At 36.5% G+C, this 123,884-nt stretch overlaps 3 protein-coding genes and 1 pseudogene across 18 annotated transcripts in view; 3 read left to right on the top strand and 1 right to left on the bottom strand.

Annotated features, from left to right (window-relative positions):
* Positions 1 to 10,910: 10,910 nt before the first annotated feature.
* Positions 10,911 to 73,942, top strand: ZFP82 (ZFP82 zinc finger protein). Of its 12 annotated transcripts, none has more exons than XM_074315791.1 (8): positions 47,736 to 53,197; positions 53,401 to 53,592; positions 54,972 to 55,024; positions 58,003 to 58,114; positions 58,427 to 58,512; positions 59,859 to 59,985; positions 61,071 to 61,163; positions 66,352 to 68,190. In XM_074315791.1, the coding sequence occupies exons 5-8, from the start codon at positions 58,504 to 58,506 to the stop codon at positions 66,450 to 66,452; spliced, it is 330 nt and encodes a 109-aa protein (XP_074171892.1). In that variant the 5' UTR covers positions 47,736 to 53,197; positions 53,401 to 53,592; positions 54,972 to 55,024; positions 58,003 to 58,114; positions 58,427 to 58,503; the 3' UTR covers positions 66,453 to 68,190. The 12 variants fall into 12 exon arrangements, with proteins under 12 accessions (XP_074171890.1, XP_074171888.1, XP_019605440.2 ...); XM_074315783.1 differs by having other exon boundaries at positions 49,982 to 53,069; positions 68,097 to 73,942; XM_074315782.1 differs by having other exon boundaries at positions 49,982 to 53,148; positions 68,097 to 73,942.
* Positions 73,943 to 82,228: 8,286 nt separating this feature from the next.
* Positions 82,229 to 82,445, top strand: LOC109457212 (small nuclear ribonucleoprotein G; annotated as a pseudogene).
* Positions 82,446 to 86,718: 4,273 nt separating this feature from the next.
* Positions 86,719 to 112,295, top strand: LOC141567635 (uncharacterized). 5 transcript variants are annotated; one of them, XM_074315775.1, is made up of 6 exons: positions 86,730 to 86,762; positions 91,636 to 91,708; positions 93,339 to 93,492; positions 94,714 to 94,840; positions 95,269 to 95,364; positions 100,155 to 112,295. In XM_074315775.1, exons 3-6 carry the CDS (start codon positions 93,463 to 93,465, stop codon positions 101,519 to 101,521), a joined length of 1,620 nt encoding a protein of 539 aa, XP_074171876.1. In that variant the 5' UTR covers positions 86,730 to 86,762; positions 91,636 to 91,708; positions 93,339 to 93,462; the 3' UTR covers positions 101,522 to 112,295. The 5 variants fall into 5 exon arrangements, with proteins under 5 accessions (XP_074171877.1, XP_074171878.1, XP_074171876.1 ...); XM_074315773.1 differs by having other exon boundaries at positions 95,266 to 95,364; XM_074315774.1 differs by having other exon boundaries at positions 86,737 to 86,762; positions 93,414 to 93,492; positions 95,266 to 95,364.
* Positions 112,296 to 122,780: 10,485 nt separating this feature from the next.
* The window catches only part of LOC109457211 (apelin receptor early endogenous ligand), a 3,035-nt gene continuing 1,931 nt past the window's right edge, over positions 122,781 to 123,884 (bottom strand). Inside the window, exon 1 of the mRNA XM_074315846.1 lies at positions 122,781 to 123,884. This exon is cut by the window's right edge and continues 1,931 nt beyond it. Coding sequence (XP_074171947.1) covers positions 123,865 to 123,884 — 20 coding nt within the window. The 3' untranslated portion in view covers positions 122,781 to 123,864.

Below are 123,884 nucleotides of genomic sequence, written 5' to 3'. Positions count from 1 at the left end.
CAATGCAGTGTTGTACCTATGCGAATAGACAAACAGAACAGATTAGAATCCAGAAGTGTAATTGCATATGATTTTTGACAAAGGCGCAAAAGCAAATCAATATGTGTTTTTAACAAATGGTGTTGAAATAATTGGACATCCATATGCAAAAAAATAAACCTTGTCATAAGCTTTATACAAAAAAATAGCTCAAAATGGATCATAGTTCTAAATATGAAATGTAAAACTATAAAACTTTTATAAGAAAACATACGAGAAAGCTTCCTGACTTCAGTTTGGCAATTTTTTTTTTTTTTTTAAAGATTTTATTGGGGAAAGGGAACAGGACTTTATTGGGGAACAGTGTGTACTTCCAGGCCTTTTTCCCAAGTCAAGTTGTTGTCCTTTCAATCTTAGTTGTGGAGGGCACAGCTCAGCTCCAGGTCCAGTTGCCGTTTTCTAGTTGCAGGGGGCACAGCCCACCATCCCTTGCGGGACTCGAGGAGTTGAACTGGCAACCTTGTGGTTGAAAGGACGCACTCCAACCAACTGAGCCATCCGGAAGCTCAGCGGCAGCTCAGCTCAAGGTGCCGTGTTCAATTTTAGTTGCAAGGGGTGCTGGCCACCATCCCTTGCAGGACTCCAGGAATTGAACTGGCAGCCTTGTGGTTGAGAGCCCGTGCTCCAACCAACTGAGCCATCCAGGAGGCAGCTCAGCTCAAGGTGCCGTGTTCAATCATAGTTGCAGGGAGCGGAGCCCACCATCTCTTGCAGGACTCCAGGAATTGAACCGGCAACCTTGTGGTTGAGAGCCCACTGGCCCATGTGGGAATCGAACTGGCAGCCCTCAGAGTTAGGAGCATGGAGCTCTAACCGCCTGAGCCACCGGGCCGGCCCCTAGCAAATAATTCTTAATCATTTCCCAAACTCTGATAAATTAAAATGGGTAAATTTTACTGTATGTAAATTATACCACAATAAAATTGGATTTTTTACAAAGTACACTAAGAATATAGCTGAAAAAAATTTTTTTAAAGAGCAGCTGGTCTGTCAACCTCAGAAAGGTGACTATCACAATATCACTGTGGCAGGATATAGGAGATAAATTATCTAGAGAAACTTAGTCACAAAGGCAACGGACTTGGGGATAACAGGCAAAGCAGATGGCAGATGAAAACAGGGACTGAGTTACCTCCTAGGTTCTTCAGCTGATGGACTCAGATAGTACCATCAACTTTTTAGTTCATATTAAATTTGAAAGGACTGCCAAGGATCACAAATAACTGGAGAAAACCTTGAATATGAAAACAAGATATGTAAGGCATGGACCAGAAGAAACTCTCCAAACGAACAAAAAGTATAGCCAACAGAAAATACTGCAGCAGTAAAGCAGTGAAACTAATATGGTCTTATAAAGGAATATATTTTTAGAAACAGTCAATTTAAAAGAAGGTTTGGAAGAAAAAGTTGAATAAACCTCACAAAATATACAAAAATACAGTTAGAAAAGTGGAGGGGAAAAGATTAGAAGAGGCTAAATCCACAGTGCTTCACCAATTGTCTAAACATAGTCCTCTTTAGTTCTGTATATGTATGAAATTTTCCATAATAATAAATAAATAAATAAATAAATAAATAAATAAATAAATAAATAAATAAAAAGACATCCAGAGAGATGATAAAAATTAAGTATAGGAAATTTCAAAAAACTAAAAAGTTCATAAAATTACGTTGTGAGTCTCCATATTAAAAGATATACTTGAGTGTCCTTTACAGCAAATTTTTAAAAGAGTCACAGTAATGCATATCATTGTTAAATTTCATATTTCTGGGGACAAATAGATAATTCTAATTACGGAGAGAAAGAACATGTATACAATGGAACAAGTATCCAAAGGTCACATATTTACCATCATAAACTCTACATTTATGTTAAGCTATGGTACAGTGCATTCAAATTCTGAGGAAAAAACTTTTTAACCTATAAGTAAAATCTATCCAAATTATGAATGTGAAGACAAAATAGAGACATTTTTAAACATGCAAGGACTCAAATACTTTATTCAGGATATTACTGGAGGATGTGTTCCACAAAAATGTAGTAGTAGCTCATGAGAAAGGAAGAGATGACATTAAGGAAATGAGGCACCTCAAACAGGATAGAAGTTCAGGAAAATTCCCAAGAGGGTGGTGATATAATGTCGCAGGATGACAGCCAGCTAACAAGTTTAGATATAAAGTTTAGATCACAGCAGGAAGAAAACTAGAGGAGAAATGTCTCTAGAAAAAAAAAAAGCCTGAAAATACTAGTTTTCTTGTTGCATCTGAATACATAACTCTTCACAAGATCACTGAGAGTATGTAGTGAAGAATTAACTTTACTAAGGGCAGCCGGATGGCTCAGTTGGTTAGAGCGCGAGCTCTTAAGAGCAAGGTTGCCGGTTCAATTCCCGCATGGGATGGTGGGCTGCGGCCCCTGCAACTAAGATTCAAAATGGCGACTGGACTTGAAGCTGAGCTGTGCCCTCCACAACTAGATTGAAGGACAATGACTTGACTTGGAGCTGATGGGCCCTGGAGAAACACACTGTTCCCCAGTATTCCACAATTAAAAAAACAAAAACAACTTTACATAAAGAGAGGTCTGGCCTTTGTCTGGGAACCTAGGAGGTAGCATCTAAAACCTTGGAATTTCCCAAGTGACAGGGAGTCTGTTTATGATGGACCCTCAGACCATACCTACTACTTTGTTAGTGAGGTGATTTACGGTGGGACCCTCAATAGTTTATGGTAAGATGACTCAGGGTGTGGACTGGCCACACCAGAAAGACCAACCATGTGATTAAACAGTTGGGGCTTTGAGCCATATAACAGCCTGACTGCTAGTGAGTGGAGGGAGGCTAGAGATTGAGTGCAATCACATGAGCAGTGATTCAGTCACGCCTTTGTAATAAAGCTTTGATAAAAACTTGGGACATAGAAGCTTGGGTGACCTTCCTTGGTTGGCAATACTCTAGGCACATATTGTCCCACAATGACACTGGGAAGGTCATGGAAACATGGAAGTTTGTGCATTTGGAACCCTCCATGTCCTAGATTCTTCTCTCTGTGTCTTTTTCTTTGGCTGGTTCTGATTTCTTTCCTTTTGTTGTAATAAAACTATGATAACAAGTAGCATTTTCCTGAGTTCTATGAGCTGTTATAGCAAATTACTGAAACTGAGGTCATCTATGAGACCTTCAAATTTTTGGCAAGCTGATCTTAAGGTGCCCATGGGGACCCTGAACTTGCAGCTGGTGTCAGTCTTAAGCAGACTCGGAAGTCTGGAGGATTATGCCCTTATCCTCAAATTTAGCTCCTGCTTCAGGGCCTTTGTACTTGCTATTCCTTCTCCCTAAAATGCTCTCCTTCAAAATATCCATGTCTTGGTCCCTTCTTCCTTTTCAAATCTTAGCCAGATTTCACCTTCACAATGAAATCATTCCTGACAACTCTCTTTAAGATTGCATCTCTCTGTCATTCCCTATTGTTTTCTGTTTTATTATATTCCAAGCCATTTATTACCATTTGAACTCATACACACTTACATATTTGATTATTGTCTCTTTCCATCCTCTATTGTCTGGCAATACTACATGGAAATCTCCTTGAAGATAAGGATTTTATTACTGAACCAAAGTTCATATGCCCAACACTGCAAAAGGCCAAAATACAAAATGTCAGAGTTTGGAGTAAGGAAAGGTTTACTGATTGAGAAGGCGCAAACCAAGAAAATAGGAGACCTGAGAGTGCCTCACAACCATCTCACTTGCAGAACTAGGTTAAGGGTTTTTAAGGGTTAGGGGGAACAGGTATGCGGAAGCGCTGGTGGGGCAAGTTTTAATTGGAGGACCTTGAAATTTGATCATTTATAGTAAAGAGGTGTCAATACCAGATCTTCCTGAACAAGGGACCCTTGGCTTCTGAAGGGGTTCTGGCATTCAAGTTCTGGTTATGTCCTGGTCCTTTGGTTCCATGGTGGGGAGGGGTAGCAAGACTTTGGTTCCAAGTGCAGCTGGAGGTCAAAGTTTTCTCCTCTGCATGTTTCAGCTGTATGACTTGCAGTTTTGGTCTATTGTCCCTGAAAAGTAACGCAGTATCTCATTAAACAGGATAGGACCGTTTTGAGCTGGTTCCGGGTTACAGTATCTGTCCATTTTATTTATTGATGTATCTTAGTGTCTATCATATAATTAGCACTCAATATAACTTGCTGAATAAATGGACCTTACAGAATAGGTAAAAGGCAGTTTCATTCATTTTCTTGTAGTACTGTAAATTGGTTTAACATTTGTTGACATAAGAACATCCAAACATGTAGAGAATTTTTATAAAAATTTATTCGAGCCAAACAGGATACATCTGGAAACAAGATCTCAACAGACCAAGAAAAATGCTTCCTAGAATAGCAGTTTACAGCTTCTCTTACGCATTTGGAATTAAAGAGGGACTGAAAGGAAGATTATATGAAGGTGGGAGAAAGCAAGGGATTGAATTACAGGATCGTTAACTGCTCTCTTGAGAGTTGTTTCAGCTTGAGGGGTCTGAAAGGAGGCATTTCAAAGGTGTGTTAAGCTAGATGCACAGAAACAATGGATAGGGCTTGCTTACGGTACAGATAAACCTTTTATTAAAGAAGTTGTAGGCCTGGGATGTGACTACTCACCATGACTTACCTAGTTAGGAATTTATGATCAGATCACCTTTGTGAGGTTATTTTCTGTAGAACCCCTTTTTCGTCCACAGATTTTGAACAGCAGTTCACCTTTTATCTATCAAAATTGCATATATATTTAACACCTCTGACAGAACACTTCCAGTTTGGGGATTTACCATAGATATACTAATGTATATACAAATCTATACGTAAAAGTGTGTAGTAGAGTTAGCTCAGCATGCTTGGGATGCCCAACCCCTGCATGTTCCAAAGAAAGGATTGGCTCTTGACCAGCTCCTGGGAGACAGCCTCTGAGCCCTTGAAATATCCTGCCTGATCTGCCTGAGAAGAGTGTCTTAGAATTTCTGAGACCTAGAGTCACACCAGATTGTTTATATTAACAATGTGATTTATGGTGAATACTTGCTTTTGTATGCCAGGGGTGCTGAACCATGCTGTTTATCACTTTGATCTCTTGGGGGGCTGAGGTCATTCACATGAACCCTCATGGCTATGTGACTGACCCCCATTAAAAACCCTGGGAACCAAAGCCTGAGTAAGCTATCCTAGTTGGCAACACTTTGCATGTGCTGTCTGTGCAACTCCACTGCGAGAGGACAACTAGAAGCTTGTGCGTGTTCTCTCCTAAACTCTACTGTATGCTTGTTTTTCCTTTGATGGTTTTAATCTGTCTCCTTTCACTGTTGTTGCAACCTGCACAACACAAGCTGTGGGAAGGCGAGGGAGGCAGCGAGGGTTAAACTATCATAAAGAGACAGAGACTCAAATACAGTTAAATCACAGAGGACTGAGGGACTCGCAGCCTCAAGGGACTGGAGCCCCGAATCGGGTCGTCGTGGGTATTTATTGATTTCTTACAATAAGCATTACATGATTAGAGGCAGGGTCCGGGAAACTCTCACACCACACCATAAAAATTTTTCCAATTCCCAGATATCTGTCCCAAAGCAACCAATGCTCATTGTCCCCAGGCGACTAAGGTGGGTGTGTACAACCCCCTGGGGGAGCAAGTCTCACAAGGTAAAACCATCCCATGAGCTAAGCAGGAAGAGCGATATCTTATCACTCTAAGAAGTCCTTTGCACAGCAGGGTGCAGGACAACAACTGGGGCATGCATTAGCAGCTTCCCATAATGGTGAGGAGGAGGGGTATGGCTACCTCCTGACTTTTATTATGTTAACTCATGGGGGTCCCAATGGGGTCCCGTCTGGCTTAAGTCGTTCCTCCCTTGAGGACACTTTACTTGTCTTTGACTGCAGACCCAGTTTACAAGAACCAAATAGGGAGACTTAGGATAAATGAACGCAACCTCAAAGAGGGACAGTCCCGCAGTCTTCTTTCCCTAAGGAAAGATTGGAGGGGACAAACGGCTAGGCTGCTGTGTGACCACACACTGTAATAAATCATAACCATGAGTGTAAGAGCTTTTCTGGGTCTTATGAGTCCTTCAACTGAATCATCAAATCTTAGGGTAGACTTGGGAACCCTCAAACAAAAACAACTATTTATTACAAATAAATTAGTGTTAGTATTATATAAGCCTGGAAATAATCTAGCGATGCTGGGAAAACTGGATATCCACATGCAAAAGAGTAAAGTTGGACTCTTATACCATATAAAATAATCAACTGAAAATGGATCAAGAACCTAAACAAAGAGCTAAAATTATAACTCTTAGAAGAAAATATAAGGGAAAATGCTTATGACATTGAATTTGGCAATGATTTCTTGGACATGACACCAAAAGCATAGACAACAAAAGAAAAAATAGATAAACTGGAATTCATCAAAATTAAAAACTGTGCATCAAAGGACACTATCAAGAGTGAAAAGGCAACCCACAGAATGGGAAAATACTTGCAAATCATATATCCGATCAGGTATTACTATCCAAAATAAAGAAATCCTACAACAAAACAAACAACATTTTAAAAAGTTACAAAGGACTTGAATACACACTTCTCCGAAGAAGATGTATAGATGGCCAATAAGCACACCAAAAGATGCTCAACATCATTAAGGAGATGCAAGTCAAAACTGTAATAGCCATTAGGATGGCTATTATTATTTTTTAAAACCAGAATATAAGAAGTGTTGATGAGGATGAAGAAATTGGGCATTGCTGATGGGAATGTAAAATGGTGCAGTCACTGTGGAAACCAGTATGGAGAGTCCTCAAATAATTAAACATTTAATTACCATAAGATTCAGTAATTTCATTTCTAGGTATACACAGAAGAACTGAAAGCAGGATGTCAAAGAGATATTTGTACATCCTAGTTCATAGCAGCATTATTCACATTGGCCAAAAGATGGAAACAATTTAGATGTCCTTCAACAGATAAATTAGATAAACAAAATGTGGTTTAAACATACAACGAAATATTATTCAGCCTTTATAAGGAATGAAATTCTGATACAGGCTAAGGACCTAAACAAAGAGTTAAAATTATAACTCTTAGGAGAAAACATAAGGGAAAATGCTCATGACATTGAATTGGATGAACATTGATTTAATGGATGAACCATTAAAACATTATATGCTAAGCTAAATAAGCTGGACACAAAAGATTGTATAGTTCTACTTATGAGAAATACCTATAAGCGTCAAATTCATAGACATAAAGTAACAATGATTATCACGGAGGGGGAATGACCAATTATTGTTTAATGGGTACAGAGTTTAGTTTGGATGATGAAAAAGTTCTGGAGCTGGATAATAGGGATGATTTCACAGAAATGTGAATGGACTAATGGCACGGAACCATACATTAAAAATGGTTAAAATGGTAAATTTTATCTTAATCGTATGCGTACAACTTACCACACACACAAAAAAAGATAGACGTAGAATGGAAACAACTTTTTTGGTCATGAGTCAGTAAATGTTGAAGCCATGGTAGTGGGATATGGTTACTCAAAAAAAAAAAAAAAGGTAAGAGAAGATGGTAAATGACAGAATCCTAATTTTAAAAGACAAGTGGAAAAACAATTCACTGATGTTTTTGTTGCTGTTGTTCATAATTTGTTTTAATGATCAGATAATTAGAATTAGAAAAATGAAAGAGTGGTTTCAAGGAAGCCAAGGAAATTGTCAAGAATGTAGTTGTGACATCTTTCTGAAAAGAAATGTGATGAACACAAAAAATCAACTCTTTCATGTCATGTAAAGATGATAATGAATAAAAACTTATATAGAAAGACTGTATCCAAAAAAAGTGAAAATTACTCCCTTCTTTGTCCCTATTGTGTCCAATGTTGGCCGCAGAAATCACTTTTATTAGTTCCTTATGCAAATTTCAGTTCTTTATGCAAGTACAAATATTTATTCTTATACAAAAGTAGCATACATATAACATAAGGTTCTGCATCTTTTTTGTTTTTACTTCATTTATTTTGTGGGATTTTCATATCAGGCCAAAAATAATGCTTTCATTTTTCCCCCCCTCTAATTACATAGTGTTACACTATGTTCAATAGTTTATCTATGTCTATTTTTGTATTGTGAAGAATGCTACATGAATAACCTTGGATATGCCTCATCCTACCTAGGTCTGTAGGATAAAACCCCAGAGGGGGGATTGCTTTGTAAAAGGGTAAATGCAATTAGAATTTTGAAAGAACTGCCAAAATTGCCTTCCAAGAAGGTTATACTAATCTTCAGTCCCTCTAGCAATATAAGTTTTCAAATTTGGGCAATTTTTGCCATTTTAGTCCATAAGACACAGTATCTCTGTATAGTTTTAATGGCATTTATCTTATTATGGATGAGGGTGAGCATATGTGGACTCTGAATTACTTGTTAATCTAATTCTCCATTTTTATTGCATTGTTAGTCTTTTTTAAATCAACTTTTTGGTGTTCCTTATATATTAGGGAGATTATCCATTTGTTTGTAACATAAAATGCAAATATTTCCAGTTTGTCACTTTAACTTTTGTTTTTTTCATGTAGTAGGGATGATCAATCTTTTATGTTTTGATTTTTGGATTTTGACGTTAGAAAAGGCCTCGTATTCTATGGCTATAATGTAATTCACTCAAATGTTGTTTTGTAATTTTTGTTTTAGTTTTCAATTTTGACCGATTTGGAGTTGACTCTGGGTTCAGTACACAGCATAATCCATTCTCTTTTTTCAGAAAGGCTACCAAATTGTCCCTATTACCTTTCTTGAAAAGTCCATCTTTCCCAATTGATTTGAAGTGTCCCATTCACCATATTCTGAAATACTTCATTTGGTTCTATTTTTGGATTCTCTTCTCTGTTCAACTGGTCTGTCCAGGCAGACGACAGTCCCATATTATTTCAATTTTTGAAGTTTTAGAGTATGTTTTGTTATCTGGGTAAGACTAGCCCCAATTGTCCCACACTGCTCACCCCTCCCACCGCCGACCCCCCCCCCCCCCCACAGATATACTGTGTATTGTGGTTGGTAGTCACGTAGCCAAAACATGCTGCTGGGGAAGCAACCACGAGTTATACTTCCCCACCAATAAAAACAAGAATAGTTGGAGCGGTAACTGCAAAAGAAATGTAATCATATTTAGGAAAAGTCTCCCAAACCAAGCCTCCGCACCAGTTAGTTGTCCTCTGAGTGACCTGTCCTATTACCATACTAAACATACCTACCAGTGCCACGACAGATCCGGAGCGGCGCATATAAGACCAAAAAAGTGTGGCAACCTAATTCTGGGAATTCCCCGCCGCATTCCAGGAAATCTCATGAATATTCCCCCCCCTTACTCAAAATTAACCCAGCCCCTAAGCCCGAGATCCATAAAAACGATGTGTCCACAGACCTCGGGAAGCCACATCCATTCTCTTTACGAGTGTTCTCCCTTGGTGCATCAAGCTTTCATTGTAATAAACCTTTCTCTCTGCAAACTGTTTCACTCACTCTCTTGATTTCTGTACTGAGAGGTGCAAGGACCCCTGTACCGGTAACATTATCCTTTGTTTTTTTTTCACTTGAATTTCAGAATAATCCCTGTCTATTTAGAAAAATATATTATTTTTAATGTGATAATGTTAAATTCATAAACTAATTTAAAATGACATGTTTATGGTAAAGGGATTTCTATTCAAGAATATAGTATAATGTTTTCATTTGCTAAGTATTTTTGTGTGTGTGTGTCTTTCAGTAGTGTTTTAAACTTTTTTATATAGGTTTTATTTTTTGCTAAGATTATTTTTAAGCATTTAGTCCTATTCCAAGGTTTCGTTTGTATATATTGTTTATTTACACGAATTTTATAACCACTACCTTACTTTCGCCTTTTATTTAAAATTACGTTAAAAGTAACTGCAATGAAATATTTGGAGAAAGCATCTTTGCAGTTAGAAGCAATTTTTCATACCTAACAAAATCCAACTGGCCTGTAGGTAACCAGAGGTTAGTAAATCAGTTGAACAGAATAGGCTCCGTGAATTGAACGGAATCAAGTTACATTCCTTGCTCTCTCTAAACCATGGTTTTTTTCTTCAGAAAACGGGAATAACTGCCTAATTCTCTTCTCTGCTATTTGTAATGGTCGACACTACCCTTCAAACTTTAAAGTTATGTCTTAGTCCAGAACTTTACAAATCAGTTCTCTCAGACCTTAGATCGACACCCCTCCTCAGTACTCGGAAAAAACCCGTAAGACAGAAAGGCTACGTCTCTAGAATCTGGGATCTAAGCAAGAGCAAGCACCCCATTTAAAAAAAAATTCCTTTGAAACGGACCTACTTTCTTAAGAACACACCGCTGTTTTTATTTCTATTCTGTAATAGATGCTTCTGGTTTTACATACAAGTCAAGCTTTAAATCATTGATCAGCTCAATTACTTAACCTTTCTCCCATCAGATTTTCAAAAAATATATATATATGATGCTCCAGGAGGAGATATCTTTGTTGTTTTACCGATGAAGATCGGAGATTACTCTCCAAAATATCATCCCAGTCTCACGCTTACACACACACTCCCACACAAAATCCTGAATCCAGTTTCTCCTCTCTACGACCCACTACACGCTAAGTCACACACACGCTTAGACTCAATGATTTTTTCCCTACAAAACTTGTCTCACCGCCCACTTATTCTCCTCAGGTCCGGACATTCACACAAAAGTCAGCAGCCCAATAATACCAGCTCCCTTCGCAATTTTGGAAACTCCCCTTTGGCTTCCCCCACCCGGTTTCACGTTTAGCGATTCCTCCCCACCATCCTCCCTAATCCCTTTTCAGGTTCCTGGTCTCCTCCTTCGGCCTCCCTGACCAGCTTTGGGACTCAGAAGCTCAGGTTCCAGAACTCCTCTGCACTGAGGAACCCCAAGCGAAAGCCATGCAGGAAAGAAAAACGGCCAAAACGGAGACTCAGGAAACCTGTGCACTCTTCGGGCTCAGTTACACTCCCAGAAATCTCCGGGTGCTGCTAAGAGTAGGGTGTGAAGAATCAAGGCGAATTTCAAACGGTGCGCTCACCGCTTTCCCAGCTCTGAACTACATTTCCCAGAAGGCTCGGCGGTGCGTATTATCTTCCCTTGCAAACTAGCCCGCCTATCGCTGAGCCTGTCCAACTCCTGGGGTAGTACAACGGTCCCAGAACGAAACCCATTTCAAACGCGTCGGAGTGCCCTTCTTTGGGAGCTATGGTCCGAGGCTTAGCCGGGCTCTGTGAGGCCTCCGGTGCGTGGTTCGATGAGAGGGCAGAAACTTTCCGGCGGGGCCACAGCTAAGCCCTGACAGAAATCCTGAGGGTCCTGTGCCATCTTGCCCGCCTCAGATAACTTATCTGACTACATTTCCTAGAGGACTCCTCGACATGAACGTGATTCTCGCGTGAATTCAGCCTCAAAGTCACGCGCTGGCGGGACCCTCAGGTCTACACCAGCAGTTGCTATAGTGTTATCTCCGTAGGGTTCTGCAGCTTTGGAAGGTCCGAAGGCCTGAGGTGAGGAACGGGAGGAGAGGGCGGAGCCAGAGCCGGAGCCTCAGCTTTGTACCGCGGAGGAGGTGAGCTTCAAATTACGTGATTATGTCTGTGTGGTGGTGTGTGGTGACTGACCGTGTGGTTGTGACTTGCTGTTCCATGATTACCGTGTGTAGCAGTCTGGGAGACTGGACTGGTCGCTACCGAGTGATGTGTGTGTGTGTGTGTGTGAGTGTGAGTGATTGGGACCACGTGCGGCTTTGTGTGTGCGGTTATGGGGAGCTTCTGACTTGGTGGATGTGATAGCGTTTGTTCCCGTAGAGATGTGTGATTGTGACCGTGTGCTGCAGAGTAGAGGTGGGGTACCTGTGAATATTGTGACTGTGACCACTTACAGGTGTGTGATGCCTGTGACCGTGTGCGGCCCTGTGTATGCGGCCCTGTTGGCTTTGGTCGAAGGTTTTCTTGAGCTTTATGTTCCCATGGTGTTTATGTGATTTGTGTGATTGGATTAATGTATGAGGTTTTTTTCACTTATATATACCTCTCTAAACATTATGCTGAAGTTTTCTTTTGTTTTTAAACTTTATATGAATTCTGCCATCATATCTTATTTTTGCTCATTTGTACAACTTTTTGAGAATTTTCCATATTAGATCTAGTAGTGGTTCATGTTTCTTTGTTATATTGTATTCCTCCTTTGATCCACTATTATTCATCCTTTCTAATAATGATAGACATTTGAGTTATTTCTAGTTGTTTTTTTACTTTATAAAAACGCCACAAGCATTATTTTACATAGGGTGCATGTGCATGAGTTTTTCTATCTACCATTGGAATTGCTGAGTGATATATGAAAAGGCTATGTCTCTAGAATCTGAGATCTAAGCAAGAGCAAGCACCCCATTTAAAAAAAGTTCCTTTGTAACTGATGTTCTTTCTTAAGAACACAACGCTGTTTTTATTTCTATTCCAAATATACAAATGTGTATATACACATCTGTATCTATTTATCTATCTACCAATTATTTGTATATATTAAAAAACCACCAGTTTATACTCACACTTTCAATTCTAATCCAATACCACAGGATTCTGTCAACAACTGTGAAATGTCTGAGATTTTACCCTACTTGTAAGTTAACAAGTTAGTTTGCCCCAGTTTCATAGATGCTGGCAAAAGACATGAGAGTTCTGGGTCAGAGATGAAAGACAGTTTATTGATCATAGCAATAACCAAAATATAAACATTATCTTACATTGGCTCACTTGCACCCATAGGGTGATGCAAAATGCAAAGGTATTTGTGTGCTCCCATGAATTTAGAGAACCTGAATCTTTTATAATGGGTAGTAAGCATGTCTGCCCTTTGCTCTAAAGACAGAATATCTCAGTCTTTCAAGGCTCTTCACTATATAAACATCTTGGAGAAATAGTACAGAATAATAGCACTTAGTACCTCTGATGGCGAGGTGTGCAGAAACACGCAAAACCCAAAGAGAATTGTCTCTCATCAGGTTTGGCTGTTTCCATATTTGTAACTTCTTTCTCTGACAATGAGAAAACTGTTTCTTAATGTCAGTAATTTTTTACACATATCCTAGAATACATGTAAAGTAGTTTCAGAATTGCTAACCATACTCATATAAAAACTAAATTTACTACAGTAAAGTATTTGTGTGCAACTTTTTCTTTAACCTTACAGTGTATAGTCAAAAACTGTTCCAGTTTCTCAGTTTAGTTCTTTTCTTTGCCCGACTCTTTAGTGTAGTTTTGTTACTCGTTTTTCATACATTTAGCTTTATGTGCTACACTTTGGGTTCCCCCACATCCTGGTTGTTTAGTTATATGACACAATATTTTGAGTATGAAAACATTGTGGTTCCTGCCTTCTCCCTGTACATAATCAACCTCATTAGTTCCTGCTTTATCCTTCTGGTATTTCTTTTGCACAAGTGAACAGATACATGTGCTTTTTTGAATAACCTCATTGTTTGCATTCAATATAGCATACTCTAGGTACTTTTTTGAACATTGCTTCTTTCACTTTATGATATATCCTGGGCATTACTCCACCACAGTTTGAAGAGATTGACTCATAGTTCTTGTTTTTACAGCTACATAATATTCCAGTATATGGATTTATCATAGTCCATTCAACCATTCTTCTATTATGGACATTTAGGTCATTTACAATATTTTGCTACTGGAAACAGTGCTTCAATAAATGACTTTGTATATATGTATTTTTGTATTGCTGGAGGCAGATCTTCAGGGTAAATTCCTAGAAGTGGGATTGCTGGGTCAAAAGGTAAGTACATATGCAGTTTTGTTAGGTATTGCTAAATTCCCTTCTGGGACTGTTGTATCAGTTTTCATTCTCACTTGCAATGTTTAAGAGTGCCTGTTTCCCGACTCCACAGCCTCGCCAACAGAATGTGTCATCATGCTTTCTAGTTTTTACCAATTGAATACATAAAAGACAGTATCTCAGTGTTCTCTTATTTCTTTAAATATGAGTGTGCTTGAGCATTTTAAAATCTTTTTTTGTGATTGCCTACTTATGCTTTTCCCCATTTTTCTAGCAGGTTTTTAGCCCTTTGTCTTTTATAATTGGTGATTTTCTTTGCATCTTGAAAAGAAATCTTTGCTTATTTCCAAGGTTTTAAAGATATTCTTCTATGTTTTCTTTTAGAAGCTTTACAGAGGGGTGGCCATTTAGCTCAGTTGGTTAGAGCGTGTTGCTAATAGCACCAAGGTTGCCAGTTCAATCCCCGCATGGGCCACTGTGAGCTTCGCCCTCCTTAAAAAATAAATAAATAAATAAATAAAAATAAAATCTTAAAAAAAATACAGTGAGTCAATGTTAAAAAAAAGAAGCTTTATAGATTCAGCATTCACGTTTAAGTCTGTGATATATCTTGAATTAATTTTTATGTATGGTGAGAGATAGGGATAAAGGTTAATTTTTTTTCATTCAAGTACCCAGTTGTTCCAGCGATTTATTGAAAACACCATCCTTGCGCATCTGAATTAAAAGGAGCTTTTATCATAAATCAGGTGATATTATATATGTGCCTCTCTTTCTGGACTGTATTGTTTTATTATTTGTTTTTGCATACCACTTTGTTGAAATCTGTAGTATTAATCTTCCAACTTTTTTTCTATTTTATCAAGACTGTCTTGCCTATTGTGCATCCTTTCAATTTCCTATAAATGTTAGAATCAATGTGTTAATTCTTTTTTTTTTTTTATTAAGGAAAGACACTTTTTTTTTTTTTTTTTTTTTTTTTAAGATTTTATTGGGGAAGGGGACAGGACATTATTGGGGAACAGTGTGTACTTCCAGGACTTTTTTCCAAGTCAAGTTGTCGTCCTTTCAATTTTAGTTGTGGAGGGTGCTGTTCAGCTTCAAGTTGTTGTTCTTTCAGTCTTAGTTGTGCAGGGTGCAGCTCAGCTCCAGGTCCAGTTGCCATTGCTAGTTGCAGGGGGCGCAGTCCACTATCCCTTGCAGGAGTCCAACCGGCAACCTTGTGGTTGAGAGGCCAGGCTCCAACCAACTGAGCCATCCGGGAGCTCAGCAGCAGGTCAGCTCAAGGTGCCAGGTTCAATCTTAGTTGCAGGGGGCGGATCCCTTGTGGGACTCGAGCTGAACTGGCAACCTTGTGGTTGAGAGCCCACTGGCCCATGTGGGAATCGAACTGGCAGCCTTTGGAGTTAGGAGCAGGGAGCTCTAACAGCCTGAGCCACCGGGCCAGTCCTCAACGTGTTGATTCTTGCCAAAAAAAGAAAAGTCCTTGCTGGGATTTTGTTTGTGAATCTATACGTTAATTTGGCGAGAATGACATTTTGTCAATATTGAATCATTCAACTAATGAATATGATAAATGTCTACATTTGTTACAGCCTTTAATTTCTCTCAGCAATTTGTAGTTTTCAGTGCACATCTGTTAGATTTATACCTGGGTATTTGATGTTATTGTTGAAACTAAATGGTATTTAAATTTTTTAATTTTCTAATTGTTTATTGCTAGAAGTATGGTTTCTTTTTGTATATTGACCTTTTATCTATAAAATGCCTACTGTAGATGCTATTTATCAAGTTCAGGAAGTTTTCTTTCTAATTTGTTAAGACTTTTTTATATTAATGAGGGATGAATTTAGACAAATGTATTTTCCGTGTCTATCGAGAGGATCATGTGGTTTTTCTTTTAACATTAATATGATAAATTGTGTTGATTTTCAAATGTCAAATCAACCTTTCCTTCCTGAAGTGAACCCTACTTGGCCATAATATATTAAACTTTTTAAAAAATTTTACGGGATTAGATTTGCTAATATTTTGTGTAGAATTTCTGCACATATGTTCATGAGAAATACTGGTCCATAATTTTCTTCTGATATCTTTGTTAAGTTTTGGTATCAGGCTTATATTAGCCTCATAAAATGAGTTGGGAAGAATTCCCTGTGTTTCTCTATTCATTACATGTAAGAATAAAGTTGTTCCTTAAATTTAGAAGAATAAATTTGGTGAAGCTTCTTGGCCTAAATTATCTTGTTAGGACGATTTTAAATTATGGACTTAACTCTTTAGATGTTCTGCTGTTTTTGTTTTGTCATTTTTGGCATGTTTTAAAGGAATTTGTCTTTTTCATCTAAGGTTTCACACTTAAGAACAAAGTTATTAGTATTCTTTTATTATCTTTTTAATGTCTATGGCATCTGTAATAATGTTATCTTTTTCATTCCCAATATTGTTCATTTGTGTAACCCTCTCTTTTTCATCAGTGCTTTTGGTAATGTTTTTTCTTCCTTTAGGTACTTTTAAGATTTTTTTCCTTTGTTTTTCAGCAACGTGACTATGTTGTTGTGGTTTTGCTTTTTCGTTTGTTTGTTATATTTTCCATTTTATTATTGCTGAGCTTCTTAAAATTTGTATTGAGGCTTTTGATTAGTTAATCCTTCAATGTTACTTCTCTAATCTCTTTTCTCTTTCTGAGACTCTTTTCATGTATGGTAACTCTTTTGACTGTGTCCCATGTATCTTTTATACTCCTGTTTTTTCTATGTTCTTTTTAATTATAGCAATTTTAAATAATTTATTTATCCAGTATCTGAATTATCTGTGGTTCTGCTCCTATTTTCTGTTTTTATCTCCTTGCATGTCTAGTAATTTTTAATTATATGATAGATATTGTATCTAAAACAACTATGGGGCCAAGGCCAGCTACTACCTACTTCTAGCCTTCTCATTATAATAGACAAATTAAACTGCTTTTCTGTTACTAACATACAGGAGATTTTCAAGATAATACTGGAAATAATTTAAAATTTACTGTAAGTGAAGTAATAATCCTTTTATGAGAAGATAGGTAAGAGTGCAGAATATTCAAAAAATGTAAGTTACTTGCTCAGTTTCAAAGGACTTTCTTCTCTGTAGTCTTATCTTTTTGCAAAATGCTCCATACCTCATGTGTGGTCGTTTTGCATGCACAGTACACAGTGGTCTTGGCCACAGAGATTTTTGGCTTTTTTGAAAGGGAGGAGCAGATCCCCCAGACGCAAGAATATAGCCTGTGAGGATACCCTGTATGTGAAAGAGGAAGAGGGTTGGTAATGTGACAAATATACTAAGAGCTATTGAAGTAAGGTTGTTTCCTGCTCATTCTACTTGGAAGGTACAGCACTCAAGGATGTCCCTTTTACCAGGGAAAGGCCGGGAGGAAAGACTGGAGGGAGACCTAAAGTGGGGAGTGTGGGAGGAGGAACTTGGTTTTCAAGTCTTTCTGGATTACTGTTGATTCTTTAGTATCTAGCACAATGCCTGGTACATAACAGGCTATATGGCTGATAAAAATAATACTAAGGGCTTAATAAATAGTAATAATAATAATATTAAAGAAGTGTTTTCAGGTTTTAAAGAAGAGGCATGTATAGATTACTTTGGTTTTCATTTCCTGGAATATGTGTACACCTCAGGAAACGCAGCAGTGCGTGTCTAGGGTTAGAAGTAGCCATTAAATAATTGATAACATGGTGCTACTTCCTGGGTCGTTAGTTTTACATGAAATTATTGATAAATTGTTTAATAATCAAGGAGCTTTGTGCATAAAGAGGAATGCTCACTGCCGTATATACTTTTACAATGCTCAGTTTATTATGTTCCTATATCTAGTAAGCAAAAATGATTTTCTTGAAAATTTAAGCATTAATCGCAAATTCAGTTCCTCTCCTTAAACAACTTAGACTTCTATTAGTATTTTAGTATAACTTGTTCTTTGGGACATTTCAAACATCTTAAGCACATGGAATATACATGATTATTCAAATTATTACTTCACGTACAGTCAAAAGCTATTTTAAAGCATCAGTGATGTGGGGTTAGTCCATTTCTACATTATTTCTATACTCTTAATTCCTTCCTTTTATGCTAATTTTAATATCTTTCTAAAGTTTCAATAGTATTACTTTGTTTCCTTTTCTGGATTTCAGTTATCTTAAGGCAAGAATAGAGGATCTGGTTTATCAGTCATTTGTTTCTTGCTCAGGACTTGGGACCTGATTGTATTATACAACCCAAGACCATTGGAAACTGGTTTGATCAATGTATATCCAAACTGAAATGATTATGATCAACTTTTAGGAAGTAATCATTCAAAACTCGTATGCTGGTAAAATGGTATATGTACAAAGATCTTTATTACAACATTCTTATAGGGAAAGACTGGAAATAACCCAGATGATCATGGGCAGCAAATTGTTTAAATAAAGTATATCCATTTAGTGAAATACAGTGTAGCTAAGAGAATTATGTAACTCTGTATGTGCTAGTTGGGATCCTGTCCAACTAGTAAGTAAAAATAGCAATATGTGTAACTGTTCAATATGCTACAATTTGTATAAAACAAAATTCTGTCTTTGTCTGTATGTGTGCATATATGCAAAGTATATTTTTCTAGCCCTATCAGGGTATACAAATTTACCTGCTGTAGTCAAAGCCTAAGGTTTCTGAAGTTGGGGATAATGAGATATTTGCCCATTCTTTTCACAAATAACCCCTCAAGTGTTTATGTGGCGTGAACAGAGGAAATGTTCATTTTGGGAACTATAAGGCAAGTGGGATTTCATGTAGCTTCTTTTGCCTCCCCCAGCTCTACCTTTTTCCAAAAGAGGAGTCCAGAGGAGGACTGGTCCTTTTCTGCAAATATCAAAGCCATGGCTCGGGTGAGATTCTGTTTTATTTTGCTCAAATAGAGTAATTTTTACCCTTAGTACATGTAAATATTTGCTTCCTTCATCATGTTGCTTTTTGGTGTTTTTTCAAAACACCTTTCAGACAGTTAGTTATAAGCAATGTCAAAGTTCTTGTACCCTTGCTCTAAAGAAGAAGTTCTCCAGTAAGCCAAATCAGACATTTCTCTCTTGGTGGAGATAGTTATGGAAAAACAAAGTGGTTAGATAATCATTGTTGGAAAAAAACAAAAGACTGCTTAAAGATCTTTAAACTCTTAACTTACAGATAACTGTTAGAGGACCAAATGGTTGGGTAACAAGTTTCTCTGAAGAGGTCTTAATCCGATGAAAATTTATCAGAAAATTCCTCACAAATTTCATCAAGAATCCTTGTTCCCACAGAGAGATTGTGAATTACATAATGTAAAAGTGGTCTGACTGAGACGAGGTTGGGAAAAAACAATTTTTACGCTGGTTGACATGGGTCCCCCTTCAGGAACCTGACCCCTCTTTCCTCCTAAAAAAAACCTGCACCCCCACCCCAGATCCCTCTTCTTCTTTTAAACAATATTTACAAACTCATTTTGTAAGTTCTTCAGCATCTTCTATCTTAGACTTCTGCCAGAAATTTTGATAGAAACGTGTTCCCCATTTGTTACTGAATCTAATTTGCTTGGACAGTGATTTGATAGGATGCAAATGAGTAATTAAGGACACCTCATAGAGAAAAGCCCTGATCATTTCCACAAACCCAGGTTTTCCAATGAGAAAATACGTGGAATGGTTTTGTTTGATTTTAGTCTTAATACATAGAATGATTTCCTGAAGCCTTTCAGGTTTGGGGGTATGATTGATGGTCAGTACAAAGCTCTGACACCCTACCCTACCAGATCATCCAAAATAAATAGACTTCAGTAATGTCATTGTATAAATCTGGATCATCCTGCATCAATTTCCTGTGGTTCGGAAACAAAGGGAATTTACCGTTGAACAATGAGTCGTTATAAGTAAGATTTGGCTGGTGTTGGGGAGATCTTTAAAGATCACCTATAGTTTCAGTGTCTGAAAGCCAAAGAAAAGTTATTATTTATAACTTTTTTTTTGTTACCAGTGTCCAGGTAGTATTCCATATAATAGAATATTATTCAGTGAAAAAATATGCTTATGAAACAAATTTGTTGTAACAAAGAATAACTCATATAGTAGTCTTGAATTATATGCAAATTTAACTTTCTAATTTATTTTAAAGTCCTTTTACACACATTTACAAGTGAAGTAGTACTATTCCAGTCTTACCCCATCACCAGTCCAACTCTGAAAAGGTGGCTGCCCTCAATTCTTAAATATGGTTTGCTATCTTTTGCTGAATCAATTTTACGTATTATCTCTCTTTTTTTTTTTTTTATACGTATTATCTCTTGACTTACTGCATAGTGGAAGGGACATTGTACTCTTGTATTGCATCCTTTATTCTCTCTGATTCTGTTATTAATTATATCACAATTTTTGGTTAAATCAAAAGTATAGAGAATATTAGGACAGCAGTTATCACTCACTGCTGAGCTGGCTTAGCTTTATTCTTATACAACTTTTTATTTTTCCTGGGGTTAATTGTTGTTTTCCCCACATTTGCTTAGTGTCCATATATTTATATCCAAAATCTACAGAATCACTGTCACATGCCAATCAATATGTTTTCCATCTGGTCAAACACATCATTCCTTTTGAACATGGAGTTTCCTATCCCCTTTCCCTTTTTAGCCCTGCCCCCGACTGGTCTGGTTATTCTCTAGGCCTGCTGCAGTTTTCCTGAGACTTCCCTGTTTTTGTTTCCTGGGATTTTCCTTCACTGTTCACCTGTGTTAACTTACCTATTTCATGAATCTCATGTCTTCCTCTTATGGTTTACTTCCCTATTTTGGTGGAGCACATCCTCTGGTAGTTTCCTAAGAAATTGTGCTTTTGTCCTTTTATGTCTAGGAATGTCTTTTTTCAGTCCTCATAACAGAATGATAGTTTGGTTGTAGAATTCTAGGACAGAATTTCCTTTTTCTATTAGAATATTGAAGAATTGTTCTTATTTCTTGTTTTTAGTAGTTGTTAAGAATCCTATTGCCTCTCTGATTCTTGATGTCTATTATAGGACCTATTCTTTTCTGGATGATTGTAATGTCTTTATCTCTTAGTCTGAATTTTTTTTTTTTTTCAGTATTTGGGAAAAATAGTGTGAAAGAAGCCCAAACGTGTTGCCGACATATTGTATGACAAGTATTGTGCTATTTCATTTAATTAGGAAACTCCTCTTAGCTAGACTTTGTATCTCCCCAGACTTATTTAGATAATGGAAGTGTACCCCTATACACAGGCAGTTTTGTCTGGAGGAAACAGAAAGACATGGGAGCACAATGATTCCATTATGCTTATTTGTTTACAGTCCTCTCCTTGCCTCCCAGACATTCAGCCCCACTCTGTATGCTTACTATTTTTCACTTCCTCCACCTTTATTTTTTGCTTCTTTCCTTCACAAAACACTTTTTATTAATCAAATTATATACATGGTTGTTGTTCCAGGAGTCAGTGATGTTCAGTGATGTATCCATAGACTTCTCTCAGGAGGAGTGGGAATGCCTGAATGATGATCAGAGAGATTTATACAGAGATGTGATGTTGGAGAATTACAACAACCTGGTTTCAATGGGTAAGGACGTCTGTCCATATTAATTCAGATTTTGCCCTCAGAAGGTCTACTTCTTCCAGGGTGAAATACTCACCTACCTTCAAGTAACCAGTTAGAGTTCTACATCCTGTTCCCAGAGAAATGTTTTTAATATTATAGAGTAAGAAAGAAGAACCTACATTGCATTATGGGGAAAGTTTCAAATCCTTATTATATTTCATAAATCTGTTATACCTTTCCTTGATTTTTTCTTAGTGAAGGGACTGGATTTGAATTCTGGGACATTCTAAACATGTCTCGTTACTTCTTTTGTAAGCAGGACATTCTATTTCTAAACCAGATGTGATCTCCTTCTTGGAGCAGGGGAAGGAGCCCTGGTTGGTTGACAGAGAAGTAACAGGAAGCCAGTGTCCAGGTAAGTAAGGCATGGCAGTAACGACCCCATAGGTCAGTGGAGAGTCTACACCTTTGAGATGCTATCTGGGAAGCTCCCCTTAAAAGCTTTAGGCCTGTTGTGCAAAAGTAAACCTTTTTAGCATGAGCTTTCAAACGACTTCACCTTTTCCCCTTACATAACACACTCTACTTGCTTTTTTCCTCTTACACTTCTCTCCTAACTCTAACCAGCTGGTACCCTCTTCCGCCATCCCGAATGATATTCCTTTCTATTCATAGTTTCTTATTAGCTTCTCGTCCTCTTTTGTATTAATCTTTAAAAAGCATAACTGTCTCCTGAAATGTATTCTTTTCTACATTGCCAAAGACTTATTTTCTTTAGAGGTTTTTTCAGATATAATAGTTCATACACTTATTGATTCATTCATACTTTTAATGAACCTTTATTGATATAATAATGTGTGTGAGGTCCTCTACTAGGTGCTGCAGAAATTAAAAAAGGAATAAGCAATTATAGACTTTACAGCTTAGTAGGGGTACTCGAACATGTATACGCATAAGTTCTACAAAGTAGCATCACTATAAGAGAGGTTAAAATAGGAAGCTCAGCAAAAAGTGAGGGCTAAAGATGTTGAAGAGGAGTTGATCCACATAGAAGCCATAGGAGGAGAGTTGAGCATGCATGTCCTTGACTTTAGATAAAATGTTGGAAATAAAGGGTCTGTACCTCCATTGAGAATTTAGAGCTGGCCAAGATAAAGAGATTTGGTGTGAAGGAGGAAAATCAAGACAGCACATCATTCAGTGTATGTTTGTTGAGTACCTATTAAACACCCAGCACTATTCTCAACACAGGTTACAGTAGTGAATAGAACATAAACAAAAATCTCTATTCTCAGAGCTTACCCTCCAGTACAGAAAGAGATACACAAATAAATGAATATATAATATGTGAGGGAATATGTGCTAAAAAGAAAGAGGGTGCTATTTTATGTGACGTGTTGAGAACTTTTTCCATTAAGATAACATTTGTTCAGAGGCCTGAAGAAGTACAGCGGTAAATTATTATATGTGGTTACTGGGAGGAAGAGCATTCCAGAGAGAGGAAGCCAAACATTGAAAGGCTCTGGGGCAGGTGCACATTGTCTGTGCTGAAGGAGCAGCCAGGAGGCCAGTGTTTCATCTATCTAGGTTGTTATTGTTCAAGCATCTTCAATTCTAACACCTCATGTCATTTTACCTTTGCATAACCGAAATATGTAATTGTGAAAAATATGGATATTTTGTCCCTTATATAACTTTAATGCCATTATTGTCCCTAATAAATTTTACAATGATTTTTTGATACACTGGGTTTAGTGTCATATTGAGTGAGAGTGGACATTTTCACCTTAATGGTGCAGTTTTCTGTAACATGTTCACTACTGTATTTTATACTTTTTATCTATTACTATCATTTTTTTTTAGTCAGTTTTTATGGATGCTATATAAAATAAAAACATCTATTTCCAGAAGGTGCTTTCACTTTTTAATTTTAATTTGGATTGATATCCTTAATATGAATGTTTTAATGTATTTGTAGTTAGCTCCTTTGTGTTTATTATGATTTGTGATTTTTTAAAATAACTGGCCTCTACAAGTTTTATAGATATTTTATTTTTTAAATTTTTCTGTGATTTGTTTTATAGCATTTAAATTCATTTTAATTTCTTTTGCAGTAAGATATCAATTGAGAGTCCAAATAACTTATCCCCCACACACATACACACACCTTATTATGGTACCATTTATTTAACACCTGCTTATTTTGTCATTGTTTTATCCACCTATTCAGTAATGTGTTCTGATTGGTTAGTTTGTATTTCAGGGCCTCTTTTTTTATTTCTTTGATTCATCTATCCACTTAATGCCTACAGAGATATGCCTAATAGAGAATTAATATATTTTAATTCTTTTTATTGCAAATTTTCACAAATACAGAAAAGTCACAAACTATAGGTGCACGTTCAAACAATTATGAATTGAACTCATGGAATCATCACCCAGGTCAAGAACTGCAGCACTACCAACAAAGATCTCTGTATCCACAATATCTTTATGTCCCTTCATAGTTTTGCCGCTTGAGTGTCACCCATAACAATACAGTTTTACTTGGGTTTGAATTTTATATACATGGAATCATACTATATATAGTTTTTTGTACCTTGCTTTTCTATTGAGCATTTTGCTTTAAGATTCAGACCTGTTGTTTGCAGTCATAGTTGATGCATTCCATTATGTGAATGGAATGAATATACTACAATTACTCATTTATCAGTTTGAGTGATAATTATACTACAATTTATCAGTTCTATTGTTTATAGATAGTTGGGTTGTTTCCAGTTTTTTACAGTTAACTATCTACTATGAACATTTTCTGCGTTTTAGGACTAGGAGAGATTTATCAGTTTTATTGTTTATAGAGAGTTGGGTTGTTTCCAGTTTTTTACAGTTAACTACTATGAACATTTTCTGCGTTTTAGGACTAGGAGAGAAAACAATGGATTATAAGACATAACATCTTTAGCTGCCTATTTTTCAATTTACTTTTTTCCCCAGTTCCTCTTTTTTGCCCTTCTTCAGTACTGATACCAAGTGTGAAGCTATAGGAGGACAGGTGGCCATAATCTTCAACAAACCTACGAGACTCTTGATTTCAGGCACATTCCCATGGAGCCTGTTTTTATCTGTCTTGGCATAGCTTTGTTATGATCACATTTTTTTTCTTGACTAAAGAACTCTTCTGCCAGTGCCAGTTCTGCAAGGCATTTTTGAGGGCTTGAGGTAGAAGCTTTTTAATTTTATTTGATTTTCTTTTCTTATTTCATTTCTTGACAAGTAAATGGTAAGCTGGTCTTATGGTAATATTGAAGGATAAGCTGTTTTGGGCTGGTGGTTTTCTATGCAGATTTATTGTTAGGTTACTGTTAAGAAAAGAAAACCAAACGGTGAGGGAAGAAGAGCTGTGCCATTCTCATCATTTTATGGAGTGCCTCTTGAGAGCAGAGTGCTCTGCTAGATTCTCATGGGGCTACAAGGTTGGCTATCATATGGCTTTGTCCAGGGAGGGAGGTCTTTTACTTATTCCTTATTTTTCAGTTACAGTTGATATTCAATATTATTTTGTTAGTTTCAGGTGTACAGCACAGAGATTAGATACTTACATCATTTATGAAGTGTTCCCCCCGTAAGTCCACTACTCACCTTGCACCATACATAGTGATTATAGTAATATTTACTATATTCCCTATGCTGTACTTCACGTCCCCATGACTATTTTGTAACACCAATTTGTACTTCTTAATCCCTTCACATTTTTCTCCCAGTCTCCCAACTCCTGTCCCATCTGGAAACCATCAGTTTATTCTCTGTATCTCTGAGTTTTTTTCTGTTTCATTTATTTATTGGCTTTGTGTTTAGATTTCACATGTAAGTGAAATCTTATGTTATTTGCCTTTCTCTATCTGACTTATTTCTTAGCATAATGCCCTCCAAGTCCATCCATGTTGCAAATAATAAGATTTCATTCTTTTTTATGGCTTAGTGTAATGTACCATTGTATATATGTACCGCATCTTCTTTATCCAGTTGTCTAATGATGGGCACTTTGGTTGCTTCCATATCTTGGTTATTGTGGATAATGCAGCAGTGGATATAGGGGTGCATATATCTTTTGGAATTAGTGTTTTGGATTTCTTTGGATAAATACCCAGAGGTGGAATTGCTAGGTCATAAGGTAGTTCTATTTTTAAATTTTTGAGGAACCTCCATACTATTTTCCATAGTGACCGCACCAATTTGCAATCTCACCAACAATACATGAGGGTTCCCTTTTCTCCATATCCTTGCCAACTCTTGTTCGTTGATTTATTGATGATAGCCATTGTGATAGGTCTGAGGTCATATCTCATTGTGGTTTTAATTTGCATTTCTCTGATGATTAGTGACACTGAGCACCTTTTTTATATGTTTATTGTCCATCTGTATGTCCTTTATGGAGAAATGTCTGTTCAGGTCTTCTGCCCATTTTTTAATTTGATTGTTTGTTGTTTTGGTGTTAAGTTATATGAGTTCTTTGTAAATTTTAGATATTAACCCCTTATCATATGTTACATTGATGAATATCTTCTCCCAGTCGCTATATTGTCTTTTCATTTTGTTGATGGTTTCCTTTGCTGTGCAAAGTCTTTTTGGTTTGATGTAGTCCCATTTGTTTATTTTTTCTTTTGTTTCCCTTGCCCTACGAAACAGTATTACTAAGAGCAATGTCAGAGTTTACTGTCTATGTTTTCTTCTAGGAGTTTTATGGTTTTGAGTCTTACATCTAAGTCTTTAATCCATTTTGAGTTTATTGTATATGGTGTAAGAAGGTGGTTCACTTTCATTTTTTTGCATGTATCTGTTTGGTTTTCCCAACATCATTTATTGAATAGACTGTCTTTAATGCACTGTATCGTCTTGCCTCCTTTGTCATAGATAAAATAACCATATAGGCATGGATTTCTTTCTGGGTTCTCTGTTCTGTTCCATTGATCCATTTGTCTGTTTTGATACCAGTACCATGCCATTAAATTACGATAGCCTTTAGTATAGTTTGATATCAGGTAGTGTGATGACTCCAGTTTTCATCTTCCTCAAGACTTCTGTGTATATTGGGGTCTTTTGTGGTTACACATAAATTTTAGGATTATTTGTTCTAGTTCTGTGAAAAATGCCATTGGTATTTTGATAGAGATTTCATTGAGTCTATGGATTGCTTTGGGTAGTATGGACATTTTAACGATGTTATTTCTTCCTGTTCATGAGCACAATATATGCTTCCATTTATTTTTATCTTCTTCAATTTTTCTTTAATGTCTTATAATTTTCTGAGTACAGACCTTTTACTTCCTTGGTTAAATTTATTCCTAGGTATTTTTCTTTCTATGCAATCATAAATGGGATTTTTTTTCTTCTTTAAAGTTTATCGGGGTGACAATTGTTAGTGAAGTTACATAGATTTCAAGTGTACAATTCTGTAATACATTATCTATGTTTTACACTGTGTGTTCATCACCCAGAGTCAGTTCTTTCCATCACCATATATTAGACCCCGTTTACCCTCTTATAGAGCCCCACTCCCCCCATTCCCCTTCTTAGCCTCTAGTAACCCCTAAACTATTGTCTACGTCTATGAGTTTTTGTTTTTCAGTTGTTTGTCTTGTTCTTTTGGGGATTGTTTTCTTAATTCCGTTTTCTGATAGTTTGTTTCTGATGTATAAAAATGCAAGCAATTTCTGAATATTAATTTTGTGTCCGACTTTACTGAATTCAGTTATCAGTTCTAATTTTTTTTGGTAGAATCTTTAAGGTTCTCTCTATATATAGTATCATGTCATCTGTAAATAATGAGTTTTACTTCCTTTCCAATTTATATGGCCTTTATTTTTTTTCTCATTGCTGTAGCTAGGACTTCCAATACTATTTTGAATAAAAGTGGTGAAAGTGGATATCCTTGTGTTCTTCCTGATTAAAGAAAACACTTCTGGCTTTTCACTGTTGAGTATGATATTAGCTATGGATTTGTCATAAGGCCTTTATTATGTTGAGATATAGTCCCTCCATTCCCTCCAAACTTTGCAGAGAGTTTTTATCATAAATGGATGCTGGATTTTGTCAAATGTTTTTTCTGCATCTGTTGATAAGACCATATGATTTTTATCCTTCATTTTGTTTATGTGGTATATAATGTTAATGAACTTGTGTATGTTGAACAAACCTTGCATCCCTGGAATAAATACTACTTCGTTGTGTTGTATGATGTTTTTAATGTATTGCTGAATTTTGTTTGCTAATATTTTGTTGACAATTTTTGCATCTACGTTCATCAGGGATATCGGCCTAGAATTTTCTCTTTTAGTGATATTTTGGTCTTTTTGAAATCAGGGTAATGCTGTCCTCGTGAAATGAGCTTGAGAGCCTTCCCTTCTCTTGAATTTTTTGGAATAGTTTCAGAAGAATAAGTGTTAATTCTTTGAATGTTTGTTGTAATTTACCTGTGAAACCATCCAGTCCACGACTTTGTTTGTTGGGGGTTTTTGATTACTGATTTGCTTTTGTTAGTAGTTATTGTTCTGTTCAGATTTTCTGTTTCTTCTTGACTCAGTCTTGGAGGAGTGTATGTTACTAGATATTTATCCATTTCTTCCCTGCGTCTCCAATTTGTTGGTATATAATTGTTTGTAGTATTGTCTTATAATCTTTTTTGTTTCTGTGGTGTCATTTGTCACTTCTCTTTCATTTCTGATTTTATTTATTTGGGTCCTCTTTTTTTTCTTGATGAATCTGGTTAAAGGTTTATCAATTTGTTTATCTTTTCAAAGAGCCAGTTCTTTGTTTCATTATTTTATATATATATATATATATATATATATATATATATATATTTTTTTTTTTTTTTTTAGACTATTTTGTTTATTTCTGCTCTGATCTTTATTATTTCCTTTCTTCTACTCATTTTGGGCTTTGTTCTTTTTTCTAATTCCTTTTGGGGGTAGGGTTAGATTGTTTATTTGAGATTTTTTTATTTTATTTTATTTCTTAAGGTAGCCTGTATATCTGTCAATTTCCTTCTTAGAACTACTTTCTGTGTCCCATAGATTTTGGGTTGTTGTGTTTTTATTTTCATTTGACTTAGGCTGTCTTCTGATTTCTTCCTTGATCTCGTTGTTAACCCATTCACTGTTTACTAGCATGTTATTTAGCCTCCATGTGTTTTTGTGTTTTTCAGTTTTCTTGTTACTGATTTCTAGTTTCATACTATTATTATTGGAGAAAATGCTTGATATGATTTAAGTCGTCTTAAATTTATTGAGACTTGTTTTGTGGCCTAACATGTCTATCCTGGAAAATGTTCTGTGTGTGCTGGAAAAGACTGCTGCTTTGGTGTGAAATGCTCTAAAACATCAGTTAAATCCATCTAGTCTCGTGTCATTTAAGACTGCTATTTCCTTCTTGATTTTCTGTCTGGAAGATCTATCCATTTATGTCAGTAGGATGTTTAAGTCTCCTACAATGCCTGTATTACTGTTGATCTCTCCCTTTATGTTTGTCAATGTTTCCTTTATAAATTTAAGTGCTCCTACGTTGGGTGTGTAAATGTTTAGAAGAGTTATATGCTACTCTGCATTGATCTCTATATCATTATGTAGTGTTCGTCTTTTGTTGTAGCCTTTGTTTTAAAGTCTGTTTTGTCTGATAAAAGTATTGCTATCCCATCTTTTTTCATTTCCATTTGCATAAAGTATCTTTTTCTATCCCTTTACTCTCAGTCTGTGTGTGTATTTCGATCTGAACCAAATCTCTTATAGGCAACATATGTAAGTCTTTTTTTCCGTATCCATTCAGCTACCCTGTGTCTTTTGATTGGACCATTTAATCCCTTTACATGTAAAGTAATTATGGATAGCTGTGTAGTTATTGCCATTTTATTATTCATATTTTTAATCTCTTTTTCTTCTTCTTGAAGAAGTCCCTTTACCATACTTGTTTGGTGGTGGTGAACTCCTTTAGCGCTTTCTTGTCTGGGAAGCTCTTTATCTGTTCTTTGATTCTAAATGATTGCTTTGTTAGGTAGGATAATCTTGGCTGTAGTTCCTTGCTTTTCATCACTGAATATTTTGTGCCAATCCCTTCTGACCTGCAAAGTCTCTGTTGAGGAATCAGCTGATAGTTATGGGAGTTCCCTTGTTGGTAGCAAACTGCTTTTCTCTTGCTGCTTTTAGGATTCTCTCTTTGTCTTTAACCTTTGGCATTTTAATTATGATGTGTCTTTCTAGGCCATTTTGGGTTCATCTAGTTTGGGACTCTGTGCTTCCCGATCTTTTATGTCTATTTCCTTCACCAAGTTGGGGAAGTTTTCCATCATTATTTCTTCAAATAGATTTTCAATCTCTGCTTTCTCTCGTCTCCTCTTGTACCCCTAGGATGCGAATGCTGGTATGCTTAATGTTGCCCCTCAACTAATCTCATCTTTTTGAATTTTTTTTTCTTTTTGCTGTTATGATTGGGTGTGTTCTGCTATCTTATCCTGCAAATTGCTGATTTAGTCCTTTGCTTCATCTTATCTATTGTTGGCTCCCTTTAATGTATTCTTCATTTTAGGTATCATGTTCTTAATTTCTGACTGGTTCTTTTTTATGTTTTCTATCTCTATTTTTATTTCCTATCTCTGTTGAAATTCTCACTGAGATCATTTAGCATCCTTATTTTTTTTTGGATTCTTTTTTCTTTTCTCTGTTCTGATTGGGTGTTTAATGCCTACACTAGCTTACAATTCCACCAGTAGTATATGAGAGCTCCTATTGTTTCACATGCTTCCTTACCTATGGAATTATCAAACTTTGGTTTTCACTTATTGGTGAGTGTATAATAATACTTCAGTGTGGTTTTCATTTGCATTTCCCTTTTTATTGATAAGTTTGAAAGCATTTTCATATCATTATTGATCTTTTAAAATTTATTTAGTGAATTATTTGTTGACAGCTTTTTTTCTATATTTCTGTCACCTTTGTATTTTTCTTAATGATATGTAAGAGTTATTTATATATTTTTCTTATGAGTATATTCCATGTTGTACTAATTGCAAATGTCTTCTCAATTTTCTTTTAGCTCTCTTTATGGTTACTTTTTGTGAATAGAAGTTCTTAATTTTGGTCAAATTTATTGGGTTTTTGTGTGTGTGTCTGTGCTTCACACTGTTGGGTCTTATGTAAGAAATTCTTCCTTCACCTGTTTTTGACTCTTACATAAACAGAAGCATACTCTCTGTACATTTTGTTCTGTTTAAGAAATCTTTGCTTACCATAACACCGTGAAGGTATTTTCTATGTTTTATTCTTGATGTATGATTATTGCTCCTTCATCATCTTTTCCTCTAATGGGCTAAATTTTTACTGTAATATATTTAGGTTTGGTTACCTTTATTGCCCCCATATTTTGTTTCTGGTATATTTTTCAATCTGAGGGTGCGTCATTTTTGGTGATAGGAAATCCTTGGCAATCATCACTTCTAACATTACCTTGCTAGCATTTCCTCTTTTCTCTCTTAATATCCTATTAAACAGACATTAGACCATTTGAATCATCTCCAACATCTTTCACTTTTCATCTTTTTTTTCATTTATCCTGCCTTTACATAGATTTGTATGGTTTAATTTGTGTTGATTCACTAATGCATACTTTAGCTGTGACCATTTGGCTCTTCAACCTATCCATTAATTTTGTTATTTAAAAAAAAAATAGCATAGTTATTTATAAGGTATAATTTTACACCCGATATGACTTGTATATAACATGTAAATTCCTAGATTTGCATATGTGAGATATTTGCTAGGAATTATGCCTACGAATATAATTGCTGGGTCTTGGCATACATGCTTATTCAGCTTTACGAGGTAATGCCAGAATATTTTCCAAGTGTTTGTATCACCATCTTTCCCTGTAATTGATATTGTAAGATTTTTTTCATTTTTTAAAGCAATCTGATGAGTATAAAACCTTATTTCACTGTTTTAAATTAAAGTTTCCTGGTTACTATTGATGATTACCTTTCCATATATTATTTCACCACTAGTCTCTTCTGTGTAATGCCACTTTGATCATTTTTGTATTAGGCTACTTGTCTTTTTCCTAAGATTTGGAGGAATTTCTTATATATTTCCTGGATACTAATTTTTGGTCAGTAACATGTTTTATAGACATCTTTTCTAGTTGTAGGTTTTTAATTCACTTTCTTTGTATCTTTTTTTGATGAACAGCAATTCTCTGTGTTAGTGTGGTTAAATTATATATTTAACAGTTAAATTATATATAGTTTATTAAAAATTCTACTTTTTTTCCTGTATACTTCACATCTTTGGGGTCTTAAGAAGACTTTCCCTAGCCCAATTTTCTCTTATGTTTTATTTTTTGATTAGAGTGTGAAATAGAGTTCAGTTGTAATTGTTTTCCATATAGAAAACAAAATTATTTTTGCCCTACTAAATAAAAAGTCCATTTGTTTTCTACTGATCCACAATAATCCATCTGTCACAGTAAAATTCCCGGTATACATAAGTCTCTCTTGTTCCACTGGCCTTTTTATCTATCCCTGTCCTAATTATTCTTTTATAAAACGTTCTGTTCTCTTGTGGGACTGATCCCTCCATCTTTCTCTTCAGAAGTATTTGGTTATACTTGTTTTGATCTTCCATATGAACTTTAAAATTACATTAAGTAAAGTTTCATTTAAAATCTTGAGTTTTTTCAGCATACATTCATGATAAAAACTCTCAACAAAGTGGGATTAGAGGGAACATACCTCAGCACAATAAAGGCCATATATGATAAGCCCACAGCTAACATTATACTCAACAGTGAAAGCTGAAACCTTCTCCTTTAAAATTAGGAATAAGACAGGGATGCCCACTGTCTTCAGTCTTATTCAACATGGTACTGGAAGTCTTAGCCGGAGCAGTTAGGAAAGAAAAAGAAATAAAAGTCATCCATGTGGGAAAGGAAGAAGTAAAAACCTCTATTTGCAGATGGCATGACATTACATATAAAAAATCCTAAAGACTCCACCAAAAAAACTGTTAGAAGTAATAAATGAGTTCAGTAAAGTTGCGGGATACAAAATCAATATACAAAAATCAGATGTGTTTCTATGCACTCATAATAAATACTCAGAAAAAAAATTGTTTTTAAAATCCCGTTTACATTATATTCTATTTTATAAAAAAAAAAAAAAAAAAAAAACCTAGGAGTAAATATAACCAAGGAGGTCAAAGAACTGTACACCAAAAACTATAAGACATCAATGAATGAAATTGAAGAAGACACAAAGAAATTGAAAGATTTTCTATGCTCATGAAGTGGAAGAATTAGTGTTATTAGAATGCCCATATTACTTTAAGCAATCTACAAATTCAGTGCCATCAAAATTCCAATGGCAACTTTCATAGAAATAGAAACAATCCTGAAATTTGTATGTAACCACAAAAGACCCTGAACTTGCCAAAGCAAATTCTGGGAAAAACAAAGCTAGAGACATCATACTTCCTGATTTTAAACTATAGTGGACCTTTGTACTACATAAATCTTTAAGTGATTCAGTGCAGTTCAAACCTGCTGTTGTTCAAGGGTTAACTGTGTTTCTGAACCATGGTTGGGAATCCCTGTAGGTACAGGGCCAACTTAAATTATACACAGATTTTCAACTGATAGGGTGGGTGGCGCCCCTAATACCTGTGTTATTCAAGGGTCAACTAAAACTCACACTGATCAATGGAGCAGAATAAGGAGCCCAAAAATAAACCCGTACATATATAGGCAATAAATTTATGAAAAAGGATCCAAGAATATACAATGGGAAAAGGTCAGTGTCTTTAATAAATGGTGTTGGGAAAACTGAGCTAACATGCAAAAGAATGAAACTGGACCACTAACTTATACACAAAAAATCAAGTCAGTATTGATTAAATACTCGAATGTAAGACCTGTGAAACCTATAAAACTCCTAGAAGGAAACTCCTAGACCTATAAAACTCCTAGAAGGAAACATAGGCAGTAAGCTGCTTGACATCAGCCTTGGATTTTTTGGGTTTGACACCAAAATCAAAGGCAGCAAAAGTAAAAATAAATAAGTGGGACTACTTCAAACTATAAAGCTTCTACACATCAATTGAAACCAACAAAATGAAAAGGCAAACTATGGAATGGGAGAAAACATTTCAAATCACATATCTGATAAGGGTTTAATAGCTAAAAATATATCTGCAGAACCCATGTAATGCAATACCAAAAGCCCAAACAATCCAATTAAAAAATAAAAGATATAAAACAACATGGAAATTTTAGAACTGAAAAATCCAGTGGTCAAAATCTTAAAAACTCACTGGATAGACTCATTGGGAGGATGGATATAATGGAGCAAAATTAGTGAACTTGAAGGTAGATCAAAGTATATTAGCCAATATGAATAACAATAAAAGATTGAAAACAAAAAGAATACAACCTTGGGACATTGGGATAACAACAAAGGTTTAACATTTTTGTCATTAAAGCCCCAGAAGGAGAAGAGAAAGTTTAGTACTGAAAGAAAAAGTTTGAAAAAATAATGATTTACCAAATTTAGTGAAAGATATACCAATTCAAGAAGCTCAGCCACCCCAAACAGGATAAACCCAAAGAAATCCATGCCCAGACAAATCATAATCAAATCGCTGAAAATGGATGACAAAAAAATATATTAAAGAAACTATAGAAAAATAATGCATTACTTATATAGAAACTGATTTGAATGATTTCTCTTCATAAACCATGTAGGTCAGAAGAAAGTGGAACAATGTTGTGCTGAAGAACTTTCAACCCAGAATTCTGTATCTAGCAAAAACCCTTCAGGAATGAAGTGAAAAAAAGGAAAACAATATTGCAAATATACATGGCAATTGAGACTGGCCTGAGGGTTCATGTGAGACTAGGCAGTGGGGGGGCAGTGGCTAATGAAAGAGAGGCTATATACCATGTTTCCCCGAAAATAAGACCAGGTCTTATGTTAAGGTTTGCTCCAAAAGACGCATTAGGGCTTATGTTCAGGGGATGTCATCCTGAAAAATCATGCAAGGGCTTATTTTCTGGTTAGGTCTTATTTTTGGGAAACACGGTATATACCCTGTCTCAAAGGGATAAGCACTTGTGAAGTCCAGGAGATAACTGTCCTGTGAGATTTCAGGCCCAGTGCTGCCAGATCCAGTCTTTTAAGAAAAGCCAGAAATCCAGATTTCTGTATTAAATCTTCTGATATCTCAAGTCTGGTGACTATTCAAAACTTTAGAGAATTGTTGGGGGGCAACACTAACCACAAATGTGTGAGTAGATTACGAGCTGATTCATCTAGGTTTTTAGTTCTATGGAGTTTTCTCTTTTTCTTTGAACCTCAGAAACTCTACTAAGATATAGCTAGTTAAAACTTTCTTCGTAAATTCTGCTCAGCACAGAAAGGAACCATCTTATTATTCAGAGTTTTCATCAACGCTGGAAATTTGTTTTTAATCTTTTTTTTTTTAATTTTATTGGGGAACAGTGTGTACTTCCAGGCCTTTTTTCCAAATCAAGTTGTCCTTTCAATCTTAGTTGTGGAAGGTACAGCTCAGCTTCTAGTTGTCCTTTCAGTCTTAGTTGTGGAGGACGCAGCTCAGCTCCAGGTCCAGTTGCCGTTTTTTTCTAGTTGCAGGGGGCACAGCCCACCATCACTTGTGGGACTCGAGGAGTTGAACCAGCAACCTTGTGGTTGAGAGGACGCATTCCAACCAACTGAGCCATCTGGGAGCTCAGCGGCAGCTCAGCTTAAGGTGCCATGTTCAATCTTAGTTGCAGGGGGCGAAGCCCACCATCCCTTGCGGGACTTGAGGAGTTGAACCGGCAACCTTGTGGTCAAGAGCCCACTGGCCCATGTGGGAATTGAACCTGCAGCCTTCGGAGTTAGGAGCATGGAGCTCTAACCTCCGGGCCGACGCTGGAAATCTTGTTTTATTGTTGGTTCTGTATCATCACAATATTTTCTTTCTGGGAAGCATATTTTACATTTATTTGGTGTCCTATATAATTTTCCTTCCCTATGACTCTGTCACCATTTTTGAGGGTCACTATTTCTATCCTTTCCTCTGAGAGTTTTTTTTCCCCCAGGAATTCTAGTTTTAGTGATGATTGATTTTTCACTGTGGGATTTGAACATATAGCTTACATTACACCATTTGTCCTCATATTCCAAACATAATTATATCACAATTTTGTAAAAACTTAAGTCATTATTAATTCAGTTCACTTAATGACTAGGTAAGTGGTTTGCATTGCTGAGTTCTGTAGTCATAGTTTGCTTCTTGCGTGATCTTTTTCTTTTCCATGCTGTTGATTCTTGTCTTCATTGAGAGGCCCTTAGTTTTCTGTTTAACTGTCACTAACTCTTCAGACACATCAGGCATCTGTGGTTTGTTTTTTAACTGAGACATCCCTCTAACCCTTTGTTCTTTTGTCCCAGTTGAGACTGTTACATAGCTGTCATTTTAGAATTTCCCTTCATTATCATTTTGTGAATTATCTTAGCATCATCTATTGATTCCTTTTACTTCCCTCCTCTGAATTCCTTTTGATTCTCTTCTGTATTTGGATGCCTTAGATACACACTTGTATACCTTGGCTGTTGTATCTCTTGCTTTCCTCTTTCTTAATTTATTCCCTCATTTTTCTAAAGCATATCTTCCAAAAGCAGCCAAGGAAAGTATGCAAGAGAAGTAAATAGTATAATTTATGAATCCTTACATGTCTGAACATGTTTTTATTTCACCCTCATGTTTGATTGATAATTTGACCGGAGGTGTAATTTTAGGTTGAAAAAATTAGCTTCAAAATTTTGAGCATTGCTCCACTGATTTCTAAAATCTAGCATCTAGTGTTTTTGAGAAGTCCAAAACCTATTCAGGTTCTTAATTCTTTTGTGTGACCTGTCTAATGTCTTTGGAAGCTTTTAGAAGTTATTCTTTATTTGATGTTCTAATATTTCATGTTGAAGTGTCATGATGTTGGTTTATTCTTTCATTTGGCTGGGCATGGACTGAGACACTCTGGAAAACATAAAATCTCTGAAATTTTCTTGATCATTTGTTCCCTATCTTTTTCTCTCTTCTCTATGTTCCAAACTTTGTTTACTTTTTATATCCAGTGCCTGGCACCATATCTGACATATAGCGAGGGATCATTAAATTTTTGAGTAATTGAACACTCATAATTAAGATCTTAAACTTCTTGTCCAAGCCCTAGGATTTTTTTTCTATTTACCATCTATCTTTTTATGTTGTACTTTCTGTAAGATTTTATTAAATTCTAATCCTTGTATTAATTTTTATAAAAAATATTTTCTTCTTTGAATATTTTTTTTTTGGACATCATTTTCTTGTGAGATTATTATATGTTGTTTTTAGAAGAATTCTTTTGAAGATTTGAAAAAGTTTCTCCATGTTTTTCCCCTGAGTTCTTTTCTCCCCTTTGTTTATTTTAATCTCATATTTAAGATTTTCCTGAAATAGCTAGTAACGCAAGGCTATCTGCACATATAAAACTGTTGCCATTAAAAAGCTGATTAGAGCTTGTTTGAGTCTAAGGATGTGTAGATTTATTGGTGGTAGTCACTGTAGAATTATCTGCCTAGAACAGCTTATTGGCTGACATCACCTATTAGATCTTTTCTCTTGGGCTGGTTTTCTCCATGATGAAGTCCTCAGCTTTCTTTCTGGGAATTAATAAAATAAGTTTGGCTGCCAGATTCTGGGAGTTTACTGGGTATGGCAGACTGAGGAATCAGCCTGTTGTATGGAACAGGTTGGAGAATTTGAGGTCTGTCTGTTTTGTAGAAATTTTCAATTAATCTCCCTGTTTACACCCCCTCACGCATCCTACTGTCAAGGTACCTAATGATTGCAGTTTTGGAAAATATCTGGGATTCTACCAAAGGACCATATACTCTATATACTCTGTAGCTTTTTTGTTGCTGCTCTTTCCTCTTCCATTCTCTTTGTCCTAATGGAATTTCTTTTTTCATTTACTTTTATTAGTATCGCTTAGTGGGGTCTTCATGAAGGAACAGTAATGAATGAATGTATTCAGTGTGCCATGTTTGAAGAGAATATGTCATTTTTTTCTAGAAGAATTTTTATAGATTTTTTTTAATTAAGGAGTATACATGCTAACTGAGTCAGTCAATAAATATTTGTTGATCTTCCATTATGTATGAGATAACTGCTCAGAGTTGATTGCACATTGATGACGACAATGAACCTTTCCTTGCCTTCACAGAACTTAAGACCTATTGAGGGGAAAAGATATTAAATGAACCTGAAAAATATGAAATTACAAATTGTGAAAATCCTGCTAAGGAAGAGAACAGTGTTAAAACGGGAATTACAAGGAGAGTAAATTTGGTAATGGTATCAGGGCAGACCTCAAAAAAGTATGACCTTTAAGTGAAGATTTAGAAAATGAGCAGTAGTTGTCAAGAGTGAAAGAAATCACCTTCTAGACATAAGGAAAAGGACCTGGAAAGGCCTTAAAAGGGCCTAAGGGCTGGGAGAATTAGAAGAAATGCAAAAATAGAGCCACTGTGGGTGGAGCTTAGAAACCAAAAGGGAGCATAGTGTGAGATTTGGTTGAAAAGGCAGGCAGGAACCAGATCATTCAGAGCTTTGCAGATCATGTTCAGGAGCTTGGGTTTTATTGTAAGAGCAATATCATGGGAAACCACTGGAGAATTTTAAGCAGAGCATTAGCAGGCAGTGCCATTCTAGTGATATGGATTCAAGATTGCAAACCTCAAGTGGGAAAACTAGGTTGGAGGCTATTCCAGGAGAGAGAGAGAGAGAGAGAGAGAGAGAGAGAGAGAGAGAGAGAGAGCCTATTAGGTAGTAAAGATACAGGGAAGAGTGTAAGATATATTTAGGAGCTAGATTAGGCAATGTATGCTGAATCATTACATGAGAGGAAGAGAAAGAAAACGGTACTGGAATGATTTTCACTTCTTTGGCTTGAGGGTTCCCTCTGGGTCCATGGTGTGCTCCTCAAAACACTTCACATGCCTAACATCCCCATGTTTGTATAGAAAGTCTTTAATAGTACTGTCTCTCAAGTACTAAGCAGTTATTTTGTACCAAATACTTTTCATATATCATTCTCAATCTTCATAATGATCATAAGAGTTAGTTAGCATTCCTGTTGTATAGACAGAATTGAGGGCTCAGAAAGATAAAGTAATTTGTCCAAGAAAACAAAGCTTGTAATTAACTGGGTATGAGTTCAAAACTCACAAAGTTGACTCTTGTACCTCTGATCTTTCAATAGCAATACACTGCCTCCCATTCATTCTCTTTCAACCTACAAATGGTCTTCCTATCAGCTGGTCAGCACTACTGTAGTGCTTGTGCACCTGTTAAGTTCTTTTTTCCTAAGGTCAACGTCACAGAATTCCAAGGCAAATCGTATTTTCATCAAACCCCAAACATATATCTAGCCACAGAAGAATCCTACCTATGTACCATTCATGCTAGAGTCATTCAACATTTGACTTTTCTTAAGGTATTCTCCCATCTGGATTGCCACCCTCTGTTTCTTTATCATTTGTTAAAGAGACCCTTGGCCTCCAGTTACTGAATCTAGACAAGTGCTGTCAAATAGAACTTTATGCAATGATGGAAATGTCCTATATTTGTCTTATATTTCCCGTATGGTAGCCACTAGCCACATTTGGCTGTTGAACACTAGAAATATGAATAGTGCCAACTGAATTTGAATTTTTATTTAATTTCAATTATGTTAAATTTAAATAGATACATATGCTACTGGCTACTATAGTGGACAATACAGATATAACCAGAGGCTGACAAACTTTCTTAAAGGGTCAGATTGTAAATATTTTAGGCTTGTAGTTAATGTGATCTCTGTTGCAGCTACTCACTTCTACCATTGTAGCTCAAAAGCAGACATAGATACAAACTCGTACATAAATGAGTAAGGTGGCTGTGTTCCAATAAAACTTAAAAAAATTGTTGTAGTGCTGCAGGACATCGTTTGCCAACCCCTTTGAATTTTCCCTTTGACATATTCATTTAATGCTGATAACTCTGTTAAATAGGTATGATCATTTATCTTACTTTACAGTTCATGCTGTGGCATGTTTTTATATGTGGCGTGTGTATGTGAGACAGAGAGAGAGAGAAAATTAATCCTATAACAAAGGAGATAAGACTAAGGCATCTGTATATTTAGCAAGCTCCCCTAAGTAATTCTGATCTATAACAGTGTTTGGAAACCAATGGCTTACTTACTGCCCTCATCTTACTATGTGGTGTTTCTTCACTCTTCTAGTCCATTTTTAAAAAAATCCTTTTTAAAAAGTTTCATTCTTCCATTTTAATTGAAGTTTTATTTCTCCCAAACAAGGAAAATGTGAGTGATTGCTTTCATATTTTCTTTCAGTCCTCGGATCAAGATGTGAGACCAAGAAATTATTTCTGAAGAAGGAAATTTGCGAAATAGAGTCAGCCCAGTGGGAGATAATGGGAAGACTTACAAGACATGACCTTCAGTGCTCTAGTTTCAGAGGTGATTGGAAATGTAATGGCCAGTTTGAGAAACAACATGACTCTCAGGAGGGACATTTCAGTCAACCAACATATACCCATGAAGGCATGCCCACTTTTGGTCAGCATCCATCCTTTACATTACAACAAATCATTCATAATAAAGAGACATACTGTGCAACTAAGGAATATAGGAAAACCTTCAGACATGACTCACAGCTTACTACACATCAGATAATTCATACCATTGAGAAACCCCATGAATGTAAGGAATGTGGAAAGACCTTTAGACATCCTTCAAGACTCAGTCATCATCAGAAAATTCATACTGGCAAGAAACCCTTTGAATGTAAGGAATGTGGAAAAACCTTTATTTGTGGCTCCGACCTCACTCGACATCAGAGAATTCACACTGGTGAGAAACCCTATGAATGTAAAGAATGTGGGAAAGCCTTTAGTAGTGGCTCAAACTTCACTCGACATCAGAGAATTCACACTGGTGAGAAGCCCTATGAATGTAAAGAATGTGGGAAAGCCTTTAGTAGTGGCTCAAACTTTACTCAACATCAGAGAATTCATACGGGGGAGAAACCCTATGAATGTAAGGAATGTGGCAATGCCTTTAGTCAGAGTTCACAACTTATTAAACATCAGAGAATCCATACAGGTGAGAAACCCTATGAATGTAAGGAATGTGAAAAGGCTTTCCGTTCTGGTTCAGACCTTACTCGACACCAGAGAATTCATACTGGTGAGAAGCCCTATGAATGTAAGATATGTGGGAAAGCCTATTCTCAGAGTTCACAACTTATTAGCCATCATAGAATTCATACTGGTGAGAAACCTTATGATTATAGGGAATGTGGGAAGACCTTTAATTATGGCTCACAGCTTATTCAACATCAAAATTTGTACTGGTGATAATCCATAGAATATATGAAATGTGTGGGAAGACTTTTTACAGTTTAAACCTATTCAACGTCAGAGAATTTATCTTAATCCTCTAACTAAAATAATGTAGAAACATTTTATTTGTTGTCTGCAGCTTATTCATCATGAGAAAAATGCAGGAAAAACACCCGATGAGTAGAATACATTTTGGAAGCCCTTTAGTAAAATTTGTATTTCTCTTGACATCAGAGAATTCAACCTAGCAAATATTGAAAATGATAGAACTGATACCTTTCTAACCTTAAACATCAGAGTATTCATGCTGAAATGTAATTCTTTTGTTCAGTCTAAAGAAATTAGTAAACTGTTGGTATAAAAAGAATAGAAATGAACCTGGTTGAGACAGTAACTGAAAAGGATGCCCAGTGCCCCGTTCCAGCTAACTGATGCTGTGAGGAAAGTCAGGCCCTGTTTGCCAGCTCTTCTGACTTCCAGATAACCCAGAAATCTACATTTTTCTTTTTTAAGTGTGTGATGGCTCTTGATTTTTAAATGGCAGCTCAAATTTAAATTTTTTAAAAAAAGACCAAAGAGGATATATCAACTCTGCAAGTATCAAGTGGCCCATGCGTTACTTTTGTTCTGGACACTAGAGCAGTGAGTGTGCAAAAGGCTTTCAAGAGGAGTTTTTAATAATGGAGTGCAAAGCCCTTGGCCCCAAGGAAATTTAAGGAGAGGGGAGTACAACACAAGGTAATTTATCCAGAATTTCTTAGATGTGAACAGTTTTAGATTAAAAATGTTTCCAGAGATAAAGTAGCTAAACTACAAGTATAAAGCTTTTTTAAGAATGGACTTGATTCAGCTCTAGTATTTTTCACATGAAGTTTCTTATTTATTCTAAGCATTATGCCAGTGAAATAGAATATACAGTCATGTACCACTTAACAGGGATATGTTGTGAGAAATGCATAGTTAGGCAATTTCGTTGTTGTGCGAACATCATAGAATGTACTCACACAGACCTAATTGGTATTGCCTACCACACATCTAGGTTGTACTCGTATGGTATACCACTGTTGTATATGCAGTTCGTTGTTGACTAAAACATTATGCGACGCATGACTGTTATATATGTTATATAACCCATTCTTGATATATATTATATATATACATATATATGTGTGTGTATGTGTGTGTATATATGTGTATATACACATATAATATATATAGATGTATATATACACAGAGGGTGCCAAAAAATGCATACACATTTTAAGAAAGGAAAAAACTGTATTAATATATACTGATAACAAATGATGAATACAAGTCACATTTGACTTCTGCAATTACAACAGGTACTCAAAGTGGTTACCATCAGCATCCAGACACTTCTGATTACGGCGAACTACTGCTTGAGCAACGTTGACCAAAGTGTTAACATCTCTTAAAATGTGTATACATTTTTTTGGCACCCCCTGTTATATACACACAACTGAAAATGAAAAAATAAGGAGTTAAACTCTGAAGAGAAAAAAATAGCCAGGCCATTGCAATTTTGCATTAGCGGCAAATGTGTTACTGGAATTAAGTATTGTGTTCTAGACCAAGGATTAGCAAACTGTCCATAAAGGACCAGATAGCATATATTTTAGCCTTTGTGGGCCATACTATTTCTGTTGCAACTGCTCAACTGCCATGATCGTATAGAAGCCTACTAAAAGTCCTGGATTAAGAAATCCTGAACATTTTTAAAAAAATGTTCCACAGTTTAGGTTTAGGTTAGTGTTTTCAGACAGACCTTTTCTGTGCCTCAATTTTCATGGTCATCAAGCAGCTTCCTACATTGATTGGATGGATACCATTCTGTAGAAGGAAAAAGCATATATCCAAAGTTACTGCAGGTCTGTCCTATCATTCCCTGTGCCCTTTTTTCTTAGATAACCATGTTAGGGGTTTTTGTTTGTTTATTTTTAACATTATTTTTTACAGACATTTCATAATCAATTTGAGAAAAAAAGTGAGCAAAATATCTGTAAGTGGGAGGATTAGCAAAGATAGGCTATTTCGTTCTGTTTTGCATTACTCTCAAAATGAAAATTGCTAAATGAAGTTTTATATCCTTTCTTAGTATAAGTCATTAAGTTTGTCATCTAAAATTACAGAAATAATGCATTTGCATCCAAACCAATGAAACAGTGTCAGTAAGTTTTTAAAAATCAGTATCTCTGTCCCCTCCTTTATTTACTTTTCCCCTCTGTCCATTTTCTTCTGAGTAATTTTTGAACCTTGTGTTTATCCCCCATGTTTCTTTGTCCTTAAATGTTAACAAATTATTATAGTATATTTTTACAAAAAATAAATGATATTTTATACATGTTTCTTTAATTTGCTGTTTTAAATTTGTCTGTACATTTTGGATTTCCCTTCAAGTCAATACATGATGATTTAATGGTTATGGTATATTTCACAGTATGCTTGTACCAATACCAATTCAACTACCCCCCATTTGTGATATTTTAAATTGTTTCCTCTTTGAGATTTAAAAGTAGTACTGCAATAAACATTCTTATATTCTTGTCTATTTATTTTATTTTTATAAAATAGGTTTTTCCAAAACATTTCCAGTGTTTTCTGTTTCTTAGGAAGATCTTACAGAAAATTTCAGAGGGTAAGAGGATAAAGGAAAAGAGTGCAATTTTTTATATATGTACCGTGTTTCCCCGAAAAGAAGACCTAGCCAGACAATCATCTTTAATGTATCTTTTGGAGCAAAAATAAATATAAGCTCTGGTCTTATTTTACTATAATATAAGACTGGGTCTTTAATATAATATAATATAATATAATATAATATAATATAATATAATATAATATAATATAATATATAAGACTGGGTCTTATATTAATTTTTACTCCAAAAGACACATTAGAGCTGATTGTCCAGCTAGGTCTTATTTTCGGGGAAACAGGGTAGTTATATGAGTGTGTTATATACACATCGATTTAATATTTTAATTCATCTGGAATTAATTGTGTATGGTGTGATACAGGATGTCAGCTTTATTTCCATGCGAAAATAAACCCAATTATGCCAGAACCATCATATATTAAATGGTCATCCTCAGATCTATTTCTCAGCAATGTTTGACTTAAACAATTTCCAGCAACTTGTTACTTGGAAATAACGATATATATATTATTAATACATAGTTTTTATTCGGAAATAGAGACTAATGTTTCTTCATTAGAATTTTACCCAGTTTCAATAAACTCATTGAGATTGTATTTTGAAAGTTAATATATTTTAGAGTATCCCAAAATAAATTCCCAATTGACATCGAGTAGCTATTCATTAATACATGTATGTTTTGAAATTTCTTTGACAACTCTTCATCCTCCTTACTCTCTAATCTTTATAATATAATGCTTTACAATACTTAAAATATGCTAGTAATATCTGAAAATTTAATATCTTTTATTAGGGTATAGATTATAATGTATTAGATTCTTTTGATCTTTTGTAATCTGCAGATAAAGTCATATATCCATCTCAGTATTTAAACCTATTTAACTTTCTTGTCATATTTCATGTTACAGACCTGATGACAGTGGGTGTTGGACAGTACTTTTTCTTTTCACCATTTTTACAGACAGAATGGTTGGTTTTTGAGAATAATTTCTGCTTTCTATTTTCATCCCTACTCTTGTTTGTATGTAATAAGAGAAATGATATATTAATTTGATGCAATGGGTTAAAACACATCAATTACCTTCCTTTATTTGAGCCTGAATTTCTCATGTTCTCAGGCAGGCTGTGATTCTCTATGCCTACTCTGCTGCAGGCCTAGTCCTCTGCTTGTATGTATTCCAATATGTAGAGTTTAAATAGTATCAGGATGTGCATTTTAACTCCAGATTTCAGGCTACCTCTTTCAATAAAGCATTACCAACAGAAATGCTCTATTTCCCCCATTAGTCCAGAAATCAGAAGGTCAGAGTTATGATTATCACCCACAGATATTTCTGCTATAGCCACCTTTGTTGTATTTTCAATGTTAATGGAAACATATTGGTTACAGTCAACATGATTTACCTTTGTTAATTTGAGTAGATAAGGAAGTCACTAAAAGAATATTGAGTTGATCATAGAAAATCTGAGAGTGCTGAGGAACGAAGATAAAGAGCCAGGAACAATGCTTTCTTTGAGTGATGACACAGAACTTGTGTGGTGAGGTCACCACTGCAGCTGCTGGACATAGAATCCCCAGCTTATACTACTCACCCTATAGGTTCTGGACTCTTGATGTTCCTGCCACTGCCATCTGTGTATCCAGAGTTACCCATCACTCAAATGGAATCCCCACAGTCTGTTCCTTTGTGTCATCATCACCTTGCTGTTCTGAGATGAGTATGTTAGAGTGCCAAAGCCTAGCTTCTGGCCTGTGCATTAGCTTCTGGGAGACTGGTATGCATTTTCAGTTTAGTGAGAATCAACTTCTGCTTCTTAAAGATGCATGTTTCTAAAACTAGTGTTTTAATGAAGATTCCCTATTGTCATGGTCAAAATTTATAATTTAGCTAATCATCATTATTCCACCTTGGCTTCAAACTATCTGAGATCAGAATTAAGGGAAAGACCATTAAAAGTCAAATTGCATACTATTTTTATAAACTGAATGACTTTTAACATTGTGCTCAGGTAAGTGGGAATTGTAAAGAATCCATACTAAAGAATACAAGGAACTTTATTGTTCCACATAGGCTTGCAGTTAAAATTTACTTTGGAAAAAAAGATGTCCATGTAGTTCAGGTTATTATAGTATAATCAGTTGTATATGGAATCTACAGTGATAAATTATATTCCCTTATAATCCAGAAGGTTTAAATTCTTATTTAAAAAAAAAAAAATTTATGACAGGAACTTGAACTCTTGGATAAGATTAGTTTTTATCTTAGTTAAATTTAACTTTATGAAATAGGTTTCATGCTACATAAAATCTTAAGGAACTTATTTTTTCTTTTTAACATTAGGTTGCCAAGATTCATGATAGTTAAATATAATCCATTAATTTTGACTATAATATTCTATGGTATGAGCATATCAAAATTCATTCACCCACTTTTTTTTTGATACTTTAAATACAGTCCTTTAATTACTTGGGATTATTTCCCCCATATGTTCCTACATGAGGTCTGTCTTTATAGATTTGCCTGTTTTATTCATTTAATATAAGTGCAATCAGATAATATGTTGTCTTTGTATCTGGCTTCTTTCACATAGCATGTTTTCAAGATCCATCTATGTTGTAACGTGTCAGTACGTCATTCTTTTAATGGCTGAATAGTATCCTGTTGTATGGGTATGCCATATTTATCCATCCTTTAGTTGCTGGACATCTACGAGGTCAGACAATTAAGTTTGCAAACTCATCCTAGAAAAAGTGCTAACATACGTCATTGCTGAATATCACTATGGTCACCTTTTAAGTACTCCCCTTGAGAAGCTATGCATCATGCCAGTGCCTAGTCCACTCTTCAAAGCAATTTTGGAACTTTTTCTGGAATGGACATCAGAGCTGTCGTATTATGCTTGATGTCCTGAATGTCATCAAAATGTCTTCCTTTCAGTATTTCCTTTATCTTCGGGTAAAGAAGCCATTGGGGGCCAGATCAGGTGAGTAGGGAGAGTGTTCCAATACAGTTACTTGTTTACTGGCTAAAAACTCCTTCACAGACAGTGAGTATGAGCTGGTGCATTGTCATGATACAAGGGCCATAAATTGTTGGCGAAAAGCAGGTCGTCTTTTTCACGCAGCCTTTTCAGCATTTCCAAATAATAAACTTGGTAACTGTCCAGTTGGTACAAATTCATAATGAGTAATCCCTTTGGTATCAAAAAAAGGTTGGCAACATTGAGACAAGTTCGCAAACTTAATTGTCAGACCTCGTATACATTTTTTTCTTCTAGATACAATGCAATTATTTCATACTTAGTAGACTACAGTGTTGTGTAAACAACTTGTATATGCCCTGGGAAACCAGAATATTTGTGACTTGCTTTATTGCAGTATTCATTTTATTTCAGTGGTCTGGAACCAAACCTGCAATATCATTGTGCCTGTATTACAACCAATCATTGTGAAGAATAAACACTCATTGCTTTCTCACTATATAAGCTGCTTTATAACAATACACAACTGAGCCTCATTCTGTGTTTTGGTTTGGGTGCTCCTGGTTTGCCAACTGCCTTTTTGGTGTGTGCACAATAAACTTTTACTAATTACTACTTCCATGATTCCTTAGTTTTACTTCTGTTATTTTTGAATATTTGGTATATGCCTACCCCGGTGTTCTTCATCTTTTTAAATATTCTCTGCCTAATTTAAAAGAATTCATTTTAACTGACACTTTTGAGATATTTCTTCTCACTAACGATTAAAATTTATATATTATCAATATATTTTTCTTTTATCAACTGCTTATTCATATCCTTTTTACATTAATATGTTCAACTGTTTTTTATTGCTTTCTTTCATCACATTAAATCATATATGAATACATTGTTGTAAAGGTACAAATATATTTGCAATTTCTCACAGGCTCTGAAGTCGCTAAGAGAATGCCTTGAGCTGGCAGTCCTGAGGAGCACTTCACACTCAGAAGCCCACTTACTCATGGCAGCAGTACTGATGGAAAGTAAGTGTGATATTATGATTTATATGTGTGTGTGTGTGTGTGTGTGCATGTGTGTGTGTGTGTGGTCTTCCCTACTCTTTCTGACACAGAGCTCCTAAAATGCTTGGAATTTCCTTTGATGAGAGCAGTCAAGGTGTCTCTTCATATCTTAATGAGGTGACTTTTGAAACACCTAAGGATAGGGGGTTGGTTGCCAGGAAAACCAACCACATTATTAGGAGGTTGGGTTGGCACTTTCGGTCCCACCACCCTGACCTTTAGGAGGGGGGAGGAGCTGGAGATTGGTTCAATCACTAATGGCCAATGATTTGATCAATCATGCCTATGGAATGAAAACTCCATAAAACCCCAAAGCAAAAGGGTCTGAGAGCTTCTGAGTTGGTGAACATGTGGAGAGAAGCCCTCTCCCCATGCGTTTCCCCATATGTCTCTTCCTGAGTTATATCCTTTTATAATAAACCAGTAATCCAGTAAGTAAAATGTGTTTAACAAAAATTCAACTGAGTATATTTGAAGATTTAATTAGCTTTCTTCAATAATTCATGAATCAGGCAGCATCCAATCTAGCAAATAGAAAGGAGCTCCGAGGATCTGCAAAATGGAAGGTTTTTAAAGCAGCGAGGGATGGAACAGGGAAGTCATAAATGAATAAAGGAATTATTTCAGGCAAGGTCACCTCCCTTTGGGGGACAAAAGGGTCTATTTAGGCAGATTTCCTTACTGGTGCTGACCAGAAAATTGCAGACTGGTTAAGATTACATTCCTAGGGAAGGTTTAAACAAAAATTTTAACTTTCACAGCTGAAAGTATTTTTAAAAGAAAGGGTTTATTAGTCTATCACTAGCAAAAAAAGACTTGTCTTGAAGCATGGAGTCAAAACCATAAGCAACATGGCTAGGAAGAAAAGATAAACATGTCCATCCCAGAGTTTTGCAATTGTTTTTATACATCAAGTAGGGGGCAAAAAGATGTTAGCCATTCTGAAAAAATTTACATTAGCTATAGACAAAGAGGATGGGAGGAGGCTAAAAGGGGCAAGTTGTAGGATAGGTAGAGCAGAATCCACAACACTCTGGGGTTCTGGGGTTTGACGGCACCTGGCTATTCTCTCATTTTAGATAATCTCAGAAAAAGCCACCTGAAAATTAATTTTAAAATTCCAAAATACACTAAGGAATGTGAGCAGTCTTTTGTCAGAGCTGGCCCACAGCTATTAACAGGCTAACTGATCTCTTTCTCTCATCCTCTGGCTGCTGTAATTTTAATTTAGAACATCTCAGATTTTTTTTTTCTTGTCACTGCATTTAGGTGAGGTATTCAGCCTTGGTTTGGTGATGTCGGCTTAGCGCAAGTGACTTCATTTGGGGTCTGTTGTTTCTTTTTAACAAATTTTTCTGTGAGTTCTGTGAATTGCTATAGCAAATTAATCAAACTCAAGGAGGGGGTTGTTGGAACCTCTAATCTATAGCTGGTTGGTTAGAAGCACAGGTAATAAACTGGACTGGCAACTGGCATCTGAAGTGTGTGTGTGTTTAGGGGTGGGTGGCATCTTGTAGGACTGAGCCCTTAACCTGTGGGATTTGACACTGTCTCCAGGTAGACAGTGTTAACATTGGGTTGAATTTTAGGATACCCAGCTGGTGTCAGAGAATTGCTTGCTGGTGTGGGGATCCCCTCCCCCAAACACACACGTTGGAATTGGGTACAGAACCCTTTAATAAGCATATATGAGGTTTGGCCAATGCAGCAGCACCCTCCTTCCCTGGACAGGGACCCAGCAACCACATAGGCTTAAGCCAGCACTCCCGTAGTAATGCACTTGAGGATGGATGTACATAAACTACCAGCACTGCTTCCATAATTAGAACTCGTTTGCCCAGCTACTGCCCAGCTTTGGAAAAGCTATTCCCTGGGCCCCTTGTTTCCACCAGTGCGAATGGCACTGAGTGTCAAGGTTCTGTAAAGAAACAGAAGAGCTGGTCATTAGCAGGCAAGTCACACAGGAAGCACAGAAAAAATCAGAGACTGACTTCAAAGAAAATTCAGTATTGCCTGAAAAATTGCGCTATATTGCACCAATGGCTAGCCTTCATGCCATGAAGATAATATTCAAACAATGACACGCTGATCTAATTGCAGGTGATAGCTAGCAGGAGAGGAAACAATAGAAATGATCTTGAACTTAACAGAAAACACCATACTGTATAAAATCCTCATCAAAAACAAATATCATAAATGCATTTAAAGCAGTGTTCACAAGCCATGTAAAATTAAACTTTTTAACTGGCATTCCATAAAGAAAAGCTTTCCTTTTCTATTCCCTTTTCTTGTTTATGGATTTTTATTTATTTAATGGGTTACATCAATTACAGAAATTATTGATGGCTCAGGGAAAAGAATTATTTCAAGTAGTGTTTAAACACTCTAACTGTATAATTAAAAGGGATATACTCTAAAGCAGGAGCTGGCAAATTTTTTCTGTAAAATGCCAGACAGTGCATACAGTCGACCCTCATTATTTGTGGATATCAATATTTATAAACTTACTTGCTAAAATTTTCTTTTTTTTAAATTAAAGTTTATTGGGGTGACAATTGTTAGTAGTTACATAGATTTCAGGTGTACAATTCTGTATTACATCATCTATAAATCACATTGTGTGTTCATCACCCAGAGTCAGTTCTCCTTCCATTATCATATATTTGATCCCCTTTGCCCTCATCTACCACCCCCTTCCCCCCTTATCCTCTGGTAACCACTAAACTATTGTCTGTGTCTATGAGTTTTTGTTTCTCATTTGTTTGTCTTGTTCTTTTTTTGTTTTTGGTTTATATACCACTATCAGTGAAATCGTATAGTTCTCTGCTTTTTCTGTCTGACTTATTTCGCTTAGCATACTTGCTAAAATTTATTTGTAATCCCACAGTCAACACTTGTAGCACTTTTGCGGTCATTCGTGGACATGTAAAGAATGATAAAAAATGAGTCCCCTGACACACATGTCCTTAGCTGAACTCAAACAAGGCAACCCTCTGCCTTCTTGGCTCTGCTCTTATACTGTAAACAAGTGTCTTTTTCACAGTCTATTTAGTACCATGTTTTTGTGTTTTTTATTGGTGATTTTGCTATTTAAAATGTCCCCCAAGCATATTGCTAAAATGATGTCTAGTGTTCGTAGTGATGTCCTAGAGAAAATACGTGGTTAGATAAACTTCCGTCAGGCCTGTGTTATAGTGCTGTTGGTCATGAGTTCAATGTTAAAGAAATCAACAATATATAAAAAGTATCTTTAAATAGAAACACATAAAACAAGGTTACATATTGATTGGTTGATGAAAATGTGACCAGATGCTTGCAGAGGCAATGATTCACTAATTCAGTGATTGCTACAACTTTATAAAATGTATCTACTGTGAATAATGAGAATCAACTGTATTTTAGCCTCCACAGGGCATTCAGTCTACTGTAACTACTCAATTCTGCCCTTGTAGCTCAAATGCAGCCATAGACAACACATACAGGAGCATGGCTATGTTCCAATAAAACTTTGTAGGCACTGAAATTTGAAATGCGTAATTTTCACAACTCATATTATATTATTCTTTTGATGTTTTTTAACCATTTAAAAATATAGACACCATTCTTTACTCACTAGCTATACAACAGGTGGCAGGCCAGATTTGGCCAGAAGGCTATAGTTTGCCAATCCCTGGTTTAGCAGAACTACAATCTAAATTTTTATTTACTAGCATTATTGTTAGTAATAATATTGGCATTGCAATTTTTAACTATTTTATGTTGATTCTAGGCTAATGCAAATAAATAAATACATTAATATTACTAAGAACCAGGACTTCTAGAGAAAAGTTTGATTTTTTTTATTGGGGAAGGGGAACAGGACTTTATTGGGGAACAGTGTGTAGTTTCAGGACTTTTTTCCAAGTCAAGTTGTTGTCCTTTCAGTCTTAGTTGTGGAGGGTGCAGCTCAGCTTCAGGTCCAGTTGCGGTTGCTAGTTGCAGGGGGTGCAGCCCACCATCCCTTGCGGGACTTGAGGAGTTGAACCAGCAACCTTATTTATGGTTGAGAGTCCACTGGCCCATGTGGGAATCGAACCAGCAGCCTTCGGAGTTAGGAGCATGGAGCTCCAACCGCCTGAGCCACCGGGCCAGCCCCAAGAAAAGATTTTTAAAGAGGCAAAAATATAAAAGGTAAGAATAAAACCCAGTAATGTCAGCATGAACTCATGATTTGTCTTAAGTTTCTTGCCCTCCTTTAACAAAAAGAGTATGTGATCTAGAACCCAAGATATTTTACTCTCTTAATCCTGAATTGTCTGCTTTAGTCATACTGCATCTTTTATGTAAAAATGTTTTTTTTTTTAGTCTAGGGCTTCTTAAATCTTCCCAACAAAACCCCCTCAATAAGAAAGAGGGAAAGCCCAATCATGGGAATCTGGGGCAGAAGCAAATCAACTACTCCATCACAGGAATTCCCTTTGAAAACTTATTTTTAAAGTAATGTTTATTTACATTCTTCTCCACAATAAACCTGTGACTAAATGTAAAACAAATACATAATTATCCAGAAAAATTAGTTTTTTCCACCAAATTCTTCAATAAAGTTTATGCTTCTTGAAGATGCAGCATTCCTTTTTTTCAGAGTTGAGGAGAGTGAGGTTCTTGGTCATATCAATCATCCGGGTGGCCACCTCGTCACAATCCCACAGGAACACACCGGAAGCGCACATACTCGCTACACAATCAGTTGTGCTGTTTCTCACACACACTGAGTGGCTTTTTGCAGGCAAGGCCCAAGGAAAACAAATCTCTCAAAACCGCGCCACATAAATGTAGAGTCACAGAAACACAATCTCATGCACTCACAGTCAATCCCATGCACTCACAGGCCCCCACAACATTCTCAGTCCTACATAGCTCGACACACAATTCCAGTCATAAAATCTCCTTCACAAGCCACATTCTGGTCCCCGCAATCGCTACATCACAAACAAACCAGCCACATCCAGTGACAAAATCGCAACCAGAACCACTTCAAAGACCGACACACAGCGCCGTCCCTGGTCACAGAACTGCCAGCTGGCTCCACGGAGTCACACCTTCGCACATTGTCCTTAAAAGCGCTTGCGGCTACGTTCTCAGGACAAAGCCGGGAAGCCCGCCCTAGGTGGGGCGCTGCTGGATCTTTGAGTCTCAACCAGCGGGCGGAACTGATGCTCCACCCCCTGGGGCTCGCCGCGCCTGCGCTCTTAGTGCGTGCAGTCGGCGCTCCCAACAAACCCTGCGCGCGGCCCATTAGACCCCCCGGGCTGTCGCCCCCTCGCTTCCACTGGGCGTCACGGTGAAACGGGGTGGGAGCCCTAGGTGAGCAGTCCTGGCACTGAGCGTTGGTTTCGGTCATCTGTCGGGAAGGCGTTGCGGCCCAAGGATGAGGAAAGGAAAGGTGCTGCACCACCGCGGAGCGTTGGGAGCCCCGCACCTCAGACCCGAGTGTGCGTAAGAACCGCGGTCGTGTGTGTGTCGGCGTGACGGGGCCGGGGTGTGGCATCGGGACTCTGCGGTTGTGAGGCCGGGACTAGTGGGTGATGGTGTTTGTGTGAATGAATTGGGTGCAGAGCCTCTTGTGTGACTGAAGGTGGAGGTGGCCTGTGTGGCTGCGACCCTAGCGTCAACAGCTGAACCTTCTGCCCTCTAGCCTCCTGGGCCCAGCCTCAGAGAAATTGCCGCCTAGTAAGAGATATCTGAGCGCCAGTGAAAAGACTCCCAGAAAAAAAGGCTCAGACCTGATCTTGGGATAAGGATGTTAGAACTGAACGTGCCTCACCCCGGGCTGGCTTCTGGGCGTCCTCCCGTCGCACTTCAGCTTCAGGAGCGCGCGGACACACAGGTGAGCACACAGCTCTTAGGTGTTCAGCTGCAGGTTTCAGAAACACGGAGTTCCCTCCGGGAAAGTGCAGTGAAGTCGGATTCCAGTCCCACACATCCGTAACCTTTCTCTAAGTGTCAACAGTACTCTCCCTCTTACTTAACTCTGGATTTGTGTGGATGGCAGTTGGTGGGGACAGGTGTGGTCGTGATGTGCCCTAATTTAGCCAAGCTGGGCTGGGCTCCAAGAAAAGTCTGTTGGTTTAAGATTCCCTTCTTCGCCAGTCCTGTCAAACTCTTCTGAGGAAAAGGGCTCAGAGTGGGAGGAGGAGGAATGAATTGCTATTGCCCTTTTAAAAGTCAAGGTCAAAGCGAGGGAAATATATTTTTATTTTTTAGGACATGGGAACATTTGCTTCCTTTTCCTTAAATGACCTGTCCATTGAACTGATACCTAGGCCCCTTCCCTAGTGCTTATATGCGCGTGTTCATTTGGTACATACTTCCCGTTACTTCTGAGAGCTTTGTTTTTATAACTATGTCTAAAGCTCTTAGAACAGTGCCTGATACTTCATAAGTACTTAATAAACATTAGGTATTTGTTATATGGTAACTTTGGGTAATTCCCCATACACTCAAATAGATCAGGAAAATGAAAATACCAAGCTAATTGTGTTGAGCATTTACTAAGTTTAAAACATGAAATGCTCAAATGATCTAGAACAGGAATTCTTAACCAGAGGTAATTTAAATCTATTTGGGGCTTTTAGGAAACCAGGAACCCCTTCAAATTGTATGTAAAATTGTATATATTTCTTAATTGCCATTTTTCTGGGGAGGAAGTCCATAATTTAATGAGGTTATCAAACATGACCCAGAAAGATTCAGATCCATTGCCCTGGAATCAAAGACTGTAATATCTGAGAATGTTCTTTGAGTGAGCTTGTATAAATTAGTGCCTAGCAATAGGAAATTATTTAATAAATCACATTCCATATGATATAGCTTTAGGCCATTAATATTATGTGAATCATGAGAAGGAAAAGAAGAAAATGATCAATTTTGAGCAATAGTCATAGTTTTGAAAAAGATGACTCAATAAATTTTTAATTATGTATGAATCCCTTTTAATAAACTAATGATTTGTAAGACATTTTGCAAGGACTATATCTAATATAAAACTTTAGTTATTCAGTGAAGAAAGGAAAAAATAAAACATCTATTGTGTACCAAATACTGTTCTGTCTACTTTGGTATACTCCTACTAAACTTGGGAATGCTGCTTACCTTAATTGTATTCAGTCACAAAAGAAAGAGAAGATATCTCATCATTTTGATGAAGAACAGTAAAAGGACTGATAAGTGTTATTTATTTTTGCCATGCTGATTTTTTTTTTGCAGAATCCCCTCGTGTCACAGGCCTATAGACTCACATTTCTCTTAACAACTAGAAGGTACTCCCTCTCCCCAACTGTGTTTTTTATTTGTATGGAAATAATTTAATTTTTGTTTCTGATGATAAAATTAATGTATGTTTATTATTAAAAAAAAGAGAGAGATCTAAGGAACTTATAAAGAAGCACATTTAAATTACAGTCCCATCATCCAGATTTAATGACTATTGCTATTTTGATGTTTGTTTTTCCAAATATTTTTTCTGTGCACTGTGTACATGTTTGTTTTGAAAAATAGAATCACAAAAATTGATTATTTAAGGAGATTCTTAAACACTTTAACAAAGGAATCCAGTACAGTCATTAAGATTTATTATATTGGTATGCCTGTACAGAGTAAAAGGGAGTACAGTGGTTCCCCTCTAGTTTGAAACCTTTCAAGAATTTACACCTTTTAGGATTATGAAGACATTGATTAAAGGAATTACCAGGACAACAAATTATGAGGTAAGGTATCCCTTCAGAATTAGAGACTTTTTTTTAGGGGTTCAAGATTACTCCTAAATACAGATTTATAATAACAGGAAAAAAGTGGTAGTAGTGATAAATATGCAGACATAATGTACAGAAGAACTTGATCAAACATTTTTAATACGTTCATTATGACACCTTATCAAATCAATGATGTCAAGTAGTGTCTCTTTAGAACTGCTAAGGATGGAGAATAAGAGGGGCCTTGCTCTTCTTGATTTTTGTGAATCTTTTTTCCTAATATTATTAAAGAAAAATTACATTCTTATGCTTAGTTCTAAAATTTATTAATGTTGTAGGAAAGAGCAGTCTTTAAAATTTCAAAAAATTTGCTGTAAGAAAAAAGATGGCATCCTAGTATTAAAATACTGAAGAAAACTATTAAAGATAGCCTTCAAAAATTAAAAAATTTTAAATTAAAAATTATTAAAGAGAATTTTCTTTAATAAATAGAATAAGGCGCATGTAATTTTTTCATTTTATTAAGTGCTTAATATGTATTATATTACTTACCCTTCACAATATTCCTATAAGATAGAAACTGTTATTATTCTCCCCATAGGTTTATCTATGTGGAAGCAGGCATTGAAAATTAAGTAACATGTCCAAAGTCTCCTAGTTGATAACTGCCAGAGCTTAGATTCATATCCTGGATCTTGACAACAAAGCCTGTGCTCTTCATGTTTGAGAGTCAACTGCCTCTCAACATTGTGCATGTTCTTTTTAGTCTGTCATACTTGTCAATTTATTGTGAATATCTTCTTTCAGTATCATTATTATTAATTGCATAATATGCCATCATAAAGGAACAATGTTTAGGCTTGTTTATGTTAGGTATTCTGACTTGTGGTTATAAGTTATTCTTTGATGAACTTCCTTACATCACTCTTTGTGTACTTTTACAAATATTTTCTAAGGATAAATTCCAAGAAACGGAATTTCTAGATTGACTTATCAAGCATTTATACATATGCCAGATCCTGTGCTAGTACTTGGGGAAAATACAGTGACTAAAATGATATGGTTGTTATCCTTAAGTTGTTTACTATCTATCAAGGTGGATAGATCTCTATTGGAGTAGGACTAAGGTAAGTGTGATAAAAGTCTTTGAAGAAGTCAGATGGCATGGCTTGGGAGTTCCTGAGGAGACATCTGATTATACAGCATGCACTGTCAGATTATGACCAAGTAATACCAAACCCATGGGATTTCTGTGGAGGTAAATGAATTTTCTGTAATAAGCTTTATGCCTCACAGTTTTTATTTTCGTGATATTGATGCAAACAAAGTGAGACAAGCAGGACAAGAAGAGTCAGGAGCTCTTTGGAAGTCATCAAGGCTAAAATGAGTGGTTCAGAAGCAAGATAAATGCATCAGTCAAGTTACGAATGGCAACAGCACTGAAACAAGGCACTGGTTGCGGATGTTCAAACCTTTTCTAGGCAAAACTCCAACATACACGAACAAACTTATGAATCAGAGAGTTGGTTCAGATATTGGGAGCTGAAATAAATAAAAACCTAGCAGCTTTTTTCTCCAAGTTCAAGGGATGACTGCTTCAAAAAGCAAGTCTAACTTACTTGAAGAAAAGCTTCCTGTTTGAAAAATTTTAAAAATATACTTTAGGAGTATATATGACCATATAAAATTATGAAATAAATGTAAGCAAAAAAAGAAGAAAATTAAGATTGCAATCTGGAAATAAGCAATTTTTGCAGATATTTTTCTATCTGTTAATGCCTTTTTATGCTGATATATCTATGTATACTTTACAAATGTAGTCATAGTGTCCGTTTTATTTTATTTTTCTAGAGACTACCTATCTTGAATATTTCTTTTTTGAAGTTCAGCACTTACACGCGCACACACACGTGGATACGTGATAATTTAATCTATTTTCTACTGAAGGACATTTAGGTTCTTTCCAGCTTTTTTCCATTAATGAATAATGTCTATCTCTTACATCTTCATGGACATATACAATTATTTTCTTTAATCCCAAAAGTAGAATTTCTGAGTCAAAGGGTTTGCATGGTTTAAGTGTTTCTTGTACATACTTTTAAATTTGCATCCTCTGCAGGTTAGAATGTTCATTTCCTCACAAACTTGCTAACATGGGCATCAATACTCTTAAAGTGAGAATATCTTTTGGTGATTTGATGTATTTCTGTTTTTTTACTGAGTCATGCATGCTCATGTTTCTCTCACTGGAACTAGAGATCTGAGTTTCAGAGGCAAGAGCTATAGTTGAATGAGAGCTGACTTTGTGGTTAGAAAAAATAAGGATTCCAAATCCGCTTTGCTACTTAATAACTGAATTTCTGCAAGTAATTTCACTTCTTTTAGTATTAATTTTCTGATCCACTGCATGAATGGGATAATTATTATACTATATAGTAATCCTGAGTGTAGTTAATGTATATAAAACAATCACATGAAAGTTCTTGATAAATAGATACATTATTATTTACCTGCTGAAAGTATGAACCCACATCTCTTTAACCTAGGTTGTAAGAAAGAGAATGGCAAATGAAGTCATGCAGGAAAGCAATGTGGATGATTCTGATTGAAAATAGTGAGGAGCCCAGAAGATTCTGGAAGTTAATGCCCTGGCTGCAGGTAGGCAGGGCTGCCAGTGCAACAGTTTGACAGTGGGAATGACTGCTAGGGTGGGTCTTTATGAATTTCTTTGTATCAAATGGATCTAGTAAGCAAAGCTTTGAAAGAGATTCTACTTTAGATGATGTGGCACCTTAGCAGCCCTGGAATTTACAAGTAAGGATTAGGTTTGTCCAGACTCCCTCAAATCTGTGTGTGTGTGTGTGTGTGTCTGGTGGGGAGGTCAATGGAGGGGAAAAGACATATTAAATTGAGTTATTTAGGGAGTTCTGAGGCTTATTTGATCTCATGGCCTCCTTTTCCTTCCCCTAGCTCTGTCCTCTGTGAACTCTGGTTCTCCAGGCAAGTAAACCCCAAGGAGTACTGACCAGTTCTTGAATTTGTAAACCATGGCCCATGTAAGTTACTCTTTCTTTCTCCTGGAAATACTGTCATGTTAAGGTCCTATGAACATTTCTTTATCCTGAAACTTCCTACCTATCAGAGCCTCATCTTTGGAACCTTCTTCCAGTTCCTCTAAATCCATTGAGGGATGAGACTAAATGGTACAATGCCTATCCTATGAATCCTCTTTTTTCCAGTCATTGTCCATGTATTCATTGAATGTCATTCAGCATCAATTGTATGTGTTCGGTCTCCTGTTAAGAGATGCAGTGGAACAGAAATGAAATCCCTTGAAGGAAATGTTTGACTATCTCTTGTGAGTTGATGAAAGAGGATAGGCCCATTTGACTACTCATGGGAAAACTCTGAACTTTTCCAGATTTGAGTTTTCCAAGTATATGAGATAAGATTTGCTATTGGCTGGCCTCAGCTTCAGTATATGGTGAGATCTCATGCTTTGTGAAGCTTTAAGGACTGGGTAAGGATGTGGTTCAGTCTTGGTGCAGAGAGATCAGGAATTTTCTCTGGGAATGCCTATGAGTTGTAAATCAGGAACAGGGTTCCATTTGTAGTTGAACAGGATGTGCTTGTCTAAAATGACATCTTTGTGATTGTGGATCACCAGTATCCAGAATCTACATCAGTATCTCAGGAACAAGGAATGTGTGCAGTGAGGGATGGAAAATGATAGTAGGTAAGATTATATAGACACATAAATAGTTGTAGACCCTCAGAATTGAGGAGGACCTTAAAAATTTTGTGTAGACCAAAAATATGTAAGTAGAGATGAATGATTAAGTCTCATATATCCATTACATAGACTATTACACAACCATTTTTTAAGTTTATTAAACAATCTGTCATAAATGGGAGAATGCTTATGATATGATCTGATTCAATGCTGAACTTGGAAGAAATTCTTTAATTGCGTTCAGATCCTTTTCTAACAGATATTGTAGGGAAACTTTTTTTTTTTTTTTTTTTTTAACAGTCTGTTCTTGAAGGGGAAAAGATGGAAGAACTCACATTTCTTGAGAATTCATGGGGGAGATACATAGCAGGCAGAAGGCTTATATATAGTATTTAATTGGAGAAGATTGTTTTTTCTCTTTCCCAGACATGTTTGGATAGTTAACATATGCCAGAGTATGTAAGAGGCTGTATCTATAGCAACAGAATTCTTCCAGAACACAGAGGCATGCTGCTTTAGGCACTATCATTTCCTAACTCACTACGTTTGAGGCTTCCGGCCCAAGCCTTGCTTGGTCCATTTCTTGCAGTATCTCTTCCATCTTTTCTCCTTCCATCTTAAAACAAATTTCCTTTAATTTTAATTGTATTATGTGGTTTGTCATTTCAGGGATCAGTGATGTTCAGTGACGTGTCTGTAGTGTTCTCTCAGGAGGAGTGGAACTACCTGGACTTGGAACAAAGGGACTTGTACAGAGATGTGATGTTGGAGAACTACAATAACTTGGTCTCATTGGGTAAGGTTACCTGTTTCTAGTTATATAGACTCTGTTCTCTGTAATAATTGGCTTTCTTTGGAAATTTCAGCAATATCTTTGAAGAAATTATCTAAATTTCTGCTCTCTGTTTTCAAGAGAATGGTTTGAGCTATATTTGTTTGAAAGTGAGTGCCTCTATTAAGCATATTCATCTTTCCCATCTTTAAGTGGCCTTCAGGTCTTCCTTAATGATGAAAGGGTTGGATTTGAAATCTGGGTGATTTATAGCTCTATGAGTGTTAAAGAAATCAGGTTTCACTTTGTGTTTGAACTTAGAATTTCTATAGGTATTTTGTTATTTGTTCATATACCTGTAAGGAAAATAGCTATACCTAAATTCTTGGGTTTTCTTTGGCTATCAAAAGAACACATAATTTTTGTAGTGATAAGTTGGATCAACCCATTTATTTCCAATTTAAAAGAACTCATTCCTTTTGTTTTTAAACAAACATATTCACTTTTACCTACTTTTATGATTGAAAGTTAAATATCCAAGAATTTTGTATTTAACATTGCAGGAATAGCCTAAGAAAAAACAGTCAATGCCTCAGGAAACTTCTTGTTTTACTCTCAGCAAAATAACAATAAATAATAGCTAATAAAATATGTACAGCACTTAGTATATATTGTAGTCAGTGTTTAGATACAGATGTAAATTAATGTAACCACAGCAATCGTGTCAAATAGATAACTATTATTATCCTTATTTTATAGATGAGGAAAATAAAGCATAGAAGTAAATTGTGCAAGGTCACACAACTAGGATGTGGGAGAGGGGAGATTTGAACACAGGCATTCTGTGCTCTCAACTACTATTGCCTCTCGAGAAAGAGTACTTGTATGAATATAAATTAAAATTTAAAAATATTTTCCCTCCCTCTCTAATATGTTTATAATATAACCTTAATGTGAAATTTTTTAAACCATCTTGCCCTTCTTCATTATAAAGGCTTTAACAATTACCATTTGACTTAGAGTTTATTAAAAAGGTTAACCAAGACTGAGGTAATTTTGAATTTATTTTTTATTTTCATATCTCCTTACATTTCTTTTCTTTTGACCAGGATGCTTCATTTCTAAACCAGATGTGATTTCCTTATTGGAGCAAGGAAAAGAGCCCTGGAAAGTTGTGAGGAAAGAAAGAAGACGATATCCAGGTGAGTGAGGGCCAATTGGGCAGGGGAAGCCATCATCAGAGAAAACTGCCCAACTCCTTAGGGAAGAGGTATACCCTTTTGATGATGTTTAGAAGCCTTCTTTAAAGGTCCATGGCCTCAGGAGAAAAGGTCTGAGACCTGGGGAGCAAATTAAGGTCTTAGCTGGGGATACCAATAGAACTACTTCTGTATCTCATTTACCACTCTTCTTTTTTTGTTATCGTTTTTGTTTTTGATTTTTTGTTCTCTCCAATTTTCATCCTCTTTGAAGGGGGGTATGGGGTAGACAGGTGCTATCTTTGTTTTCTGTTGACAATCATTCTATCTATATTTTGATTCAGTTGCTTTCTTCTTTTCAATAGATAGATAGATAGACCCATTTCTGAGCTGGGCACTATGCTAGACTCTATCAATACAGTGGTAAACAAAACCTATCAAGTCCCAGTCTCCATGGTATTTACTTTGTAATAAGAGAAACATAGTAACTGTAAATAAGTAGAAAATATAATGTCAGGTAATAAGAGAGTGCTATGAAGAAAAGTAAACAGAGTAAGGGAATAGAGAATGGTGTGGAATGTGAAGGTCATTTTAGTTAACGGTGAGAGGGAAGCCTTTTTTTCGTTCACTTTTCTTATAAATTTTTAAATGGGAAATAAAAGATTACAAAGAAGAATATGCTTGACATTGCAATAATGTATGTTTTATCAGCAACTAAAGTTTCATATGAATTTATTCTTGTATAAAATAATATAAACGGAGCCACTTTAAAATGGTGTTAGAGCTACCATCCCAGAGGAATTGCCGTGATGTCTGATTCCTCAAACCTTTGGAACGTTAAAGCTGGAAAAATAGCCTTTGGACTGGGCCGAACGCAGCATTGTTATCCAAACAACTGTTTGCATAACTAACAAGGAAACACATTATGACTACCGACTGCCTCTTTATATTTAGCATCACTATGTTAGCTTATTTGCACCAATAGAAATTCCTTCCTTCTGGGGATCAAATATATGGTGATGGAAGGAGAACTGACTCTGGGTGGTGAACACACAATGGGATTTATAGATGATGTAATACAGAATTGTACACCTGAAATCTATGTAATTTTACTAACAATTGTCACCCCAATAAATTTAAAAAATAAATTAAAAAGAAAAAGAAATTCCTTCCTTCTATTGATGTAATTGTTCCCCTTCCGTTTCCCATAAATGCCTCTTTGCCTTCTCACTATTTGGGTTTCTGCCTGAATCAGTTCATCCTGAATAACTTGTTCTTTTAGATCTTAACTAAACGCATGTTGCTTCTTACTTTGGTCTTTTATTTTCAGGTTGACACGCTAGAAGATGGATCCATAGATCACAGAATATCATTCTTACTTGCCTTTTTCCATGTATGTATTAGGTTGGTGCAAAGGTAATTGCGGTTTAAAAGGTTAAAAATAATTGCATAAACCACAATTACTTTTGCACCAACCTAATATATATCTACCTGCACATGAGGAAGAAACATACATGAATGTGATTGACTATAGGGAGAAGGATCCCTTGGTTTAGCTTCTACCTCTATTTTCATCTCTCTTTGAACCTCTTGTTTAAAAAAAGATCCTTAAAATTCTTTATATAGAGACATATGTATGTTGTCGTTCTGTATTTGCTGTTTGTATATTGAGGTCTGGCTGAGGAGATTCATTTTAGGCTAAGTTCTTATTTTATAACAATAGGGTCATTTCTGTGCCCACACTGTTTATAATGATATCTTCTGACTCATTTTCTACCAAAGGAAAGAAAAACATGCTTTTTCCCCCCAATCCTAACTTATTTTTTATTCACATTTAGGTATAATTAAATGATATTTACAACTATTAATACTAAAAACAAACAAACAAATAAACAAAAAGACCCCAAAACAATGAAAGGCAGAGGTTCCAAGTGAATAAGTTAATATCTACTTAGGAAACATTTCGCCAAAATGACAATTGTTGACTCAAAGTTATACATCTTAAACAAGATCATTCCTTTTTTTCCTTCTTTTCTTTCTTCCTTTAAATAAGTTTTATTGAAGTATAAATGCATACAGAAAAGTGGACAAAAGAAGAAAGGATTTTTTGAGGAGGTAATACATGAGGAGAGACATGAAGCAGGCTCAAGCCACATGACTGTCTAGGGGAAGAACATTCTGAGCAGATGGAAAAGACCTAAAGAGGAGTTAGCTTTGCATGTCTGAGAAATAACAAGAAAGCTATTGTGGCTAGAATAGGGGGCAGGGGAGGGAAGGCAACAAGAAATGAGATCAGAGTTAAGCAAGGGCCAGGTAATGTAATCACTAAGAGAAATTGGAATCTGTAATCTGCTTTGTACTCTAAAATTATCCCTCTGGTGGAGTACAAAAGCAGGAAGGACCAGTACAGAGGCAGTGTCAGCTGTTCGGACTAGAAGTAATGGTTTGGATGAAAGGAAATGATAGGAGGTAGTAAAAAGCTGTTAGACTCGAGATATGTATGAAGGTAGTGCCGAAAAGAACTTGCTGTAAGTGGAGTAAGTGGGAAAGAGTGGTATCAAAGGAGAAGATAAAGGTGTTAACTTGAACAGCTGGGTAAATGGAATCACAATTTACTTGGGTGGGGAAGATAGGAAGAGCTGGTTGGAGGACAGACCTTAAGAGTTTCTGTTTGGGATATTTTAAGTCTGAAGTGTCTCTTTTTCCAGTTTGAGGTGTTAAGTAGGCAGCTGAATATGTACACCTGGAGCTCAGGAAGAGATTATGTCTTGATGTACATCTGGATGTCTTTACTTTAGGACTGGAATTTAAATCCATGGGTCTGAATGTGATCACCTAAGGAAGGCATGCAGATAGAAGAAAGCAGATGAGGAGAAGTGGCCACAAGATTGATTCATGGGGCACTCCAACATTTAGACCTTTGAAAGGGGGAGCAGCAAAGGAGATAGAGAAGGAGCAGCACTGATACAAAATAAAAACAAAAGAAAATGTTTCAAATGGGAAGAATAGAGAAGGAGGACTGAGAATTGACCCCAGGTTCTGGCAAGATGGAAAATGCTGGTGATCTTGTCAAGAGTGATTTTTAGTAGAATCAGGGTGAAATCGTGATTAGAATGACTTAACGAGAGATGGGTAGGTGATGAGAATGAGTATAAGACAACTCTTTGGAGGAATTATGTATGAAGGGAAGTTGGAAAATAGAGATCATAGTTACACTGGGGATATGGGTTACAAGCAGTATATTTTACAATATGAAATATTAGAGCATGATTGTGTGTTCATGGGAATGATTCTATAGCTGGAATAAATTGATGCAATAGAGAGAGAACATAATTGTGGGAGCAGTGTCCTTGAGGTAGGGGTGGATGAAGAGGATAGGATCCAGGAAACGAGAGAATTAGAAAGGAAAACAGTATCGTTATGAATGCAGTAGGTGATGGTCAATGTGGTAGAGATAATTCTTCTATTGTTGCTTTTTCTCAGTGAAATTAGACTAGAATGTGAGGATTGTTCAGTATGGACTTATTAGGATGTGATTAAAATTGGTTCTTAGAAGTACAGTTCTTGGATGTCAGGTTTTATTATTTTCAGATCTTTGTACACTGTCCCCAGTGTTGAAATGCAAACAGGGGACATCGGAACCAAGTCTTCTGTATCCCAGACCTTCTTGTATCTCTAGATTGTCAATGTAAGAAATGTCCAACCTGAAGAGAATTTCTATAAGAGCTAAAACTGATGCTAATGCCAGGAAGCAAGATCTCAAATGCTTCAGAGAATAACAGTTTTGAAATTTCTTTTATACATTTAGAATTAAGGAGGGAACATAAGGAAGATTACATGAAGGTGGGAGAAAGCAAGGTATAGGATAGTTAGCAAGGTTGTGTGCTCCCTTGAGTGTGGTTGCACCTTGCAGGTCTGGAAAAGAGGATTACTTCCGGTATTTCAAACGTGTTAACCTAGATGCACAAGAACAACGGACAGGGCTTGTTTAAAACCTTTCACTAAAGAAGTTATATGCCTGGGGTGTGACTACGCACCACGACCTGCCTAATTCGGAATATATGATCAGATCAACGTGGAAGGTTACTTTTGGTTAGATTTATTGTAGCGTCCCCTTTTCATCCACAAAAGCAAGTGGTTAAAAATAAAATGCTCAAGCAGACTACGTAATAAGTCCAGGTGATTTATTATTTAAAACCTCTTAAGTTTTCCAGCTATGCAATTATATCATCTGCAAATAGTTTTACCTCCTTCTTTTAAATTCTTTTACCTCTGTTTTTTTTCTGATATTAAGTACATTGACTAATAATTCCAGAGCTGTTTTTTTGTTAAGACAGTATGTATTTTATTTTAGGGAAGTAATCATTCCTGTTTTATTGAGCAGTTCTTCAAAATCCGGAATAGTTTTTTTTTTAGTTGCCTTTTCAGCATCTTTGGAGTTGATCATGTGATTTTTCCCCCCTTATCAGTTCTATTAATATGTTGAATTATCTTAATTGATTTCTCCATATTGGACCACTTTAACATTCTTTAAATAAACAACACTGGGTCTTTCAGTGTGCTGTTTTATTAAATATTTAGAAGTTTTACATTTATTTTCAGAAAATTGGTATGTAGTTTTCTTTTTATGAGTGGTCTTTGATATCACCTCATGAAAATAGCTTAGAAGTCCTTTTTCTTAGTTCTCAATCTAAATAGAATGTAGGGTTTTTTTTATGATTACCATTGTTTTTAAAAACAAAAATACTATTTTGGAACTGATTTGCCTTTCGATCTAAGAGTTATTTAATATAGACTTCTAAAATTTCAAGTGGATTTACTTTTTAAAATTTTCTTATTTCTGGTTTTAGTAGAATATGTCTATATGATTCCAACTTTTTTATGCAGACCATATTCTAATAATTGAAAACGTCATCCTTTTTCTCTCTCATTACACAACACATTTAAAACTTAAATTTTCCTATGCCTTTTGCTCCTACTGGCTTAGCCTCCTCTGGTCTGTATCCAACATGACCTTTGTTAGCAAGTTCTTTACACTTAAGTTCTTTACACTTAAGACCTTTTGTGCTATAATTAGTGAGTTCCTTACGTATCACATCCTTTTTTTGTTTTCTGCTAAGGACTTCATAAGAACTTCAGTAAGATCTAAACATTTTTCTGTGTCTGAAAAATCATTGGTACACATTTCTAGGAAATACAGGAATGGCTTTGCCTCTGAGGGAATGGAAAGAAGACCTGAGCAAGGTAATGGAGGAACAAAATCACTTGAGCATTTGTAAAATGGATGAGTGATAAAGCAGGTTTAAAGAAAGATTAAGTAAGTAGAACTCCTCAGTACCTTTGTTGTATGTGGAGACAAAGAAAAAGTAACCCATAGCTGTGTGAAGGAGGGAAGGCAGTGTAGATAATACTGCATAGAAGAGGGTATAAGCAGTAGAAGGATGTATAGGAATATACAGCCACCATTTTCTATTTATATATTTAGCTGAGCTAGCTTGGATGAATAAAGGGAATATTTAATCATTATAGTAAGGTATATAGTAATTATACCAAAGAGAGATTAGAAGCAGAGAAATGTATTCAGAATAAGTATATAACTATGGTAATTAAATGAGTGAAACTTACTATGTGCTGTGAATTTATTATTTAACGGAGAATAAAGAAGCGATTATTTCTGCCCTTGAAGAGGGTTAGGGGTAAGAAAATAAGCAGAATAACAATTGGAAAAATTAATATATAATTTCAACATAGATTATATATTACATATACATATATAACAACACAGATATATAATAACAACATAGATTTAGATACTATCAGAAAATGACTTTAAGATTTCAGAATGAGAAAGAGACAGCCATGCAAAGAGCCCAATCAGAAGATTTGTGGGAGATACAGCAGATTGAAAAGTCCTAAGAGATGGAAAGTAAGTTGGGACATGTTCAAAGATTTGAAAGAAGTCCTCTCCAGGTAGCAGTAAAGAGGACAGTATAGAGATGATGTGTTAGAAGCAGAGGTATTTTAACCACAGTAAGTTTGATTTTATTCTAACAATAAAGAGAAATTGTTGAAAAGTTAAGTATGATTTTTTTTAACCTTTCATCTCCATCAGAATCATGTGGAGAATATTAAATATAGGCCTGTCCAGGACTGTAGAATCCTATCCAAGAGGTTTAGGTGGTATCTAAACATCAGTATTTGTAATAAGTTCCCTGGTAATTCTGACACATCTCAATTTGAGAACCACTGACTTAAAATGTTTACAGGCATACCTTGGAGATACTGTAGGTTTGGTTTCAGACCACCGCAATAAAGCGAATATCTCAATAAACAAAAGTCAGGAATTTTTTTGGTTTTCCAGTGCATATAAAAGTTATGTTTACACTATACTACAGTCTATTAAGTGTGCAATAGCATTTTTTTTAAAACAATGATGTACATACCTTCATTAAAAATTATTGCTATAAATATGCTAGCCAGCATCTGAGCCTTTCGCACGTCTTAATCTTTTTGCTGGTGGAGGGTAACATCAAAGATCACTGATCACAGATCACCATACAAATATAATAATGAAAAAGGTTGAAATATTGCAAGAATTACCAAAATCTGACACAGATACCCAAAGTAAACAAGTGCTGTTGAAAAAATTGCACCGAAAGACTTGCTGAATATAGGGTTGCCACAAACCTTCAAGTTGTAAAAAACTTAATGTCTGCAAAGCACAATAAAGTGATGTATAATAAAAGGAGATATGCCTGTACTTAATCACCAGTCTCACTTTCTCACATCAACTCTCATTTTTCCTGGTGTTCCCTTATGCATTTTTTCACCAAATTCTATAACTATCTTTAGAATTTCAATGGAAATTACTTTGGTTATCTTTTATTTCCACTTTAGAAAAAGGGACTACATGTTTGCTCTCTTGTTTTCTTTCAGATTTGGAGACAAGGCATGAGACCAGGAAGTCATCTTCAGAAAATGACATTTATGAAATAAACTTATCCCAGTGGAAGATAATGGAAAGAATTAACGACCATAGTCTTAAGGACCTCATTTTAAAAAATGATTGGGAGTCCAAAAGAAAATTTAAAGGACAAGAGGGATATTTTGGTCAAGTGAAAATTACATCTCAAAAAGTGTCCTCTTACCAGAAACGCACATCCCTTAATCCATATCAGAGAATTCATTTTGTTGAGAAACCCTATGAATGTAAGGAATGTGGGAAGGCCTTTAGAGTACGCCAACAACTTACTTTTCATCACAGAATTCATACTGGTGAAAAACCCTATGAATGTAAGGAATGTGGGATGGCTTTTAGACAGACTGCCCACCTTACTCGACATCAGAGACTTCATTCTGTTGAAAAACTCTATGAATGTAAGGAATGTGGAGAATCTTTCGTATGTGGCCCAGACCTTAGAGTACATCAGAAAATTCATACTGGTGAGAAGCCCTATGAATGTAAGGAATGTGGGAAGGCCTTCAGAGTGCGGGGACAACTTACTCTCCATCAGAGGATTCATACTGGTGAGAAACCCTATGTATGCACAGAATGTGGAAAGGCCTTTAGACAGTATGCACACCTTACTCGACATCAGAAGCTTAATATTGCTGACAAACTCTATGAATGTAAAGAATGTGGGAAGGCCTTTTTATGTGGCTCTGGCCTTCGAGTGCATCACAAACTTCATACTGGTGAGAAACCTTACGAATGTAAGGAATGTGGGAAGGCCTTTCGCGTGCGACAACAACTAACACTCCACCAGAGAATTCACACTGGTGAGAAACCTTATGAATGTAAGGAATGTGGAAAGACCTTTAGTCGTGGTTATCATCTTATTCTTCATCACAGAATTCATACTGGTGAGAAACCTTATGAATGTAAAGAATGTTGGAAGGCATTTAGTCGTTATTCACAACTTATTTCACATCAGAGCATTCATATTGGTGTTAAACCCTATGACTGTAAGGAATGTGGGAAGGCCTTTAGGCTGCTTTCACAACTTACACAACATCAGAGTATTCATATTGGTGAGAAACCTTATAAATGTAAGGAATGTGGGAAGGCCTTTAGATTGCGCCAAAAACTTACTCTACATCAGAGCATTCATACTGGTGAAAAGCCCTTTGAATGTAAGGAATGTAGGAAGGCCTTTAGACTTAATTCATCCCTAATTCAACATCTGAGAATTCATTCTGGTGAGAAACCTTATGAATGCAAGGAATGTAAGAAGGCCTTTAGACAACATTCACACCTAACCCATCATCTGAAAATTCATAATGTAAAGATGTAAGAAAGTCTTCAGTCCTGTGTTGTAGAACATGCTATGAATGTAGGAATTAATCCCTTTTGCTTCATACATAGGTTAATTTAATATATTCTACCATTACTCAAACCTGATAAACTTCACATTCATTCTAAAAACTAATAACAAAAGTGCGAAACACACATCTATCCCATCACTTTCCTGCTTATGTTATATTGAACAAGATGCTTAAGTGCTCTGTGTTGTAATTTATTCATTTGTAAAATGGTAATATGCTGTGACAGTAAAAATGACCAGAAATTCACTGATACTCCTCCCATCAAGAGGTAGAATCCACATCCTTTCCCCTTGAATCTGGTCAGACTTTGACCAGTAGAATATAGTAGAAATACTGCTGTGCAAGCTTTTGAACCCAGGGTTTACTTGTAGATTTTACTTCATTTTTTGAGATACTCTCTCAAGTTCAGATCCTAAGTTGTTATGTTAAAAAGTCTGGCTACTCTGCTGAAGGGACCACATGAAGAAGCCCTGAGACAACAGAGAGGGAGAGGTACCCTGTTTGGCCCAGCCTTACAGATGTGTCCACCAACACCAGACATTTGAGTGAAATAATTTTGGATCTGCCAGACTAGCTACCAGCAGAATGCCACTGAGTGATTCATACAGTGAGTTGATGCTGTACAGAACAGAATTGACCAACTGAGACCTTGCCCAAATTCCTGACGCACAAAATCATGAGATACAGTCAAATGGTTCTTTTAAGCCACTGAATTTTGTTTTGTCATCATTAATATTACTCTTGAAAATTCACAAAGATTTTGGGCACAGTGAATATGGAAATGCCCTTCACCAACACTCATTCCTGTTGGACTTCAGATAATCTATTGTTAAAATAGTGAAAGTGAGAAATGCTTTTTTTCAATTCGTTCATTAAAAAGCAGATTCTCTACAATCTATATTTTGTGGCCTTGGTCTAAATTTAATTTGAAATAACAAAGGATCACATAAAAAGAAACTATTTGGAAATTTAAAATCACCTGTGTTATATAACTCCTGCAATAATTTTTTAAAAATCCATTGTAGCCTTTATTTTTTTTAATTATTATTTTTTTTACTGCTCAAATTGTCCTATCTTTGGCCAGTGGTTATTCCCTCAAATTGGCTCCTGTGTCCTTTGGTCGTGACCACTGTAATCTTTGATAGCTTCTTATTTTTCTAACCAAACACATTGGTCAGCTGTGAAGCATATTAGGACATTTATTGGTAAATAAATGGGGGAAATGGAGCATTTATCTCACTTTCCTTTATGAACCATATTTTAAGACACCCAAAAGTTGGTGAAGAAAGTTCTTTATTATTAGACAACTCTAGCTAATAAGGTAAAGGAATGATAGGTTGAAGACCATTGGATAAAAAATTGATAGGAAGCTTTTAATGGATGGAGTAGAATGACAGAACCCACTAATCAATATTAACATCTATAAGTTATATCAACTCGGCGATTCTTGATGTGATGCAATGAATGTATACAGCACCACCTGTGAAGTATCCTTGCCTAAAATATTGGTTCAGAAGTATAATTTAGTCTCTAAGTTTAAATACCAGTTTACAGGAAACTTGGAGACTAATGGAACAAATTAATGACATAAAGAAGCAAACAACCACATCTAGAATGTGGGAAATTCCACAGAACTAGTGACCTAATTTCTTAACCAATATATGTCAAGACAAAATTAAAACAGAATCTAACAAAAGAAACTTAAGAGACATAACAAATACAGTGTATGGAATGTGTTGGGACGCTTTTGTAAAAATGTATGCATGATTTGTGTTAATCAGGTATGGTAAGATATGCAGACACAGAAATGATTGTCATGAAGGAAGAAGTTCATACTCAGAGCCCTAGAAATAGGAAGCATCACATGCCACTCAGGTCCACATAGGGAAGCATCCAGTTTTGTTGGGAGGCAGAAGGGACGAGACCACAGAGCATGGTTGAGAGTCTTTACTGGAGTTTTCTTACAAAGGAATGGGCAACGCTGAGTAGGTACACTGAGCAAGTTTAGGATTGTATAGTTGAATAATTTCGGTGGACTCTGAGCTATAGGGGTGGCCCCTACTTGTCCAGTGCCTGGCCCTGGAGTGATTTAGGGCAGGGGGAATATTGGCTTGCTGTGTGAGAATTTGATAAAGGAGATGATTGGGGATATAGGTTTTATATTGGTTAGTTTGTATATCAAAGGCATGCTTGCAGTACAGTCATTTGCTGTCTCTAGGAATTTGCTAGCCCTGGGAGCGGTAGTCTCCAAGTCCCCAAATGCCAGAGCATGAAGAATACAGAAAAGAAAATATCTATACAATCCTGATTTGGACAAATAAATGAAAAAAATTTAGATTGTAAAAATGTAAACCTACAGTGGGTATTCAATTATATTAAGCAATTATTCATTTTCCTAGGCATGACGTGGGTTTGTGTGTATAGGTACTTATGCATTAGAGATTCATACTGAAGTATTCAAGGGTGAAATTATGTAATGTCTATGATATGCTTTATACCAGTCCAGAAAAACAAATGCTGGGAGGGATAAATGAAACAGGTTTGGCAAAATGTGGCTAAGTGTTGAAGCTGGATAATGGGTACGTAGGGTTCATTGTGCTATTCTGCCTTTGCATATATTTGAAACTTTTCACAATAAAGTTTTTTAAGTAGAAAATCAAATCTGAAATTTTAGACTCTTAGTGATAAATGATGTGATGCCTTCAAATAAAAAATTGTGGGAAATGACCAAAGCTCTCCTTGGTAGAAAATTAATAACCTTAATGCATTTAGAAAACCTGGATTGAACAACTAGTGTTTGTCTTGTTTACCATTCAGTCCTGATAACTACAGTGCCATCACATAACAGGCAGTTGATAAAGGTGCTGAAAAAAATAAACATTAACTTAAGCCAGAAATTTAAAAAAATAAAAAAATAAAAACCAAGGTAAGTAGCAGGAAGTAATCTATACAGTAAAAGTAGAAATTATTGGGATAGTTAATGAAATAGTAGATATTCTCTTTGAAAAAAACCATTAATATAGAATTGGCAGTTAATACTTAGGAAAATGACTCAGTTATAGCTTTATGTATGGGAAAAGTAAAATAGCTACGTACAGGAGATTTAAAAATGTTAAAGTTATACCCATGTATGTATTACTATATACATGTATTTCAATATGTATAAAAATATAGAGAATGAATTATTTAGAGAAACCTAAATGATCAAAGTTGACTCAAGATACTATAAAAAACCTGAACAGACCTATAAACAAAGCAAAACAAATTTTTTGTAAGGGTTTTTAAAATTTTTTTATTGGGGAATATTGGGAAACAGTGTGTTTCTCCAGGGCCCATCAGCTTGAAGTTATTGTCCTTCAATCAACAACTGTGGAGGGCGCAGCTCAGCTCCAAGTCCAGTTGCTGTTTTCATTCTTCAGTTGCAGGGTGTGCAGCCCACCATCCCATGTGGGAATTGAACCAGCAATCTTGTTGTTGAGAGCTCGCACTGTAATCGACTGAGCCATTAGGCCGCCCCAAAGCAAAAATTTTTACTGTTATGATCTTGTTTTTGAAAAACTAGAATCAGTAGTTTTTCAGGTAATAAGAAGTTTTAAAGAATAGATAACTTACAACAAAATTTTGCTGATTATTCCATAAGACAGTATCCCAATAACAGATGAGGATAACCCCTGAAAAGCAAAATCTGGGCCAGTATCACTTATAAGATACACACTAACATTCAAAATAAAGTTCAGTAAATTGAACTCGGTAGTCTATTAAAAAGATTATAAAACATAAAGTGACCTACCAGGAATATCCAGGGGAATGACCTGTTGTGATTTAATTAGGTGTCCAGATTTTAGGTTTTCTAACTTGAGCAGTGTAACAATGTTGGAAAAAGTGACATGATCCAGCCCCAACATCTTTTTTTTTTCAATTAAAGTTTATTGGGGTGACAATTGTTAATAAAGTTACATAGATTTCAGGTGTACAATTCTGTAATACATCATCTATAAATCACATTGTGAGTTCACCACCCAGAGTTAGTTCTCCCCCAACATCTTTTAAATTGTTTCTCTTCTTATTCTTGTTTATCTTATTTTCATCAGCTTTACAAAAGGAATAAACAATAGATATGAAAAACAGGCATTCAACACTTAAAAACCTCTCACAAAATAAAAGTGAGTATTGCCACCTCATTTTGAACCAAACCTCTGTAATGTTTCTTTAGTCGTACATTAAGACTTGTACCTACAAGTCCATTTTGCTAAGAACGGCAGATTGGGCAGATGTCAATGAATAATCATTAATCATCTAGAATAATCATTCACCATCTAGTGGGAATATTATTTGCCACTCATTATTTCAAATTGTTTCTTTAATTTGTAAACTGTATACACAATGTTTCCACAAAAATGTAATGCCAAAAAGTATTATAATTGCTATAATAAAATTAATTTTTGCTAATAGGTCAATGTGTTTCTCCTCCATGGTTACATTTTGATGTTAATAGAGGTCTTCTGGAGACAGTACATTAACTCAAAATTTCTGAAAATATGTTGCACAAAACAGTAGTACTTAATGGTACTTGAAAATGGTTTTGTGGTCAAACAAGCAAAGGAGCTCTGATGCTATATTTCTTGAAGGGGAAAAATTCACATTAAGTGTCTTGACTATTTTGATACTATTTAAAAATGTTTCATTTTATCTAACCCAGTATATCTCAGACCTCACTATAGAACTCCCATTCTCAATACCTATTACAGATGTGATTTCACTTTGGTAGATGTTGCTGTAACCAAAAAGGGTGGCTTCAAGGATAGAAATGTCAGCATTATGGCAGGTGTGTGGCAAGGAAAGCAACTCATCATGCTATCTAATTGCTTTAAATTTTTTTTTTAAGGAGGGCGCAACTCACAGTGGCCTGTGCAGGGATCCGACCGACAACCTTGCACCATGCTCTAACCAGCTGAGCTAACTGGCCACCCCTAAAAAAAATTTTAACGGCTTTTCAATAGACTATAATAGAAAACCCGTAGCCCTATTATTTAAATACACCATAAGTATGTAGGCCTTTTATTGGTAATTTTTATTTCTTCCTGAAAAATATCTTACTGAATATCTCTATTTCTTGCTATACATAAGCAAGAATTTCTCTGAGGTATTTATCAGAAAATGGGATTGTTCAGTCACAGGTTATATTCACTTTTTTTCTTTGTAAAGACTTTATTGGGGAAGGGGAACAGGACTTTATTGGGGAACAGTGTGTACTTTCAGGACTTTTTTCCAAGTCAAGTTGTCCTTTCAATCTTAGTTGTGGAGGGTGTGGTTCAGCTTCAAGTTGTTGTCCTTTCAGTCTTACTTGCAGGGACGCAGCCCACCATCCCTTGCGGGACTTGAGGAGTTGAACTGGCAACCTTATGGTTGAGAGCCCACTAGCCCATGTGGGAATCGAACCAGCAGTCTTTGGAGTTAGGAGCATGGAGCTCTAACCGCCTGAGCCACCGAGTCGGCCCCGGTTATATTCACTTTTAACCTCTCTAGGTATTCCTGGAAAAGTGGAAAACATCATTTTGCCAATTTACAACCCCTTCAGCCAGTGAAATATTGTTTCCACCTCTTGTATGTGCTTTAATATGTTCCTGGTTAATAGTGAGTTGAGCATCTTTTCACATCTGTTTATTGCTAAACACTGTAATTTGCCAGTTCATGTCTTTTGCTCGTATTCATTTTATTTTAATTAAAAATTTTTTTTTAATTGGGGACTATTAGGGAACAGTGTGTTTCTCCAGGGCCCATCATCTCCAAGTTGTTGACTTTCAATTTAGTTGTGGAGGGCACAGCTCAGCTCCAAGTCCAGTTGCCGTTTTCAATCTTTAGTTGCAGGGGGCACAGCCCACCATCCCATGCGGGAATTGAACCAGCAACCTTGTTAAAAGAGCCCAGACTCTAACCAACTGAGCCTGCCAGCTGCCCCCGTATTCATTTTTTAAAGACCATTCATATAAGAATTGTGGGATTCTTAAAAATAACATTGTAGATAGTAATCCTTTAGTATTATAAATTATGAATTTACCTTGTCCCACATTCTGGCTTATATCTGTATTTATACTGATACTATCATATTAAAATTTTAAATATGTTGCAGTCATAGCTCTCATTATTACCCAATAAAAATCTTTTAAATTTAGTTTATTTTTTACTAGAGTTTTAGTTTCTAGGTAATTAGTATGTCAACTGCAAACAGATATAATTTTGTTCTTTTCTGAATATTTACAGTGATTATTAACTATTCCTACTGTAATAGAAAGAATTTCCAGAACAAGATTTAGGATTAGTGGTGTTAGCAGGCATCTAATTGTTTCCCCCAATTTAATGGAAATCACTTAGTGTAATGTTTGCTCTAGGTTTGAGGTAAACAGACTTTGTGTTGTTTTCTTCCGTCTCTAATTAGCTTTTTTTAAAGAAATGCCTGCTGAATATTGTCAGATGCCATTTTGGCACATTGATATAATGTTTTTCTTCTTGAATTTGTTAATGTGGTAAGTTGTACTTTGGTCATTAAGGCAGTATGGTATTGATGCAAGAATGAACAAATAGACCAATGAAACAAAATAAAGAGCCCTGAAATAGTCCTACATATATGTGGTCATTTGATTCATGACAATGGCTTCACTGCAGTATGGTAGGGAAATGATCTTTTTGGTAAGTAGCATTGGGTCAGTTGCATATTCATAGCAATAAATTAATCTTGGCTCTTACATCACACCTACATACAAATCAATTCAAGATGCATTAGTGATCTAATTATAAAAGATATAGGCTTTAGAAGAAAACATAGAATATCTCTCTAGGCTTGGAGTAGCAAAGATTTCTTAACCAGAACACACACACAAAACCATATTGGGAAAAATGGTGAATTTTACTATATTAAATTTAAGAATATATTTTCATCAAAGTCACCGTTGTAGGAGAATATATCTACAATATATATATTTGACGAAGGACTCATCCAGAATATATGAAGAACCCCTACAGATCAATAAATGACAGACAACCGAATAGGAAATGGGGGGGGAGGAATTGAAATAACCACTTTTTTAAAAAAAGGCGATCCAAATGGCCAATAAAGATATCAAAAAGTGTACAAATTCATTAATAATCAAGAAAATGGAAAAATTAAAACCACAATGTGAAATGACTATATACCCACCAGAATAGCTAATGAAAAAAGTGTGTACAAAATGCTTCTGCATAATGCCCACCTACAGTGTGCCATTGAGTGCTTTAACCAACAATATGCTAGTGAATATTAAAGATCCCCAATCTCCAGGAAAATCTGAGGAGCAAACAACCAGTGAGTACATAAGAAAACTTCAGATATTGATAAGGGCCATGAAGACAAAAGATAATGGGAAGAAAATTACTAGAGGGGACAGTTCAGTCAGTCATCTCATCTGAAGTATGTACAGTGTCCATAATGGTAGCAGTACAGGTTTTACACAAGAATAGCCAGGCTAACACTCAAAAAGAAATGCCACAAAGGGATACTAGTTCTACCAGATATTTAAACATGCTAAAAAGTCCCTATAATCAAAATGATGTGGCACTCGTGGAGTGAAATAGAACAGAAAGTCCATAAATACACCCAAATATACAGGGGATTTTAGTACAAGGGATGGGTGAAGTGACACCTCTCTGAATATACCTTTTTGTATATTTTTTACTTTGGGGATCATGTTAATATTTTGCATATTTAAAAAATCAATAGCAAAGAAGGGAGAGACCCTAAATTGCAATATAAACAAAAACATATTTCTCCCACACTAAAGGACAAAAAAGAACCCAAATAATCTTTGAAGACAATTTGATCATATTCCCTCAGGCTAAGACAAAAAAACAAATAACTCCAATAAGTAAGATTGACTTACACAGTGATATAGATTAGCAATTCTGAAACTGTTTCTTCATGTTTTCTAGAATAAAAAAAAAAAAAAGTAAGTACTTGTGGGAGTAAGTAAGTACTTGTGGGAGCCAATTCCCTATCATTGCAATAGGGAAAGGAGGAGGCTAGAATGAACCCTGGATTGCAATTGGTATCACTATAAAGTCACGATTTAAAAAATATATATAGATATAGAAATACATATAGATGAATGTACATATATACATATATTTGTGATATATAGTTTTATATATATATATATACTTCCTAGTGAGGACATAGAAGCAATGACATCCCAATAGCAATGAGACTATCCAGCACCATATCCAAGGAAATAGGGCTCCTTGGAAAAATAGCATATACCAACATTAAGTAATGTGCCAACTTATTCATGTAGAAAGAATGGTGAATTCGAAAACCCCCATCAATAACCATCACAAATAACAATTGATTCTGGTAAGAATCATCAACAAATATTAAACTAGTGGGTGAAATTTTGATGAGAAATAGATGTTGATCATCTTAGTGTCTCTCACAAAGGGAAAAAAAGAATCATTACAGTGAAGAAATTGGGCAGACACCACCTTAACCAAGTAATCAAAGTTATCATAGCCAGTATGAGACAAAATGACAACCTGTACCTCCTGACAGAGCAACTCCTGTGATATTCCTGTCAAAAGACATAACAAGAATCTAATCCTAAATGAAACGCAGAAAAATGCAAATTGAGCAATGTTCTACAAAATAATTGGCTTTCAAAAATGTCAAGGTCAAGAATGACAAAGCTTGAGGAATTATTTCAGATTAAAGGAGACTAAAGAGACATGACAATTTAAATGTAATGTAATCTGATCCTGGACCAGAAAAATTTTTTTCTCTAAAGGCTTTATTGGAACAATTGCAAAATGTGAATAAGGTTTGTAGATGAAATAAAAGCATCAGTGTAAAGTTTCTAATTTTGATCACTGTACTGTTATTATGGAAGAGAATGTCTGATTTTAGGATGTATATCCTGGAGCATTTAGAAGTAAAGGAGCCTTATATGTGCAACTGAGTTTTTGGAATGAAATTCCAATTATTCAGAGAAAAATTAGCCTCATAAAGCAAAGGCAGTAAGTGTTACCAATTTCAGAACCTTTATGAAGGGTATACAGGAATTCTTTGTGAAATTCCTGTGACTTTTCTATAAGTTTGATATTATTTCAAAATAAAAAGTTTTATTAGCAAACGGCAGGTTTGCATTCTGCCTCCTCCATTAAATGCTCTGTGATGATGGACAAGTTACTTCACCTCTCTGTGCCTCTGTGTGTCTGTCACATGAGGATCAAAGTAACACCCATGGAATGGGGTTGTTATGAGGAATAATTAATACATGTAAGATTCTTAAACTAAGCCTGACAAATAGAAAGAGCACTATAAATTTTAGGTTTTATAATTTGTACTTGAAATTTTGTCTTTTATCACCTCCAAGAAATTTTCTTGTCTTTTCTTTTTCCTTCAAATTCCCTTTTCTTCGTTATTATTGATTTCTCCTTATAGAATTCCTAGTAGACATTAGAATTTCTGGCACTGCCTCTCCTATGTCATTTTCTCTAGTGTTTTCCATCTTTATTCTTTTGTACAGAGTTTTGGGAGAAACTCTAAGCTTGATTTTTCTATTCTTTTAGTCACCCTTCCACTATCTCCATTCTTCTATTCAAACAAGCTATTGAGTTATTTAATTCATGTGTTTAATACCCAAGAGAGCAGTTTTTCTTTTTTCAGTATAATCTGGTTTTATGAACAATTTTTCTTTTCCAATATTTCAGGAGATGGGATTGAGGTATGGTGGGAGATGTAGATTCTTAATGGGGTTTTAAGGGCTTTGTTCTAAATTCGTGAGGTCCAGCCATTTTTTTTTGCCATTGGGATCCTTGAAACACTCTAGTATCCTTATAATAAATCTCCCTTTTCACTTGCTACTTCTTAATTTAGAAGGTAATGCAAGTTTGCTGCACCCATTATCTTGTTCTATAACCGCATACTTCGTTTTGAATGAATTTTTTCTTTTAGAATGATTTAGATTTACAGAAAAGTTGCAAAAAAAATAGTTCAGAGTTCCCAAATTATGAGCTCCCATTTTCCCCTTTTGCTTTTTGTTTGTTTCTTTGAAAGACACATCTTTTTTAAAAAAAATTTTTTTTGGGGGGGAAATATTGGGGAACAGTGTGTTTCTCCAGGGCCCATCAGCTAGTTGTGGAGGGCGCAGCTCAACTCCAAGTCCAGTCGCTGTTTTCAAATTGAACTGGAGCTTGCGCTCTAACCAAATGAGCCATCTGGCAGCCCCTCCCCTTTTGTTAACATCTGTATTACTATGGTACATTTGAGATAACTAATGAGCCAATACTGATACATTGCTATCACCTAAAGTCCACATTCCCATCAAATTTCCTTAGTTTGTACTTAATATCCTTCTGTCCCAGAATCCCATTCAGGATGCCAGATTACACTTAGTCATCCTGTATCCTTATGCTCTTCAAGACTGGCAGTTTCTGTTTTCTTGTTTTTGATGCCCTTGACAGTTTTGAGAAATATTGGTCAGTTGTTTTATAGAATGTCCCTGAAGTTGGGATTGTCTAATGTTTTTCTCCTAGCTGGACTGGGGGTTTGGATTTGAGGGGAGGAAGACCACATTAACTGCCATCCTTACAATAGCATATTAAAGGTACATGGTATCAACATGACCATCACTGATGTTAGCCTTGAACACTAGCTGAGGTAGCGTTTGCCAGATTTCTCCACTGTACAGTTTCTTTATTACCCTCCCCTTACTATACTCTTTGGAAAGAAATCATTATGCACAGCCAGCTTTTAAAAAGTGGGGAGTAATGCTCCAACTACTTGAGAAGGGGTAATCTACACAATTTAGAATTCTTCTATATGGGAGATTTTTCCATTCTCCCCGATTTATTTATTTATTAAACAATTTATTGATGTTAGGATGGACTCACGGATATTTATTTTATACTTGGATTATAATCTAATACTATGCTATCTATGTATCATCTATCACTTATCATCTACCTACATATTTATTTATTGCTCAAATTGTTCTAGCTTTGGCCATTGTGAACTCTTTCAGTTGGCTCCTATGTCTCTTTGAGATCATTTTGTATTTTGAGCACTCCCTTTTTCTTGTATATTCCCTGCTCAGCCTTTGAATCAACCATTTTTCCAAAGAAAATGTCGGATGGTATTAGAAACCAAGATCTGGGCACAGGGGTTGTTCATTTTTTTCCTGGGATGTAATTGCTTTTAGGCTCTCTCAGCAGACAGAGCTAGAAAATATATTTGTTTATACTAACCCCAGTAAATATACATATCTATAATTATTTATATGTGTGTGTGTGTATGTGTGTATGTTATATTAAGCTAAACACAAGTTCATTGATTTCTCTGACTCTAATCTAGTAACACATAGTTCATTCCAGCCTTCCCCACTTCCTGTCCTGGAACCTTCCACTCCAAGACTGAGAAACCTGGCTCCCACTGTCTGCCATCCATTTATTCATTCATTCATTCATTCATTCATTCATTCATTTAATACCAGAGTACATGTACAGTGGTTTCAGAATTGTTTATCCATACACCTATGAAAAACAACTTTACCAGTTAGAGTACAGTGTTGATGTACATTTGTCTTTAGACTCCCAGTTTCTACTCATTTCCAAAGTGATGTAGGTCAGCTTCTTCCCTCGCCCCAAACTCTTATCATACATTGTTAATAGATTATTTTGTCACTATCTGAATTTCATCCTGGGATCCCTCAGATCAACCTCCTAATTGATTTTTTTAATGTGTATGCATTAAGGTTCACTCTTTGTGCTGTGATATTCTATGGACTTGGACAAATGCATAGAGTCATGTATCCTCTACTGTAGTAAAATACAGAATAGTTTCACCACTCTAAAAAATTCCTGTGCTTCATATATTCAACTCTCCCAAACCCCTAAACCTCCAGCAACTAGCAAAGTATTTTATTCCTCTAATGTTATGTAAATGGAATCATACAGTGTGTAGTTTTTTCAAACTACCCTCTTTCACTTAGCAATATGCATTTGTGCATGCTACTTCTTTCAGACTTGCTTCTTTCACCTAGCAACATGTGTTTAATTGCTGTATCAGATGGTAAGACTATATTTAGCTCTATAAGAAATTACTAAATTATCTTCCAAAGTGGCTGTACCATTTTGCATTCCCACCAGAAATGAATGAGAATTCATTATGATGTTCTGTGTCCTTTCCATTAATTGGCATTGTCAATTTTTTGGATTTTAGCCATTCTAATAGGTGGGTAGTTGTTATGGACTGGATGTCTATTTCCCTACAAAGTTCATACGTTGAAATCCTAACCTCTAATGTAATACTATTAGGAAGTAGGGCCTTTAGGAAGTAATTAGGTCATGAGGGTGGAGCCCCCATGAATGGGATTAGTGCCCTTATAAGAAGAAACAGGAGAACTTGCTTCCACTCTCTCTGCTCTCTCCCACATCTGAGAAATAAATGTCTGTTGTTTAAGCCACCCAATGGGTGGTATTTTGTTATGCAGCCCTAGCAAACTCATACAAATACACACACCTACCTCACAAAGGAAGATATACAAATATCCAATAAACATATAAAAAACATCATTGTCATCAGATAAATAAAATTTGAAACCACAGTGAAATAGCTCTACATACTCACCAGAATGACTAAAATTTAAGACTGTCATGGTCTGCTGTGGGAGCATTCCGTTTGGAGGCATCTTTGAGCTCATTGAGTAGGCACCGTGAGCAAAGCTCACTTTCCCAAGTTGAAAAAATTTATGGACAAGAAGTTGTCATTGAAATTAAATGGCAGCAGATACGTCCAAGGAATATTGAGGGGATTTGATCCCTTTATGAATCTTGTGATAGATGAATGTGTGAAGATGGCAACTAGTGGGCAACAGAACAATATTGGAAATGATGGCAATTCAAGAAAACAGTACCATGTTAGAAGCCTTGAAATGAGTATAAGAAATGGCTTTGTTCAACAGAGAAATCAACTGCTTTCACATGTCCCCTCTCCACAGTACCTATTTTATTACATATAAAAATCGGGTCATGTACATTTTCATATGAAACGTTTTTGTTAAATAAACTTTTGCAATAGTAAAAAAAAATAAAATTTAATGTTGTGGTCACTTGCGGGTTGTGAAAGAATTCATGAGGCACAGAAGGGTAGAAATCAGAAAATTTATTTAAGAAGAGAAACACTGGCAAAGGAGATGCTGGGGGCAGAGTCTAGAGCAGACAGCTGCCGTGGGTTTCTGTTTAGCTAGGTTTTTATATTTTTGTACGCAGGATGTAGGTTGCTTGTCAGCTTGCAGGGGTTGCCATTACAGTTGGCTTCCCCTGGGAACCGTTCTGTTCCCACAGCTAGTCAGGGGATTCAGAGCCTGGTGGTTAATTTTTAAGCTTGTTCCTGTTAACTCTTTACCTGTCTCATCATTTAAGACTGGCAACACAAATTATGCATTTCATAGCACGTAAATTTTACATCAAAAGAAAAATAGGTAAAAAATATAGGAAGACTTACAATAAAATCACAAGAAATGATATTTCAGAATCTATGAATCACAGTGTCTTACTATCTAAAAAGTAAAATTTGAGGCAAAAATATCATATGAGACAAAAGGATTTTATTACTGGTGGTGAGAAGAATAAATAGGAAAATAAAACAATCATAGACAAAAATGCCCCACAAAATATTTCAAACAACTTAAAGAAGTTATGCAGGGGAGTGCATAAATCAATAGTGGTATTTGGGAATTATACACACCTTTCTCTGAACCTAATAGATCAAGCAGATAACAAATAAAGGGAAATAATGCTTACTGTATTTAAATATAGAAGACTCCAAGCTCCTACAGCAATATACATTCTTGGCAATAGCATATAGAAAACTTATAAAAATAGACCAGTTATTAAATCAAAAAGGAAGCTCTGATATATTCCAAAGGATCAATAGCATAGAAAGGTTCTCCAACCACAATGTAATGAAAAATTAATAAATTAATAATTACCCCTTCCCATATAGAGAGGAGAGGAATTTAGGATCACTCTTCTCTCAAAGCAGAAGTCAAGTGCTTACAGCACTTGTGCTAATCAGCTCTTGTTAATTAATTAGTAATGATGCATAAATTTATTAAATTGTCCAGGTCTAAATAAAACAATTTTGTACAAACATGTAAGGAATATCTTAAGTCAGAATAATGTTTACATTTAGGATGAAAGGAAGGAATTGTGATCTGGAAGGGTTGTGCAGGGGGCTTCTGGATTGCCAGGAATGTTCTATTTCTAGACCTGGAGTGGCATGGAGGGTAATTATTTCACAAGTTTACAATGTATACTATTTGCTATTTTATACATATATATATATATATATATACACATACACATATATACACATATATATATATATATATATATAATTTTCTACCACTTTTATATCTGTATATATTTTATAAAACATGTTTAATAATTGGCTTTTTGGCATCATATTTTTTTCCTTAAGAGACAGAGGACCCCAAACTTCTAAATCCACTTGGGTAGGTAAGGGACATATAAAACAAGAGAATTTAAAAAATGTAATAAATTAAATATTTATTCTTTCATATATCAAAACCAAATATTAAATGATGATAAACTTTAAAAACCAAGTGTGCTGGATATAATTTTTTGTTGTTTTGTAATGAGTATTTTTGTATGGCATCCCCTGTTCTTTTTTGTATTACAGAGGCTGAAAACCTAAGAACTACAATTCTTGCCTCTTGAATTCTGGATTCCTTTTGTGTTCTTTAATGAGATAAACTGATGCAAGACTGGGAAGGCAAAAGAAAGCAGAAACCAACTTCTTTCTCCTCTACCAATGGTGGTGGTATGAGGTTTTGAAACCGAGCCAGAACACTTCTAGACAAAGCTCCCCATCCCCTGCCCCAACCCATCTCTTTTCTTTGCATTCACCTAAGTCAACTTTCTCAGATGTAAATCAGGGTCTGGCGGTACTAGTTTCCTCTCTGGAATCAAAAATAACATATTGATGCATACCTTGAGTCGTTTGTTGTTTTTACAGGAAACTGAAAAAACCCCCACCAGATAGAAAACTGGGGACTCTCTTGACCACAGTCACGTAAAACTCAGATTAGCTGGTGAGGGAGGATTGATGACCAGAACTCCTAAAATATCTCTATGTAACCCCAGCTCCAACCAATCAGAAGGTAGCCTTGAGCTGACCATGCATAGAACACCCCTGCCCCCAATTTCACCCTTTAAAACCAATTGCCAATAAGAGGTAGGGGAGTTCGGGTCTTTAGGCATTTTGGCGGTTCCTTTTATTAGTACTCACGAAATAATTTTCACTCACCTCAGTGTCAGCATAATTGGCTGTCTGCAGGGCTGCATGGACAAACTCTTTGCTGGGTTATAGTTTTGCAGTAATTTCTGACATTGTCGTTGCCACAGATATTTTACAAAAGTTCAAGTCATTACATAATGTTATAAATAATTAAAATACAAGGTATAATACATCTTGGGCCATTTTCTCAATCTGTAAACTTAATGCAAAGTGCATCCATGAGATACAGTTTTGTAACAAATTAAAGCTCCAGAAATATGCTGAGAAATGACATGGATTTAACTTCCAGAGGAGCATTTATAGTTTTTCTGATTTTAAAAGTTTCTAAAATGAAATGTTAATAATAGCAAAAAAGTCTTAGTATGACAGGTTTTAGAGAAGTAGGTTTTTTTAATACTAAGGAAAACAGCAAGACAAGAGGCAACTAAGTACAGATTTAGATAGAAAAGTAATGAAAATATCCCAAAGAAACTCTTGTTCTGCATGACTGTGATGATTCGAAGATCCAAATTTGTCTTTCAAAACTGAACACAGGAGAATGGGCAAGCTGAAGAAAATCATATTTCAGAAAGTCAGTGAGCATGGTATTGGAGCAAGTGCTCCATGATTGGACACAGCAAGATCCTTTCCAAAAAATCCTTCTACGGAAACTTAGCTAAATCAGAAGTCAATTCACTGGTGCTGCTGAACAAGGAAAGTGAGCTACATTTGACATTAAGACCCGAGTCTCCTCAGCAGAGAAGGGTATGAAGAATTTATAGTCTGGAATTTCAGAAGAACTCAAAACTTAGTCAAAACAGAAGATAGAGTTCTTTTTATTGGTTTATTTGTTTTCATGGAGGATTGCTTTCCTCATAGAAATTTAATTATAAACATATAAATAAGACTTTATCTTGAATTTAAAAAATATTTTGACCAAGACTTTCTTAATAGTTTCAAAGTAGCTTGGATTTTTCATGTATGAGTATCTCTTCCTTACATATATTTTACTGCTTACAAAATGAGACTTAAAATTGGCCTAGACATTTTCAAATAATTTCCACTTTTATATTCTTGAGAGAAGAACAAATTCTTCCCATCTATTAGTTAATACATCAAAGAATTTGAAGTGGGGAAGATGCCGCTGTGTGGTCCCTGGTGGACTTAATCCCGTTTATTTCCTGAACGAACCCAGGACAGGACAACTTCAACGATTACCCATCTGAGAGACTTCTGAAGATACTTTTCCTAGTGTTCATTGTCCAATCCTCCTCATCAGAAAAACAAATAACTATGAACGCAGGTGCTTAAAAGAGCTCGAAAATACTTGAAGCAAACAAAACCTGACAGAACTAAACAGAAAATAGAAGAAATAGGCACAACTCTCCAGTAACTACTAGAATTAGATTTTTCAAAATCGGTAAGGATAAAGAATATCTGAATAACAGTATCAACCATCTTCACAATAGTTTCACAGCTGTAGGAAAAAGAGAGAAGGAGGAAGAGCCAGAGAGCTCGACCAAGCACGAGCGACTTTTCTATGTGTCTGGGTCCTTCCTGCTCCAGGTTTTGCTAGGGTGTGGGTATGTTTTCATTGAGTTTTTAATTTATATCCACATCCTACTTGGGTATATATACTGAGCACCTGCTGTGTGCCTAGTACATATATTAGGTCCATGCTGAAGTCAAACTTCTTTATAAACCCTGGTGGAGCTTCCACAGCGCCAATCATAAGCCCGAGCCTGCTGAAGGTACCTACAGTTCAGTCCGGGGCAGCCTGGATACACTGCCCGCCGCCACCAGCCCATCTTCAAGCCCGGGTCGACCGGCCCCGCGCTTGCGCATTCCGGGCAGCCCGTTGGGGCGGGGATTAGGGCCTCCCTACCGCGGACTACATTCCCCACTGGCCTCTGCGCGTCGTTTCCTAACGGCTTCCTTGCTGGTGTCGAGAGGTGAGTTGGTCGCGTGCATTGAGGAAATGGGCGCGGGGGCGGCGCGGGGGTGGCGCGGGCCTCTGTGTGAACCCGGTTGCAGTGACTATGGAGTTTGTGACGCTCACTGGGCACTGGGTGCCCTGGTACGTTTTCTGCCCTTCCGCTTCAGGGCCGCAAAGATCCAGCGGCCCAGAATGGCTGCGAGTTAAATGTATGAACCCCAGAGTGAAGGCCGCCAACAAAAAGACGCAGTCCTGAAAACAATTGCAATTTGCAGAACCACAGCTTAACCAGCGCCCCCTCCCAAGGAAGGTGCCGTGAACTCGGAGACGGATTCCAGCCCTGGTCTTTGTACTCTGCGCTTTCTCTCTGATACAGTGAAGGTTACCCCAGGCTCCCAGTTATTTCCTCGGTTTATGTGTGTGTGTTGGATGGTGGGAGCAAGTGTGGGAGTGAGGGTGACTTCAGTTAGCCAGCCTGCGCTGAGCTCCAAGAAAGGCTCAGTGTCCCAAAATTCCCGTCTCCTTTCCCAAACCTGCTGATCTTTAGGAAAAGAGAGAGAAAGGAGGACATGTCCATAGATACGTACCTATTTCAAGATGCGTTTGTGTCTCCTCTTTGTTCCTTGAAATGTGATTTTTATTTTTTCGGACACGGGAATATTTGATTCTCCTGTGAAACATAGAAAATCAGGTCGGACTGAAAAGAGAAAAGGTAGCCCTGCCATTAATCAGGCTTGGAGAGAAGAGACAGATAAATCCAGCTGCAAAATTAATAGAAAACATTATTTCTCCCCAGGTCATGCAGTTGTAACAAGGCCATAACGACTTTCTGTTTGAGAGATTACAGTTTAACAAAGCTGTAGGAAGTGCTCCTGACCCAGTTTATTATTTTTATTACAAAAAGTGCTCCTGACCCACTTTGCTATTTTATTACCAATTGCTAAATTACCCTCGCTTCATGGTAGCGCCCAATCTCCAATGAATCCCTCCCTCTCCTGATCTCACCTCAAAAACAGCCACCATTCCAGAATTGCCCCCACCTCTTCCTCAGAATCCTTCCGTTGGTACTCAGCCCTTTACAAGAGAGCTTTTCTCTCTCTCCATCGCATTCCAACCGTTCCTGTGGAATGCCCCCGCCCCTCCCCTTGAGTAAATAAATCTGACTATGCAGCCTTGTTCTATGTAGTCTTTAGCTGGTAAGGCTTTAACGGCTGAACTACCCTCTCCATGGACCCCGTCCTTTGCCCTTTTTTCCCAGTGAGTGATGGGGATGATGTGGGTAAGCACCTCCCCCTCTTCTTTCAAGTGGGTATTCACATGAACATTTGGCAATCATTTAATTCCTCCTGTGAGCTGCTGCTTTCTAAGCACCAGAATGGTCTGCAAGTAAACCTGAAGGGAGGCTAACTGCAGAGCCTCATTTTAGGCTGTGATTTGTTGAGATTAGTTTAGTTGGAATCATACTAGAAGGCTTTGATCTAGCTTCTCCACTGCCCTGAGGTCAAAGTAGGGAGAGATAGAGGATGATTTGATACATGACAGGGTCTTCTGCTTTTGAGGCTTTTAATGACTGGCACTGAGGTAGGGTTTTTAGTGGAGATGCCTGTGTTAATAAGGGAAGGGATTATAAGTAGAAGGGAAACAAAGACATTAGTTGAAGTTTGAGAAGACGTTTGAAGTTTTTGATGGCATGAGTTTGTTTCAGGCCACATATTTATGTGGTTTTAAGAGAAGCAGTTTAGTGTAGTGGCAATAGTATGGCTTATGGAATTAAGTCACCTGGGTTCTGATCCTAAACCTGCCACTTAGAACTGGGCAAACTTGGGGCAGTTGACGTATTTCATAGCTCTGTGAAAGGAGAGTAATGATAGAACCTACTGTGTAGGATTGCTGTGACTAAATGAAGTAGTATATGTAAAGTCCACAGATTATGCTTGACACATAAATGTTCAGTAGATTTAGTTAACTATTATGTTGTAATTCCATGTTTTTTCTCATCATCCAGATCCTAAAATTGTGAGGGTTTTGCCACATTTACTTCATCCACATAACCCGCTTTTAAAAATTGTTAATCATGAGGAATTGTCTATCAACATGAAGCTTTGGAACATATTAGTTAGCATTATAAGAAAGAACAGGACTGAGAAGCTCAAACTTTTTATGGGGAAAAAAAGAAAATTTTCTTTAATAATTATGGGAAGAAGAGTATATAGTATTGTACATCTTCAACAATGTGGCTGCCTTTCATTAAATGTCTATTTTCTACTTTAAGTGCTTTACATGTAGTGTCTTATTTAATCCTCATAACAACCCTTTGATATAGAATCTATAATTACCACCATTTTATATAGGAGGAAACTAAGGCTGAAAAATTAAGTAACACGTCCAAGATCATAAAGTTAATAACTATCAGAACTGAGATTTATATCCTGAAAAATCTGACAGCAAAGCCTATATTAGTAATTACAGCAGTATATCAAGTCTCATCATTGGGTATATTTAAAAAACAATTCTTCTGCCTTACTCAGTAATCCATCAGGATGGAGGGAGGAGATATTAATCTGATGGCAGCAAGTGCTGTCCAATTAGGCCAAATTATACTGATGCTATGGGGTCTCTGTGGAGGGAAATGGATTTTATACAGTAAGATTCATGCCTTACAATTTTCATTTTAGTGATTTTTCTATGCAAAGTGAGACTAGTAAGACAAGAAGATCCAGCAGCTGTTGGAGAGCTTTATAGGCCTCTTAACCCAAAGGATTGGTTCAGAAGCAAAATAAACCTATTCGTCAGGAAGATGTGAAAGGAGGCAGCAGTGAGACTGCCATCCGTGCTTAAAAGACATCAGTCAGGGACTTTTTGCCATTCTTTTCTAGACACTACTGCAACATGCATTAGCAAATTAAATCAGAGTTGTTTCATGAATTAGAAGCTGAAGTTAAAAAGTCAGTCAGGGGCCGGCCTGGTGGCTCAGGCGGTTAGAGCTCCACGCTCCTAACTCCGAAGGCTGCCGGTTCGATTCCCACATGGGCCAGTGGGCTCTCAACCACAAGGTTGCCGGTTTCGACTCCCGCAGGGGATGGTGGGCTGTGCCACCTGCAGCTGTAAACGGCAACTGGAGCTGAGCTGCGCCCTCCACAACTAAGATTGAAAGGACAACAACTGGAAGCTGAACGACATCCTCCACAACTAAGATTGAAAGGACAACAACTTGACTTGGAAAAAAAAAAAGGCCTGGAAGTACACACTGTTCCCTAATAAAGTCCTGTTCCCTTTCTCCAATAAAATCTTAAAAAAAAAAAAAAAAAGTCAGTCAGGAAAAATAGCTTTTTTTAGAGTATCTTGAGCTTTTTACCTCAGTTAACAGAAAACTAAAAGAAAACCTTGAACTGAGAAAGGCTTTTCCTTCGTTGGAGTGTTTGTGTACTTTAGGTTCACACTGTATTTAATATGGTGATGATGAGTATCAGTGGCTGTCTCTGTAAACATTGTAACTGGTCCTTCTAGGCAAACGTGATTTTTTTCTGTCAGAATAGTTCAATGCCACACATGTTGGGTTTTTTAGTTGTTTTGTTTTTTTTAAACGGTAGCTTCACCCATTTCATCAAAATTGTGGCAACAGCATCACTTTTTAATATCTGCATGGTTTTCAATTGTTTAATCTTTTCTCCAGTTAGAGTCTTTTCAGCTTTTGTCCATTGTAAACCATATCTGTCAGCATACCTCTGCAGACATCTTTATGTACATGTACAAATAGTTCCTTTAGTCCCAGCAGTGGAGTTTCTGGTTCACAGGGTTTAAGTGGTGCTTCACATAGTTCTTTGGACCAGCCTAGTGTCCATTTCCCCCATGACTTTGCTAATATCTGGCATCACCAGTCCTTTAGATCTCCCAACCCAATCACTATAAAAAAATTTTTTGTTGTTGTTTTAACAAGCATCACCTTAATTAGTAGTGATGTTTAGTATCTTTTGAAAGGTGATTTCTATTTTTTAGTAAATTGCCTTTGCTTAGGTTTCTCTCGGTGAAGTAGAAATCCTAGCCTTCAGAGGCAATAGCCAAAGTTGAAAGATGGCTTTTTAGTTAGAGAAATGAGGATTCAAAACAAAAGAAAGCTCTGCCACTTAATCACTATGAATTTGGGCAAGTGATTTGACCTCTGGGCATCAGTTTCCTGAGCTATTGAAAGGAGAGAAGAACTGGATTGCAGAACAGTGCCAAGATCAAAGAGTGGTGTGTATAAAGCATCCATCACATCAAAGTTCTCAGTGAATGTTTGTTGTTGACTACCTGCAGTGGTCGTGAATCCCCTCCTCCCCAGCTTGGGTACTGAAAGAGAGGGAGTGGCAAAGGATAGGATGGTGTGTGAGGTCCTGACAGGACACCCGGTAGTAGGTTTCCTGGCTGGGGAAAGGCCAGTGCAGCTTTACAGTGGCAGGAACTGCCACGCTCAGTCTGTGTGGTTTTCAGTCTTGGTGGTTAGGAATTTCAGGCAGAATCCTGGGGTCTCAAAGGATGTTCTGTGTGGTTAGTGTGGCCCTTTCTCTGCCCTGAAAAGTATGAGAGGGAGGAGGAACTGCTCAGGACAAGTCTGAATAATCTAACGTTAGGACCACATTGCCAGATGAGGAACTGGTCAGAAATCCTGCAGAAGTATCTGGTCTTCTACGTCAAGTCCATCATTGTTCACTGGGATTCTTCGGGGCTTGGATTTCTTCAGACTCCCTAAACTCTCCTCCAGTTTGTATAGATATGGGATCAATGTGGGTGCAGGGGTGTGGAATAGTTTGGAAGAAGGAGAGGAAGAGGAAAAAAAGCTCATATTAACATAAATCATTTTGGAAGCTCTGAGGCACATCCGATCTCATGGCTTCTTTTTCTTCTTCCAGATCTGACTTATCTGGACTCTGCAGTTCTCCAACAGAAATCTCAAGGACTGACCAGTTCGAAACCATGGCCCATGTAAGTTGATGTTTCTCTTTACTGAAATATTGTCGGTTTCTAGGTCATGCGTACACACTCGTTCCTTATCCTGAAATTTCCTGTGTAACAGAACTCCATCCCAAAACCTGCTCTAGTTTCTCTCATTCCTGTGAGGGTTGGGGACAAATAGCTCAGTATCCTCTCCATGAGCTCTTCCTTTTTTTCACTAGTGTAGACCATCTCCTATCTACAAAATCTTCTGTCAAGAGCCATTAGGGAATAAAAGCTTGAGGAAAATGCAGGTATTCTCTGCAGAATGTTCCCCCATTAACATTTTCCAATAGAACAGCTTTTGATTTTAATATTTAACTTCAGAGAAAGCATATTTCTCTGATGCAGTGATTTTTAGTCTAGTTTTGTGTAGGAAAAATTTATGTCCCCAACACGCAATTTAACATTTTAAAACAGTTTTGTGGACTTTTTATTGACATATAATGTACATAGAGAAAAGTGCACAAATTATAAGTGTACAGCTATATGAATTTTTATAAATGGAGTATATTTATGCTACCAGCACTCAGGTCAAGAAAGAGAATATTACGAACACTTCAGATACCTCCTTTTTATCTACTCCCTTACCTACCCAGTCCAAATGTAACCTCTATCTTGACGCCAAATACCATAAATTAATTTTACCTATTTTTAGAACTACAATGCAACATTTTTAAACAAAAAACAATGTGCAACAAAATCTTGTTTTATTCCAAATATAATTGCTAGACCATCAAAACCACCTGCTGATGTTTTGACATGCACGCAAGTATCATTAAAGGGGAAGCATATATCTGGTCCTTCTGATGATAAAGGAGGCATTAGATCATCATACTGAGGGTGAGCCATTTCTGCCATTGTGTTCTCATTGGAAATGCATTTTCACAGTACATTTCACATATAGCCCTTGGTTTTGCTCAGTATAAAATGAGTTCCTAAAAAGTTGGCAAAGTTTTGAAGAAAACTGGAGAAAGAAGCAAAGCAAGTGAGAAAAGAGTTCAGTAAAAAAGACAATGAAAATATTAAAGCCAAAGATATGTGTGCACTGACACTTATGCACTATGATCCTATACTGAGGGGAAATATGAAGCTAGTTGGAGGGTTGGAATTGATATATAATGCAGTATAATTCTTTGGTTTAAAATGATGGGAAAATAGACATCTGGTCAATACTGCAGTGTTAGGATGTCTGATTTTTAGGAATGGATTATTGATATTAAGTGGGAGATCCCAGTTTTTAACTTACTTGAATACCTGTGGTTTGGTGAAAGAATTTGATCCTATTTGACTGCTCTAGGGAAAACTCCAAACTTCTCCACACACCTGTTTCCCAAGTACATAGGATAAGATTTAGTCTCTGTGTTAAGATGTTAGGTATGTAAGGCTTTTAGGATTGGGTGGAGTCGGTAGGGATGTGATTGGGGCCTTGTATTATAAGGCCTAAATTTCATGTATTGCCTTGATATCTTTCTCAAGGCTCCAAAGGCCTAACCATGAGTTCTGCTCTCACCAGATATGCCACCATCCAACAAAAGACCCCCTGCCTGGCTAGTTCCCATAGCTAGTGCTAACTAAACCCCTCCTGGTCTATGATGTAATGGGTTTCAACCCCTGCCAGCCTGCAGAATTATGCAAACAAGCCAATTACATCCTCCCACGGGAACCAGGGAACTACAAAGGCTACCTCCCACAGACCCTGCTTGTTCGCTCTATTCCTGAGTGCAACCCCTGTGTGGCCCTGCATGAAGTGTGGTGTCCTCTACCTCTGGGCTGTGAGTATATGTGACTAATAAACTACTGGCAATCTCATCTGTCTGGTGTCAGGTATTCAGCCATCTCGTGCTATCTAGGGTAAGGGATCCCTCCCTCACCAATGGATGAATAGGAGGTGATCAGAACAGGACTGCAGATAGAGAGATCAGGAATCATCTCGGGGAAACCCTGAGAGAAAAATACCAGGAGCAAGCCCATTGTGTAGTTTTATAGGATGTGCTGGTCTAGAGCATGGTGTCTCAACCTTGGAACTATTAATATTTTGAGCCAGAGAATCTTTTATTGTGGGGGACTGTCCTTTGTATTGTAAGATGTCTGAAGGTATCCCTGGCCTCTACAATTAGATGCCTGTAACACTTAACACCCTCTCCCTGCAGCTGTGACCATCAAAATTGTCTCCAGACATGGCCAGCTGTCTTCTGGGGAGTGAAATCACTCCTCATTAAACACCTCTGGTCCAGAGTGATATCCTTCATGATTCTGTATCCTCTAACTCAGAAATGAGGAAAGGTGTTCAGTGAGGGATGATGGGTGATAAAGAGTGAGAAAGTTATCCAGATGCATAAATAAGTATTAGATGATACAGACTCTGGGAGCTGAGGAAGACTTTTGAGATTATATTGAATTAAAACATCTGAATAGAAAAAAGATTGAATCTAGTATGTTTAAAATGTGGACTACCAGATAGCAAATTTTAGAAAGTTTACTAAAGAATTGGTCGTAACAGGGAAAATGTTTATAATAAAATCTGACTTTGTGATTAATTTGAGTATGGTTTCTTAGAGATTTTATAGTATATTCAGGAGAAATTTTTAAAAATATTTTTTTTATGATCATTAAAGGAAAAAAGGTAGAAGACCTCATATTTCTTAAGGATTTATGGTGGAGACACAGCTTGCAGCAGGCTGTGTGCACTGTTTTGTTTAATTGGGATTTTTGGGGGGTTATTTTATTCATTTCTAGATATGTGTAGGTAAAAATTTAATCTTATCTGCAGCCACAGGACTATTCAAGATATGTAGCAAGCACTCTGCTTCAGTGATACTAATTTTCTTACTACCCCCTGTGCATGTCCTAAGTTTTCAGCCCTACCCTATTTGCTGCTATGTGGCCCCCTCTAAGCAATGCAATCTTCTATCTTTCCGTCTAGAAAATATTTCATTTGTTTTCGTAAGTAATATATGAGTTTGTTTTTATTCTCCCTCCACCCCCCCACCTAGGGTTCAGTGACATTCATGGACGTGGCCATAGACTTCTCACAGGAAGAATGGGAATTCCTGAACTCAGCTCAGAGAGACCTATACAGGGATGTGATGTGGGAGAATTATAGCAACTTCATTTCACTAGGTAAGGCTATTTATGCCAAATTATATTGGCCTTTTCTACTGTCAATTTCAGGACTATGTTTTGAGAAACAAGATCAATTTTGTCTTTCTGTTCCAAAGGCATGGTTCAAGCTTTGGTAGGTTGGAAATAGGCCCTTCCATTTGAACCCAGGCAGTCTGGATCCAGGTTTTGTTTTCTCAACCACTACACAAAACTGCCTCTCAACAGAGCTTGTGTGAGTTTAAATTATGTTAAGGCCTGTTCTTAACAATCTGGTATCTATTCCTTGTGGTCCTGAGGTTACCATAATATGAGTTTTCTTCAACTCCCTTGCATTTCTTGGCTCTTAGGTTTTATAAAATACCATTTTGATCTGTAGTTGACTATAAATTTAACCAAATCTGAATCTAAGAGTTTATAATTTCATGTCACGTTTTTCTTTTAAGCAGGACCTTCCATTTCTAAACCAGATGTGATTACATTATTGGATGAAGGGAAGGAGCCCTGGATGGTTGTGAGGGAAGGGACAAGAAGACACTACCCTGGTGAGTGAGGGCTTAGCAGGCATAGGGAAGTCATTACTGCAGGTAATACCAAGCTGCCTAGGGTAAAGGCACAACCTTTAGATGTTGTTGGCGATCTCTCTTCAAATGCCCATGGCCTGTGGAGGAAAGGCCTGAGATGGGGGAAGCAAATTAAAATCTTAAGCCTGAACTGACAAAGGGACTTCCTGTTGACCTTGATTACGACTCTGTTTCTTGTCTTTCATATTTCTTTCCCACTTCAAAGAGTGGAGCTGTTCTCAGTAGAAGGAAAGAAATGATAAATATAAAAACTGAAGTCAATAAAATAGAAAAAAAGGAAGAAGTAGAGAAAATTAATAAAGCTAAGAGTTAATTTCTTGAAAAGATCAAAGTTGGTAAACACCTATCTTAACTAACAAAGAAGAAAAGACAATATAAATTACTGTCAGGAATGGAAGAGGGTGTTTTCATTTCACGTCTATAGCCACTAAAAGAATAGTAAGAGAATACTATTTGTTCAGCATGTTCTTTCTTCCTTTTTTTCTCTCCCGCCTTTTTTGGATTAATCAAGTATTTTTATTTTAGCTTTTGTCTTTTTAGCATGTTAGTTATACATACTTTTATTTTTCTTCTTGTGGTTGCCCTAGAGACTAACAAAAGCATTGTTTACTTACTACTACACTGTACCTTAAATTAGTTCCTTTACATCCTTCCCAATATTATAGAGGTCTTCAAAACATTTTAATTCCTTTTATGTGTTACCCACTTTTTTGTGCTGTTGTTGTCATATATCTTAATTCCATATACTTTTTAACCTCAGCAGATCATTAATTTACATTATATTGTCAATATTATATTTACCTTTTACAGTGCTCTTTATTCTTTTCTGCATTGCTGTGCTTCTATCCATTCTAATCAAAACCACTATCATCTTCCATCAGGACAAATGAGATAGGTTTCTAATTGGTCTTCCTACTGCCCATCTTGCCCATATTCAATCCATTCTCCAGAATGATAATTATAAGACAAATCAACTCCTGACATTCCTCTTCTCAAAAATCTCCAATAGCTTTCTATCACACTTAAAATAAAAGTCACATACCTTCCCCTATACTATATAAAACTTTACATGTTATAATCCTTGCCTAAGTTTCTGACTTCATTTCGTTATTCTACTTTTTATCGTGTTAAGGAAGTAACCATGCATTCCTATTATTTTGAGTGCTTTTTAAAAAATAAGGAATGAGTGCTGAATTATGTCAGATGCCTTTCCAGTGTCTATGGAAATAATCATATGATTTTTTTATACTTAGAATAATGAATTTGATGAATTGTTCTGGTAGATTTTCTAATATTGAAGTGCCTTTGCTTTCCTAGAATAAGCCACACTTAGCTATGATGTATTCTCTTTCCATGTTCTCTCGGAGTTTTTGCATGAATTTTCATAAGTGATATTGACATGTAATTTTCCTTTACTAGGTTGTTGTGGTTTTTTTTTTTTATTTAGATATAATTATTTCTTTACTAGGCTTTTATTCCATTTTAAACTCAATTAAAAATATCTTGGAATTTTTCTTTTTAAGTGTTCTGGCCACTTGAAATATAACTGGACTATGTGCTTTCTAAATTTCTGATAATCTTCAAAATAATTTTTGGAGTAGGTCTTTGACTGCTTTCTCTACATTTCCCTAGAAACTTACCCTTTATTGGCATAGTATTTTTTTATGATTTTCAGAATATTCCTTTTTAATAATTATTTGCTAGCACCATGAACTGTGAAGGATCTGCAATGTTACCCTGCTTGCAAGCTAACCGGTTAGCCTGCCACAGTGTCGTGGATGCTGGCAGAAGACACAAGACACCTAAGCCAAAAACAAAGGATTTTATTGCTCACAGCACAAGAAGCAGCATGAACATCAGCATATTTGCATTATTTCTCTTTGCACACAAGTCCCTTGGGGGTGACATGGATGGGTGTAAATAGATACCTGAACAAGTGGTGAGCTGTGTTATAGGAGAGGAACCCAAATCTTTTATAATGGACAATAAGCATGCATGACCCTTGCTATGAGGGAGATATGACCTTTATTATACTGAACAGTTAATTAGCAAACCTGTCTGGTGGTTCAGAGACAGATACTATCTCTCCCTTCCCAGGCTGTTTGTTTTACAAACATTCTTGAAAAGATAGCCCAGAACAAAGGTGGTCAGTGCTTCTGCTTGCAAGATGTGCAAAAATCTGAGAGACCCCTGGTTAGTTGTCTCTGAATACGTAGTTTTTTATTTGTTTGAATATGTTCCTTTGTATCCTTGTTATCTTAGCTAATGGCTAATATACTTCACTGATTTCTTTTTTAAAACAACCTGGAGATTTTCTTAATTTGTGTATTAATTTTATTCTCTTTCTATTATCCACTTAATTAAATTCTGCTTTTATTTTAATTTGTTGCATTTTTCTAGGTTCCTTAGGATATTTTGTTATTCTTTTCCTAACTTTAGCGTGGGGTACCCACATACTTTCATTTCTATTACTCTAAGAACTTAAACATATCAATTATTTTCTTCTAAAATCTGTAGCTCTATTTCATAGATTCTTGATAATGTGTTTCAATATTTTCTAGAAATTTTACAACTTCAGTAGAGTTTTTAAAATTTGAAGAGAAGATGTCTCTTGGTTTTATGATTTTTATTATTTCTCATTTTGTTTCATGTGATCAGACTATTGTTTGAATCATTTTGATACTTATACGTTTATACTGAAGTTGCAGAAAAAAAGCTTTCCTATCTCTCCCATCCTATCTTCCCCCATTCTTTGCTTACTTCATTCCACATCTTGATTTTCTTCATGCAAGTCTCCCATCTGAATTACTATTTTTGAGCTCAGATTTAACATAGTGTTTAGTTTTCTCTATTGCACTCAGGTGATACCAAGCCCCATTCCATATTTGACAGTTATTCCGATATGCTCGATATTTCCCCATGTCTTTTTACTCGTGATTTCATAAGCCTGTCAATGTTAGCATGATTGAAAAATATTTGAAATCATTTTCTGGGAAGTACAGAAGTTGCTTTGGATATGTAGAATGGAAAAGAGTCCCTAGGGAAGATATGAAGGAGCAAAGTTTGAGTAAATGTAGCATTGATAAGCAATAATATAAACTCTACTGGAGATACATCATTTTAGTACAATATAAAAGAGTAGAGACAGACGTATGTATTTGTTAATGATTATATAGTTATGGGAATTAAATGAGTGACAGCTATTGTTATGTAATGGTAAATGAACTTAGAGCTTGTTTCTGCTACTGGGGAAACTCAGGAATAAGAAACTAACAGAATAACAAATGAGAAAATTAATACATATATTATTCCAAAATTGGGAAAAGTAGTACAAAGCAGAGCAACAGATTGCTGGGATAGAGCATAAAGTGTATAGACTTAAATGGGGTTAGCAGGAATAGCTTTCCTGAATACATGATTTTTGTTTTGAGATCTGAGGATGAAAAGCCAACGATGCAAAGTCGGAGGATTTCTCAAAGACGGAGCAACCTGTGAACTGTCCTATTTAATAGGAACAGTTGTATCATTTTTTTTAAATGTGTCTTGTACTGAAAAGAGGCCTTTATGACATGAAAAGAGAGAGTAAATGGGAGAGGAGTTGGTAAGCAGAAGCCTTATTATCCCTGCTCAGGTATTTATATTTTATTCTAATTGTAAAGAGAAATGATTGAAAACGTTTAAATAGAGGGACTCAAACATTGATCAGCATTGGAATCATTTGTTGGAGAATATAAATAAGAACAAAGCGAACACATGCCCAGGACTAGTCCTATAGATTCTGTTTCAGTCAGTCAAAAATACCTCTGTGTAGTTTTAACAAATCTTCAGATAATACATATCCTCACTTAAATCAGGCCTCTATTGACTTAACTTGTTTTCCCAACCACCAGGCTCACATCCTTTCCTGGACTTTCCTTGTTCTCTATTTCCTTTGCCTTTTTTTGAAATGTTTGAGAATATAGCCTGTTCCATAATACAGTTAATAATCCATAATACAAATTAGCTTAATAGTGATACAAAATAGGGAGTGATATCAGTATAATGTGGAAATCAGTTGGTTCACAGCTAACTGTAGCAGAAGTGCCTATTTTCTTAGTTGATTGGAGCCAGAATTATAGAAGTAGATTTATAACATTCAGTAGTAAAGGCAAAAGCCTTCAGTTTGATGCTTTGTTATAAGCCCTTCCACCTCTATATTAAGCAAATTAATACTAAATGCCTGCACCCAGGACTCCCTCCCCAGAGATGTACATAGTCAACCTTGCATCGCTCCTAGCTAAAGACACGTTGCACTTCACCCCATTCCCACCTTCATGGTAGCCTCACTGGCTCAGGGCTTTATTTTCATGTGCAAAGTCTCAGCACCTGAAATCTGACATTTCCACTTCATTTTTGTGTGTTTAATATCCATGAAGAGGCCTTTAGCTATACCGAGCTATCTTCTGCGTTCCCTTGAGATACCAATTATTACATTTGTTTGTGCTCTGCTAATAAAGTTGGATAGACTAGAGTGGTCTTCTCTAGTCCTATTTTTTGGTGTGTAACTTTGCAGAAGATGGGTTGTTGTTTTTTGTTTGTTTGTTTGTTTTAGATACACATATGTGGTATTGTAGCAGAAATGCCCATGTTCTAGAGATGTCTAATTCGTTCACTTGTAATAGGCATTATTTTAGGCATCTTTTATTTCTCTATGGAAGTTTTCTTTGTTCTGGAACAGGAAAATGCCATGTCTTTGCTTTCTTATTTTTCAGATTTGGAGTCCAGATGCAAGACCAATACTTTATCACCAGAAAAGGATATTTATGAAATATATTCGTTCCAATGGGAGGTAATGGAAAGAATTAAAAGCTATAGCCTTGAGGACTCCATTTTTAGAAATGATTGGGAATGCAAAAGCAAGATTGAGGGGCAAAAGGTACCACAAGAGGGATATTTTGGGCAAGTGAAAATTACTTCTGAAAAAATGACCACTTATAAAAAGCATAATTTTTTTGCTGGATATCAGAGAGTTCATAATGGAGAAAAGTTATATGAATGTAAGGAATGTAGGAAGACCTTTATTCGTCGTTCAACACTTAGTCAGCACCTGAGAATTCACACTGGTGAGAAACCTTATAAATGTAAAGAATGTGGGCAGGCTTTTAGACAGCGTGCACACCTTATTCGACATCACAAACTTCATACTGGTGAGAAACCCTATGAATGTAAGGAATGTGGGAAGGCCTTTACAGTGCTCCAAGAACTTACTCAACATCAGAGACTTCATACTGGTGAAAAGCCCTATGAATGTAAGGAATGTGGAAAGGCCTTTAGAGTACATCAGCAACTTGCTCGACATCAGAGAATTCACACTGGTGAGAAACCCTATGAATGTAAAGCATGTGGGAAGACCTTTAGGCAGTGTACACACCTTACTCGACATCAGAGACTTCATACTGCTGAGAAGCTCTATGAATGTAAGGAATGTGGGAAAGCCTTCGTATGTAGTCCAGACCTTAGAGTACATCAGAAAATTCATTTTGGTGAGAAGCCCTATGAATGTAAGGAATGTGGAAAGGCGTTTAGAATATGCCAACAACTTACTGTCCATCAAAGTATTCATACTGGTGAGAAACCCTATGAATGTAAGGAATGTGGAAAGACTTTTAGATTAAGACAACAACTTGTTCGCCATCAGAGAATTCATACTCGTGAAAAACCCTATGAATGTATGGAATGTTGGAAGACTTTCAGTAGTTACTCACAACTTATTTCACATCAAAGCATTCATATTGGTGAGAGACCTTATGAGTGTGAAGAATGTGGGAAGGCCTTTAGGCTGCTCTCACAACTTACTCAACATCAGAGTATTCATACTGGTGAGAAACCTTATGAATGTAAGGAATGTAGAAAACCTTTTAGACTGCTCTCACAACTTACTCAACATCAGAGTATTCATACTGGTGAGAAACCCTATGACTGTAAGGAATGTGGAAAGGCTTTTAGACTTTATTCATTTCTTACTCAACACCAGAGAATTCATACAGGTGAGAAACCTTACAAATGTAAGGCATGTAAGAAGGCCTTTAGACAGCATTCACACCTTACTCAACATCAGAAAATACATAATGGAATTTAATACAAGAAAGCCTTCAAATGTACATTATGTTATAGAACCTCACAAAATTCACTTTTGAGAAACTTTGTTTCATGCTTACATTGAAGCATAAGAAATTTTATATTACAGAACAAAAGTGTTGCTTTAAAAGCCTTCATTCGAACATTTTTTATCTTCAAATTTATGAGAGAATAATACAATGAATATAGGAGAATCTTTAGCTTCATTCATCATTGTCTCCATTTCACCACTTTATTACCAGTGTGTTACTGGACAAGGTACTTAAATTTCTGTGCCTCATTTTACTCACTTGTAAAATGGTGATAACAGTACCTATATATATTATTTATTGCTGTGTAATAAATGATGACAACGCAATAGCTTAAAATAATACACATTTATTATCTCACAATTCCTATGGGTCAGGAATCTGGGCATAACTTAGTTGGGTCTTCTGCTTCAGGGTCTCTCACAGGCTAAAATCGAGGTTTTAGCTGGGGCTGGGTCTCATCTGAAGGCTCAACTGGGGAAGGGATCCACTTTCAACCTCACATGGTTGTTGGCTAAATTCATTTTCTTGAGCGCTATTTCACTGATGTTCTCAGTTTCTAATTGGCTGTTGGCTGAAGGCTGACCTCAGTTCCTTGCCACATGGGCCTCTTCAACATGACTGCTAACTTCATCAAAGTTTGCAAGCCAAAAAGGCAGTAGAGTCTGCTAGCATCATAGAAGTTATAATCTTGTGTAGTCTTATCACTGAAGTAATAGTTCATCACTTTTGCTGTCTTCTACTGCCTAGAAGCAAATTACTAGGTTGCCCCCACGTTCAAAGGAAGAGGATTACACAACAGTGTGAATACTCGGAGGCAGGGACCATTGGGGCCAATCACAGTTAGCCTGCTACACTGTGTGATAGAATTGTTGTAGGATTAAATAGTTACTACTTGGAAAAATAGCCACATAGCATGTTTTCTGTAAATATCTGTAACTGTTATCATTAGTATTAGTGAATTCATATGCAAGAAATGTCCTGTAGAAGTAGTAAATGTAAAAAAGCCTCCTGTTACTCACTGCTCAGCACTTACTAAATTTAAGATAATTTATTCTGGGTAAAATCTAGGAGGTTATATTGAATGTGAGTTTTCCAACACGCGCTGCACCAGAAATTTCATGCTGAAAACCTTACAAATTTCATGAATATTAGACTGAGAATACAACTGTTGAAGAATCAAAGAGAAACATGAAATTATTTTCCCTTAATTTCCAAAAGTAAATGTTTTATAATCCCTATTGTCTGAGTATCATTCAAGATTTAATTAGAAACTATCAAAACGATGGCAAAAAGGAAACTAACCACTTGGAAATTTAATATTGTGTGTGCATGTTCATGTGTGTGTTTGTGTGTGTATAAAACTCTTGTATAAAAGAAGGAAAAGATCATTTCATTACAGTCAATATACTTTTTGATGCTCAAGTTGCCCTATCTTCAACTAGTGGAAGTTGGGTCTTTTGATATGACCCCAATAGTAGTTAGTTTACTCGGTTATGGCTGTAGAATTTGGTCGGCTATGCATGATGCTTGGACACCATTTCATCCTGAAAATTGATAAATGGGTCAGGGGAGTAATTTATTTTGCTTTTGCCACATGAACCAAATTTCATGGCCTCCAAAAGCTCACAAATTAAAGTATTTTTTTAAAATCTAACCAGTAAATTTAGAGAGATTGATAGGATTAGAAAAGTTACCATTTTCTAGTTCCCTAATGGAATAATAAGTCCAGAAAATGATCTTCAACTGCTATTAAAACTACTAGGTGAAAGATTTTATTGTGAGAACATTATAGTGAATTTATCAAACTGACCACCTCTGAGTCCTCTGATCAATTTTAACCTCTATAAAAGTGGGACTAGCATCCGACAATATGCACTTCCTGATATAATGCAATAGGAAGTACACACCACTACTTACAAAGCCTTATTGCCAAAATTATAAACTGAAGGAATCAAATATTTAAGTCAAATTCTTTGAAACCAGGAATTTGGGGAATAGATGAACAAAGGTAAATGGCACCACAGGGAAGCATCCAAGTAGATCCAGAAGGTGTAAAATTTTACGAAACAAACAACCAGCTTTCTTCCAAGTGGGTGGCATGAAAATGAAGAGCACTGTTAACATATAAAAAGAGACAAGCGACATAGCAACTAAATTTAATATGTGGGCATTACTTGGACCTAGTTTGAACAAAATGTAAAAACATTTGGAGACAGTGGGGGAAAGGTGGACAAACACCGCATATTAAATGGTATTTAGAAATAATTGAAAAATTTAAAAAGGGGGGGAAGGTAAAGGGAAATAAGAGGTTCAGATTTCTATGTGTAAACCAAATCATGGGGATGTAAAGCAAAGCATAAGGAATATAGTCAGTAATATGGTAATAACTATGTATAGTGCCAGGTAAGTACTGGACTAGTCAGGGGGATCACTCCTTAAATTATATAAATGTCTAACCATTATGTTCTACACCTGAAATTAACAAAATAATATTGAATGTCAATTGTAATTGAAAAATTTAAAAGGGAAAAGGTGAAGGGGAATAAAAGGTTCAAATTTCCAGGTATAAAACAAGTCATGGGGATGTAAGGTACAGCATAGGAAATATAGTCAATAACATTGTGATAGCATGTTACAGTGTCAGATGGTTGCTGGACTTAACCATGGTGATCACTTCTTTAGGTATGTAAATGTTGAATAACTATGGTGTACCCCTGAAACTAATATAATGTATGTTGGCTATGTGTTAATAAAAAAATCTTAAAAAGATAATAATTTTGTCAGGGATGATATCAATGTGATTACCAAGAAATAAGACCTGTTGTTAGACATACATGATTACATGCTTATGAAATGACAAGATGTCCAGATTTGTGTTAAAATACTCCAGTAATAGAAAAAGAATTGGCAAAGAGAACTGGAAAGGAGATTGGCAAAATGTTGATAATTAAAGTGCAGTGGTTTGTATATGGGAGCTCATTGTTCTAATATTTCTACTTTTCTATGTGTTTGGAGTTTCAATAAAATGTTTAAAATCGAAACTGAAATTACAGACTACTTAGAAATGAGATGCCTGCGTATCTAAACTTGTCAGATATCGCCAAAGTTCTATTCAGTGAAAAATGAATACCCTTTAATGCACTAAGGAAACTTCGTTTGTGGGCTCAGTCTTCATCTTCTTCACTTATCCACAGCTATCAACTCTGGGCCTGTCACATACGTAAATGTATCAAAGGAATGAATAAGCATTTATATCAAGAAATCAGAAACAAAACCAACACAAGAGAAGCAAAGTATAATTAAAAGGATAAATTGAGGAACTAGACAGTTGATTTTTTTAAAATAAATTTTTATTTTTCAATTATAGTTGCCATTCAGTATGTTGGATTTAGGTGTACAGCATAGTGGTTACAAATTTATATAGCTGATGAAGTGATCCCCCTAATAAGTCTAGTACCCACCTGGCACCATACATAGTTATTACAGTATTATTGACTATATTTCCTATGCTGTACTTACATCGCTGTGACTATTTGCAACTGCCAATTTGTAATTTTGAATCCCTTCACCTTTTACACCCACTCCCCTAAGCCCCTCCATTCTGGCAACCATCATTTTGTTCTCTGCATCTATGAGCTTGTTTCTCTTTTATTTTGTTTTTAGATTCCACGTATAAGTGAAATCATATGGTATTTGTCTTTCATTGTCTGACTTATTTTACTTAGCATAATATCCTCTAGGTCTATCCATGTTGTTGCAAATGGTAAGATTTCATTCTTTTTTGTGGCTGAGTAATCTTCCGTTGTATATATGTACCACTTTTTTATCCGATCATCTATTGATGGACACTTAGGTTGCTTCCGTATCTTGGCTGTTGTAAATAATGCTGCAGTGGATATAGGGATGCATATATCTTTTCGAATTAGTGTTTTGGATTTCTTTGGATAAATACCCAGGAGTGGAATTGCTGGGTCATAAGGTAGTTCTATTTTTAACTTTTTGAGGAACCTCCATTATGTTTTCTGTAGTGGCTGCACCAATTTGAATCCCCATCAACAATGCAGGAGGTTTCCTTTTTCACACATCCTTGCCAACACTTGTTTGTTAATTTATTGATGATAGCCATTGTGACAGGTATGAGGTGATAACTCATTGTGGTTTTAATTTCCATTTTTCTGATGATCAGTGATGTTGAGCATCTTTTCATATGTCTGTTGTTCCCTTGGGAGAAATGTCTATTTAGGTCCTCTGCCCCCTTTTAAATTAATTGCATTGTCTTTTTGGTTTTAGTTGTGTGGGTTTCTTATATATTTTGAATATTAACCATTTATCGAATGTATCCTTGGTAAATATCTCTCTCCCATTCAGTAGGTTGTCTTTTCGTTTGGTTGATGATTTCCTTTGCTCAAACTTTTTAGTTTGATGTAGTCCCATTTAGTTTTTCTTTTGTTTCCCTTACCTGAAAAGACATAACCCCCAAAATATTAATAAGAGCAATCTCAGAGAGTTTACTATCTGTGTTTCCTTCTAGGAGTTTTATGGTTTCAGGTCTTATATTTAAGACTTTAATACATTTTTAGTTTATTCTTGTATGTGGTATAAGAAAGTGGTCTAGTTTCTTTTTTCTTTTTTTTTTCTCACATGTATCTGTCCAGTTTTCCCAACACCAGTTATTGAAGAGACTGTCTTTACCCCTTTGTATATTCTTGCCTTTTTTTGCCATAGGTTAATTGACCATGTGGGTGCGGGTTTATTTCTGGGCTCTCTATTCTTCTCCATTGATCTATGTGTCTTTTTATGCCAACACCATGCCATTTTTAATGATCATAGCTTTGTGGTAGCTTCTTCAATTTCTTTCTTCAATGTCTTACAAATTCCAAATACAGGTCTTTTACCTCCTTGGCTAGATTTATTCGTAGGTATTTTATTCTTTTGATGCAATTGTAAATGGGAGTGTTTTTTTAGATTTCTCTTTCTGATAGTTCATTATTGGTGTATAAAAATGCAACCAATTTCTGAATGTTAGTTTTGTATCCTGCTGCTTTACTGAATTCATTGATCAGTTCTAATAGCTTTTTGGTGGACTCTTTAGGATTCTGTAGTATCATGTCATCTCGAAATAATGACAGTTTTACTTCTTCCTTTCCACTTTGGATGGTTTTGTTTCTTTTTCTTGTCTGATAGCTGTGGCTAGGATACTAGGATACTAGTATACGATACTTTACTATGTTGAATAGAAGTGGTGAAGGTGGACACCCTTGTCTTGTTCCTGATCTTAAGGAAAATGCTTTTATCTTTTCACCATTGTTTGATGTTAGCTGTGTATTTGTCATACATTGCCTTATTATATTGAGGTATGTTCCCTCTATCTCCACTATCCTGAGAGGTGTTTTTTAAAAAATCATAAATAGATGCTGGAATTTGTCAAATGACTTTTTCTAAATCTAGTGATATGATCATGTGATGTTTATCCTTCATTTTGTGTATGTTAATTGATTTGCAGTATTGAATCAATTTTGTATCCCAGGAATAAATCCCACTTGATCATGGTGTGTGATCTTTTTACTATACTGCTGAATTGATTTGCTAATATTTTGATGAGGAGTTTTGCATATATGTTCATCAGGGATATCAGCCTGTAGTTTTCTTTTTTTGTAATGTCTTTGGTTTTGGAATCAGGATAGTGCTTGCCCTTAAGCTTGGGAGACTTCCTCCCTCTTCAGTTTTTTGGAATATTTTGAGAAGCATAGGTGTTAATTATTCATAGAATGTTTGTTAAAATTCACCTGTTAAGCCATCTTGTCCAGGATTTTCGTTTGTTGGGAGTTTTTTGGATTACTGATTTGATTTCATTAGTAGTTATCGGTCTGTTCAGAATTTCTGTTTCTTCTTGATTCAGTCTTGGAAGATTACATATTTCTAGGAATGTATCCATTTCTTCCTAGTTGTCCAAATTTGTTGGCATGTAATTTTTCCTAGTATTTTCTTAAAATCCTCTGTATTTCTGTGGTGTCACTTCTTTTTTATTTCTGATTTTATTTATTTTGGGCCCTCTCTCTTTTTTTCTTAATGAATGTAGGTAACATTTATCAGTTTTGTTTATCTTTTCAAAGAACCAGCTCTTAGTTTCGTTGTTCTTTTTTATTGATTTTTTTTGTTTTGTTTTGTTTTTGCCTCTCTTTCATTTTCTTTTGCTCTGATCTTTATTGTTTCTTTCCTTCCACTAACTTTGGGCTTTGTTCTTCTTTTGTAATTGTTTTAGGTGTATGTTTAGAAAGTTTATTTGAGATTTTTCTTGTTTCTTTTTTTTACATAACTTTTATTGGGGAATATTGGGGAACAGTGTGTTTCTTCAGGGCCCATCAGCTCCAAGTCGACCTTCAATCTAGTTGTGGAGGGCGCAGCTCACTGGCTCATGTGGGAATCAAACCGTCAACCCTGTTCAGAGCTCGCGCTCTAACCACCTGAGCCATCTGGCTGCCCCAGATTTTTCTTGTTTCTTGAAGTAGGCTTATATTGCTATGACTTTTCCTCTTAGAACTGCTTTTGCTGTGTCCCATATATTTTGGGTTGTTTTGTTTTGATTATCATTTGTCTGAAGGTATCTTTTGATTTCTTTCTTGATCTCGTTGTTAACCCATTCGTTGTTTAGTAGCATGTTATTTATCCTCTATATGTTCGTGTGTTTTTAGTTTTCTTCTTATTGATTTTTAGTTTCATACCACTGTGATTGGAGAACATGCTTGATATTATTTCAGTCTCCTTAAATTTATTGAAACTTGTTTTGTGGCTTAACAAAGCCACAAATGTCCTGTAAAATGTTCCATGTGCATTCAAAAAGAATGTGTATTCTGCCGTTTTGGGGTCAAGTGTTCTAAAAATGTCAATTAAATCTGTCTGGTATAATGTGTCATTTAAGGCCACTGTTTCTGTCTGGATGATCTACAGAGGGTGCCAAAAACATGTATACACATTTTAAGAAAGGAAAACCATATTAAAATTGTAATAATCAACATATACCAATAACAAAAGATGAATACAAGTCATATTTGACTTCTGCAATTACAAGAGTTGCACAAAGTGGTAACCATCAGCATCCAGACACTTCTGATTATGGCAAACTACTGCTTGAGCAACGTCGACCAAAGTGTCCACTTGTATACATTTTTTTTGGCACCTCCGGTATTAATTAAAGTCAATGAGATGTTGAAGTCCCCTAATATAATTGTAATACTCTCATTCTCTCATTTTATGTCTGTGAATATTTGCTTTATATGTTTAGGTGCTTCTACATTGGGTACATAAATGTTTACAAGAGTTGTATCATCTTGTTGGATTGATCCCTTTAATGTTAAGAAATGCCCGACTTTGTCTCTTGTTGCAGCCCTTGCTTTGAAGTCTATTGTGTCTGATACAGTATTGTAACCCCATCTTTTTTTGCTTGTTTGTTTCCATTTGTATTCAATATCTTTTTCCATCCCTTTACTTTCAGTTTGTGCACACCTTTGGGTCTGTAGTGGGTTTCTTGTAGGCAGCATATGTAAAGGTCTTTTTTTCTTATCCATTCAGCCCCACTATCTTTTGGAGCATTTAAACCATTTACATTGAAAGTAATTGTTGATAGGTATGTAGTTATTGCCATTTTATTATTCATATTTTTTATCTTTTTTTTCTTCTTTTTGAAGAAGGCCTTTTACCATTTCTTGTAATACTTGTTTGGTGGTGGTGACCTCCTTTAGCGCTTTCTTGTCTGGGAAACTCTTCATCTGTCTCTGGATTCTAAATGATAGCTTTGCTGGGTAGAGTAATATTGGTTGTAGGTCCTTGCTTTTATCACTTTGAATATTTCCTGCCAATCCCTTCTGGCCTGCAAAGTTTCTGTTGAGAAATCAGCAGTCTTATGGGAGCTTGCTTGTAGGTAACTAACTGCTTTTCTTTTCTTTCTTTCTTTCTTTTTTTTTTTTCAAAAACAACAACATTGTACTTGCTTTTTTTTTTTTTAATTTTTAATTTTTATTGGGGAATAATGGGAAACAGTATGTTTTTCCAGGACCCATCAGCTCCAAGTCAAGTTGTTGTTTTCAATCTAGTTGTAGAGGGACAGCTCAGCTCCAAATCAAGTCATTGTTTTCAGTCTAGTTGTGGAGGGTGTAGCTCAGTGGCCCATGTGGGAATCGAACCGGTGACCTGGTTATTATGAGCACTGTGCTCTAACCAACTGAGCCAACCGGCCACCCCCTAACTGCTTTTCTCTTGCTGCTTTTAAGATTCTTTGCCATTTTAATTATGATAAATCTTGGTGTGGGCCTCCTGGAGCACCTGGCTCAGGTTCATCTTGTTTGGGACTCTCTGCACTTCCTGGAGTTGTGTGTTTATTTCTGTTGCCAGGATAGAGAAGTTTTCAGTCATTATGTTTTCAAGTGGGTTTTTAATCCATTGCTCTCTTTTTTCTTCTTCTGGGACCCTTATGATGCAAATATTGTTACATTTGATGTTGTCCCACAGATTTCTTGAATGTCCTTATTTTTAGGATTCTTTTTTTTCTTTTCTGATTGGGCGTGTTCAGCTTTTTTCCCCAAATCTCTGATTTGGTCCTCTGCTTCATCTAATCTGATGTTGATTCCATTTAATGTATTCTTGATTTCAATTATTATATTCTTGATTTCTGACTGGTTCTTTTTTATGTTTTCTATTTCCTTGTTAAAGTTCTCATTGAGTTCATCTATTCTTTACCTAAGTTTACTTGGCATTTTTATAATCAGTGTTTTGAATTCTGTATGGTAGATTGCTTGCCTCTGTTTTGTTTAGTTCTTTTTCTGGAGTTTTCTCCTGTTCTTTCATTTGGGATATGTTTCTTTCTCTCCTTATTTTGGCTGCCTCCCTGTGTTTATTTCTACGCATTAGGTAAATCTGCTACATCTCCCAATCTTGGCAAGGTGGCCTTATGTAGTAGGTGTTGAATAGGGCCCAGTGGCACAGTCTCCCTTGTCACCTGAGCCAGGTGCTCCAGTAGTGTCCATTGTTTGGGTTGTGTGTGCCCTCCTGTTGTAGTCAAGCCTTGATTCTGGTAGGCATGTCAGTGGTTGGGATTGATCCTCAGGCTGACTGTGAGGACTGGCCATGACTACAGTGGATGAACTTTTGTGTGGGGGCCTATTTCACAGAATGGGATTTGATGTAGCAGGGTTCTGGTGCCTGCTGAGTCCACTCCTGGGTGTGTCATTTGTGGAGCTAATTGCATGGTCCTCTGGTATAGCCCAAAGCTGGTCACTTGGTGTATGGGTTCTGAGGCCTCTTGAGAGGGGCTTTGGTGCCAGCGTAAGTCAGCTGCTGCCTGTGTCCGGTCCATCATCACCTGGTGGCAGCCACAAAGGTTGATCTGTGGTTGGTATCTGCCTGTGCTGGGTTTGGAGGCACCTGGGAGCGGCTACACTGCAAACCAAGGCTGGCTGCCATTAGTGTTGGGCTGGGGTCTGCTTAGCAAGAGATGCTGGGCACCTGGAGACCAGCCACTGCTTGTTTGTTGTTTGTGGACCTTTCAGAGATTTTAGGGATGTCTGCAACATGGGTCAAGGTTAGCTGCTTGTGAGGAACCTTAACTGCATGTTAGTAATGACTATATTTTGGCAGGTCTAGTCCTGGAATAGAAAATGAAAGAGAATATGTTTAGACCATTAAGAATGATAAAAGTAATGTAACTATAGATTATCAAAAGAAATTTTGTTTTAATTATAAGGTAATACTATATGTACACATATATATGTACTATATGTGTTTCAATATATGTAAAAATATAGAGGGATTACATTTTTCCATAAGAATATGTTGTCACAATTAGCTCTGCTATAGAATTCAAACAGACCAACAAACAAATGTGTGGGTATAAAGTTTCTGTATAAGAAAAAAATCTGATAGTTGTACTGATAAAAGTCTTAAGAAATAGATGATCCTCTATTTAGAGATTTTACCAATTAATACTGCACAGCTAAAATAATCCTGATGCAAAGTAGATGAAGATAGCTCCTGAAAAGCAAACTCTAGACCAGCTTTATTTATGAAGATTCTATTTTTCATAATTCTAAGATATACTTAGAATTACAAAGTCAATCTTCACTAGTAGGTCAATGTGTTGCCTTTCCCAAGTACCAGCTATCTCCAGAAAACCCGTGTTTAACATAGCATAAGGCCTTAACATAACATTCTCCATAAGTTTGCTTCAGGGAATACTAGTCCTTGGTGATATTTGAAAAAATAAAAAGATTTCTTGGGAAAAAGTGTAAATGAAGCAAAGCAGAAAAAAATCTACTTTTGGGGAAATCCAAGTATACATTATCAGCTTGTCAAGGATATAGTAAAGAAATTTTTATTTATTACAGAGTATCTCAAGCTTACTTCATTGTGGAATTCTCACTCCCAGTAGCTACTAACATCTTTAGAATGTAAACCATTTTGGTAGATGCTACCAATAACCACAATGAATGTCTTCAAAGATATCATTTCAGACATTATGGGTGAGTAGATTGTGTTGGGAAGAGGTGAGGAAGGACACTTTTCTTTGCAGTTCACATCACACTCTGAAAGTAGATTCCTGCTTGAAAGGAGGACTTGTGGTTTTTAATAGAATAAAAAGATTCCAGCCTGGTCCTTGATATGTATATATTAAACATGTTTAAATAGTCTATTAAACAGTGTTTAGGACATAAATGACTTTTCATTGTAATAAAAAGGCTACATGAAATACCATTTTGTGTATTTTCTTATTTCTTTAAAGTGTGAAGAATCTCTCTAAGGTGCATATTTAGAAGTGAAATTGTTCATTGTAGGCTTTATATCCTTTCAGTTATACGTATTGCCAGATTGTTGCTTCACCATTGCACCAGTTTTGAATCTCTTCAAATCATTTAATTTGAGTGTCCATATTTTCCTGTCTGTTACGGGTTGCAATATATATATATATATTTTTAAGATTTTATTGGGGAAGGGGAACAGGACTTTTATTGGGGAACAGTGTGTACTTCCAGGCCTTTTTTCCAAGTCAAGTTGTTGTCCTTTCAGTCTTAGTTGTGGAGGGTGCTGTTCAGCTTCAAGTTGTTGTCCTTTCTGTCTTAGTTGTGGAGGGCGCAGCTCAGCTCCAGATCCAGTTGCCTTTTCTAGTTGTAGGGGGCACAGCCCACCATCCCTTGTGGGAGTCAAACCAGCAACCTTGTGGTTGAGAGTTCGCACTCCAACCAACTGAGCCATCTGGGAGCTCAGTGGCAGCTCAGCTCAAGGTTCCATGTTCAATCTTAGTTGCAGGGGGCGCTGCCCACCATCCCTTGCGGGACTCGAGGAATCAAACTGGCAACCTTGTGGTTGAGAGCCCACTGGCCCATGTGGGAATTGAACTGGCAGCCTTCGGAGTTAGGGGCATGAAGCTCTAACTGCCTGAGACACCGGGTCGGCCCCCACAGGTTGCAATATTTAATTTCCCTGTTTACAAGTGTGTTGAGCATCTTTTTTTCATATGCTTATAGGCCAATTATGCTTCCTTTACAGTGTTTTTTATTCATACTTTTTTCTATTTGGGTCATTTCATTAATCTTTCAGGATTCTTAAAATAATCCAGGCATTGATCATTAGATATTACATAGGTATTACACCTGTATAAATATAGGATTTATTTTCTCTCAAGGTGGCTTGTGTTATAACTGCGTTATGGTGTTTATTGTTTTGCTACCATTTTCAATTTAGATGTAGTTTTCGTTTTCAATCTTATAAAATACCTGTACACTTTTTCTTTCTTTTTTGTCTTTTATGTTTTCTGCCATGCATTCATGGCATGTGCAAATAGACATAAGTTCCCTCCATATTTATATTATTCATTTTATTTACATTTCTTATTGCAGTAGCTAGGACTTTCAAAATAAAGTTGAATATTAGTGGGGATAGCAGACATTTCCGTCATTTTTCCAAATTAATAGAAATCACATAACTATTTAAATATTTAGTGTAATGCTTATTGATTTAGAATAAATAGTCCTTGTTACATATAAGTAGTTTCATTCAGTCCCTATTTTACTTAATGCCTGCTAGATTTTGCCAGAAGCATTTTATCATCTGTTGGTGTGAACATGTTTTTCACTTAATTTTCTTATGTGATGAATTAACAAATTTGTCAAGATTTCTTGACAAATTCAGGGGTTCCTATAACGACTCTTGGGTTCAATAATTCACTAGAACAACTCTCAGAACTCAGGAAAGTAATGTTCTTATGACTAGTTTTATTAGAGTGAAAAGATGTCGCGTCCAGCGCAACACAGGCAGTGAGGACGCGAGAAGGGGCAGCTTGGGTTACATTTTTAAGAAACAAACAGAGACTTAATGCAGTTAACTCTCTCCGAAGGCCAGGAGTCTCTCATTCTCAGAGGACTGGAGCCCAGAATAAGGCCGACTGAAGGTTTTTATTGCTAGGTATACAAAAACAGGAAAGTAACATTGTTTCTTACACGGTCTGTGAGACTCAACATCATAGCAGAAAGATGTTTATTCCAATCACCCTTTGTCTGTAAAGAGCTGAAGTACAAGGTCCCATGATGTCTTACCTAAGGTATGTACCTTTTCATGGTCAAGTCTCTCATACTGTAACAGCTCCGTTGAGATAAGTGGAGAGAACTGATCTTTGTTGTATTCATGACTTCTCTCACAAACAGGTGCAAGGGAAAAGCCAGAGCCGGCAACAGCTTTTCCCAGGCAGGCGGAAGGGGAGGCAAGGCTCCTTCCCATATTCTTCTAAGGCAGCTCACTGGGGGTCCCCACTTGGTTTCGCCTGGCTTAGGTTGTATCTCCCGTGCGATATCTTACCCATCTTTGACTGCAAACCATCTTTTGGGGACCAGACAGAGAGACATAAGGTGTAAACACAAGGATGGAACAGAGTCCCAGAAAGGCACAGTCTTACAGACACTTCTTTCCTTAAGGAGTGACACGGGGGGACAGTTGGCTAGGCTGTTGTGTGACTACAAAAAGATACTAATTAGAATCAGTTAAAGGAAGAGATACATAGGGCAAAGTGTGGGAGGGATCTCAATGTGGAGTTTCCAGTCATCCTCTCCCTGTGCTGTCATGGATGGCATTACCTTTTCCTGGTCATGACGTGATGATGTGCACAGGAAAGATTGCTGAAGGCTTTGGTCCCCAGAGTTTTTTGGGGGCTCAATCACATTCTGTCCACAAGGCTGAAGCTCTTTCTGAAGGTGAGAGCCCATACCTTTAGTCTCTAGTTCTTCCAGAGGCCGGAACTGACTTGGTGTGTTCCAAAAACCTTATCATAAATCATATTGTTAGACTCTGGTGTCCAAAGGCCTCAAGGAAACAAAGACACTCTGGAAGGCAGGACATTCCAGGAACTTCGTGATCACTAACAAGTCTAAAAACATGTTACCTGTAAATAAAATCCTATAGAGTCCATGCTCAGATGCTTTCATTAAGAGGATATTTAACTGGATGTCATCATATTGGGCTGACACCAAGAATTAGTGTATTGTGGGCTCGATAAGAGCAGAGCTGTGTGAGTCAAAGTGAATTTTATGTTTGCCTGTATTCCATTTTACCAATATACCAGGAAAAAAAATGTTTTAAAGGCTGCAGGCAGTTCAGAAGAAGTATTGGAAGAAGAAACAAGAGTAAAGGGGCGGCCAGATGGCTCAGTTGGTTAGAGCTCGAACTCTGAGCAACAGGGTTGCTGGTTCGCATGGGATGGTGGGCTGCGCCCCCTGCAACTAAAGATTGAAAATGGCGACTGGACTTGGAGCTGAGCTGCGCCCTCCACAACTAGGTTGAAGGACAACTACTTGGAGCTGATGGGCCCTGGAGAAACACACTGTTCCCCAATAAAAAATTTAAAAAAAGAAACAAGTGAAAATATCCTACTGCAGCAAGGGACTGCAGCAAGGGATAGAAGAAACATTTTAGTGTTAATTTTTATTATACATAGTTAATATCTGTTTAATTGGTCCTATTATATTTCCATTCTCCTTTTAAAAAGTTTTACATGTATATATCTTAAGAATACAATACAGCCTACAAAATTTAAATATCAAATAGAGTCAAAATAAATTGCTGAATCAGCGAACAGAAAGAACTTTATAAAAATACTTGTATATTTTCTTACATATTTTATGTAATTAGTTCTAATAATTAGTACTAATTACTACTGATAACTAGTCCTGTTGTTTTAAATGATAGCCTGTATGTAACATAAAAGTAAATAATACAAAATAATGTTTAATTTTAAATCTTTTTTTCATATCAATACATATGTATATATAGTTATTTATTATATGTAATTTGTTATTCGAGCTTTTTGTTTGTTTCATTGCCTGTGCCACAGTTTGCCTCTCTAAAAAGCTGGTCATCCTGTTATCCATTGCCCATTTAAGATTTAAACCAGGCTCCCTATTTGCTGTGCTACAAACCACATTTCCCAGGGTATTTTGGTGGTTATCTTCTTTCCCTATATTTCATCTAAAGTGGGAGGACCAGGAGAATTTGATAAAGATATCTTTGAAAGGTTTGAAAACTAGTACCTAGAAGTAAGTGCCTTTTCTGGGATCATCAAATTCTACAAATTCAGGTTTCTTTTTAATTGATTCTTATCAGTTTCCTAACTTTTTGTGTAGCTGTCTATTGAAGTGAGTCTTAAGGCCAAATTTCAACTGAAGGAGAGATGTCCCCCTCTCCAGTCTAGGAATCTTATCTTACAAGCCGCATTTTTAAAATAATAATTTCATTATTCCAGTGTGCAGTCCTTCAGACTCCCACCTCTTCTGTATCCAAGTGTTGTCCAGTATTTCTCTCCTATAACCAACATATTCAGAACCTAGCCTCTGGGCCCTATTCACTTTTTTGAGGTAAGTACTGACATGCAATAAAAACCTTCCATCTTATTTAATAGATACTTCAAAAAGAAGATAAAAGAATCGCCAATATACAGGTGAAAAGATGCTTAACATCATTAGTTACCATGTAATGAAAAGTAAATCCACAGTAAGATATCACAACTCTAACATTAGAATAGCTAAAATTAAAAACATTGACAATACCAAGTACTGGTAAGGATATGGGGCAACTGGAACTCTCAAATACTGTTTGTGGGAATGTAAAAATGGTATAACCATTTTTGAAGACAGTTTAGCAATTTCTAATAAAGTAAAACATAAACTTACAAACCAACTGAGGAGTTCCACTCCTAGAAATTAACCCAAAAGAAATAAAAACATATATCCAAAACATGCTAAGTGAAAGAAACCATATACAAATGAGCAAATACTGCATGATTCCTTTTTGTGAAATTATAGAAAATGCAAACTATACCGTGTTTCCCCAAAAATAAGACTTAGCTGGAACATCAGCTCTAATGCATCTTTTGGAACAAAAATTAATATGACCTGGTCTTATATAAGAGCTGGTATTATACTAATTTATGTTATATTATATTATTATATTACCAGTCTTATATTAAAATAAGACCAGGTCTTATATTAATTTTTGCTCCAGAAGATGCCTTAGAGCTGATGGTCTGGCTAGGTCTTATTTTTGGGGAGACACGGTAGTGACAGAAAGCAGATTAGTGGTGGGACAGGGTGTGGAAGGAGACGTTATCTGTAAAGGGCCATGAGGGAACTTTCTTGAGCAATAGAAATGTTCTGCATCTTGTGATGGCAGTTACCTAGGTATCACTTTTCAAAACTCAACTGTACATTTAAAATTGGTGCAATTTATTGTATATAAGTTATGCCTCAATAAAGTTAAAATTACATCAAGCTTTACATTTAAGATTTATGCCCTTTATGCATTTGAAAAAGCAGAACCTGACATGCTGGAGCTGGCCTGGTACTGTCACTAGATCTTGTTGTTTTCCTGTTGATCATAAATGATTTCACAGAACAACAACAAATCAGCTCTGTGACCCTGATGGAACAAGACAATCACAAGATCACTCTGTAATCGTATCTAAATAGATAAAACATGAACATTGTCCACACCACAAAATGTCAGAACACTCCTGGATAATATGAATGACGGCTCTTCTTTACCAATTAAAATTTTAATCTTGCTTTAGTCTGTCCTCCCTATAGTAAGGATTTATGACGATATGCCATAGAATTACCCCTGATTTCCTGACAATATCCAATCCAGAGCAAAGCCCCACTTCCTTAAACCTGCTCTAAATCAATAAACCCAAGCCTACATCTTTTCTAACACCTTGCTGACACATCCCCATGGTTCCCTGTGATGAGTGTTCTTTGCTGCAATGAGCAGTAAACCAGCTTGTTCAACCACAGGAATGTTCTTGATGTTTGGTTTTTTTTCAGAGTTTAGTTTTTGAACAAACAAGAAGCTAAGTTGGATTCAACACTAGGGAAGTTGTACATTTATTTATTTAACCAAAGCCTTAAGATCATCTGTGACAATGTCTTAATTCAGTCAGTGGAAACGGAATACCTAATTTCTTCCCAGTTTTACTGATACATCTGCCATCAATGGTCAGAATCAGTCCTTTATTCTTATTTTAAAAATCCACCAATTACCTTAATATATTAAAACATTTTGGGGACGGCCCGGTGGCTCAGGCAATTAGAGCTCCATGCTCCTAACTCCGAAGGCTGCCGGTTTGATTCCCACATGGGCCAGTGGGCTCTCAACCATAAGGTTGCCAGTTCAACTCCTCGAGTCCAGTGAGGGATGGTGGGCTGCACCCCCTGCAACTAGCAACCGCAACTGGACCTGGAGCTGAGCTGTGTCCTTCACAACTAAGACTGAAAGGACAACAACTTGACTTGGAAAAAAGGCCTGGAAGTACACACTGTTCCCCAATAAAGTCCTGTTCCCCTTCCCCAATAAAATCTTTAAAAAACAAACAAACAAAAGAACACATTTCTGTAATGCTGAGTTCTGCAAAAATTTATTAAAGATCCTCCCAGATATCCACTAAGCTCTATTATAGTGAAGTTGTGGTTGGCAGATGAAAGAAAGATCTGTTGTACTAAAAGATAAATTAGTTTGAGTGATCATTTTTTGCATCCATAGAAGGAATAAAACATCAAGTCATTTCAGGGAATCTCACTTGTTCAATAAAGAATGGATTATATAGTTATTTATAAAAGCCAATACCTTGGAATAAATCAATGAGGGCATGCATAAGTAGATGGGGGTTGAAAAGCAATATAATTACAGTATTCACCTAATATGTTCTGTGTCACTTAAATTTTTATGATAGTCTGTGATGTCAAGTATTTCTTTTATAGTTTCACTTTGGTTCAATTTCATCCATTAACTTACCTCTTCCTTTGGAGTAGGGCATCATCTTGATTTTTTCCTGGATTTTTTTTTTTTCATAAAACTGAATAAAAGAGACAAGGTGGGAGATGGGTGCAGGGTGGAGAATAATTGCAATGTAATCAAATTAGTATATCTCTTTAGAAAGAGTTGTGATTAAAGTAGTAAAGTCCTGCACCATTGCATTTGTGTGAGAGGAAAATGGGGAGAGAAAGCCCTTTCACCTTAGATACTACACATGTACATATAAGCTATTAAATAGGAACCAATATAAAATGATCTTTATGCTCAAAAAATAATTAAAATTTTTCTTTCCTGACAGTTTTTTAAATTCCTCCATTCCCAACTACATAATAGTATGTCTTTTAAAAGAACAGAAAATTTGTAAAGAAGCATTTAAAAGGAGAAATCAATCATATTGCAACTATTACAAACTTTTGTTACTTTTTATTTTGGGACCACATTCATAAATATCAGGCATTGTAGAATTCACTGTGCAATTAAATTTTAGTTTGTCTTATCTGGTGGTATGGCAAAATAATTGCCACATTATGATTCAATTAATTTTGATTTTCCATAATTTTATATGTGAAAATTTTAGATTTTCAAATATTTTACTATTTAAGTAATTTAAAAGTGAACATCTTCAGGCAACATGTTTTGCATTGGTTTCTTCGATATAAAAGGAAAAAACTCTTGCCTATAAGCATATAGTTAGTTGCATGAATCTTCACACAGTAGCAGAATTGCTTTTGAAAATGAGTGTTTTTCCTTGAAAAGGTGAAAGATATACCAGTATATGGTAAAACTTCAAAACAAAATGGTAGGGTCCAAGATGAAAAGTGAACCTCGGTGGATGTGAGACCTTCTATAACTCACATCCCAGAGGCAACCACTATTACAAATTTCTGAGTAACCCTACTAGAAAATATTAATGCAGTGTCTCTGTGTATATAAAGGAGCTACATTTGAATATACCTCGTTACTTTAACAGCTACATAGTATTCTGTTGCACTGATGAATCATAGTGTATTCAAACAGTCTCTTAGTCACATGTATGCTTTTTGGTTATTTATTCACTTTAAACATTTCAGAGTATTTTAGGGATGGAATTGAAAGTTCAAATTATATGTACGTTTAAAATGTTGAGAGATATGAAATAATCAATTTTTTCTAATAATTTATGATGTAACTACCATCAGCATTGTTTGAGAATGACATTTTTTCCTCACTCTCAACAATCAAGTTAATAATCATAATTTTAATTTTCAGTTCACTGGAATCATTGTTGTGCCTCCTGGTTGAAAGCATTCTTCCATTTGGAACTAAGACCTCTAGGCCAGCAGAAAGTAAGGTTGCAGGAACAGGCAACAAAACATTGCTAGCAGGTCATTAAGGGTAATAGTTCTCCCACTTTCAACCTGGACCAGTGATTGCAGGACCAGTGAATCCTGCTGGAGAACCAGTACCACATACTGGACACTGATCCTGATTCAGAGCATGGATTGCCACATAGATGGTGCTACAACTGAGTCTTCAAAAGGCCATTCTACCTTCACACCAGCTGCTTCAGGATGGTGGGGGAAATGGTAAGGCAAGAGAATTCTGTGAGCCTGGGCCTGTGGCTGCACTTTATTTGCTTTGGAGTTCCTTGATCAGAAGCAATGCTGTATAGATACTACAGTGAGGCATAAGGTATTCTGTAAGCCCACGGGTGATCATTTTAACGGAAACATTGTGTGTAGGGAACATGTAAATCCATGTTTAGAGTAAGTGTGTACTACAGCACAAACAAAAAGGTGCCCCTTCCATAATGGAAGCAGGGCAGTGGAATCAACCTGCCACCAGGTAGCTGGCTGATGGATCACCTTGGGGAGTGGTGCCACATTGAAGATTCACGGTGGTCTCTGCTCCTGGCAGGTTGGGTGCTCAGAAGTGGTTGGAGCCAGGCTGGTCTTGGTGAGTGGAAGTCCGTGTTGCTGACTCCATGCAAAATCTCCGTCACTGCTACTATAGAGACTTTGTTCATGAGCCCACCGGGCATTGACAAGCGTGGCTGGGGAAAGAGGCTGACTGGTATCCACAGGTCATACCATCCACTCCTCCTCTGCTGAGGTCTCCATTTGGTGAGCATTCACATGAGACATAAATATCTTCGCTTTTTTTTTTTTAATCCATTCAGAGAGGCCTATCCACATGCCTCTTACTCAGACTTCTTTATCATCAATTTTTCAATCATGTTCCTTCCAAGTCCTTGACTATCCAGCCAACCCATTGGCCACAGCCCATGAAATGGTATATAAGCTCACATTGGGCTCTACTCCTTCCAAGCAAAACGAACTACCACATGCACTGCTCAAAGTTTTACCCACTGGTAGGATTTCTATCCGTCACTGTCCTGCATAGATGTCCCAGAAAGGGGCTGTAGTGTTATAGTTGTCCACTGTTGGATGGTGCCTGCATATGGTATAGAACCATCTTAAGCCAGGCTCAGGTTTTTTCTTGCCCTGCCAAGTGATCATTGGGAATGCACTATGAGGCCGTAGGTGCAGGCTGGGAGAGAGAAAGTAGTGTAGCAAGAGTGGGACCATGGGCATTTGGGCTACTTCTTCATGTAACTTGTGCCTTGAGGGGCTGCTCAAGCCCAATTTTGTATATACCACTTACTTGTGATGATAGAGTGTTGCTGTGTATGCCCCACTTTATAGCTTGCAGGTCAGCTAACATTCAGTGTATGACGGGTGGCTGAGGTTGCTGGTAACTTGGAGCCCCATGGTCAAACATTCAGTCTCTACTAAGGTTCAGTAGCCAAAAGCTATTTCTCAAAAAGAGAGTAGCTATCTGTGGAGGACAGCAGGACTTTGCTCCAAAATCCTAACAGCTTGCACTGAAATTCACCTATAGGGGCCCACCAAAGCTTCCAGACCATTTACCTATCTTCCACTGACACTTCAAGCACCACTGGTCTGCTGGATCACATGGTCCGAGTAGCAGAACTGCTTGCATGGCACCTGGACCTGTTCTAGAGCCTTCTCTTGTTCTGGGCTCCAGTCAAAAGTAGCAGCTTTTCAGGTAACTTGGTAAATGGGCCGGCATAGCACACCCATATGAGGAGTATGTTGCCTCCAAAGTCCAAAGAGGCCCATTAAGCATTGTGCCTTTTTTTGGTTCTAAGCAGGGTCAGATGCAACAACTTATCCTTCACCTTAAAAGTGATATCTTGACATGCTCCACGCCACTGGACCCCTAGAAATTTCACTGAGGTAGAAGGCGCTTGAATTTTTGTCAGATTTATTTCCTGTTCTCTGACACACACAGGTTTTTCCTATAGGTCTAGAGTAGTTTCTACTTCTTGCTCGCTAGATGCAATCAATAATGCCATTAATGTAATGGACTACTGTGTAATCTCACAGAAGGAAAGACCATCAAGGTCCCTGTGAATCACATTATGACACAGGGCTGGAGGCTTGATACGTATACCCCTGAGATAGGACAGTAAAGGTGTATTGCTGACCACCTTGCCAGCTCGAAAAAGCTGTTTCTGGTGGTCTTCATTAACAGGGACAGGGAAAAGAAAACATTTTCCCAGATCTGTAGTTGCATATCAGGTACTAGGGACACGGGTGCAATAGGAGTCACCACCTGTTAAGCTTACGATAACCCATTGTTATTCTCCAAGATCCATTTGTCTTCTGAACAGGCCAAATAGGCAAGTTGAATAGGGATGTGGTAGGAATCACCACACTCTTGCATCTTTCAAGCCCTTAATCATGGCAGTAACCTCTGCAATTACCCCAGGAATGTGGTGCGGCTTTTTTACTATTTTTCAAGGCAGAGGCAGTTCTAGTGGCTTCCACTTAGCCTTTCCCACCATAATGGCACTCACTGCACAGGTCAGGGAGCCAATATGGAGATTCTGCCTGTTGCTGTGTATGGCTATTTCAATTACGCATTCCAGATTGGAGGAAATAAACTACAGGAGGGTTTGGGAACCCACTGGGCCCACTGTGAGACAAATCTGACCTAAAACTTCCTTGATGACCTGATCTGCATATGCCCCTAATGGGGCTGGTGAGCCAAGGGATGTGTTGGGTCTCCTGGAATTAGTGATAGTCCAGCCTGTGGCCAGTAATCCCTGCAATGTCTGATTTTTTCCTTTTCTCCAAAGCAGTCACCCTGACAAAAAACAATGTTGAGCATCTTTTATGTGTATTTGCCACCTGCACATTTTCTTTGACAATATGTCTATTTAGATCTGTTGCCCATTTTTAAATTGGCCTTTTTGGTCTTATTGGGTTCTCTTTTTTTTTGTAATTGCATGATGAGAAAAAGATTCAGAAATGAACATTTCAGTTTTAAAATAAAATGAAGTACAACTAGTATTTCAAACATTCTTTTACAACTTTAAATGAATATTATTCAAAATAAAATTTTTATAAACATTAAAACCTATAATATAAAATTAGTAACAACTAATAGCTTCTTTCTTAGTCTCTCTATGTAAATAATCAATGAACCAATTTTTTTCTCCCAATTCTGCAAAGCCGAAGTCAATGCAATTGATTTCAGATTTAGCATTTTAAAAAGAATACTCAAACATATACATAGTTATCTTAATATTTTTGAAGAATTTTAAGAATATCAAAGAAAAATTTTAAGTTCTTGCACTTTTTACTATTAGAGAGTTCTAAGACATTACAAAATATTTTTCTTTTTAACTCACATAAGAATTATAATGTGCAGAAAAGATGAGACATTTTCTTACACAGTTAAATAATTGTGCTTCAGACTGTAATTGCTTTTAAATTTGTTATTTTTCCTCTAAAAAGAAAACAAGAAGAGAATCCTGTGAAATTAATAAGACATCCCAGGAGCTTCCAAATGATTCCTTTTCATACAGGAACTTCTGAGCAAGCACACTATTGTGTGGGTGGGTATCTTTCATTCACTCCTCTTCTTCATCTTGTAGACCGGGTGACATTAGCTAGAGAAGATCTCAGGGGAAGGGTACTCGTG

This window comes from Rhinolophus sinicus, linkage group LG11 (assembly GCF_036562045.2).
Source record: "Rhinolophus sinicus isolate RSC01 linkage group LG11, ASM3656204v1, whole genome shotgun sequence".
In the NCBI taxonomy this organism is placed as follows: Eukaryota; Metazoa; Chordata; class Mammalia; order Chiroptera; family Rhinolophidae; genus Rhinolophus; species Rhinolophus sinicus.
This window is presented reverse-complemented; position numbering and strand designations above follow the sequence as displayed.

Excerpts from the sequence above, each read along its gene's own strand:
- ZFP82 (XM_074315783.1), top strand. Across the intron at positions 59,986-61,070 it reads CAATAACTTGGTCTCATTGG|GATGCTTCATTTCTAAACCA; the intron begins GTAAGGTTACCT and ends TCTTTTGACCAG. Across the intron at positions 61,164-68,096 it reads AGAAAGAAGACGATATCCAG|ATTTGGAGACAAGGCATGAG; the intron begins GTGAGTGAGGGC and ends GTTTTCTTTCAG.
- LOC141567635 (XM_074315773.1), top strand. The coding sequence starts at position 93,463 with ATGAAGTGTGGTGTCCTCTACCTCTGGGCT. Across the intron at positions 94,841-95,265 it reads TAGCAACTTCATTTCACTAG|CAGGACCTTCCATTTCTAAA; the intron begins GTAAGGCTATTT and ends TTTTCTTTTAAG. Across the intron at positions 95,365-100,154 it reads GACAAGAAGACACTACCCTG|ATTTGGAGTCCAGATGCAAG; the intron begins GTGAGTGAGGGC and ends CTTATTTTTCAG.